The 140,463-nt window shown below is 54.4% G+C and overlaps 3 protein-coding genes across 7 annotated transcripts; 2 read left to right on the top strand and 1 right to left on the bottom strand.

Annotated features, from left to right (window-relative positions):
• The first annotated feature begins 28,575 nt into the window (after nucleotides 1-28,575).
• LOC144949019 (uncharacterized) lies at nucleotides 28,576-78,734 on the top strand. The gene is made up of 31 exons (XM_078878803.1): nucleotides 28,576-28,602; nucleotides 36,683-36,774; nucleotides 37,544-37,606; nucleotides 38,083-38,140; nucleotides 39,127-39,297; nucleotides 40,631-40,768; nucleotides 42,320-42,502; nucleotides 43,551-43,711; nucleotides 44,642-44,840; nucleotides 45,322-45,471; nucleotides 47,331-47,515; nucleotides 48,672-48,763; nucleotides 49,966-50,091; nucleotides 51,073-51,143; nucleotides 51,630-51,751; nucleotides 52,653-52,728; nucleotides 53,290-53,401; nucleotides 55,195-55,258; nucleotides 56,054-56,167; nucleotides 57,192-57,415; nucleotides 58,199-58,257; nucleotides 59,245-59,502; nucleotides 59,958-60,160; nucleotides 61,449-61,588; nucleotides 62,152-62,415; nucleotides 67,457-67,580; nucleotides 67,890-68,046; nucleotides 68,836-69,025; nucleotides 69,774-71,636; nucleotides 73,860-73,945; nucleotides 74,644-78,734. The coding sequence occupies exons 1-31, from the start codon at nucleotides 28,576-28,578 to the stop codon at nucleotides 75,031-75,033; spliced, it is 6,162 nt and encodes a 2,053-aa protein (XP_078734929.1). The 3' UTR covers nucleotides 75,034-78,734.
• A 9-nt stretch (nucleotides 78,735-78,743) lies between these two features.
• On the bottom strand, nucleotides 78,744-85,170 carry LOC144949134 (uncharacterized). 3 transcript variants are annotated; one of them, XM_078879005.1, is made up of 3 exons: nucleotides 84,944-85,114; nucleotides 81,640-81,976; nucleotides 78,744-80,964 (listed from the first exon to the last, which is right to left on the bottom strand). In XM_078879005.1, the coding sequence occupies exons 1-3, from the start codon at nucleotides 84,982-84,984 to the stop codon at nucleotides 79,948-79,950; spliced, it is 1,395 nt and encodes a 464-aa protein (XP_078735131.1). In that variant the 5' UTR covers nucleotides 84,985-85,114; the 3' UTR covers nucleotides 78,744-79,947. The 3 variants fall into 3 exon arrangements, with proteins under 3 accessions (XP_078735131.1, XP_078735132.1, XP_078735133.1); XM_078879006.1 differs by lacking the exon at nucleotides 84,944-85,114 and adding an exon at nucleotides 85,124-85,170 and having other exon boundaries at nucleotides 78,745-80,964; XM_078879007.1 differs by having other exon boundaries at nucleotides 78,745-80,964; nucleotides 84,996-85,011.
• Nucleotides 85,171-89,534: 4,364 nt separating this feature from the next.
• On the top strand, nucleotides 89,535-120,710 carry LOC144948997 (glutamate--cysteine ligase catalytic subunit-like). 3 transcript variants are annotated; one of them, XM_078878780.1, is made up of 18 exons: nucleotides 89,535-89,868; nucleotides 96,446-96,591; nucleotides 97,895-98,201; nucleotides 102,475-102,587; nucleotides 104,591-104,773; nucleotides 106,027-106,137; nucleotides 107,682-107,740; nucleotides 107,897-108,033; nucleotides 108,643-108,717; nucleotides 109,286-109,402; nucleotides 111,199-111,337; nucleotides 113,175-113,290; nucleotides 114,444-114,536; nucleotides 115,038-115,142; nucleotides 117,244-117,325; nucleotides 118,364-118,443; nucleotides 119,148-119,268; nucleotides 119,745-120,710. In XM_078878780.1, the coding sequence occupies exons 2-18, from the start codon at nucleotides 96,581-96,583 to the stop codon at nucleotides 119,939-119,941; spliced, it is 2,046 nt and encodes a 681-aa protein (XP_078734906.1). In that variant the 5' UTR covers nucleotides 89,535-89,868; nucleotides 96,446-96,580; the 3' UTR covers nucleotides 119,942-120,710. The 3 variants fall into 3 exon arrangements, with proteins under 3 accessions (XP_078734906.1, XP_078734907.1, XP_078734908.1); XM_078878781.1 differs by lacking the exon at nucleotides 89,535-89,868 and having other exon boundaries at nucleotides 96,209-96,591; nucleotides 97,807-98,201; XM_078878782.1 differs by lacking the exon at nucleotides 89,535-89,868 and having other exon boundaries at nucleotides 96,209-96,591; nucleotides 97,984-98,201.
• The last annotated feature ends 19,753 nt before the right edge of the window (nucleotides 120,711-140,463 follow it).

The raw sequence follows: 140,463 nt of genomic DNA on the forward strand, positions 1-140,463 counted from the left end.
GTGTCCTCCTCGAGGGAGGCGATGAGCGATTGAACGTGGCTGCCCTGCGCGGGGCCCTGGGCACCCTGCTGCCATCTCATCCCCTCATTCTGCTCATGCGCCAAGCACGTGTTGCTCGTGGACCACGCCGCTGCCGATGGCATCTCCACTGCCTGCCGGCTTTTGGGAGCGTGCCGCGCACCTTCTGACGAGCGGCTCCCTTGGGGCCCGTCACCGTCGGCGAGCACGTCGGCCTTGGCGACCGTTGCCGGCTTCTTGACCTCTTCCGGCTTCGGTGTCCATAGCAGGGAGCACGGCGGCCACGCCGGGTGGTCAAGCTGAACAGACGGTGACGTGTCTGAGGACTTGGCTACGAGACGGTAGGGTGGCGGCTCGCTCTCCCGTTTACACTCCTTCTCCACCTCCCTCACCGCCGCCACCACCGCCGCCGCCGGTATCACCACCGCCCTGACGCTGCCACTGCTGCTGCTGCAATTGCTCCCTCCATCATTACCGTTAGCGTCTTGGCCCTCACCACCTTCCTTCCTCGTGATCGACTTGCAGTTGATGACGAGCGGCGGTATGGCCCCGATTCCACGGCCCGCGTTGGGCCACAAGTTCACGGGCTGTAGCTGGCTCGTCCGCTCTCGTTCTGCCAGTCCCGAGACCGCCACCGCGGCCGCCCCTCCCATGTGCATCACCGTCTGCGTCGCCGGCCCGCGGTGGGAGCCCGCAACTTCGCTCGGCTCGACGCGGGCGGTTGGGTACGTGCTCTTGACGAGCTTGCGGACGTCACGCACCTGGTGGAGCGGCGCCTGGAACTTTGGTTTCTCTTCCACTCTCACCGGCACTGTCATCTCCACCGGCTCGATTTTGAAAATGGCCGGGAGCGTGTAGCTCGCCGCGGGCCTTGTCTCGCCCGCCCGAGCCCCCTCCGCTCCGGGGCCATTTTGGGCGACTGGCTCCGCGGCGATGTTGGGCGTCAGGAGCTTGGCAATGCTGAACGGGCTTGTCTTGGCGTCGCTGCCCGTCTTCCGCAGGCTGATCTTGATCTCGGGGGAGCAGGACATCACCACGGCCTTGGTCGTGTCGCCGATGTAAAGCGTGTTGTTGCTCTTGTAGGTGGCGTATGCAGGAGGAGGTCGGCGGTCGCCAGAGTCTCGATTGTCATCCTGAGATGCGCTGCTCGGCCGCTTGGCGCAATCGCCGTCGGCGCGTTCGACGCGCACCTCGGCCCGCAGCGTGGTGTGTGCGCCCCTGCTGTCCGCGAGTTTCCCGCCATCCTCGAGTTTCCCGCCGTTGTCGCCACCGCCCGTGCCAACGTCGTGCTTGGGCGATGCGGCGGAGCAAGAGCCGCCGCCGCCGTGCCGAACGCATGGAGCCGCAGGCGCTGCCTCCTCCTCTTCGGGGCCGGCGAAAGAGCAGTATTCATTCCTTCCGGGCAGATCTTCCGGCGGGAGGGCGATTTCATTCCTTCTCCCGGTGCCGCGGTGCGGAATATCGATTTGGATCATTTGCTGCCGCGCATCTTGCACCACGACTTGCGCTAGCGATACGGTTTGCTCCCTGCCGTGCCGCTGCTCCCCGCGTCGTTGCCTCCACGAGCGAAACGCGCTGTGCTCGCTGTGCAGGAAGATGTTTCTCGACACCGTCGCTTTTCCAGAGGCGCCTCTCTTAGATTTCCCCGTGCTGCGTGTCTGTCCTTCTGAAGCTTTAGTTTTACCCCGAACATTCGTATCCATGGTCAATTCGCCTCCCAGCATCCTCTTATTCCCCTGCCCATTCCCCTGCCCATTCCCCTGTTCATTTCCCTGTTCATTTCCCTGTTCATTTTCCTGTCCATTTCCCTGTCCATTTCCCTGTTCATTACCCTGTTCATTGCCCTGTCCATTCCCCTTCTTCTCAACCCTGTCCATCTTAGCACTGTCGTCTTTTCCATCCTCGACCTCCGCTGTGTGACGATGATGACGATGACGATGATGAGGATGACGACGGCTCGCCGGCTTCACTTGCGTCTCATCAGGCGGCGCGGGACCGGAACAAACATCCGCTCCTGCGGAATTGGCAAACCCACCGCAATCTCGTCCCTCGCCTGGGTCGCCTCCATCACCATTTGCAGCCGTGGCGTCGATTCCCGCAACTCTGCCGGTGAATCGCAACTCCGCGCATTCCACCATCATGCTCGTGTCTCTCAACTCCCCCCTCTCCATCCTCAGCTCCTGCTCCAGCTGCATCTTCTTTGAGATGACGTTCTTCAGGATGCTGGATGCCTGCTTGGCGTGACCGGCTGGCTTGCCGTTGGTCACGCGGGCCGCCGCGTCCGCGTCGCTGTCGTCCGGGGCGTGCGCAGCGATGACTTCACTCATATCATTGCTGCTCCACGTTTGTCGGCTCTGTGAGAAATGCTGATGGTGCACTTGCAGCTGCACCTGCTCCTGCTGCTGCCCGCTGTAGCAGGCACTTCTCTTCTCCTGTGTGTGCGAGTGCATGCTGCACGAGAACGTCACGTTGTCCTTGATGTGCATCTTCACTGTGTCCTCCTGTGAATTCTCAAACTCCCTCTCCAACGTCACCACAGCCGCCTGCTGTTGCTGATGCCGCTGATGCAACTCCTGTTTCTGTCTCAACACCACGGAGCGTTTCATCACGGTGCCTGTCACGTGCGTCTGCTCCGAGCCACCGCCGCCGCCCCTGATGTTCTCTCTCCCGCTCGAGGCGGACCTACCGCTGCACCGCGCAAACGTCCCATCGGCCCGCGTCACCGTCGTGATGATTCTCCCATTAGCCACGTGAGCACCGGCGTCCGATGCGACGTTGACCGTTACCTCGTCGCGCCGCCCCAAGTCGACGTATGTCGGCCAGCGGTTGAGCGAAATGTCGTCATCGGGAAACCAGATGGCGCCCGGATTGGCGTCGATGGGCGAGCCGGGTGCCGGCACGGCCTTCTCCGGGTATGGCTCATAGGGGCACGACAGGCTCCGGAAGGCCTTCGCGGTTAGGCTGCGCACCTCGTTGTCCACGTCATCCACCCCGCCGCTGGAGGCGTCGCTTGCGTAGCCATTCGCGCCACTGTGCGTGACGTCTCCAACACGTGGGGGATTCGGCCCCCGACCCTCGTCATCGTCGCGGCCCCCGCGAGCATTTTCCCTTCGATCATCAGCGGCGGTGGCGAACATCTCTCCGCTGCCACGAGCGGGGTCACAGCAGATGACGTCAGTGGGAATTTTGCCGAAACCTCCGAACTCGTCGGCACCATCGTCGTCGTCGTCAAGTTCTTCGATGGTGACGCCTGGCGGTGTGATCGACGCAAACTCTGATACCAACAGCTTCCCGCAACCGGCGTCGCCAACCATCCATGTGTCTTCATCTAGGCCGCCCACAGTTGCTGAGCTGGCGGCGGTGCTGGCCTCGCTGGATGAATCGGCGCTCACGCTCAGCTTCTGTTCCTCTGTCCTCCACTCAAATCCGTCCGTCGCCAGAAGCGCCGAGCGACATCCCTTCTCGGCCCCGTCGCCGCCGTAGCTGGGGCTGACCACCTGTATGGGGCCGCCTGCCGCCTCCTCAAGCTCCCCCGCGCTGCCTCTCCCGCCCCCTACACGATTCTCAATCTTCTCTGCTCCTCCGCTGCGCGTCTCCTCCTCCGCCAGGCCACGGCATTCCACGGTGATGTAATAATCCCGTGGCTCTTCGGCCGACAGCGGCGAGGTGGGCACCCACGTTACCGAGCTCTCGTGCACGGACTCTCCCCCCGCTGCCTCCGCCACCGAGTCCCGTGCCGGCGCCGGCGACACACCGATGCCGGCGCTGCCCACCGTCGTCTCTGGGGTTCGGCTTGCGTCGCGGCTCGTCATGCAGCGCTCGCCGCTCGCGAAGCTCCACACGTCCTGGCTTCCGAGGCGCCGCTCTGGGTCGCCGATGTTGATCTCGTGCGTGGTGATGAAGTTTACCTCGCTCGCGTCGCCTGCCTCTCCGCGCGCGGGATTCAGCTCGTGCTCCGCCGAGCTGGTGGGCGAGGGTGAGTCGAGCGAGGGCGAGTTGAGCGAGGGTGAGTCGGGCGAGTCAGGCGAGACATCCTGCACTGCCGCTGCCACTGCTTCCCCGCTTGAGTTTCTGTCACTGACTCCATCTTCTGCTGGAGCGTCGCCGTCACTCGCACGGGCAGCACCACTGCTCCGGCGCTCATTTGAGGCATCTGCCGTTTCACTCTGTTCCAGTTCCTCACCGCCGTCCCACTGATCCGCCATCCCATCTGGAGTGTGCTCACTGCCATCCTGCTGATCTGCCGTTTCGTCTGGCGTGTGCTCACCACCGTTCTGCCGATCCGCTATCTCATCTGGCGTGCACTCACCACCGTCCCATCGATCCGCTGTCCCATCCGGCACTCGCTCGCCATTGTCCCGCCGATCGGCCGACTCATCCGGCAAGCCCTCGACGTTGTCCTGCCGATCCACTATCTCATCCGGCAAGTGCTCGCCACCATCCCGTTGATCTGTCGTCGCATCCGGCATGCGCTCGCCGTTGTCCCGCCGATCCACCGACTCATTCGGCAAGCGCTCGCCACCATCCCACCGATCGGCTGACTCATCCGGCACTCGCTCGCCGTTGTCCCGCCGATCCACCGACTCATCCGGCAAGCGCTCGCCGTTGTCCCGCCGATCTACTATCTCATCCGGCATGCGCTCGTCACCATCCCGTTGATCTGTCGTCTCATCTGGCACGCGCTCGCCGCCATCCCGCCAATCCGCCGTCCCGTCTGGCGCATCTTCTTCACCGTAGCGACCGGCAGCTAGCTGCGCCTCCTCGGGCGTGAGCGTGTCGTGATAGACGATAGACTCGTCGTCCGTGGAGCTCGCCACGATGCCCATGTCCCCGCCGCGGCTCGTTGCCACTTCTGCCGCGGGCTTGACCTCGCCGCCTTCACTCGTGAGCGCCGCCCCCCGTCCTACATCGCCGCCGCTTCCCGAACTGCGCACCGCATCGCCGCCCCGCACGCCCGCCCACTCCGAGCGGTCGGGGGACGCCTCTCTGATCTCCACGTAGGCCCACTCGGGTGGCGTGGCCCTGGAGCCGTCCGATGGGCCGTGAATTTCGGAGACGCTGGGTTCCTTGCTCGTTCCCACCGGGTGCTCGGCGGAGTCTCCGACCGCCACTGAGGACATGTCACCCACAGTGTTGGCCTTTAGTCGGAGCGACAGACAAGGCGGCTGGTGAGGGGTGACAATAACGGGGAGGGGGGGGGGGATGGATTGAGAAGCCTTACCCGAAGCTCCGTAGCGAATCCTAGGCAGCAATGCGCTGCAGCCACCACCGCCGCCGTCGCTGCAGCAGCGTGGCACCAAGTCACAACTCTCAATCCGCACGTACGTTCGCTGCAGCTCGCCGGATATCTCGTGCACAGATTCGCATGCAGTCGTGCAAAGGTTTCCCTGAAAAATGAATAAACATGCAGAGGCCAAAATATCCAGCGGCCACTCCGATCCCCCCCCACCCCCATCGCGAAAGCTTTGCGCCCGCCTGCAACTCAATATCATCGCTCGTACAGTACCCGAGAGTTTTGGTAACGGCGACGCGGGTATGCGCTGGGCTCACTCGGAGTATTTATAGCAATCGCCATGAGCCGCCAAGCGCGCGGAGGCACCACGATGGCGAGCCCGAGCGGGTTGAGTCATTCATCATCGGGCTCACGGTTTTATTCGGACGGTCGGTTATCTTGTCATTGTTGTTATCGTCGACGAAATTGGAGTCACGCTTGGTCAACGCCACGACTGCGAGTTTAACCCAAATCCTGACAGCATATCAAATATAAAATAACAACGCGTGTAACAACACTTGTGTATATTGCAGCCGATGTCGCGATTCATCAGCCAACCTCAGGTGGAGCAGCACAATGACAATCTCGTCAAATTGGTGTCGTAAAACCCTCCACCACTACCCCCCGACACAGCCAAGCGATTTTAATTGCCACAAGACGACGCGCCGGTGAGCTGCAAGAGAGTTCCCAGATTCCTCGCGATTACAATCCGGCGATGTAAGTTCGATGCCTGGCCACAGCGAGTGATGTCTGAAACAGTCCTGAGCCCCATTCATCAACCCCACACTGACCAGCGCGGTGAAGTATGGCCAAACAACTCCAGTGACCAACACGGCAGTGGATTGACAGAGAGGCTGTAAAATAATAATAACAACAATATATTTATTCACATTACACCGTGGGTACTCGCAGGGCTTAATTTTCGGCTGAATATTTCCCAGGTCACTTTGTCGACTGGAGCATGTGGCACGTGACTCGTGGCAGGCTAAAGCCACGGTTAAAGGGTATACTGGATGTAGTGTGCCTGGTGCCTAAATATGTCATGGGACTCCGACCGAGAGAGACCTGGCTAAGATTAATCCGCAGATGCTGTGGCTCACGATGAGATGAGCGGGCGCGAGCAGGCCGCAGAGGCACGGTCACAGCCCTGAGCGTGACCTTGCTTAAAGAAAGGGGGGGGGCACACGAATTCGGGGGTGGGGGAAGGCCGGGCTGGGAGGACACTAACAGCGTTGATGCGGTCGGATTTGGTCGAGCGCTCACCCCTTGCTGTGGGACGGCCAAATAATAACGGCAGCCGGTATTAAATATTGAGGGAATATAGAAGGGGAGCTGATTCTTCTAGCAAGTTGGCGAGGGGGGGGGCTCGGCCCCCCTTCAGCCCCCCACGACGGTACAGGACCGGATTGTCACGATGTCCCCACATCACTCACACATCATTGTTTACCAGATACTGTTTCATCTCATCAAACTCACCCCACTGCATGTCACCACAGCACACTCGCCCACACACTCACTCACCCACACACTTACCATACTACAGGTCACGACAAAGACAAAGATCCCCCGTATAGCCTTTAACATACTTTTGGGGCAAGTGCTGTTAGCGAGCACCTATGAAGACCGGAACGGCACAGGAGGGGGTGGGTGGCCAACACCACGCCTGACCGCCTTTGTCTCCCCAGTGGCGATGTTTACACAGCACACCAGGTACTCATTTGAGGCTGGGTCGATCAAGGGGAGGCCATTGACCGGTTCAGATAAACGTCGCTGGTGTTGGCCGTGAGAGGGAAGCGAACACGGTTTTTCTGGTTTGTAGCGCAGCGCGCTAACAACTACACTACCACTCCCCATACAGTGAGGGAAAAAAGTATTTGATCCCCTGCTGATTTTGTACGTTTGCCCACTGACAAAGAAATGATCAGTGTATAATTTTAATGGTAGGTTTATTTGAACAGTGAGAGACAGAATAACAACAACAAAATCCAGAAAAACGCATGTCAAAAATGTTATAAATTGATTTGCGAAACCTTAATGACTTGGAGAAGATCTGCAAAGAGGAGTGGGACAAAATCCCTCCTGAGATGTGTGCAAACCTGGTGGCCAACTACAAGAAACGTCTGACCTCTGTGATTGCCAACAAGGTTTGTGCCACCAAGTACTAAGTCATGTTTTGTAGAGGGGTCAAATACTTATTTCCCTCATTAAAATGCAAATCAATTTATAACATTTTTGACATGCGATTTTCTGGATTTTGTTGTTATTCTGTTTCTCACTGTTCAAATAAACCTACCATTAAAATTATAGACTAATCATTTCTTTGTCAGTGGGCAAACGTACAAAATCAGCAGGGGATCAAATACTTTTTTCCCTCACTGTAGGTCACAACAACACACTCACCCACACACTCGCTCACCCACACACTCGCTCACCCACCCACTCGCTCACCCGCATACTCACCACACTGCAGGTCACAACACACTCACTCAACAACACCCTCACTCAACCACACACTCGCTCAACCACCCACTCGCTCACCCACACACTCACCACACTGCAGGTCACAACAACACACTCACCCACCCACTCGCTCACTCACACACCACACTACGGGTCACAACAACACACTCACTCACCCACACACTCACCTACCCACCCACTCGTTCACTCATACTCACCACTACAGGTCACAACAACACACTCACTCAAAAACACACTCACTCAACAACACACTCACCACACTACGGGTCACAACAACACACTCACTCAACCACATACTCATTCACCCAGACACCATACTGCAGGTCACAACAACACAATCACTCACTGACTCACTCACCCATTCATCCACTCACTCACCACACTGCAGGTCACAACAACAAAAAGACAAAGATCCCCCGTATAGCCTTAACAGATTGTAGGGGCAAGTTCTGTTAGCAAACAACTATGAAGGCCGGAACGGTATACGAGGTGGGTGGCCAGCACCACGCCCGACCGCCTTTGTCTCCCCAGTGGCGATGTTTACACACCGCTCCAGGTACTCATTTGAGGCTGAGTCGACTTAGGGGAGGCCCAGGACCGGTTCATATAATCGTCACTGGTGTTGGCCGTGATCGCGAATCGAACCCGGATTGCCGGGTTCATAGCGCAGCGAACTACTGCTCCCCACAACAACACACTCACCCACACACTCACTCACCACACTGCAGGTCACAACAAAACACTCACCCACTCACCACACTGCAGATCACAACACACTCACTCACTCACCACACTGCAGGTCACAACAACACACTCACTCACTCACCACACTGCAGGTCACAACAACACACACACTCACCACACTGCAGGTCACAACAACACACTCACTCACCACACTGCAGATCACAACAACACACTCGCCCACTCACTCTCACCACACTGCAGGTCACAACAACACACACTCACCACACTGCAGGTCACAACAACACACTCACCCACACACTCACTCACCACACTGCAGATCACAACAACACACTCACCTACTCACTCACTCATCACACTGCAGGTCACAACAACACACTCACCCACTCACTCACTCACCACACTGCAGATCACAACAAAACACTCACTCACCCACTCACCACACTGCAGGTCACAACAACACACTCACTCACCACACTGCAGGTCACAACAACACACTCACTCACCACACTGCAGGTCACAACAACACACTCACTCACCACACTGCAGGTCACAACAACACACTCACTCACCACACTGCAGGTCACAAAAACACACTCACTCACCCACACACTCTCACCACACTGCAGGTCACCTCACTTCTTTCCTCTGCTTCTTCCCTCGCACTGCTCCACTGTGGAATTCCCTCCTCCTCCCATCGTCTCTGTCGCCCCCCCCCCAAAGCTCCTCCAATAATAACCTCACTCAATGCAAGACACGCGTTCCATACACTCTTATTCGTTACAACGTATTATTATTAGTCGTGCTGCTTGTTGCTGGCCGCTCGACGTTTTGAGCCTGTGCTCGGCAAACTCCTAAAAAAAAAGAAGTCGCTCACACGCCACCCACCTTCTATCACAACCACCAGCAGCATCTGACACCGGAGTTGCTATCTCGCCTCGTTACACGCTCCACCGCTCCGCCAACGTTCCATCTCCGCGGCGATGGTCCCTCGCAACAACACAAAAGGTGTGGGACACACAGGGAGGCCGGGAGAGAGGGGAGGGAGGGAAGACGTGGCGGCTGCCTCGTCGTCCACGGAGCGAATGACTCCGTCTCCGACACCCACCGCCACCTCCATGAAGCCCCGGGCTAATTATATCGGCTGGCGTTTGTCTCGCGCGCTCGGGCGCATTGCCCCATACGAGAGAAACTTGACTCATTATAGAACTGCGGTCTAAAGCGTTCACGTTCAATGTGTGCATAGTCCAGGAGTGCGCACTGACAGCGTACCGTGTCAGCCCATACGGTTTACCCCGTATTCCTGTGCAGGGAAATTGAATGTTCAGGTTCAAACGGGGCTACAGCCGTTTCAATGCGGGAAAACAAAAAAAACTGTGTCCGTGTTTCTCCCTTGTCATGGGACTTTGTCGGATGAACGTTGAGATTCCTCAGGGCACGGGGTAACCAATGAGGTCTGAATTGGTCTGTAATAAGGTAGGCACTGATAAGGGGTTGACAGGTATGTGATATGCATACAAGCGCTTCTTAGATGCAAGCTCAGTTATTATGGTATAAACCAGTGGTTAGCAGAGGTGTGGACTCGAGTCATGTGACTTGGACTCGAGTCAGACTCGAGTCATGAATTTGATGACTTGCGACTCGACTTGGACTTGCATAACAATGACTTTGTCCCACCTATGAGATGTGGACTCGAGTCATGTGACTTGGACTCGAGTTAGACTCGAGTCATGAATTTGATGACTTGCGACTCGACTTGGACTTGCATAACAATGACTTTGTCCCACCTCTGGTGGTTAGTAACCGGTGTGTGCTGTGGTAACTATTTAACTAACGATTTTTTATGTTACCAGGTAAGGCCCACTGGGCTATATCGTAACTTTTCAGAAGCGACCTGGCCACAAATGATAGCTCAACGAAGCGACTTATCATGTGGACATTTATTGCTGCCAAAGACTCTAAACGCGTGGTGTGGATTCTAAATGTGGAGGAAAAAACGGAGGGCCCGGAGAAAAATCCACGCGACCACGGGGAGGGAGAGAGAGACACGCAAATTTCAAATACACAGCAGGCGTCAGGGTCGAGATAGAACCCACGACCTCCTTCATACCAGGCGAGGTAGTTAACATCTCCTAGCCACCGTGCAAACTCCAAATATACAGCAGGCGTGAGGGTCGGAATCGAACCCACGACCTCCTGCATACCAGGCGAGGGAATTAACATCTCTGAGCCACCGTGGCGCCCCTAAATCATTATAAATACCTGACAGTAAAGATTCCCGGCCAGAAAAGAAAGTGACCAGAAAGGGGAATTGGCATAGGGGAGGTGGTGGTGGTGGTGGAGGTTGTCTGAGTGGGGTGAGTGCCACGGCCCTAACCCCTCCGCGCAGCTGTTGGCGAAGTGACTCGGGCTCCTCGCTCCCTGCCTCCCTCTCTCCCTGCCTGGGCTGCGTGGCAAGCACCGTGACCGACACTGAACGCTTTGCTCAACGATGCCACGTCGAGACTCGAGAGTCGAAATTAAAGTTTTACAGCCAGCCTCTAGCCCAGCGGCCCTTGACCTTTACTGCAGCCTTTGGTTGTCAGTCGTAAAAAAATTAACCCGTAAAAACAAAGTTTTTCACTATAAATCCTTTATATGCGTGGCATCGGTTTTATTTTATTATTCATTTCTGTTTTTCTTGAGTAAGAGTTTCATTTTTATCACATTGGTATTTTAAATTAAATATGAAAAAAATGTTTTCCTAAAAAGTGGAAAATTTTGGGAAAAATTTTTCACGAAAATAAATTGTCACGCACAACGAGTCTGTGTGCAAAATGTCAGCTCGATTGGATCACGGGAAGTGGGTTAAAAAACGACCGAAAGATTTGCACGGTCGTAAGCGCGCAAGCAAACAAGCAAGTGAACTTAATAAAAAGGATTAAAAAAAAGTATAATGTTCATAAATACGTAGGGATTTGGTGAAACACAAAGTGGTTACTTATACGGTGCCCGTGCTTCATTTGTGTTTTCGATGATTTGCCGTCTCAAAAAAAATCTGCCCGTGTCTCGCTACCCCCCAGAAAGGGCATCTCGCACCCCCAAGGGGTTGTGAGATCCACCCCAGGTTGAGAACCACTGCTCCAGACGATGGCCCCCGGCGGCAGGGCGAGGAGCTCGCAGTCGGATCCTGGTTGTGGGGGGGGGGGGGTTGACTTGGCCCATCATCCCTGCAGGGTCAATAAAATCAGTACCATGTTGTGGGGAAGTCAACTGGTTGTTTTGTGGATAGGCTCGCCACCAACATATTTTAATGTGGAAATGACACATTGGCTAAGGGCTGTAAACGGGAGTTGAGCCCCAATGCCTTAATGTGGCTCATTTTATTAGAAAACCACTTCGGTTTTAATAAAATGTTCAAGTTTGGATCAGCGTAACAAATTTTTGAAATACAATCGACCAAGAGTACAATTATCTTTCGATTTTCCGTGGGAAGACATCCATATTGTGAATTAACCGTGCTTGTGAAATAAATAATTTTAAAATATATATCTTTGCGTGCACTGCTTTAATCATCAGCTGCTCCTCACTCGTCGAGGGTCACAATGACTCATTGCCCCCACGTGACCGCAAACACGAAGGGGGCAGGTGAATCCGATGACATCATCCACCACCAGGTTCTCAGTAACGTCCCTCGCCACCACTGTGCCCCCCCCCCCCCACGCTGGCGCGATGCTAACGAGACCCAGAAAGTCAAAACCCGAATACTGCTGCTGGATAACGTTGGTCTGGAAGGCCACACGGCCGATGGACTCGACACTTCACGGTTTATGCGTGGATACAGGGAAGGCGAGTTCTGTTTACATTTGTTTTCACCGGTGCATCTCGATTCAAACAACCCTGATGCTGCCGCATGGAAAGCTGAATGGAGTTGATTCAGGAGTCACAAACACCTCCTCGTGAAAGACCTGAAGACGCAGAAGATCTCTGGCTGAGACCTTCTGCCCAGAAGCTTCTGAGGCCACAACCCCTGAGCCACATCCACTGCACAAACCATGGTAGCAGCAGACGCAGATTCCTGATGATGACGACGACGACGATGATGATGATGTGGTTGATGCACACATGGGAGATGTACAAATTCTCCCGCAGCGTGCGCGGAGACTGTGGTCAGCCCACCCACCACAGAACCGTGGGGGACGTCTCGCGACTCGATGTCTCCGATTCACAGACACGGAGCAGGAGGCGGATAAGGCGGCATCATCACAGCGATGCGCCCACACCTGACGCCATCAGCTGTCTCACCAACCACCTCTACGTAACATAAATAAGTAATATTTAAAAAAGTTTTTTTTAAAACACGCTTTAATGAAATGTACCCTACTAGTAATGGAAGAACTCCAGGAAGTGGGCCCCGAAGCTTGCCACAACGTAAGGGGCCATGGTGATTTACAGCCAACGTCAGTTAAGCGTAGACAATTAGACCCAAGCCGAAACATAACATATTAAAAAGATTGTTTACATTTTATAGTATTATCATCAGCATGACATAAGTATACCAAGTTTGCAGTCGATACCACATTGGGAAGTTGGTTAAAATTGAGTTACAAGATTCGAGGATACAACGACAACAACAGACAGAGTGAGTTAATAGAAAGCGTGTAATAATGAAAAGGGCTGTTGTTCGAGGCCTATATATCAACATCGACACGAATATGGAAACGTCTTCGCCGTCGTGCCGTGTAGGTGAATGCAGTATTTACGCTTCACAGATAATGTTGAAATCAAGTAGAAAGACAAAGATCCCCCCGTATAGGCTGAACAGACTGTTGGGGCAAGTGCTGTTAGCGAGTGGCACCGATGACATCATGTACACACCGGCTATGCCCGTCCGTCTGCGATGCGAGGTCACGTAACTCGTGTAAAGATCATCCGATACGAACCAAACTCCAGGGTAGAGCTGCGTTGCCCCGAGGGACCCGGCCTAGAGAAATCCTGTCTGTGTGTAATGTGGTGAAGTGACTGTGTGTAACGTGGGGTTACAGTGAAGTGACTGTGTGTCTGTGTGTAACGTAGTGAAGTGAATGTGTGACTGTGTGTAACGCGGGGTTACAGTGAAGTGACTGTGTGTCTGTGTGTAACCAGGGGTCACAGTGAATTGTCTATGTGTAACGTGGGGTCACGGTATCTCTCGTGAAGCTGATCCGATACGAGTGGAACTTCAGTGGGTCGAGGCTGTGTCTCTATTCGGAGCTCGCCCGAGAGAGACCCGGCTACATCGATCATCACAGTGAATTAATCGGCAAATCACCTCAACAATATTCCGACTCTATCACACTGGTCAACAAAAAAAAGTTTTTTTCTGGCCTGAACTTTTGCAGCTGTTTTAGACTAATTTCAGGGTGCTGATTCCAAATCTGATCTCAGATTTGCTCTATCACATCTCATTTTTATGTTATCGGCATACCCCATTTTCATTGATTTTACCCGAAATTAACTCTGTCACTTATGATTGCAAGTTGTTGCGAGTCAGTGACTGCTTTAGTGTTAAAATATGGTGCTGTATTTTTAGGATAGTGTGTTTATAATATCATTTTATGTAGATATCCACATTTATTTAATAATTTTCTTCTGCAGTTTTTATTGAAAATGCTAAATTTGATATCTCAAAAACCTGATGTGATAGACAAAAACTGATGCCAGAAAAAGTGTGTTGACCAGTGTCACCTTAATCTTAGTTGAGGGCATTGCTTGATAACTCCTCCTGCCAACGCCATTCGTCCAGCTCGTGCGTGACTGGAACTTGAGAGTGCCACTTTTGGAAATACTTAATTTAAAAGAGGAAACGCAGTTGTAATCCCCACTGTTGTGAATGTCATTTTATAAATGCAGCATGTGAAGTTCATTTTGCTGGCGTCATGGAAAGTGTTATTGTGAATTGCTGACTAGATTTCCATTGTGCACAGTTTTTGGATGTTGGTTATTTATCAGTCAAGTTTTTGTTTTATGTTCTAGATGTTATTCTACACTACCGCTGTAATCCCTCCCTTCCCCATGTAACGTGCTTGTGTCAGCCCTTATCGCCGGGTCGCCATTAAAGTGGCGAAGATCACATTTACCCCCACCTCTATTTAAGACCGAAACAGGAGGATTTCTCCACAACTCTGGTTGTCGCCTGATGATGCTGTTTGTTGCAATTACCGGCAAAACGTCACAGTACTCGAAATGTAAATGATGTGGGTTGTAACTCTCCAACACACAACCGATTAGTGCTGAACTAGTAACTAATTGACTTGTTTTAGAGTGATAAACGTTACTAATTGGCTGCGTCGGGAGGTGGTAGGTTTAACGACACATTTATTATCACGTGATCTAACCCAAAACACCTCTATTATTGATTGAAACAGAGCTTAGGTCAATGGGCCTTACCCCTGTAGTGGTGATACGCGCTGGGGTAGGGATCGTGTGCCAGCGGATAGTGATTGGCTGTGTGTGTTGGTGACGCGCGCTGACGGTGAAGGATCAGGGGTCAGCGCGGGGTCGGGGGTTATGAGGCAGTGATTGGTTGGGTATCAGTGACGCGCGCTGACAGCGATGGGATCCTGGGGCAAGCGCGCGGGGATTGGTCAACTAAGGGGGATGCTCACGTCGAGGTCCGCATACGCTCCGTCTCCCGTGAGCGGGGGCTATATAAGGTGGTGCGCACAGGCGCACGTGGAGCGAGTGACCAGCGAAGACTGAAGACGGAGGAGGAAGAGATAGGGCCCTGCGGTACCTAGTCCCGCTGTCCTGTAGGGGCCGGGGCTCTGTGTGACCCAGAGGCGGAACCCTGGGACCCGGGGCCGAGCGTCCGTGAGAGGGCCGGCCCTTGGAACTCAGAGGTTGTGGCCCACGCCCAAGCTGGGGTGGGCCTGTAGGCTCCACGGACGTTACGGGGCGGAGTGCAGTGTGAGCATGCAGTGTGAGCCATAGTAACTACACGTGTCAAGTGAAGTGTGTGTAGTCAGAGGAATAGTGACCACACGTGTCAAGTGTGGTGTGTGTAGTCAGAGGAATAGTGACCACACGTTGTATCGTGACAAGTCAAGGTTTAATAAAAAGTGTGCTACCCGTCAAGTGGTTTCCTGCCGTCATTCCAATACTTCACCCCTATGACCTGACTGCTTTAGTATGTACTGTGTACTGTATGTTGAACTTTTTTCGCACCGCACGTAGCCAACCACGCTAATCGGAGTGTGCGGGGGAAAGGACAACAAACTATGGGGCCGTCCATAAATGACGTCACGCGATTTTGGACGATTTTTAACCCCCCCCCCATCGTCACACGGCGTCACAAAAAGTCAGACTCCCCTCAAATATGACGTCACAAAGCTCTGCCCCCCCCCCCACAAAAAAACGATGCTTCAAATATTTATAAAAAAAGTCTATTTAATTATGTAGAACATGTTCTCTATATTTATTTAAAGTTGCGCATTTTGATGTGACGTCACATTTCTCAAACCCCCCCTTGTCACATCGTCACAAATGTCTGACCCCCCCCTCTCCCTAGATGCGTGACGTCATTTATGGACGGCCCCTATGAATCTCTGTGTGAGTTTATGGGTCTCTGTGTGAGTCTGTGGGTCTCTGTGTGAGTCTACAGGTCTGTGTGAGTGTATGGGTCTCTGTGTGAGTCTACGGGTCTCTGTGTGAGTCTACGGGCCTATGTGTGAGTCTACGGGTCTCTGTGTGAGTCTATGGGTCTCTGTGTGAGTCTATGGGTCTCTGTGTGAGTCGATGGGTCTCTGTTTGAGTCTACGGGCCTATGTGTGAGTCTATGGGTCTGTGTGAGTCTACGGGTCTCTCTGTGAGTCTATGGGTCTCTGTGTGAGTCTACGGGTCTCTGTGTGAGTCTATGGGTCTCTGTGTGAGTCTTTGGGTCTCTGTGTGAGTCTACGGGCCTATGTGTGAGTCTACGGGTCTCTGTGTGAGTCTATGGGTCTCTGTGTGCATCTATGGGTCTCTGTGTGAGTAGATAGGTATCTGTGTGAGTTTATGAGTCTGTGTGAGTTTATGGGTCTCTGTGTGAGTCTATGGTCTCTGTGCGAGTCTATGGGTCTGTGTGAGTTTATGGGTCTCTGTGTGAGTCTACGGGCCTCTGTGTGAGTCTACGGGCCTCTGTGTGAGTCTATGTATGAACGTTGAACTTCTTTCGCACCATACGTAGCCAACCGTGCTCATCGGAGTTGCGTTTAGGTGCGTCGGTCATAGCGGGACAGCAGGCGCGGGTTGGGGGGTGGTGGTGGTGGTGGTGTTGACCATACTTCACCACGCTGGTCAGTGCAGGTTGGTGAAGGGGGTTTATTTTGTCGTACTGACTGATTGCCACGAGGGCAGAGGTCGCAAACGGGTTTTGATTCCTTACCCGTACTCGGCCGCACCAGGGTCGCAAACGGGTAGGGGGTACGGGTATCGGGTAACTGATTGCGACCTCTTGGATGAAGCCATGTTGCAGGCGCGGGTGGGTTGATTCTAGGAACTTGAATAGTGAGAAGAGACAAGACGTTGGGAAATGAGTGACAAACGGTGACTCACCAGTGACTCACGGCCTACCCGTACCCGGCCGCACCAGGGTCGCAAACGGGTACCCGTACCCGGCTGGGTACGGGTAGCCGGGTATCGGGTAGGGTACGGGTATCGGGTACCCGGTTGCGACCTCTGCACGGCTAACCAGGCCCACCACACACCGCGTTTCTTCGCACTGGCACGGTGGGGGGTGCCGGTAACCGGACCGTCTACATTTCCTTCTTCCATCGCCCCCCCTCCCCCCCCGGAATAATTGAGAGCTGACTCGATCGATCTATAAAGGGGGACGTGACGAATCCGCCCGCGATTGATTTTACGAGGATCTCGGGGGGGAGGGGGGGGCACATCTCCCGTGGCGATCGCGAAACGGAAAAACCCAGAGGGCTCGCGGACTGCGGTGACGACATTCACAGAGCCCCCCCCCTCCTCCTCCAGCTGGGGTGGGGGTGCAACACGACCCCCCCACTCCCCGCTGGACCCCCCCCCCCTCCTCCAGCCCCCCCCCTCCTCCAGCCCCCCCTCCTCCCTCCACGCGCCCCCGGGGCATCGCCACTGCCCCCCCCCCCACACTTGCACCTGTTCTGGAGGAGGACATTTAGGACAGTCGCACACAGACAAAGATCCCCCGTGTAGCCTGTAACAGACTGTTGGGGCAAGTGCAGTTAGCGAGTTAGCGCCGATGAAGGCCGGCAACGACACACGAGGGGGTGGGTGGCCAGCACCACGCCTGACCGCCTTTGTCTCCCCAAGTGGCGATGTTTACACACCGCACCATCTACTCATTTGGGGCTGAGCCGACCCATGGGAGGCCGATGACCGGTTCGGATAATCGTCTCCGGGTGTTGGTGACCGTGAGCGGAAATCGAACTCGGGTCGCCGGGTTTCGTAGCGCAGTAGAAGCGCTCACCGCGACTACACTACCGCTCCCCACAGTAGCACACACAGGAACACACACAGAGACACACAGACACGCACACAGAAACACACACACATAGACACACACACAGACACGCGCGCGCTCCCGCACTCTCGCCCACTCTCTCTGTTGCTAACAACACCGACATCAACACCCGAGGCAGCGAAAACAGAAACTCTGAGGCTACCAGTCCCCACCCCCCGCGTTTAGCAATGCTTGCACTTTCAAAGCACAACATCATTGTTATTGTGTAGTAGTTGTTTTATTGTTAATGATATCAAGCTAGCCTGTGCCATTATGGATTATTTGTTTAGACCTTGGGCCTGCCGTATTTTCCCGCATATAACCCGCGGGGTATACCACTTTTTACAAACAAAACAAGACCCTGCGGGGTATATGGAGGTGCGGGCTATCCCAAAAATATTTGACACGTGTGACATGTCATAACTCGTTCAATTTTTCCATGGTAGGACTATCCACTATGCAACACTTACCTTTGACTAAAGCACTGCTGAATAAACCACTGACACTAAAATTGCACTTGTTATCACGTTTTTAATTATTCGAAATGTTTGTATAATGAAACGACAATGTTTGAAGTGGGCGCACTTTATTTACCGTAATACTTCGAGTGGCTGTAGGGGGTGCGAAAGTTTCAGCAGAGGCTATGGATTGCACAATGGGAAGGGCCTAACAAGCGTCTACCAGACGCGGAATCATAATTGCTGAGTCCCTTAGGCCGCTGCTATTGGCTGAGCACTATACAGTCGCGACCATGAGGTTTGTTTCAAACTTCCAATGGCTTTGTTGCCAGGAGGAAATGGCGTTACCGTAGTGCCGCTATTGTCTGTGCAGTGCGCAATTTACCAGCGCTAAAACTGTACAGGGGTAACTACCGGTCCAGTAGCTGTAATGATGAGGTCGATTGCTGGTAAGTCTAACAGTACGCTTACTTACTTAGCTACCAGTTATGTGTTACTTTTTTATTGAATATTTACTTTTGTTACTTATTTACTTGGTGCACGTTATGATTTTAATGTTAACAATTGATAGTGGAATGCATTACAAATGTAAACTTCGTATTAATACGATGGAATTAAGCTGCGGTAACGACGTTAAAGATATGAATGCATGCGGGGCATATGGAGGTGCGGGCTATCTGAAATTAGTTTTACACAACACGCTATTTTTGCGGGGTAAATGCGTCTGCGAGTTATATGCGTATGCGGGCTCTTTGCGGGAAAATACGGTACTGGCTTTTCGAGACAAATATCACCTGGCAGAAATTATTTAAGCCAGAACAATCTGAACCAGCTTTGACCTTTGGGATCTTGTTTTTAGATATGAGGAGGTGGATAAGGCGGCATCATCACAGCGATGCGCCCACACCTGACGCCATCACTCTCGTGCAGAGCATTGTCTACTGTAGTACAACAATGACAGTCTAAATGCATTGTCTACTGTACATACAACCATGACAGTCTAAGTGCATTGTCTACTGTACATACAACCATGACAGTCTAAATGCATTGTCTACTGTACATACAACCATGACAGTCTAAGTGCATTGTCTACTGTAGTACAACCATGACAGTCTAAATGCATTGTCTACTGTACATACAACCATGACAGTCTAAGTGCATTGTCTACTGTACATACAACCATGACAGTCTAAGTGCATTGTCTACTGTAGTACAACAATGACAGTCTAAATGCATTGTCTACTGTACATACAACCATGACAGTCTAAGTGCATTGTCTACTGTACATACAACCATGACAGTCTAAATGCATTGTCTACTGTACATACAACCATGACAGTCTAAGTGCATTGTCTACTGTAGTACAACCATGACAGTCTAAATGCATTGTCTACTGTACATACAACCATGCCAGTCTAAGTGCATTGTCTACTGTACATACAACCATGACAGTCTAAATGCATTGTCTACTGTACATACAACCATGACAGTCTAGGTGCATTGTCTACTGTAGTACAACCATGACAGTCTAAATGCATTGTCTACTGTACATACAACCATGACAGTCTAAGTGCATTGTCTACTGTACATACAACGATGACAGTCTAAGTGCATTGTCTACTGTACATACAACCATGCCAGTATAAATGCATTGTTTACTGTACATACAACCATGACAGTCTAAGTGCATTGTCTACTGTACATACAACAATGACAGTCTAAATGCATTGTCTACTGTACATACAATAATGACAGTCTAAGTGCATTGTCTACTGTACATACAACCATGACAGTCTAAGTGCATTGTCTACTGTACGTACAACCATGACAGTCTAAGTGCATTGTCTACTGTAGTACAACCATGACAGTCTAAATACATTGTCTACTGTACATACAACCATGACAGTCTAAGTGCATTGTCTACTGTACGTACAACCATGACAGTCTAAATGCATTGTCTACTGTACATACAACCATGACAGTCTAAGTGCATTGTCTACTGTACATACAACCATGACAGTCTAAATGCATTGTCTACTGTACATACAACCATGACAGTCTAAGTGCATTGTCTACTGTACATACAACCATGACAGTCTAAATGCATTGTCTACTGTACATACAACCATGACAGTCTAAATGCATTGTATACTGTACATACAACCATGATAGTCTAAGTGCATTGTCTACTGTACATACAACCATGACAGTCTAAATGCATTGTCTACTGTACATACAACCATGACAGTTTAAGTGCATTGTCTATTGTACATACAACCATGACAGTCTAAATGCATTGTCTACTGTACATACAACCATGACAGTCTAAGTGCATTGTCTACTGTACATACAACCATGACAGTCTAAGTGCATTGTCTACTGTACATACAACCATGACAGTTTAAGTGCATTGTCTACTGTACATACAACCATGACAGTCTAAGTGCATTGTCTACTGTACATACAACCATGACAGTCTAAATGCATTGTCTACTGTACATACAACCATGACAGTTTAAGTGCATTGTCTACTGTACATACAACCATGACAGTCTAAGTGCATTGTCTACTGTACATACAACAATGACAGTCTAAATGCATTGTCTACTGTACATACAACCATGACAGTCTAAGTGCATTGTCTACTGTACATATAACAATGACAGTCTAAGTGCATTGTCTACTGTACATACAACAATGACAGTCTAAATGCATTGTCTACTGTACATACAACCATGACAGTCTAAGTGCATTGGCTACTGTACATATAACAATGACAGTCTAAGTGCATTGTCTACTGTACATACAACAATGACAGTCTAAATGCATTGTCTACTGTACATACAGCCATGACAGTCTAAATGCATTGTCTACTGTACATACAACCATGACAGTCTAAGTGCATTGTCTACTGTACGTACAACCATGACAGTCTAAGTGCATTGTCTACTGTACGTACAACCATGACAGTCTAAGTGCATTGTCTACAGTACGTACAACCATGACAGTCTAAGTGCATTGTCTACAGTACGTACAACCATGACAGTCTAAGTGCATTGTCTACTGTACGTACAACCATGACAGTCTAAGTGCATTGTCTACTGTACGTACAACCATGACAGTCTAAGTGCATTGTCTACAGTACGTACAACCATGACAGTCTAAAAGCATTGTTTACTGTACGTACGGCCGATGGTGATAGCGGAATCTGGAAAGCTGCGTTGCCTGCACAGCTGTTCCAAAAATGGAACCAAGACATGTCACCCCCTTCATCAATGTCACGTCTGTGTCTCTCCAAATTGAAGAGAGGCAACCCTAGCTGTACTGTAAGCCACGGTATGTTTGGCATCGCAACTCCAGCACGGGTGCAACTGCATGTTACGGGCTCAACACACTAGCTGTACACTTAAGATCTAATTTGGCAATCCGCTGCTAGATGATGGCCCCTTGCATGCCATGTCAGGTCATGTGGGTTTATGTGAACGTAGAGCACCATGCCGGGTGAACTCTGCTCTCAAGTCTTGCGAGGTCTGGTCACCAATGAGCAGAAGGGCCTGAGGAGAGATAAAGCGTGTAAAATCTTCCGGGCAGTGATTGACATAGGCTCTGGAACCTTGCAGGCAAAAGTACTGAGGATTTGTGTGCCGCGTCCCAACAAGATCGCAACGTTGGGTGTTCGGCAGTAGTTGCTAGGGATTACGTCATCACTGCACAATCCAATCACCTGCCAGGAAGATAACCCCCATGCAACATGGCTGCAGTGAAGTCCCTGTGCAATATGGCCGCTGTGACGTGAACCTGGTTGTGGCAAGTTGCATACAATATTTGTTATTTATTTGTGCGTATGTGTGAGAATGCATGTCTGTAATTGTTACTTTAGGTGGGATTGTCTTTATGTGTGTGTGCAAGTCTTTGTTATATAGCGGTTAGCGCGCTGCGCTACAAGCCCAGCTACCCGAGTTTGGTTCCTGCTCATGGCCAACGCCAGTGACGATTATTTGAACCGGTCCTGGGCCTCCCCTAGGTCGAATCAGCCTCAAATGAGTACTTGGTGTGGTGTGTAAGCATCGCCACTAGGGAGACAAAGGCGGCCGGGCGTGGTTCTGGCTATCCATCCCCTCGTGTACCATTGCGGCCTTCATGGGTGCTTCCAAACAGCAATTGACCAAAAAGTATGTTAAGGCTATACGGAGGATCTTTGTCTTTGTGCGGGCGCAGATGTGTATGGACATACTCATGGACTTTAGAGTGATCTCAACCCCTTGGAAATGTACGCAATTTTTATCGTGTGAATCCCATATAGAATCAGGGTGAAGGACAAGCCTCAGCCTTCACAATTTCTAGAACCGTGCAAGTGGTTCGGTACTCAGGGGGCAGAGATTCTCACTCGATATATGCTCGGCTGGCTGGGGAGTCAGGATAACCGGCGTAAGGCACTACCACTCGAGCTCAAGTTTAGCCTACTGTTTTTACTGAAATTCTGCAGTTCCAATGACTGCACACACAAAAAAATCACGTTTCATCAGTTTCAGCACAAAAGGCCACACGATCCAGGAAGAATGGTGCAGTGACAACCAAAGCAGGGAGCGCACTCACGAGTGGCGGTGGCATCACTGCCAAGACCAGCGAATTTATCCTCTGGGGGGAGGTTTGAGGTGGCTGCTACCCACATGGATGGTAACTCCAGCACGGTGGAGGTACAAATGTTGTGAAACTCCCTTTCCCGCGGGCGTCGTGGAGGAGCCATCATAATGCCGTGTCTCGCTAGAAGGCAGTCGAGCAAATTGTGGACTCCACCAGTTCCTTCAGTATGGGATAGTGTTTCTCCCTCCCTCCCTCGCTCGCACACGAAGGTAGTCGCCTCCCTGTGCTCCGGTTTCCTCCCACGTGTTAAACACTCATTAATTGGCCGCTTGGCTGCTGCTGCTTCTTTCCTGCTCGTCTGTGGTTCACTCCTGGCGCCCGAGTCGTTCTCCTCGCCCGACGAGTGAGCGAACAGCCGTGGAGCGCGTTACAAACTGGCATTGCAATAAATTATTGTAAAATAAACTTTTGCTGGCTGGCTTCCTGGCGCGCGGCCATTGTGCGTCGTGGTGACGTCACCGATGGCGTCATAATCACCACCCGCTGCCCACCCTCAAACGCGGAGCTATGAATATAGAGAACCGTTAAGGGGCCGTCCATAAATGACTTCACGCGATTTTGTACGGTTTTTGACCCCCCCCCTAGTCACACGGCGTCACAAAAAGTCAGACCCCCCCCCTCAAATATGACGTCACAAAGCTCTGCCCTCCCCCCAAAATAAAACATGCTTCAAATCGCTTTAAACTATTGTCATTGTAGTGCGTATTTAATGTGGCGCTGCACTCTGATGTTATAGGAGAAAACATGTATTAAAAAATCTATTTAATTTAGAACGTGTTTATATATATAAAATCGCAAATCTGTCTGTGTGTGTGTCTGTCTGTCTGTGTGTCGCCGGACCATACGCAGTTTCATTGGACGACCGGCGCGGAACACGGTGGTTGCTGCTGGCAACGGGTAGCGACGCATTCGCTGCGGGGTGGACGCCATTTTTTATTCCCGTTAAAAATATGCGCACGCATTAATACGCGACTCTGAGGTAAATTCATCAAAGTTTCACATCCTCTTCACTCCCCCCCCACCCCAATGTGTGCAATTACTATTATAGGGTCGGTAGATAATAAAATTATAGCGATTAGACAGTATTATTGTAGCGCGGGGGGGGGGGGTAACGGCCCCAGTACCCAGCCTCAGCCGAGTGGGCAATCCAGGCGAGGCCGGAGGCTCTGCACGGTACTAGGTCTCGACACCCCACCCGTGTCAAGCGACGACTTTGTGGTATAAACTCGATATACCCAGCGTTGCCCGGGGGGAAAATACATTTGAAATCTTCTGAAAACTTTCAAACATTACATACCAATGAAAAAACAACTGTGTAATTACTTTTAAACCCGACGCGCCAAGAATCGATTCTTTAAATGTTGACTGTACAAATAGTCATTAAGCTGGGTGAGCGTACTGGCAGTCTATAATGTAGACTGTAGCCTGGTTATTAAGCTGGGTGGGTGTACTGGCAGTCTATAATGTAGACTGTAGCCTGCTTATTAAGTAAAGTGAGTCAATTTGTAACACGTAGGCTTTCACGACCATTATTCATAAACAACGTTATTGGGTTTAGATCGCCTTATTTATTAATGTGTTGTAACCCTCCACCACCCGACACGGCCAATCAGTAAAAAAGTGTCACGTTGATAAAAGACTAATAGTTCACTGCTTTAGCCCACCTGTGTGTTGAAGCGTGAAACCACAACAATTACCATTTCAGAGTACGACGTTTCGCTGATGCTGGATGCAAGTACCAGCGAAACGTCGTACTCAAAAATTGTCTGTCCGTCTGTGTACGCTCGCTTGCGATGGATTTGCCGGGAGGCACATCCCGTGCCCCGCGATGGGAATAGGCATGTCAGTTTTTTTTATCCGTCACCTTTAAAGTGGTTTAATGATCGATTTAGTGTTATTCAACTTTATTTATTTATTTCATGTGTGTATATATGTAAGGTTACTAGCAGAAGTACCCGGCGTTGCCCGGGTGAAATATATATTTCTTGATAACCTTACATATATACACAGATGAAATAAATAAATAAAGTTGAATAACACTAAATCGATCATTAAACCACTTTAAAGGTAACGGATAAAAAAACTGACATGCCTATTCCCATCGCGGGGCACGGGACGTGCCTCCCGGCAAATCCCTCGCAAGCGAGCGTACACAGACGAACAGACAATTTTTGAGTACGACGTTTCGCTGGTACTTGCATCCAGCATCAGCGAAACGTCGTACTCTGAAATGGTAATTGTTGTGGTTTCACGCTTCAACACACAGGTGGGCTAAAGCAGTGAACTATTAGTCTTTTATCAACGTGACACTTTTTTACTGATTGGCCGTGTCGGGTGGTGGAGGGTTACAACACATTAATAAATAAGGCGATCTAAACCCAATAATGTTGTTTATGAATAATGGTCGTGAAAGCCTACGTGTTACAAATTGACTCACTTTACTTAATAAGCAGGCTACAGTCTACATTATAGACTGCCAGTACACCCACCCAGCGTAATAACCAGGCTACAGTCTACATTATAGACTGCCAGTACGCTCACCCAGCTTAATGACTATTTGTACAGTCAACATTTAAAGAATCGATTCTTGGCGCGTCGGGTTTAAAAGTAATTACTTAGTTTTTTCATTGGTATGTAATGTTTGAAAGTTTTCAGAAGATTTTAAATGTATTTTCCCTCCGGGCAACGCTGGGTATATAGAGTTTATACCACAAAGTCGTCGCTTGACACGGGTGGGGTGTCGAGGCCTAGTACCGTGCAGAGCCTCCCGCCTCGCCTAGATTGCCCAACCGGCTGAGGCTGGGTACTGGGGCCGTTACCCCCCCCCCCCCCCGCGCTACAATAATACTGTCTAATCGCTATAATTTTATTATCTACCGACCCTATAATAGTAATTGCACACATTGGGGTGGGGGGGGAGTGAAGAGGACGTGAAACTTTGATGAATTTACCTCAGAGTCGCGTATTAATGCGTGCGCATATTTTTAACGGGAATAAAAAATGGCGTCCACCCCGCAGCGAATGCGTCGCTACCCGTTGCCAGGAGCAACCACCGTGTTCCGCGCCGGTCGTCCAATAAAACTGCGTATGGTCCGGCGACACACAGACAGACAGACACACACACAGACAGACAGGCAGATTTGCGATTTTATATATATAGACTAGCAGAAGTACCCGGCGTTGCCCGGGTTTTAAAAATATTTCAAAAGTACTCTTAATAATGTAACTGCAGTGCGTACTGACTGTGGTGGTACCTGCTTTCACTGCAGCAGTGCATACTGTGGTGGTACCTGCTATGATTACAGCAGTACATGCTGACTCTATAGCAGTATTTATGGACTGTATAGCACAAAGTACTCACCTGTCAGAGTGGCGTGGTGAGGCCTAGTCCCGTGCAGAGCCTCCGGCCTCGCCTAGATTACCCAGCCGGCTGAGGCTGGGTACTGGGGCCGTTACCCCCCCCCCCCCCGCGCTACAATAATACTGTCTAATCGCTATAATTTTATTATCTACCGACCCTATAATAGTAATTGCACACATTGGGGTGGGGGGGGAGTGAAGAGGACGTGAAACTTTGATGAATTTACCTCAGAGTCGCGTGTTAATGCGTGCGCATATTTTTAACGGGAATTAAAAATGGCGTCCACCCCGCAGCGAATGCGTCGCTACCCGTTGCCAGGGGCAACCGCCATGGTCCGCGATGAACGGGCCAATCGCAGCGCTAGGAAAACCAAACGGACCAATCGTGTCTCGCAAATCTCTCACATTTCGTCCAATGAAACTGCGTATGGTCCGGCGACACACAGACAGACAGACACACACACAGACAGACAGACAGATTTGCGATTTTATATATATAGACTAGCAGAAGTACCCGGCGTTGCCCGGGTGAAAAATATATTTCTTAATAACCTTACATATATACACAGATGGGCTGCTACCCCTGCCCCCCCCCCCCAGCGACGATCTCCTCGGCCGCTGTGCAGTAATATGTACTGCCTATAGTGTGGTGGGGTGTCGAGGCCTAGTACCGTGCAGAGCCTCCGGCCTCGCCTAAATTGCCCAACCGGCTGAGGCTGGGTACTGGGACCGTTACCCCCCCCCCCCCGCGCTACAATAATACTGTCTAATCGCTATAATTTTATTATCTACCGACCCTATAATAGTAATTGCACACATTGGGGTGGGGGGGGAGTGAAGAGGACGTGAAACTTTGATGAATTTACCTCAGAGTCGCGTGTTAATGCGTGCGCATATTTTTAAAGGGAATTAAAAATGGCGTCCACCCCGCAGCGAATGCGTCGCTACCCGTTGCCAGGGGCAACCGCCGTGGAAAACCAAACGGACCAATCGTGTCTCGCAAATCCCTCACATTTCGTCCAATGAAACTGCGTATGGTCCGGCGACACACAGACAGACAGATTTGCGATTTTATATATATAGATTAAGAAATATATTTTTCACCCGGGCAACGCCGGGTACTTCTGCTAGTATTTATTTAAAGTTGCAAATTTTGATGTGATGTCACATTTCTCAACCCCCCCCCCCCCTTCGTCACAAATGTCTGACCTCCCCCTAGGTGCGTGACGTCATTTATGGACGACCCCTAACACATTTATTTCCAAAGGTCCGGGGTGTGCGCTAACGCGACACTATCATAGTATTCGAACAAAACGTTTGGCTGTCTAGAGGGACGGATGGTCACGTCCAGCAGCTGGATTGTTGCGCATTGAGGGATGGCAATGGCTTGCGGTGGCCTTCATCCAGCAGTGGATTGATGGTGGCTGCCGATGATAGATTTAGAGGATGGGGGTGGCGCGTGTTTGCTATTTTAGCCCAGCAGCGATCTCGGGTTCCATGCCATGGCCCCGATGCTCAGAGCCGCCGTGATGCGCATCAATGAGCGGCCTGGAGAGCTGCCACATCCACCACGATCCCACAGCCACCGCTCTCCCGCTACAACAACGAAGCGGCGGTGACGTCACCACGAGGCTCGTGCCAGGCTAGGTGCACCTCGACGTCGTTACGTGAATGATCGAAGGCTCGCTGCTGCTGGAAGGTGCACGGAACGGAGTGAGGTGCCACGTGTTGACCGAGACGACCGGCAGATGCACCACCACCTGTGCTCCCCACGATGCCACCACCACCATCATCAGCCATGGTCACTCCACTGCTGGATGAAGGACTCCTTCGTCGTGGTGACGTCACCGCGTTAATACGGCCAGGCCACGCAAAGCGTGACAAAAACGTTAAAAACCGTTAAAAACGGTCACGCGTGCGCGATGACGTCCACACAACATTTTATTTCACGTATTTACGTGGTGACATCACCACGTCCGCGCGCTTCACCCGCAACGGCTTAACGCGATTACGTCACCACGCCCTCTCAGAACGTGCCCGCGCTGTGCGTGATGACGTCACGCGCAGAGCCTTCGCGCCTTCCCCCCCCGCCGCCGTGATTGGCTGGAGCGTCGGCACGTGACGCGGCGTTGTCGTTGGCGTTTGTTTTTGAACAAATGGCGGTGAGGGCGACGCGCAGGGAGGTGAGAGGCGAGGCGGAGGAGGAGGCGGCGGAGGCGGCGCGGGGTTAGCAGCTCGCGGCAGTAGCGGGCAGCCAGGGCGCACGGCTTGCCCGTCAATTGGCTGTCCTGAGGGGAGATTTAAAATGATAACGGCAAGGGACAGATCATTTGTATGGACTGTGTGCAAGCGGTAACAGGTCTGGCTCAGCGCGCGAGCGGTTGAGTCTGAGTCTGGCTCGCTGCCCGAGTCTGGCTCGCTGCTTGCTCACTGCATGAGTCTGAATCGCTGCCTGAGTCTGGCTCGCTGCTGTCTCACTGCCTGAGTCTGTATCACTGCCTGAGTCTGGCTCACTGCCTGAGTCTGGCTCACTGCCTGAGTCTGGCTCACTGCCTGAGTCTGGCTCACTGCCTGAGTCTGGCTCACTGCATGAGTCTGGCTCACTGCATGAGTCTGAATCGCTGCCTGAGTCTGGCTCGCTGCCTGAGTCTATCACTGCCTGAGTCTATCACTGCCTGAGTCTGGCTCACTGCCTGAGTCTGGCTCACTGCCTGAGTCTGGCTCACTGCCTGAGTCTGGCTCACTGCCTGAGTCTGGATCACTGCCTGAGTCTGGATCACTGCCTGAGTCTGGCTCACTGCTTGAGTCTGGCTCACTGCCTGAGTCTGGCTCACTGCCTGAGTCTGGCTCACTGCCTGAGTCTGGCTCACTACCTGAGTTTGGCTCACCGCCTGAGTCTGAATCACTGCCTGAGTCTGGCTCGGCGCTTGAGTCTGGATCACTGCCTGAGTCTGGCTCACTGCTGGCTCACTGCTTGGGTCTGGCTCACTCCCTGAGTCTGGCTCACTCCCTGAGTCTGGCTCACTGCTGGCTCACTGCTTGGGTCTGGATTACTGCTTGAGTCTGACTCACTGCTTGAGTCTAGCTCACCGTCTGAGTCTGGCTCACTCCCTGAGTCTGGATCACCGCCTGAGTCAGCACTCTGTAAACGGGACCAGGTCTAAAACAGTTGCTGAGCCCAGGCCCAAGATCCCAAGCGGCCAGCAACAAATAGCGCTATCAGAGTTGTAATAAATAAAGAATGTAACACGTTTATGGAATTGAGCTCGGTTATAGGTTAGGGAAAATTTATGATGGGAGGGAAATTCCAAAGTGGAGCAGGATAGAAGCATGAGGAGGAATGAGTGATGTGACCTGCAGTGTGGTTAGTGGGTGTTTGAGTAACCGATTGAGTCAGTGTAAGTGAGTGGATGAGCGAGCGAGTGAGTGGGTGAGTGTGGGTTAAGGGCTTGAGCAGAGCTATACGAGTGAGTGGATGAAAGGGGTGAGTGTGTGGTGGGTAAGCGCTTGAATTAACTTTTGGGTGGTTGGTTGAATGAGTTATGTTGTGACCCACAGTGTGGCGAATGAGTGGGTGAGTGTCGCCGTGATTAGACGAAACAGTCTGCTTGACTCTTAGTCGTTGGGCCAGACCAGATATCGGTACCACATAAGGTGGCAAAACTTCAATGGTGCCATTTTTTTTGTTACACCAACAGAAGTAAAATAATACATGATAACTTTTCCAAGTGATAATTGTTTTTTTTACCCTTTTATCTGGCAACAAAACTGACACCTTTTTTACAAGGAGTCATGTTTGCATTGACCACAATACCTGCGGTCGGAATGCAAACTAAAAAAAGGTGTCAGTTTTGTTGCCAGATAAAAGGGTAAAAAAATTATCATATTTTGCTACTGGCAAAGGAGGTTCCAATGGTGCAAATGCTTTCCAAGTGACTTAGTTAAGTCTGTTTCAAGCAGCTTGTTTGCTCATGATCATTTACTGGCAGGTGAGGCAAGTACTGGTGGTTCTGTATTATTTCTGTTCAGTAAAGTTATCTGAAGTGCTAACTTTACCCTCAATGTATTGTTAATGTACCTGTTAAGATTATTAGGTAAGGCCAGGTACTACTTGCAAAAATAATGATTTTTGTTCATACTCTTTGGTTCTTTCGGTAAAGTCACGTAGTTGAAAAATACAAATAACATACAAATTATAAATAATACATAAAATATAAATTTTCACCTACGTGACTTTACCGAAAGAACCAAAGAGTATGGATTCTTGCAGTCACGAAAACTTCAAATCTAGGATTTTTGTTCAGCTTGTCAATTTTTTTTAAATATTTTGCTTCTATAAATTGTAAACTTTCATAACATGCACACAATTAGTACCAATAACATTGTTATTGGTAATAATTGATTATTAAAATCATTAAAACTAACTATTTATAATTTATACATAGTTTCTACGATTTTATACAAACTTCGCCAAGTAAACAAAGCCTTAAATTCACGTTTTTTTGCATCTTTCATCGCAATTTGTCTCCGCATTTTTAGAAATAACCTAGTTGAATTGCATATCATTGAAAAGCTTATTCTGTGGAGCAGATGTCTGGCTTAGTCATATATGGCTATTTACTTTGCTGTCATGGCAATAAGAGGGGGAACACAAGTATAACTCTCAAATATCATTGCTACTAGCATCACAATGCCAGAATTGGCATTGCAATTTTCTCAAAATGACATTTTGCATGCCGAGTTTGACAACTCATGTTTCATAATAGGTCAAGCCACATAATTCTGCATACTGGTTCCTACTTGGAATGGCTAGAAATGTTCAGAGGAATTTTTTGATATCTTTTGTAATTTTCATTTTATGTGGTATTATACATATTAAAAAAATAGGCGAAAATCTAGTTTTTTAACATGTGTCAAGTTTATTTTAACATAATTAACTGAAAGAACAATATTTTGACAAAAGCTTCTGTAGATTACCAACCAATTAGTTATTGATCACATTAAAACAAACCAAACAGTTCTGACTTAATCTCCTAAGTCAATATTGGGTTTTACATAATATGCACATTTGTGCATATTTAATGCGATAACGCATATGCATAAATGAATGGGGGGAAAGTCACAATTAAAAAATATGTAATATTTTTGTGTATTTTCATCTGGTAATATTTTATTCTGATAAAAGGACAGGAATTTTTTTTGCCTATTCACCTGTATTACCTCCCCTTAATTTAGTTAAGATTAGTTAAGATGAATTTTACCCTTTATCAATGTTAGTTTTGCTTTTGGGTTGTCACTCTCTGCTGCTGTCAATGTGTAACCAAAGTACTGACAGATTAATTCATTCATAATATGTTTTTTGGGTCAGATCTCGTGATTTATAAATGTGTCGTAACCCTCCACCACCCGACACGGCCAAACCGTAAAAAAATGTCACGTTTTTTAAAGGACAAAATAATTCACTTCTCTAGCCCACCGGTGTGTTGAAGTGAAAATCAACAGCATTTTAAAATTTGAGTACGACGTTTCGCTGATAATTACAATCAGCTTCATCGGGCAAGAATGGTGAAGCTCTCCTGTTGCTTCCGGTCTTAAATAGAGCAGCAGTAGGGTGACGTCATCATTTAATTCAATCTGGTGCAGTGATTCGAGGCAAAGAGGGGGAGGGTATTGTAATTATATAGATTGGTAATCATTCAATTGCTATTCATTGGTATTTGTTTCCCTTATAAGGAATTGTATTTATTTAATAATACGCTTCCAGGCCGCACTAAGCTTGTAGCTTTCAGGGCGATTGAAGTTATTTCTGTTTCTCTCAATTTCAATGGATTCTCTAATTAGTCTTGGCCAGTAATAATTCGTTTTACACAACACTTCAACGTTATCAAAATCAATTGAGTGTCCTTGTTGACAAGCATGCTCTGCCACTGCCGACAGTTGTGTTTGAGATAATTGAATGTTTCTTTGGTGTTCTTTTAGTCTTACGCTGATGTTGCGTCCCATCTGTCCAATATAGCATCTGCCACATAAACAATTAATCCGATATACACCTTCTGTTGATAATTTAGGCAATTCGTCTTTAGTGCCAGATACCAGTTTTTGAATGATGATGACGTCACCCAGCTGCTACTCTATTTAAGACCGGAAGCAACAGGAGAGCTTCATCATTCTTACACGATGAAGCTGATTGTAATTATCAGCGAAGCGTCGTATTTACATTTTAAAATGCTGTTTATTCCCTCTTCAACACACCGGTGGGCTAAAGAAGTGAATTATTTTGTCTTTTGAAAAACGTGACACATTTTTTACTGTTTGGCCATGTCAGGTGGTGGCGGGTTATGACACATTTATAAATAACCAGGTATTCAGGCAAACAAGGTTAGCTGAGGACCCACCATCTGTGAAATTCCACGACAAGATGACCAAGCAAAGTCTGAAGACATTCTCCAATATCAGCACATAAACAGAACATGGAAATAAAGCACAGGATGTGGTTCTGAAGGCAGATAGAAACTTGTTCAGCCCCATAATCCTGGTGGCTGAAAGCAGGAAGATGAATATGAAGGATGTCCTTGCCCACCCACTGGGCCCACTGCCATGGGTACTGGCACATGCTGATGGGTCCCTACGAAAAACAAACAAGTCTGCACTTAACTGAGAGCTTGAAAAGAATGTGTCTCCTGCAGAAGACATCCCAACCTCATCTACTTCCATCATTGATGGAATGAGCCTGGTCCAAAAAATGAATGGCAACAACAAAACCTTTGCACAGGTGGCAGAGTCAGCCTTGACCCAGGTCCTCCACGAGGGGGCACAGAGTGAGAGGATTGATGTTGTTTTTGATGTCTACCGACAGACTTTGATCAAAGATTCTGAACGACTGAACCGGGGTGCAGACACCACTCTCCAGTACAAGAACCTTGCAGGGGGACACCATGTCCAGCAGTGGAGAAAATTCCTGTGCAGTCTCTCCAACAAGATCAGTCTCATCAAGTTTCTGGAAGTGGAAACTCCCACGATACAGAGAGATGCTGCATGGCAAGGTGTTGTACATGACCTGTGAGGAAATCTGCTATAAGTTGACAGAAGATGAGTGTGAGGAAGTAGCAGACCTGCACTCCACCCATGAAGAAGCTGACACCCGTCTGCTCCAGCATGCATTGCATGCAGCAAATGTGGGCTTAAAGGCAGTTATCATCACAGCTGAGGACACTGATGTCATGGTGCTTTGTCTTGGCTTCCAGAAGGACATCACCTGTTCCATTTACTAGAAGTGTGGGACACAGAACCGCACACGGTTTGTCGATGTCGGCAAACTGCAAGGTCACTTGGAGCCAGCATCTGTGACAGCCTAATTGGCTTACACGCCTTCACAGACTGCGACACTGTCAGTGCATTTGCCGGTCGAGGGAAGCTGAATGTTCTGAAGATGGTGAGAAAGAACACTTCCTGCCAAGAGACTTTTAGTCGACTGAGGCAGTTATGGAATGTGAGTGATGAGCTGTTCCAGAAAATTGAGCAGTTCACCTGTCGCATGTATGTTGCTAATAGCAGCACTGGTGAGGTGAACGAACTGCGCTACCAGCTCTTTTGCACCAAAAGGAGAGAAGTCGAGTCCAGCCAGCTGCCAGCATGTAGAGGCTGTCTCTTCATGCATGGTCAACGAGCCAACTATCAGGCAGCAATCTGAGAAGTGCTGTCTGCAAGCTAACCCTGTGGTGCCAAGCCATACTGCATATGGATGGACAGACGATGATGGCAAGCTGGCCATTTACTGGATGCGCTCCGCACCCATACCAGATGTGGTCTTGGAACTGCTAGCATGCAAGTGTGTACGTTCATGTAAAATGCTAAGCTGCATGTGCCTGTCAAATGGACTGACATGTGCAGATTACAGACCTGCAGTAACCAAAAACTGCAGGATGATCCAGAACCTGACTTTGAACTCGGGGAGTCAGATGACGAGATAGCCAAGCAGTTTGAGTGACACAGGGTGGTGATTTTGATGGTATTACTGTGGTAGTAGTATACATTGATGCACAGTGTGGTAATTCTAGACTTGGTTACCCTTGTTAACACCATCTAAGTACACACAGAGCTTGATAACAATAATGTAACCTTCTTCACATATACCCATCACTATCGATATATATGGGATTACATGTATCATTGACTAAGTATATGTGACTAAGTATATGCGAATGTCAATGTTTATAATATTCAAGTAGTTCCTTACCAATGGTATTCCTTATTATCCTGTGTTTTCATTGTGTATTTAAACCAATAAAGACCAGTTTGTGACCTAACTAGCTTTGGTCTAGGTAATTTTTCAGTAATAATGCCCATTTCATCATTCCGGACGCCTGTCATAGGGTATGGGTATAAAAGTCATGGTATCTACAACTAAGCTGCCACTCCGCAAAGGTTATAATTTCAGAATATGTCCCACACACATGGAGGATTACAAAAATCATTACTACACTTTTCCACCTCAAGTGGTATCAATAAGTGATTTTTTTGGTCTGGGCCCATGGACTATCTATTTTGCGGATGAATCGACGAGTGAAGTTCACAGGAACAGTGAGGCATGGTAGCAATTGCACAGGTGGCAATGTACGCTGCGAAAGAAGTTCAACACATAACGGCTGACACGGGTAGCAATCAGAATCAGAGCTATAAAGCTATTTTTCACAGATGTCCAGTATAGGGGCGGGTAAGAATGTTACAACAACAAACAAGACAAAAATCATGATCGTAGTGCAAAGTACAAGAAAGGTAAACATATCGCCCAAACACATACAAATAAAACTAAACCATCCCCATCCTACCAGGCAAAGCCCAACGATGTATAAACTTATTTTTCCGAAGCGACCTGCCCATCATAAATTAAAGCCCAACGAAGTTGCCAATCATTTACTACATTTATTGCACCAAAATAATCTGAATAATATCAATGCAAATTGCTCGAGAAGGGAGGATTTACAGGGGTTGCATAGAACAAAAGTTGGGAAATGTAATTAACATGGCTAATTAATAACCAGAACTGTGTACAATGGAAATCTAGGCTGAAATCAGCGAGCGACTGACAAGTGGAGTAGTTTATTTGAGATGTGTGGGAACCTTGCTCCGGTGTCCTGATTTCAAGTTTATTCTAAGCACATCGGAGTTCTGGTGACAAGCATAGCCTCGATTGCAAGAGTGATCAAGAGCGAGCAGTTGCCTGCGATTTCTGTTCAGGTTTGTTTTTTTGCGGACTGCGTTGAGTGAGACAGATCGGGCCTGTTTGAGTAGAACCTCGTACGGTTACATGGTGGAACTTGGGACGAGGTCTGTTTCAAGTTTACCGTATTTTGTTTAACCAGGTGGGAACTCGAAAGACCAGGATAGTCTCATCTGCAAGAGTGAGTGACCTGGGTCACCACAATTTACAACAATGCAGCAAATATAAAGAATCAGAGAAACAAATTTTTTTTTACAGGAATACCTTTCACTTTCGTCTGGTTAGGGACCAGAGCATGGACGAATGTCAAAAATGGACGACTTCAAAATGGACGAATGTCAAAGCAGAGCCTTTATTTGGCTTGCAAATTAATTTTGGCGTGAAAAACGTGCATGCAAATAACTACAGTAACTATATAACTCATGCGTGCGAAACCTAAATAAACAGCAATAAAAGAAGAGTAAACCTAAGAATAAATAGACAAAACTAAATAAATGAACAAAATTATACCTTGAAATCATTGTTTTATTGCGTAAGTGGACGATGAATATATTGGTGATTTAGGGGGAATCTAGATTCATAAAATGAATACTGTACACGTGTTTTATAATCACGAAAATAACTATGAACACTAGTATACTGTTATCACAAAAATAACTTAATTAATTGTTTACAGTATAATCACAGAAATAAGTACGTTATTAATAATATATGAATAAACACAAATATAAGAGATGCTCGCTGAACGACTTATATTCAAAGACTGAACGAAAAAGATGGCGCGTGGCGCGAACGTCTTGGAAGGTTGGGGATGAAATCGGATGAAAGAGTTAAGCACGTGGACGAAATTTGAAATGTGGTTATAGTTGAAAACGGCCAAAAGAGCGAAGCGATGAAAATCAAATGGGCGAAAGTCAAGGTATCACTGTATAAGATATCTAAAACAATGCACCAACACGGTCCAATTGACTCTGTTGCCTTCTAACTTGATTCTGAGCCAACGTATGCTTCTGTTGTTTTGCGATTTTTTTTTCCGTCTTTAGTTGGCGTTGGAAAAGGTGCTCGGGATTACGTTATCATCATGCAGTGGACTCTGCTGTGATCCCAAGACTGGCTTAGTTGCCTATCCTGCAGGGTGAGGGAAAAGCGTGATGTGTGATGTACGCCTGCAGCTTACAGCGGAACTGGACTTTGGGTGCTCTGCCTCCTTTGTGGTATCGCACGTCATACCTGTGAAGTCATACCTGTCAACCCGTGTACGGTTTACCCGTATTTGTGTACAGGGAAAGTGAGTTTTCAGGTCCATACAGTGTACAGCCGTTTCAATATGGACAGACAAAATCTTTTTTGTCTATTTTGTGTTTCGCCCTCGTGATGGGACTTTGTAGCATGAACGTTGAGATATTAAGGGCATGGGGTGACCAATAAAGTCTGAATTGGTCTGTAATAAGGTAGGGCACTGATAAGGGGTTGACATGTATGGCACGTGCACAGCCCTTTGGCAATCCACTGCTGGATGGGGTGCCTCCACGGGTCGTACTGCTTGTGAAGGTTGTTTGACCGCCCCTCTGCACACGCTGGTCAGTGGCGGGTTGGTAAATGTGGGGGAGCAGAGACGTACAGTACAACACTGCATTTTTCTGCACTGCCCTCGGCTATGGTTTTATACTGTACAGAAATTAATGTTTTTAAAATATACATTTCATTGTATACTGCACTTGTTATCCTATCAGAGACTAAAATGATTGCATTTCAGTTCAAATGCTTGTATTTCAGTTCAAATGCTTGTCTCTTGGCTGGGTATGCAGATATTTTTGTATTGTAAACATTGGAGAGTGTTGCTGAAATAAGGGTTGTTGAAAAGGCTTGTTTTCATGCTGCATCCATTTGCGGTTTCTTTTCAGATGTACTGTGGTCATCTTCAACCCAAAGAAAGGGAAGCAGACCCATATCTTCAATGCATCCAGGTAGAAGCTTCATAATTGCTTTGTTATAACTTGTATTCAGACCTAGATGTAAGCTGACCTGTAAAGGAGCTGCATGAGGCAGTGACGTGGCCCAGCAGTAGCGCATTCTTTGATTGTTGCAGAGGTTCGTGGTTCGACTCCAAAAGGCTACCCTGGTCATTACTGCAGGTGTATGCACCGTGAAATACTAAGCGACGTCCGCTTCATTCACAGTGGACGCTAAGGGTCCCGTGTCGTCATTCGCAGAAGAGTAGGCCACTGTGCTTGCATCATGGTCCAAATTTTAGACGCGCAAAAATACAAATTGCTTAATTGGGAAATACATTTCAATTATTTAATCACACCATACTGCAAAAACACTTTGCAGGATCCCCCTGAAAAAGAGATTGAGGCTTTCTTGGGTAAACCAGTGTAGTAATAATTATACATGCTGCTGAATGTATTCGTTATTGACATAATTTCTTTGGACTGTGCAGGAAGCCCATTACGACGTTGGCGTTCTCGCCAGATGGGAAGTATCTCGTGACGGGCGAGGTGAGAGTCATTTGCTTCGTGCAAACTCACGCTGCGCTTGCCGCGCTTGGGACGTTCACGCGGTCGTGCAAACTTTTACAAAACATTACGTCCGCAAAGTTCATCTCAATTATGCTATCGGCATCGCGTTACGGGGCAACGATTTTTTTTCTTCCGATTGCTCGCTGAGCGGGGCAACTCTCTGTGTGCGTTCGAGAACGACGCGGTAGGAGGCAGAACTTTCACCCGCCCTGAAACCAAGAGTAAGGTTAAGTTACATCAGAGGCAAAACTAATATATTTTTTATTTTCAGAGATGGAGTTTATCCAAATTAAGTGCAGAACTAAAATTGATGATGTCTCCTCTTTAGTGCAGTCATTAGGCTGTAACCATCAACTGACTATACTTGAGAACACAGACAAAGATCCCCCATATAGCCTGAACAGACTTTTGGGGCAAGTGCTGTTAGCGAGCACCTCTCCCTATTGGCGTGTTTTTTACACATCATACCAGGTACTCATTTGAGGCTGAGTCGACCTAGGAGAGGCCCAGGCCCGGTTCAGATAATTTCCGCTGGTGTTGGCTGTGAGCTGTAATCCAACCCGTGTCGCCAGGTTCATAGTGCAGCACGCTGACCGCTACTACAATACCGCTCCTCGCACAGGAGAACACAGCTTGAAGTCACAAACCCAGAAACTCAGCTGAGTTAGGTTACTGCTTTGACCTCCGAATCAACCGACCGACCACCACATTGATAATATTTTTTTTTTACTGGCAACAGAAAACAGTTTGCCCAAATTAAAATGGAGCTCCAGTTCAGCCTTTCCAGATTATGATCTGTATATCTATTACACGCGGTAACAAGTGGTTAATGACCGTTGTCTTCATTCAAACACAACTATTTAAATCCATAGTTGCATTAAAAAATGTTCTCTGTATTATTCCGTTATGAACGTGTGCGCGGTGGTCTTGAGAACCATTTGGTCGTCTGGTGTCGATGCGTGCAGAGCGGCCACATGCCGGCCGTGCGGGTGTGGGATCTGGCGGACAGGACCCAGGTCTCCGAGTTCCAGAGGCACAAGTACGGGATCTCGTGCGTGGCATTTTCTCCCAACGTCAAGTACGTCGTGTCCGTGGGCTACCAGCACGACATGATGGTCAACGTGTGGGACTGGAGGGTGAGTTTCTGGGGCGGTGGGCGCGGTGTGGCTCATGTGTTTGCATCACGCGAGCAGCGACGTGGCCCAGCGGAAAACTAGGGCCGTATTATCCAATAGGCCACAGTATGCACTGTGCCTAGGGCCTACTCACTCACCCACTCACCCATTCACTCACTCACTCACTCACCCACCCACCCACCAGGGCCGTATTATCCAATAGGCCACAGTATACACCGTGCCTAGGGCCTGCGAAAAAACTATTTCACCATGCTTTTGTTTTTATGACAATGTAACCAGGATATCTTGTTGAATAAATATATGTATAAATAGCAAGAATAGGCACAGTGTATATACAGAGGCAGTGTCATGCCAATCTTTTTTTTCATAAAGCGAGATAAATTTACATCTTAAAATGTTTCTTTTTGCACAATCTCATTCTCAATAAAGAGCAGTGCAAGGGAAGACAAGGCGGCGTTGTCCTATGATTGATCGGAGACAGTTTTTTTGTTATTAGCGGCTGTAGTAACATGGGGCAGCAGTACCAACTGTAGAAAGTAATCACTGAGGGCCTACGAAACAGAAGTGCCTAGGGCCTACAAGAACCTTCATCCGGCCCTGCGGCAAACGCGTTGTGCCGCACGTCGCAGAGGCTCGCCGTTAGAATCCCGTGGGCTGCCCTGCTGGTTACCGCGGGCGTTAAAGGTGCTATGCTGCCGTCAGCTTCGCTCCCGGTCGATGTTACAGATCCCCTGATATCAATTGAAATTAGAAGGCCGTTGTGTGCCGGAGTTGCTCTCCAGATTTTCCAAATTCAAGAAATTATACCCGCAAATTACTCAAATGGGATCACACACAGCATCTACCACTGCTGTGAAATTACTACAGATAATGTCTGAAACTTAGTACATTTCCTGATAGCCCTGCCTTTTAAAAATGGCACGAACTTGTTATCACAAAATATGTTAAGTTTTGCTCGCTGCTGTTAATAAATTAAAACTAAACTGTTTTACCAGGTAACACCCACTGAGCTACTCATTCCTTTTCAGAGACGACCTGGCCACAAATGATAGCTCATCGAAGTGACTTTTATCATCATCACACCTGGGAATTTATAGCAGCAGCCAAATAATCTAAATGCACGTTGTTTCCAAATGTGTAGGGGAACACCTAGAGAACAATTCACGTGACCCCGGGGGGGAGAGCGAGAGACACGAAAACTCGAAACGTAAGGCATAGTCAGGGTCAGGATCGAACTCGCGAGCTGGTGCCTCCAAAGGTGCTGATGCGTCCGCATGCCGTCCCTTGCTGCCCTTGCTGCCGACGATGGCGTTGTTGTTGTTCCCGTTGGCAGAAGGGCGCTCTGATCGCGTTCAACAAGGTGTCCAGCAAGGTGACCGCAGTTTCCTTCTCATCTGACAACAGCTACTTTGTGACGGTCGGTAATCGTCACGTCCGCTTCTGGTACCTCGACGCCTCCAAAGTCTCCAAGGTGTGAGCGGTTACCACTTCTTTTTCCTCTTCCTCCTCTTCTTCCTCCTCTTCTTCCAATTCCTTCCCTCCCCCCCCTGTACAGATGTAACGATGTTAGACATCCTTTGATTGCGTCTTTTTAGGACATGGGGGGAGGGTGACATGGATATCATAAAAACCATAACCACAGTAAGGGGGGCGCTACTGCAGGAGGATAGCTAGGAGGTGGCTTGCTAGATAGTGATTGGTTGAGAGGTTTGAAAGGGGGAGAAGGCAGGAATGTTTGAAAGAGGCAAGGGGGGATCCGTTTGGGACTGTTAGAAGGGGGGATTTGTTAGAAGGAATGCATGGGCTGGGATTGGAGAGGGGGAGAAGAGGAGGATAAGAGGGTGGGGGAGCGAGGGGTGGCTTGGCAGAGGGAATCAAAGGGGGGGGTGGTGTTGCCTCGCGGTGAGCACTGGACGTTGTTGTTAAGGACAATCAAAACTTTATCCTACAAGTGCCGCCTTTGGAGTCCTTCATTACACAGCCTTGAACAGACTATGCTGCTCGCAAGTGCTGTTAGCGAGCACCTATTAATAGTAACGCTACATTGGGTTTTTATTTTATGATTTTTCATCATACATGCGGGAGGAAACACCCCGAGAAAGCTCACGCCTTGCGCGAGGGGGCAACACTCTATCCCCTGTACAGATGGAATCAGATGATGATTATAAACTACAGAATCTACGCTGTATGAATACATCACCTACTTTAGTGGGAATCTATGGAATCAACGATGATATTTGTTTAATGGTGATGGTTGTGATGATGATAAATAACGATGGTGATAGCTTGACGATATGATATAATGATGTTATGTGCAGTGTATTATCATACCCAGTGTTTGTCACGATATAATGAATAGCCTAGGAATGCCTTCATACAATGGAGGTTACTTTAAAATACAGACTTATAGCGCCTTGTTAAGTCCGTATGATTATTTTGGATTTGTCCACGTCTGCACAAATTTGCGTTGGAAGCATCCTCCACCACCCAACGCAACCAACATATATGCAATTGCCATGCCTATAAGCGTTTAACAACAGCGTGCAAATTATTATTGCTTTAGCTCCCTCACCGGTGAGTATGGAGAACAATTCCCACAGACACATCCAGTAGCCACTCGCTAGACGACGTGTCGCCTGAACCGCTTTGCGCGTCTGCAGGTCCCGACTCAGGAAGTCGGGGATACAAAATCGTGTGTTTCCTTACCTGATGTCAGGTGACACGGTTATTCCGACTTCCTGGATCCTGTCCCGATGGTGCTTTTGACGCAGTTTCAAACTAAAGAGTCGCGGGTATCCGTTCGCTACATTTGTTTCCGTTAAACGCTTGTACACGTGACAGTTTAATGTTTGGCCTAGGTCGGGCGGTGGAGGCTTTCCGTGAAGGAAAAAAATGACCAGATCGCTACGTGACCTAACCCAAAAAAAATGTATTATGAATCGTGACATCGGCTGCCGAGGCCCACACGTGAACCTCGCGTTGGGAGACTGCTCGACTGTGTGGCTGGTCTCGTCGGTTTCAGGCGAACCTGACGGTGCCACTTCTCGGCCGCTCCGGACTCCTCGGAGTACAGCGCAACAATTTCTTCTGCGACGTGGCGTGTGGGCGGGGGAGGATGTCGAGCAGCACGTACTGCATCACGTTCTCGGGGCTGCTCTGCGAGTTCAACGACAAGCGCATGCTCGAGAAGTTTGTGGACCTGAAGGTTCGAGCGCGTTCTCTAATTGCGTGCAGATTATTTATCTTGCTATAAATGTCCACGTGATTATGAGCCATTTTGTGGTCCTGACATTTGTGGCCAGGTCACTTCTGAAAATGAAACTAATAGCTAAGTGAGCTTTACCTGGTAAAATAAGAATATTGAAGTTTTATTTGTACATATTTCAAATTGATTTATTTACCTTTCCTATACTTTTGCACTCCTATCATGTTTTTATACTGTTTGTTGTTGTAACGCTCTGACCCGCCCCCACTGGACATCTTGGGAAAAGAGCTTTGTAGCTCATCGGATTCCTCCACTCTAAATAAATATTCTGATTCTGAATTGCAAATACCTTCAGACGTCTACTTATTGATTCATGTGGCCTCTGTAGAGCAACTGTTAGATATTCAGTTGTAAAATATTTAGCCATTCAATTGCTTTGTGGGTTTGTGAATTATAGACCTTACCCACCCACCCAATAGAAGGCGCTAGTACTTAATGTCCATACTTTCGAGTGGGCTTCCTTTATACGGCACCCTACAGTATAAATTATAGGTCCAAGCTGTCCGGTGGATCATTGTGGAGCCCCGTTGATTTCACCAGAATGGACCATCACAGCGCTTGGTGAATCTGCCACCACTGGTGTAGGCTATGCACCTTGTCAGTGCAGTCTCCTGTCGGATTACGAGCACGTTCAACACCTAGACCTTGTGTAAACCATCTCGTCCCCATCCAGCCACCCGTGCATTTGCACGCAAGCCGACGCATGTGCACACCCGCCCCACGCATGAACAATCTGGGACGTCCCCGTTGACTTGCGGAGTCTCTGCAGGGCTTTGTTGGCATGTGCAGGGCGAGTCAAAGAGCCTGCCTTATTCATGGTGGTGCAAGTTTACAGACGGAGGAAAGTGAGAGGCAACGAAGCGGCAGCACGCGACCGGATGCCCTCCCTGTTTTCCGTGCGTCGTTCATGCGCTTTCTCGGGTTGCGTGCGCGCGTTGCTTGGTGACCCTTGGCAATGTGTTCGAGCGGCGTGTCCGCTCCCTTCTAGACGCCGATGGCGAGCTGCATCTACGTGAGTGAGGAGCTCATATTCTGCGGCTGTGCCAACGGAGTGGTGTGCGTGTTCGGCACGGAGGACCTGCGCAATGTGGCCATTCTGCCCAGGCCGCACTGCCTGGGTGTGGACGTGGCCCTGGGCGTGCAGCCGAGGTCGGTATCCTTTGTAGGGGGGTTTGTTGTTGAAAAATCAGAAGAGGTTTCACCCTATCTGGCAATAAAACAGCAGGTGTTAAGATGTTGAAACACCAAATAGAAACCTTTTGCAAGGAATCATGTCTGCGTTTGTGGTGAACATGCAAACAAACATGCTCTAATAATAGATGCAATGTAGTTGAAATTGATTGGCCTGCGCCAGAGACAGCCTTCTTTAGGTCCTAGTCTCACCGGTGTCAGACCAGAGAACACCACAAGGCGGACAGTACAAAGACAATGCACTATCAGAGTATTTATAGCACGGGGTGAGCATCTACAAAATGGGACCTTTTTGCCCGTATCAAGGTATTGCCAGAAAGGGTAAAACTTACTTCTATTTTTTCACACTTTTATACTGGCAAAAAGGTCCCATTTTAGGTTTCTTGTTGTAGTAATGAAGTTGCTGAGCACAGGCCTTAAAAGCCCAAAACGTCAAGCGGACAGAAACAAAACAGCACTTGAATTGTAATGAGCAAGGTTGTGATGAGAAGAATTTGGGGGGAAAATAGATGATGATGATGGTGGTGGTGGTGGGAGGGGATTCCAAGTTAAGCAGTGTGAGGGAAGACACAGAAAAAAAAGTGTCGTGACCTGCATGCAGCGTGGCGAGTGAGTGAGTTGGTGAGTGTTATAACCTGCAGTGTGGCGAGTGAGTGAGTTGGTGAGTGAATGTGTTATGACCTGCAGTGTGGTGAGTGAGTTGGTGAGTGAGTGCTGTTTATGATCCTCAGTGTGGTGAGTGAGGGAGTGCGTTGTGACCTGCAGTGTGGTGAGCGAGTGAGTTTGTGCGCGAGTGACCTGCAGCGGTGTGGTGAGCACGATTCTCGGGCCTGCCGAATCTTTTCCCGTCGTGGCGACGTAGACACGCCTGCGATTCTTCCCTCCCAGCCACCTGTTCGCCAGCAAGCTGGACGCGCGGTTCCCGGACACCGTGGCGCTGACATACGACTCGAGCAACGCGTGGCTGACGTGCGTCTACAACGACCACAGCCTGTACACGTGGGACGTGCGCGACGCGCGGCACGGCAAGCGCTTCGGCAAAGTCTACTCGGCGCTCTACCACAGCTCCTGCATATGGGGCGTTGAGGTATGCACACGCGCGTGCACGCACCGCCTTGTGCGCCGCCACACACATATCGCCGCACACACATCGCCTTGCGCACACTGCCACGCACACCACCACCGCACACGCCGCCAAAGACATCACCGCGCACACCGCCAGGCACACCGCCATGCACACCGCAACACACCGCCACGCACACCGCAACACACCGCAACACACCGCCACCCACACCGCCACTGCACACCACCACGCACATCACCACACACACGCACCCAGGGCCATATTCACACTCGTGGCCCAGCTCAGACTTTCGCCGCTCAGTGTGTGATGCCCCACAGCACTGTGTGTGTGGTCCCAGGCTAGGTGCGCACAGAACCGTGTTATGGCTGTGTGTGTGTGTATGGTGCCGGGCTAGGTGCACACAGCACTGTTATGGTCGTATGTGTGTATGCTTGGTGCCGGCTAGGTGTACACAGCACTGTGTGTGTGTGTGGTGCCGGGCTAGGTGTACCCGGTGCTCGAAGAGAGCAGCCCAGCGTGCCTCCCTCCTGGCTCGTTCCTCACCTGCTCTTCCGACAGCACGATCCGCGTGTGGAGCATCGACGCGCCGGCTGCCACCCAAGCGCCGCCCTTCCACCGAAACGTCTACAGCAACGTACGCCTCGGCCGTGCACACACACTGCTGTCGGAACACGCTCGCCTGGCGCACCGATGCTGGGCACGGCGCTGAGCTTCCAGGGTTCGAGTACAGATTTTGGCCGCCCGGGATTAAATCGTGTTTTTAAGTTTAAGACACTTCGAAAAAACAATAATAGGAATTTAAATGTATGAAACGCCCTTAAACAAAAGTTCTATGGGCGCCACAATTGTTCCCAGGGGTAGTCTCATTTTCCAGAGTGACCTGGGGCGTTAGTCTGCCAGCACGAGGGAGTCCTCGCTTCAAGTCGATTCAATCAACGTTTCGTTATTCCATCGTCAATACAATAGGGACCATATTCCCTTATATTGGTAGGAACCACCTGGTTCCACCAGCCCACAGGGGATTATTGTTTCCGTCCGTCGTGCATGGAAAATGGGAGGGGTGGGGCTGGGTGTAGAGGGGAGGGTGGGGAGGGGCTGGGTGGGGAGGGAGGGGCTGGATGGGGAGGGTGGGGAGGGTCTGGGTGGGGAGGTTGGGGCTGGGCGGGGATATAAGCGATAAAAAAACGCCATACGCCCACTTCACATCCATCATTGGCGAGTGTTACTTTATTAAAATGTATATTTATTCGTATTTTTTTGGTATTTGAATGTAATGTATATTCTCTTGCTCAATTTCATTTCACAACTTGCATTTTAGTTTGATTAAAAAAGTGCGTACACTGAAACGGAACCCCCGACTTCACTTTATTTCTTGTGGGGGGAAAAATTTGTTTTCCTGAACGTCGCTCCGATTTAAGTCGCACTTATCAGCAACGCAACTGCAACGTTTGGCGAGGACTCGCGATCATGGGCGACCGATCGCCGCGCGTTCTTCCCAAATTGAGTCCTTTTTGAATTTGGAAAATGTGGACCCCTGACGCACAGTGATGGGATCTTTCACCGTGCACTCCACAGCGAACGACGCCTATCATTTTACGAACGTTACAACCGTGCTATTAACCGGGGCGGTCGCTGGGTTCTAACCGTGAACCCTCTGCATCAAGTTATTGCCGGGGCCACATCCACTGGCCCATGTTCAAACACCAAATAGATACCTTTTGCAAGGAATCAAGTCTGCAATAACCACACGTACTGCGTAGAAAAACGTGGAAACAAACAAACTCTGATAACATGCAATGTTGTTGAAATCGATTGGCCTACACCAGAGACAGCCTTCTTTTATGGCCTTGTCTCACCAGTGTTAGACCAGACGGCAAAAGGTACAAAGCCAATGCACGTATCATAACACTTATAGATCGGATCAAGTGGTTATATCTATAGGATACCGTTTATTTTGGATACTGGAAAAAAGGTCCCATAGATAGAAATGTAAATATCGGTTCGACTGCCACGTGACGAACATGTCTCACTGTGGCAGTGATGCCCTCTGTTTTTGAGCCAGAGGCCACTTGTAACTGCCCAGGAAAAATTCTAACTCCACTTCTCCCTCCGTCATTAACACAGTTTCTCAATCGAGAAAAAGGTTGTACTTCGCATCTCTCCCACCGTGTTTTCGGGTTGCACCGCGTGTTGTTTGGCACGATGTCTGACGTTTTGCTCAAAGGTGCCAGGAACTGCTACGGAGAATCTTTCTCAGTTCCTGAAAACATATCAGAGAGCTATGTGTTAATCGGCTGACATCCAGGCAATGAATGGCGGGCTGATATATATATGTAGATCACACCTCACACTGCGTTGCAATAAATAGATCACACCTGACACTGCGATGAAATAAATATCTCGCCGTAAAGATGCAGTCGTGGATCCCTCGTCGATCTCGCATCGCATCGTGTCGCTGACCGGTCGAAAAATGCTTTCCCCGTTGGGCCGCAGGAGCTGCTCAAGGTGATGTACTGCGACGAGAGCTTGCAGTCGCTGCAGGACCTGGACTACAACCCCGCGGGCAGCACCGACAAGACGGACCACACGCTTACCGAGGCCAAGCTGGGCATCCGGACCCTGTGCGTGAGCCCCGACGGGCAACACCTGGCCTCCGGGGACCGCATCGGCACCGTCCGGTGAGCAGCCCGAACCCTACGCCGGATTCGCAGAGTCCCTCCGGTACTCGCGGCGTCCCCGCGCCCCCCCACGCCCCCCCACGCCCCCTCGACCCATGTTGGGCGTGAGGCGCTCCCGAAGCAAGGCGCGCCGCGTTTAGCAGGCGGGTATCTGTCTGCGGTGATTTCGCAGGAAGGGCCGACTGTTTGCTAAGTGGATTCTATCCTACGTAGGTAATTTGCAGGTGGCTTTTAGAATTTGGGCTGTGACATGGTGTATAAAGCCCTCCCTCCCCCCGCTTCCTCCCTCCCTCGACATCTGCTGTGAAGCGGACGGCGCATGATATTTCTTTGCGGTTGATACACCCACAGTATTTTCCAAGCTTTAAACTTTTAAACTCCTTTTACCAGGGGGGTTGCGCCGCTCGAACCACAAACCTCAACAGTGAGCGGCAAACACGGTACCGCAGTGATGCGCCTGTAGCGTCGTGGCATCCTGGTGTGTGCCGTGTGCCGGCAGACTGCGTTGTTGGAGAGCTTCGTTGTCCACTAAACCTGTTTATTTTTAAATCCTTTATATTAAGTTCACTTGCTTGCTTGCTTGCGCGCTTACGACTGTGCAAATCTTTCGGTCGTTTTTTAACCCACTTCCCGTGATCCAATCGAGCTGACATTTTGCACACAGACTCGTTGTGCGTGACAATTTATTTTCGTGAAAAAAATTTTTCCTAAATTTTCCACTTTTTAGGAAAAAAAAAAATGTCACTAACACAATCATATATTTTTCCTAAACACGGAAAATGATTCAAGAAAACAACTAAAATGTACAATATAAACAATCATACAAAAACTGAAAACCTTATAATCCTTATATACGACTTTCTTTATATTTAATTTAAAATACCAATGTGATAAAAATGAAACTCTTACTCAAGAAGAACAGAAATGAATAATAAAATAAAACCGATGCCACGCATATAAAGGATTTATAGTGAAAAACTTAGTTTTTACAGGTTAATTTTTCATTGTTTCGGTGGCCCAGGGTCATTCTTGCAAATGAGACTCTTCCTGGTCTCTTTGAGTTCTCACCTGGTTCAACAAAATTAAATTGGAAGTTTGAGACTTGGGTCCGTCCTGTATAGAATGTGACCTGATCGCAACGTGGACTTTGTGACAGGATCCATGACCTGCAGTTCCTGGACGAGGTGATGCAGATCGATGCCCACGACTCGGAGGTGCTCTGCCTGGAGTACTCCCAGCCCGAGACAGGTGATGCCCGCTTACCGTGAATTGTCGTCACCAGCCGTTGTCTCTCTACTGCTGAATGAAGGCCTCCCCCCACGCTGTTGCCATCTGGCCACGGTCCATTGCTGCTGCCACAGAGAGGAGGCCGCGGCTTTGATCAAACGCATCATTAGCATTGGTGTTACATTTGTAGTGTCTTCAAAAATTACTCACACCGACACATAACAAGTCACCTGCTTACACTTTGTTCACCTATTCTGGCACCAGTTGTAGGCACTCCTATAACTATCTGTACGGTGACTTTTGGTTAACTTCTCCCTACCCTTATCTACCTTCCGCCTCCCTTATCCTGCGCTCAGCAGCTCTGCTCTCAGCAACTTAGCACACAGCGTCTCCGCACACAGCGTCTCCACACACAGCGTCTCCACACACAGCGTCTCCGCACACAGCGTCTCCGCACACAGCGTCTTCGCACACAGCGTCTTCGCACAGAGCGTCTCCGCACACAGCGTCTCTACATCTCCACCGCTGCCCTCACCTGTCTGTCCTGGGCGGGGGGATCAGCCAACACCCGCCCGGCGACGGCGTGAGGGTTGCGAGGTCCCATTGACGGCTGGAGCGGCAGCGGCGAGATGTCTTCACACTTAGTCCCTGGCAACAGCTCCCCGGTCTGCTCACGCACACGTCCTTATATTCCTCTGCTAATTATCCGAGACCTCTCGTGCGTCTCTTTAAGCTCTCGCCAGGCTGGCGCCTATCGGACCATCAATCAACCCTTATCTCCCGTCTCCCTGGCAACACCTCCGGTCTCAGCGTGCACAACCGGTCGACCCCGTTTGCACCTGCTTCACCCCTTACAACTGGCGGTTTGTCCGTGAAAACCTCACGCGTACCTGTTTGGCCTCAGTTGCCCTCGGTTAACTGTGCGCACCGCGTATGTCACTACTGGTGTACGGTGTTTTTTTCTGCAATATTTTGCTGTCTTTTCTTGGATTTTCTGTTTGCACTCAGTCACATATTCACTTTAAGATTTTTTTGTTCATGTTTTTGTTTTTTGTTTGTTGCGGTTGCACCCGATTCAAGAGCCGAATGGCTCAGGGCTATACCTAATAAATGAACTTGAACTCTACACATTTATTACGGCGTCTCTATTATACGACGATGACGATCAATCGTAGTGGGCTGAGGTGCTGTGCTGGGACGACTTGGTCGCTTGTGAACCGCAGGAGTGAAGCTGCTGGCGTCTGCCAGTAGAGACCGGCTGATCCATGTGCTGGACGTCGAGGACAACTACGACCTCATGCAGACGCTGGACGACCACTCCTCCTCGATCACCGCCGTCAAGTTCATCGGTAATTGCGCGTGCGATTTTTCCTTGGCCATAAAGCTCCGAATAGCTCTTGCTTAGAGCTCTGTGTTCTGTAAAAGTGGAGTTTTTTTGGGGGTTAAATCACGTAAATGCAAATGTGTCCTTAAACCCCACCACCGCCCGACACTGCCAATTAGTAAGGGTTTTGTCACGTAAACAAAAACGTGCCAATTTGTTACTAGTTCAGTTCTAACCGGTTGTGTGTTGGAGAGTAAACCCACTACAACATTTACAATTTGAGTGCCGTGACGTTTCGCCGGTAGTTACAACAACAACAACCAGCCTCATCAGGCGACAGCCAGAGTCATGGAGAATCCTCCTGTTTCTTCGGTCTTACATAGAGGGATAAATTTAATGTCATCACTTTTGAGCCAATCAGATGCCAAGACTAGAGGGGAGGGGGGTTAATGTTATGCACATAAATTACAATGGATACTTATTATTGGTTGGGTTATTCACAGGTAATCAACATACATTATGTATCGATTTTACGCATGCACATTGTGAATGTACGTTATTTATGTACGTTATTTAACACGTAGGCTTTCACGACCGATATCCATAATATAGGTTTTTTTTTCGGGTTAGATCACGTAAATATAAATGTGTTGTTTAACCCGCCATCACCTGACACAGCCAATTAGTAAGGTTTGTCACGTATACGGAACATGCCAATTCGTCACGAGTACAGCACGCTTGTTTGTTGGAGAGCAAATCCACAACATTTACAATATGAGTACGACGTTTCGCCAGTAATTACAACTAGAATCATCAACTATCATTCCAAAAAAATAAACTTACGTATGAACGTTATGTATTAACGTTCTTATGTTTGGCCGTTTCGGGTCGGCCTTTTTGATCGGTGCTGTTCGCCGTGTGTTGCAGCATCGCGCGTTGAAAGTCATCAAAAGACATTATTGCTGCTGCATTGGCAAATCTCTGTGCTTTTCCCCTCTGGAACCAGGAGGCGCTGAGCAGCTTAACATGGTGAGCTGCGGAGCTGACAAATCCATCTACTTCCGCACAGCACTGAAGGTATGATGTCGTAACACTTGACTGCCCTGTTGAATGTTTGTTTGGTAGCGAGTAGTTTGTACGTTAACAGAGGCCGACAGCAGTGCAGCGCAGCGGTAACACTCGTGCCTCGCGGCTAGAATGACCTGGGTTTGAATCCCGACTCGGGCCTGGCAAATTTAGAGCGTGACACGGGAACACGATAGCCGTCTCATTTCAAATGACGTCACGGGACGCTTTAATGTATACTACCGCGAGTGAAGCGGGTGGCGTGTAGCATTTACGGTTAATATGCGCTGCAGTAATAACCACCTCGGCCTGCCAGGTTCGAGCCACGAACCTCCGTAACGATCAGCGACAGCGCTTCCGCGAGGGCCAGGTCGCCGGCCTGAGTAAATTTACGAGAAAAATTAAAAAAAATTAAATACATGGAAATAAATCACTAAAACTAAATAGAATAAATAAATAAATCTTCCTATAAATAAAGTGTCGGTCTCTTTCCTCCAGTCTCTGGATGGACCGAGGTTCTCCCGGGTTCACCACGTGGTCGCGAAGGCCACGCTCTACGACATGGACGTGGACGCGACGGGGAAGTACGCCGTCGTCGGCTGTCAGGACCGCAACGTCAGGTACGGCGCGGCGTCCATCCGAGTCATCACGAATTGTTCCCGAGCCCGCCCCACGACCCATTCATCTCCCCCCTTATAACCAACGACCGTTACTGTTCCCTCTTCATGTTCTCATTCTATGGCTATAACTCATTCATTCAATCCATTCGTCATCAACATTTACTGTCATCAATTTCGCTTTCACGGAATTCAGGCATCACAGATTCGCCCCCCACATAGCTTCCTGTCATCTATTTCATTCACCTTATCTCCACCATTACATTCACACACTTTGTACCGTTTCTTAATTCTCTGTAAAGTGCCTCGGTTAAGGCGCAATATAAATCACGTTAAGATAAGATCATCATCGTTACACCACTCCTCTCATGCCGACTTGCATCTGTGAACGATTTTTATTCTTATTACTTTTTATTCAACACAGTGGCAAGGGGAATTCCAGAAGTGAGGGGCTGCTGTTTTCCGTGATGTAAAATTAGCATCCTCTTCAATTGATGATGATGATGCTTATAAAGTAAAACATTTTGTGTAGCGTTATTTGTAACAATGTTAATAGAGTAGGGGAAAAGCTGTTTTACGCTGACGGTTCCACGTGAACATGAAAGTGATGTTTATTTATCACGTTTTTTTGCCATTGTGATTCACTAAAGCGAGGCCGTATGTATGAACAATTAACACCCAGTCTGCAAAGTGTTTAATGTGCCACGGTACAAACACTTAGAGCCTGCAATGACACACGCGGTGCAACGGTGCAGTGCACTGATGAGCGGCGGTGCAATGGCGTGCTGCTCAATGGCACGTGACGAATGTTGAGATTGTGGCAAGGGTATTTTCAATGCGGTTAATGGTAGGAACGCACCAAAGCTGGCAAACACTGCTTTTCCTTGGCAAACATCCCCCACAGGATTTTCGATGTTTCAAGTGGGAAACAGAAGAAGTGCTACAAGGGCTCCCAGGGGAAGGATGGCTCTCTCATCAAGGTCGGTTGGTTACAACGCTCACATACTTCCTGGCCTCTGACCTGACGATGCCTGACGCAGTTTCGAGCGACACGTCGTATATATTTGCTAAATTTGTCCGTGAGAATTTTTTTCAACTTGCCAGAGAGCTGAAACAATAGTTGATGCGTAATTAAACACTTGTATACCACGTGACTACCTCGCCTTGTATGCAGGGGGTTGTGGGTTTTTTCTCGACCCTGAGGCCTGTATATCTGGAGTTCGCATGTTTCTCTCCCCATGGTCACGTGGATTTTGCTCCGGGTCCTCCAGTTTTTCCCTCCACATTTAGAATCAACGTGCGTTTAGAGTATATGGCTGCTATAAATTTCCATGTGATACGCCACTTCGTTGAGCTATCATTCGTGGCCAGGTCACTTCTGAAAAAGAGCTACATAGATTATTGGGCCTTACCTGGTAAAATAAAATTGTTTATAGTTTGTTTGGCTGTGTCGGGTGGTCGATTGGGCCAGATCATTGTGTGGCCTAACCTGGAAAATCAATAAATGAATCAACAGTTCGTGTCTGTAAACTTGCCTCCAGTTGCAGATGGATCCCTCCGGGATGTACGTAGCCACCAGCTGCTCCGACAAGAATCTCTCACTCTTTGATTTCTACACGGGGGAGTGTGTGGCCTCCGCCTTTGGGCATTCAGGTGACATTCACAACTTATAAACAACACACACACACGCATGCATGTGTAGTGGCGTTTATTTACGCGGACAACTTCGTCTTTTTCTCCTGTGTCACTTTATTCGTAGCATCCCACACGGATGCTTCTCACGTTCTAACACCACAAACTCCTGTCGCGAACTCTCCCTCTCTTACTCCGCCAGCCTGCTACTTCGAGCTCACTCTCCCTGGCTCCACTAGCCTGTTTTCCGCTAGCCTCTTAGTGTATACGCCGCCAGCTTCTCACCCCGCTAGCCTCTCGCTGATATCCCGCTAGCCTATTCTCCGCTAGCCTATCACACTCACACTAAGGATTCTGCTAGCCTCTCCTCCGCTAACCTGTTACTACACCCACACCTCCAACCTCGCCCGTGCCCCCAGCGGGGGTTCAGCCAACACCGCTGGGGAGTACGAGGTGTGGAGGGCGAGGTCCCGGACTTCTCTTGACTTCTTCACTTCTTCATCTCCAACCAACTCAACTCTGTTGCTTCACACATCCCCTTATATTCCCCTCCTCATTAAGAGTCCTCAGGTGACTCTCGTTAAGCCGGCGTCCTCCCGGCGTCTCCTGCACGTGCTCCCCCTCTTATCCAGTGGCGGAGTCAGTGGGGGGAGGGGGGTGGGGTGGCACGTGCCCCCCCAAAGATCCAATAAGTCCTTTCTTACTAACAACTCCTATCATTTTTCATTGCTTGAGGGGTTGCCCCCCCTTACCTGAAAATCCTGGCTCCGCCTCTGCTCTTATCACTTCTATCTCTTGCCTTCTTGGCGCCTACTCCGTATTTGCATTTGCAGCCAGCCAATCACTGCCTCTTTCCCTAATTGCTGGCGTCTCTCTGTCTGCTGTCTCCCAGGCCTCACGCTTGCACCTGCTCGTACCTGACCTCACTGTTTGCAACCCCGTACATTAATGTAACTGCTGCGTGCGTTACGCCACTACACATGTACACCACATTCACATGTCTGAATCTGTTTTGTTCATAGTTCAAATAAAATACTTGGTACGTATGTTGTTTGCGGTCATCCGTATAACTCCAGGCCGCCACAAATGCACTGTTACACTCATGGGTATAGTCTGCTAGTGGCAGATGTGCTTTTCACCCAGTTAAGTCATTTGCCCTGTCATTTTTGTTCCAATTTGGACCGTGACCCCGGAATGCACACCCCCGTTATAAAATGTTTTATTTTACCAGGTAAGGCCCACTCAGCTATGCAGATATTTTTCAGAAGCCACCTAGCCACGAATGATCGCTCAACAAAGTGGCATATCACGTGGAAATTTACAGCAGCCAAATACTCTTAAAACGCGCGTCGATACTAAATGTGGAGGGAAAAACCGGAGGACCCGGAGAAAAATCCACGCAACCACAGGGAAAACATGCAAACTCCAAATATACAGGCGTCAGGGTCGGGATCGAACACACAACCTCCTGCATACCAGGCGAGGTAGTTAACATCTTGCGGGACCTCGAACGTCCGCTACGAGAGCACAGTGGCGCGTTATCGTGGAAGGTATAAGGACAGTGGTGGGAGTCTCTGGATGGGGTGGGAGGGGGGTTGCTCAGTGATTAATAACGCAATGATTAATCGCCATCACTTGCGGAGAATGTGCGGAACAACGCTGGTCTCGTATCGTTTGCTGATGTAATTGTTACGGTTTTACACATGAAACCTCCAGTTTTCAAACATCCAATGTATGATGCTGTTTATTGTTGAAGGTTGATAATTAACACTTGATTTGTTGTTGTTTTGTTCACGTGTAATGTTATCTTTCAGAAATTGTGACGGGTATGAAATTTAGCCACGACTGCAAGCATCTCATTTCAGTTTCGGGGGACAGGTGAGCTTTTCAAATATATGTTAAATAAATGTTGTAGTAAACTAAGGATTTATTTATCGAATTGAAGGTGCCAAATTGAACCGGACTCCGGCAGAGAGCGTCACTGTGCGGGTGCCACGGGAGAGAAGGCCCAGAGAGTCCCACAGTGCGGGTGCCACGGGAGTGAAGGCCCAGAAAGTTCCACAGTGCGGGTGGCACGGGAGAGAAGGCCCAGACAATCCCACAGTGCGGGTGCCACGGGAGAGAAGGTCCAAAGATCGCCCCCGTGGACTTGAGTTTCATTCTGGGGAAGCAGAGGAGATCTAAGTCCAGGGTATACGGGGTTGCGAGATCATTCAGGGTCTTAAATGTGAGGAGGAAGATGACCTTGAATTCAGCGCACAATTTAGTTGGCAAACGGTGAAGTAATGCGAGAACAGAGGTTATTTGTTTACGAATGAGGCGTTTGTGTCACGACCCTAGTCGCCCGAATTCTTAATGGACTGGAGTCGATGTGTCAGATTAAAACGTGATACAAATTTCTCCCGAGTTGGCGGGCCGAGAGAATCGGACATAATCGGGCATTGTTCTGTCGGTGAATAAAGCGACCTCGACGATTTTCTAAATTTTTGCATCTTGAAAGCTTAATCATGGATCGAGGATCGCACCGAGATTCCTGACTTCCCCACATGCGGTACATTGTGACCCCACCGATCGTCAGACTGAGTGAACCAGCCACCACCCGGCCGGCCGGCGGTGAGATTCAGATGGGAATAGGCCTCCTGAGTCTCATGGCGAGCGTGCCTCTGTTTGCAGCTGCATGTTCCTGTGGCGGTTGCCGTCGGACCTGACGAGCGTCATGCAGCGGCGGCTTGGAGAGATGACCCAGAACCGGAAACCAGCACTGCCCAAGCAGCCCCCGGCTCTCCGGTGAGGCCCGCGGCTCCCCCTGGTGCGCTGGATGGAGATGGCCGTGCGGTGGAAATTCCAAATTCCTATGGCAGGCGCGAGTTTCTCCACGAGGCAACCACTGTTGACTTCTCCAACTTTGATTGACCCCGGAGAGACGATGTGCAGAGTTAACCCCCAGCACAGACAAGACCTAAAGCACAAAAACGCATGCGGTGGCAAGCGCAGTGCGCCATTAATCTTACCACCTGAGTTCAATTCTCAACCACGGCTCACATAGGTCATGAGTGACGTCTGAAACCGGGTCACAGCCCAGCCCTCCGTCACCTCCTTCACAAAGAGATAAAAGTCAAAATTTTTATTATTCCACCGGAATATTTTTGTCTGGATCTGAGTGATAAAAAACCCCAGCTGGATATCAACCAGATTCAGATTCTCAGCAGATATTGTGTGGCCATCCCCCTCGTGGTTCGGGATGATGTCTGGTTCATTAAAGGATGCTGCCAGCGCAATTTTGATGTCTTGCAAGCGAACAAACCAAAAGGTACAGGTGCAGCCCTGCAATTGCCTGCTCACAGCCATTGCTGGAAGAATTGCCTCTGCCAGTGGGAGTTCCAGAGATCCCCTAATACAGGGTATTTTGACCTACTCTTTCACGCTGGTCAGTACGTATTGGAAGGAGAGGTGGGAGTACTCACCTTTGACCCCCACCACACATGACCGGCCAATCACAGACTTAACTGCCATCCACTCATGAAATTTAGTGGGTTTTTTTTCCAGGAATTTCGGGTGTTTCGGTATCCCCCCACGTGTATAATAAACACAGCTCATCATTAAATGGCCGAAACCATCTTACAAATAAACACCCAACGTAGCAGCGGCAGCAGGACCCTCCTTTACAAAGAGTCTTCCAACTCTTCTGGCTAAATAAGTAAATCATAATGATTCAATCATGATTATTATTATAAGCCCCATTGGACCACGATGGTGCATGGCTGAGCCCGAAGTGCTGAAGGTGCGAGGGCGCCGGACGTGCGTTCTGCAGCAGGGAGACGTACGTGATGCAGCCGCGTGCGGCCGTGCTCGGATACATCACGGAGGAGCGCGAGGGCGGCGAGGAGGAGGAGTGCGAGGACGGCGAGGAGGAGGAGTGCGAGGACGGCGAGGAGGAGGAGTGCGAGGACGACGTCGAGGAGGAGCGTGAGGACGACGTCGACGAGGAGCGTGAGGACGACGTTGAGGAGGAATCGGACGAACTCGACGCTGTCAGTGAGTGTCGCCAACTGCGCCGCAGCGTCGCACATCCGACCGTCACGTTCCCTGACCCGACCACTTAACCTACCCGCACCCAGCGCGGTATTTGCGCGCGGTGTAACCGTCACGCTCCACAGACATCCGCATTTTCCGGGTTGCGCGCAGACGTGTCGCCGTAGACGGGACACTACAGCGGTGGACGCTTTGCCGCACTGTCCGCTGCTGCCCTCCGCGTAGTCTCGCAGCCTGTGACACCTGTTATGCACGGTGATCACCCACGCGAGCGCTGTTATCCAGGCTCAAGCCTGCTTAGCTCTCGAGACCTGACGGAACCAGGTGCATTCTGGGCTATTTCGTCAACCACTTCAGAACATCGTCAGCAGCCCGCTGCGCACATTTCCTCCGTGAATGGAGGATTAAAGACAAGTCACAGTGGTGTGATTGTGGCCATGCAACTCACACTGTGGACCGTATAGTTGACCCATAGAGACTCCTATAAACCCATAGAGATACATTAAAGACAAGCCGCAGTGGAGCGATTGTGGCAACGCAACCCACACTATGGACCCTATAGTGAACCACTGTATTCTGCACTCCTTCAACGGAGCAGGGATAGCAAAACTACACAAACTCTCTCTGCTGAAGCCCTCTTGACATCGGAATTTATCTCCCGAACGTATTGCCATACGCACGAGCAGAAGTGAATGGCTTGAAATTCCAGCTGCCTGTTGACGTTTTCACATTCTCACACTGACTGTTAAAAAACGTGTTTCTGACTGCGTTGTTTGTCCTCTCCAGTCTCACTGGATGATCGCATGAAGAGAACGGCAAAGACCCCAAACTGGGCTAGGCTCCAGGTGAGAGGGAAAGAGCATCGCACGCCGGTGCGTCGCCTTCCAAACAGGTCGCAAAACGGGTTTTGATTCCTTACCTGTACCCTTACCCGGCCGCGCCAGGGTCGTAAACGGGTACCCATACCCGTACCCGATACCCGGCCGGGTACGGGTAGCCAGGTATCGGGTAGGGTACGGGTATCGGGTACCCGATTGCGACCTCTGGGATGAAGCCATGTTGCAGGCGTGGGTGGGTTGATTCTAGGAAATTGAATTGTGAGAAGAGACAAGACGTTGGGAAATGAGTGACAAACGGTTACTCACCAGTGACTCACGGCCTACCCGTACCCGGCCGCACCAGGGTCGCAAACGGGTACCCGTACCCGGCCAGGTACGGGTAGCCGGGTATCGGGTAGGGTACGGGTATCGGGTACCCGGTTGCGACCTCTGCTTCCAAATCCTGTCAAATTCTAACAATTACCGGCAGATTACTCAATTGGGATCGCACACAGCAGCAACCATCACCCCCCTCGTGCTGCACAGGGACAGCTGCCATTGGGGGTGCCCCTCGAATGTTTGAGATGAGAAGTGATGTCTGGCGCTCTGAACTGTCGAGGCGTGTAAGCGAGTGCCATTTAAATGGGAGATTATAGATTAATTTATATTGTTATAATCCTGCTGTATGTATGTTACAGGGCGTAATCCTGGAGACGTAAGTTAGTGTGGGTGTTCATAGTCTGGATTGCTACCACAGCGGTGTAACGGTTATCGCTCCGCACTTGCAATCCAGAGGTTGGCAATTCATTTTCCAACGGAGCAAGTTCATTAAAAGTCCCCGCCCACGTCTTGTCCACCCCGCAGTCTAACTGCCTAAACCGAAGTTGAGTCCATCGGCAGGCCCCAACACGTGGTGGGGTTAAGTGTGGGTGCTCCCAACTCGAAACAGCGAGAATGAGTGGTGCGGATGGCGTGGTGCGTGGGCCTCTCGCGTGACGTGCTCGCCGTTTGCAGCGAGTGCCGAACGGCACAGAGGCGGGCCAGGAGGCGGCCGGCGTGGCCTGGCAACCACGCAGGCGCTGGGGACAAGGCATTGACAAGGAGCAGACAGAGAAGTCGCTGCAGGACCTGTGCAGGCTCAGCGTGGAGACGCCGACGCCCTCACCGCTGACGGAGCGCGACTCGTGCTGCTCGCTCGAGAGCGGGGACGGTGTGTGCATCGAGGAGGCCACCAAGCTGGCACCCACCGACCTCAATGATCTGTTCAAAGAGGTGAGCTGTGCGTGTGTGTGTCGTTTTTGGACGATGTAGTACGGGAGGCAGGATTCGGAGCTGAGTGGACTTGCCGATGACTTGGTACCAGCGTTATCAGGATCGGCGTCGGTGAAAGAGGCTCGTGAAAGACGCTACAGGGCAGTGCCAGGCTAGGTGTACTTTGAGGCTACTGGGCGTTTGGAGGCAGTCGCCCTCGGCAACAACGGATGGTGGAGGAGCAACACTTAACGAGCAGAGCGCTGGGCACCTAAAACACAGCGAGTTGCCACAGTGGGCCGTACAGGTGGGGCCATTGTCGGTCATCTCAGTCAGCCCATGGCACCAGGGACTGTCCCGTGACCTGCCAGCAGCGAGCCTTGCAGACTTGACATTGCTTAAAGTGGGAGCTCGCCAACAGCGCTTGCCCCAACGGCCTGTTAAAGGCTACACGGGGGATCTTTTTGTCTTTGCAGCTGGAGAGCGGCAGGCGCACGAGCGAACCGTTCTCCAAGCCCGGCGCGGGCCGCTTGGAGACGCCGCCGCCGTCGCGAAACGAGGCCGCCCCGTCCCCCGAGCTGGACACGCCGAGCGACGACGCTGGTGGTGCCGGCGGCGGCAGCGGCGGCGAGGCCATCATCTACACGCAGCCCGGCGATGCCGACGCTGCCCCTGACAGGTGAGCCGCACAGCGCGGTACGGCCACCATGGCCGTCCCAGGTTGGTCACCGGGAGAGATTCGGGGAAAATACGGAGTCTCACTGGCATTCCTCCCCAAGGTCTAGTACTTTCGTGCACGGCAGTGCAGAGACGAGCAACCGAGATTTGGGACGGCAACATATTTTATAAACTGGTCCCAGGATTAAAATAAAAACAAATGTTTTTATTTTAAAAAAATGTTTTTATTTTAGAGCTACGTGGATTTTCTTCAGAAGCGACCTGGCTATCACAAATTATAGCTCAACGAAGCGGCTTATCATCAAGTGTAAATTTATAGCAGCCAAATAGTCTCAACTATTTTTCCGGAGAACCCAGAGAATAAATCTACGCGACCACGGGGAGAGAGACACGCAGACCCTAAATATACAGCAGGCGCCTGGGTCAGGATCAAACCCACGACTTCTTGCATACCACGCGAGTTAACATTTCCTAGCCACCGTAGCGCACCCTGGTCTCTCCCCATTGGGACGGCGCTGGCTATGAGCTGGCGACTCGCTCTGGAGCCCCCACTTGGGGGGGTGGGGGGGGCATGGAGCGGGCAGCCGCTGACCGTGCACCCCATGTCGTATTCAGCTGCGCAGTCGCACGTGGAGCTGAAGGTGTTGTAGCTATAGGTGTTCGGTTATAATAGGTATCGGAATTGAATAGGATGAGTGAAGTTGTAATTCCAGTAAGTTAATGGGTGTTCGGTTATAATAGGAGTTTGGTTGTAACAGGTTTTAGGTTGTGTTGGACTGTAATAGGTGTTGAGTGCCGCGTTGGGACAATGCATTGGCGAGCAGCGCGGAATCTTAAATTTATGTCGGTGATGTCGGCGATGCTACGGCCGTGGTGTAGTGGGCTCGCTCACTGGACTCGCAATCCAGCGGTCGCCGGCTCCATTCCATCTCAAGTTTCTTGAATCCTCCACCGCCACCTCCTTCCGCCCAGCGCTACAAGCGGGTTCACCGCAGTCTCGTCGATCAGCAGGTCGCGTGTGTGGCGAGGTAAAGTGTGGGTACGCCCCCACCCAGGTCACTCTTGCAAGTGAGACTATCCTTGTCTCTTTTGAGTTTTCACCTGGTTCGGATGTCGGTCCAGTTTTGGAAGAGTAGGCCAAAAATACTACTGGACTGGAGACCGAGCGGACCTTCTGCTAGCAGTGACATGAGCAAGTGATTGCAGTTCTGCACCTTTACCTTTTTTATAGATTAATTAGGGGATCATTTTGTGGATGGCAGTACTGTGGTGGTGGTTTTTGTTGTCAGTGACTACCAGGTGACGGAAATCCCCAAAAGCGTGCGCGGAAAGAGGAGCCCACGAGCCCACGCGAGGGCCAGCCCCAACCATGTGTCCAGCCACAGCCCGGCCCACGACGTCACAGCCAGCCTGCCCCCTCCGCTTGCTGGTCAGTCTGTTAGACGTCGCAGCCAGCCTGTCCCCTGCCTGCTGGTTAGTCTCTGAGACCTTTCATTGTAAAATGGAGAAAAATGCCGATAGAATACCGCGGTGTCGCACGTACGCGGATCTCAACTGGCTTTGCCATCCACGCTGGAGCCGTGGATGGCAAAGTCAGTTTGTTGTATGACCGTGCGGGTTTTCTCTGCTGTGCTGCTGCTGCGCCGCTCTCCGTCGCGTTTTTGAGTTGTGCCTCCATCTGCGTGTTGCTGGGCACAATGTCCGACTTTTTGTTTTCTCCTCCGTGCGTTGGCAGCTTCTTCATGGAACTGATTTCGATGACGGTCGAGTTAATGTGTACTAGAAGACTTGACGTAACGATGGCAATGGCGTGTGTCCGCCATCACTCGTGACGTTTCACATTACCCCCCCCCCCAAAAACCACTTGACTTCGCACGGTGTGCATCACGTGACGGAATCCGTGTCCTCGCCTGCGTCTCGCGGGAACTCGGGTGCGGCAGGGAGTCGGGTGTCACTGCTCACAGGCTGATTGGAATGTTTGTGGTGTGACAGATTTAGAGCGGCCAGACCTCCTCGGTGCGGAGATGTGTTCCGAACTGTCCAAGATTGAGGAGGATATTGAGGACGAAGATAAGGACGAGGACGTTGAGGAGGTTCATGATGATAACGAGAAGGAGGAGGAAGAGGAGGAGGAGGAGGAAGAGGAGGAGGAAGAATGTACCGCTCTGGAGGAGGAAGAGGAGCCATCTCAAATGCCCAAGCAAGAGACCTTCTTGAAACAGAACTTTGAAACACTGGCAGACTTCGTCCGCAATGGTGCGTGTGCGCGCACTCTCGCTCACACACTGATACCTACAGGGCATTGCTGGGTGGATTCACATGGCTGTGTCAGCGTGCCACCGCATCTCATGGCACTGCACAGATAACTGGGCATGTTGATTGCTTATGGGGGGGGTATATGGGTATTTGTGCGAGTCAAGGTTTCTTGCTGAGGTCTATAGGTAGCTGCACTAGCGTATGGGCCCAATGTTGTGATTATATGGGTATCTGTGTGAGTCTGGGTTTGTATGTGAGTATGTGGTTTTGTTTACAGATAACTTGTTGGCATATGGATGTTTGGCCAATGCCGGTTACATTGTGGTTTTTGTAATTACTTGCATGTGTAGTGACAGAGAAAGGTCACTACTGTGTCGGCCCGTACGAAGGCTGGGGGCCCCAAGTGGGTGCCTGGGGGGTCACGTGGTGGAGGGATCCGGACCCTCCCAGAGGTGGGGGAAGTGAGGCGTGTCCGGGGAAGGGAGGCGTGGCCTGAAGAGAGCCAGCCACGCCGGGGCGGAGCCAGCCACGCCAAACCAAATATAAGCGTGGTGTGAACGCAGAGCGAGGGTGCTGTTGTACTGTACTCCAAGGTGAAGACATCTTCGGTCGTCAAGTCCCGAGTCGTCGTCCTGGGCCAGGCAGGCCGTTGCCTGCCTGGTCCAGTCTGTGTCGTGTTCCAGAGTGTTAGTGAGTTGAGGAAGGTGGTCACCACCTCATGTAGAGTGTTATATTATTTACCGGTTAATAAATAGTGTTGCCTCCAAGTTGCGTGTGTGTGCACCTAATTTGAACCTACTACATTTGGCGTCAGAAGTTGGAAAAATAAATATTTCTAGGTGTTATCCTAGGGAAGTAAAATGGGCACACGAAAAACAAATATACAACTCACCTGGACGCCTTCGTACAACGGGGACGGTGTGACGACCATCCTTCGGACAGCCCCGGGGATGGCAGCCCCGGTGACAGAGAGAGAGAGATGGCGCTGTGCGCGGAGCGGCGGGACTGGCACCACACTGCTGCTTCGCCGCCATCGGGAATGGAGCGACGGAGCCGCGGGGAGAGGACACCATCGTCGCTGCGGGGGCTGGCAGGGGAGGCCCGGCCATGCGGGCCACGGGGTTCCCGCCATTTCGGCGGCTGGTCGGGGCGCGGTTCCCGCCAAAACGCTGCTCCCGCCAACTCGAGGGCTGGTCGGGGCGCGGTTCCCGCCAACTCGAGGGCTGGTCGGGGCGCGGTTCCCGCCAACTCGAGGGCTGGTCGGGGCGCGGTTCCCGCCAACTCGAGGGCTGGTCGGTGCGCGGTTCCCGCCAACTCGAGGGCTGGTCGGGGCGCGGTTCCCGCCAACTCGAGGGCTGGTCGGGGCGCGGTTCCCGCCAAAACGCCGCTCCTGCTGCCGAAATGCCGCTCCCGCCGACATCAACGCCTGCAGAGGGGGAGTTCCAGCCTTCTGCTCGAGCGCGAGAGGTGGATGGGTTCGCAAGAGCAGGCTGTGTTCACCATGCAAGATTCTTCGGGGTGTCCCAGTGCTCCACCTTGCCGCCCTCCACTATTCACAGTTTGCCAGGCGAGTCGTGACATGACAAGCACCCGGCCTCAAGAAAAATAATAATAACTTCACCCATCTTGCGTGTGCCGGGTTGCGATCGCGGGTGTTTTTTTTTTAACTCGCTGGTTTGCGGAGCGTGTTCGTCCGGTTGTGTGCGTGATAAAGTGACGCGGCGACCATGCGGGTTTCTGCTTGTAACAAGTGTTGTTGTTAAATACGGCGTCGAGATCGGTATCTTCTGGGTGTAGTTAATGATTAATTCGTGTTGGTGTCCCGAGCTCCGTTGATATCCTGTATGTTGCCGTGTTAATGACTCGTGTTGTTACATCGTTTTGTTGCGAAATCGCCGTTGTTATTGTGTATACTGTATGGAGTTTCGCTCGTGATTGCCACGTGTAACTGTAAGAAACTTTGATCGTCATTGTTGCCAAGGTACAGACCGTATGGAGCTTTGCTTGGAATTGTTAACAGTGTATGGAATGTTGGGTACTTGCTTGTGATTGTTTACTATGTACGGATTGTCTGGAGTAGTGATTGTGTGTGTTGCCATGTGGGGACTGGATGGAGCATTGCGCCAAACGATTTACTGTACGAATTTCGTATACTGCATATACTGTATTAATCAATTCGGCGATTCTTGGGGTTTGTGTATAGTTTTTTTGCTCTCAAAATTGGAATGCCCTGAGTCCCATGGTTAATGTTGAAGGGGATTTAGAAATGACAGGTTCGGTTTGTTTCAAACTCGCTGGTTGGTTCCTGTCCGTTGTTGCACAGATGATGTCTTTTGTGCGGGAATGCTCCTTGTGTTCTATATGGATCAGGGGTGCGTTTCCGTTAATTGCCGTCAAATTGCGTTGCTCTCTCCACTCGGTTGGTACAGCTGCATGCTGCAATGCGAGTCTCGGAGATGATGTGTACGGATACGGGATGTGAGGTGTATTGTTGTGACCATTGAATATTCGGGATCGTCACAAATTGTGCGTACCTGTTCGGCATTGGATCAGTTCTGTGGGGGATCATAATTCAAATTGTATGTGTTGTGATGGTGTTAAATTGCGATGGTGACATGCTGCCAGGGATTTGTAATTGTGCTGCTGGCTGTCACCTATCTTGGGGCGCAGGTCCTGACCAGGATGGCCCAGTGAGTGTTGCGTGTCTAACATGAACGTTGTGGTCCCGTCATGCAATGGCTGACGGCTTGACCTGACAGCCCGGAGATTGAAACACTCCGTGGCATGTCTAGCCTAGTGGGCTGTGCGCTCACATGGCTCGGAGAGTGTGGTCCCGTCATGCAATGGCTGACGGCTTGACCTGACATCCCGGAGATTGAAACACTCCGTGGTATGTCTAGCCTAGTGGGCTGTGCGCTCACATGGCTCGGAGAGTGTGGTCCCGTCATGCAATGGCTGACGGCTTGACCTGACAGCCCGGAGATTGAAACACTCTGTGGTATGTCTAGCCTAGTGGGCTGTGCGCTCACAGGGCTCAGAGTGTGGTCCCGTCATGCAATGGCTGATGGCTTGACCTGACAGCCCGGAGATCGAGACACTCCGTGGCTTGTCTAGCCTAGTGGGCTGTGCGCTCACATGGCTCGGGGAGTGTGGTCCCGTCATGCTGTCTGACAGCTTGACCTGACAGCCCGGAGATCGAGACACTCCGTGGCTTGTCTAGCCAAGTGGGCTGTGCGCTCACATGGCTCGGAGAGTGTGGTCCCATCATGATGTCTGATGGCTTGACCTGACGGCCCGGAGAGTGAGACACTCGGAGGTGCGTTGAAACAGTGGGCTGGAGATTCGTAAGGTTCAGGTGGAGTTGTCCTGTTACGTTGGGACTGTATCCCTCAGTTGTTAGGGTGCATGTTGTGCAATGAGTGAACGATGGGTCGTCTCAGCTCGGTCGGTACAGTTATATGCTGCGATGCGAGTCTTGGAGAGAGACTGGGTCGTCTCAGCTCGGTCGGTACAGCTATATGCTGCGATGCGAGTCTTGGAGAGAGACTGGGTCGTCTCAGCTCGGTCGGTACAGCTATATGCTGCGATGCGAGTCTTGGAGAGAGACTGGGTCGTCTCAGCTCGGTCGGTACAGCTATATGCTGCGATGCGAGTCTTGGAGAGAGACTGGGTTAAAATCCCACCGATATGGCCGACGCGTGCTACTGGTTGTGACGCCGCGTCGGAAAGGCGGTGGGGTGGTAACATGGAAATCCCCCCCCCCGATATGGCCGACGCGTGCTACTGGTTGTGACGCCGCGTCGGAAAGGCGGTGGGGTGGTAACATGGAAATTCCCCCCCCGATATGGCCGACGCGTGCTACTAGTTGTGACGCCACGTCGGAAAGGCGGGGGGGTGCTAACGGGTGACTGTCATTGCATGCGTGATTCTAACGGGGGGGGGGGGGGGCTGTGCTGGAGCTTAAGTGGGTTAGCCAGTTTTCATGTATAATTGTTGTTAATTCCCCGTTTTCTATGCGGTTCCCTTTTACCCTCGTCGATTCTGTATATATTACGTGATTGTATTTCTTATCGGTCGCCGGTCATTTATTGATGTTGTTGGTTCGGAGGCACACCTTTTCGATGTTTCACAGTTGTGTTACAGCCGGGGACGGCTGTGTGTTTATACAGGGGGGGGGTGATGTAGTGACAGAGAAAGGTCACTACTGTGTCGGCCCGTACGAAGGCTGGAGGCCCCAAGGGGGTGCCTGGGGGGTCACGTGGTGGAGGGATCCGGACCCTCCCAGAGGTGGGGGAAGTGAGGCGTGTCCGGGGAAGGGAGGCGTGGCCTGAAGAGAGCCAGCCACGCCGGGGCGGAGCCAGCCACGCCAAACCAAATATAAGCGTGGTGTGAACGCAGAGCGAGGGTGCTGTTGTACTGTACTCCAAGGTGAAGACATCTTCGGTCGTCAAGTCCCGAGTCGTCGTCCTGGGCCAGGCAGGCCGTTGCCTGCCTGGTCCAGTCTGTGTCGTGTTCCAGAGTGTTAGTGAGTTGAGGAAGGTGGTCACCACCTCATGTAGAGTGTTATATTATTTACCGGTTAATAAATAGTGTTGCCTCCAAGTTGCGTGTGTGCACCTAATTTGAACCTACTACACATGCTAAAACACCCACTCACATAGTCACACTCACCCTCTACAGAGGAGGGGGAGAACATACAAACTGCACTCTCACACACTCACTCTGCAGAATAGGGAGATGACATACAAACTGCACTCTCACACACTCACTCTGCAGAACAGAGTGAGTGAATGAGAGCGTCCGCAGAACAGGAGGATAACATACAAATTGTGTCGGGAATCGAAACCAGGCCCTTTTCGCTGCTCGGCGCGCGAGTGTCATCACTGCGCCTCCACCAGCTTTGCCGGCCGTGTCGATCGCGAATGGGAAAACGGCGACCGCTTCCCACAGCGCTGAGGCTCCTGGAAGGAAGGGGGTGGGGGAAGCTAGCCTTGGCCCGTTGTCGCATCACCGTTTTTTTCCATTTTAATTTCCCTTCCAGAGCTGTTCGACCGGAGCCTGGAGGGGCTCTGTCCCACCCCGCAGCCGAGGAAGGAGATCGCGCTGAACCCCCGCCTCAGCATCTCCTCGCGCTTCCTCTTCAAGGCCTTCCGCACGCAGCCCAGGTGTGAGGGCGGCGAGGCTGCGCATCCACCTCCATCCATCTACCTCCATCTCCATTTATCTCTATCCATCTCCCACCTGGTTTAACGACGCGACCGAGCGGTAGTGCACTCACCGCTCATTGCAGAGGTTTGCGGTTTGAGCCCAGCGGCCACCCTGGTTAATGCTGTGAACCGTAGACTCTACGTGCCGTCTGCTTCACGGTGGACGTTTAACAGTCACGTGAGCGGCTTGATGTCTTTGTCCAAAAATCTAAAATGAACGAATTTTTTTGGGGAATGTACGCTGGCTGGTTCTGTTTGACTGCATAGGGAAGGGCGCCAGCTGCCTATGAGACCGCGACTGTTGCCGGCGAACCCACCAACGCTGTTGGACAGGGCTGCGACGCAGGAGCTGCCACCGGGCCGGCGCGAGTGCCAATCCCACGCGTCCGAGACCCTCGGCACGACCCGGCTCTTCCCACCTCCCGTGAGTTGCTTTCGGGGCCGTCCCGAGTCGTGACGCCGAGCACCCGGGTCCCTACCGTCGTGTTCGTCATTCTCCCTGTGCGATGCCGATTGCGCCATCGGCGTCACGTGCTCAGGGAAGGATCCGTTACAAACTGCCAACAGAGCACTGCAACCCCCCCCCCCCACCACCTTGTTGGAGAATGGCCCACAGAAGCGGATATTGCAGAGCTATCATGACAAACCTTACTTATTGGCTGCCGGGTGGTGGCGGGTTTAACGACGCATTTAACAACAACAAAAAAGCTTGTATAATGGATGATATTGGTCGCGAAAGCCTACGTGTTAAATTGCAGAGCTGCTTCTGAGATCCCTTCAAGTGGCCTCTGGTCCACAAAGTAGGGTTGTAGCACTCGCTCAAGCGCACCCGCTACAAAGAGTGAGTCGTATGTCAGGCAAGATTCTCAAAACTGGAAGTGCAGTGGAAGGACAGCAAACTAAACACAAAACGCAGTTGTAAAGAAGTTAGTTTTTTTATATAGATTTAAAAGATTTATCCAAATTAAGTGCAGGACCACCTCTAACGGCATGCTTTTTGTGTGCGCTCATTGATTGACCGGAGCCTGAGACGATCAACTCACTGCACTTAAGATCCCAAGTTTGTTCACAGGCAAAACCTAAAACCTGGATTGGAACCCAAGATCTCAGCGGTGCCGGTTCAGCCTACTCTGCCCTCCGAGCCACTGGTATCAACTCATTCTGGTCCTGACTTTTGATTGACATGATTTCTTGTTGTCTCGTTGGGTGGCAGAAGGACCCGGGCAGCGAGGAGAGGAGCCTGGCACTCGCTGGAAGTCACGATTGCGACAAAATCGCCAAGTCCCAGTCCGACCACATCGGCAACACCGAGGCAGCGGGAGACGGAAGCACGGGGCCCGTTGTTCCCGGCCTGCAGCCCCCTTCGGTGAAATTGTCATCAGCTCCTGACCTCGGTGATGAAGGTGATGATGATGACTTGTTTTTGATAGAGCACCCTTGATACATTTGAAGGGTGCCTCCAGTGGCAGCTGCCTGTGCGGCACGAGATGAGTTAGCACCTGGTCTGCAACCGGGCGTTTCAATGTATTGGCAGTACACTGGTGGTGCGCGGTGGTAAAGAGAAGTAAAGTAAAGTAAAAAACACAATCTTTATTTATTTTCCCACGATTCGCAAACCTGGTCAGAAAATTTTGCGGGGGTGGTGGTGCGTCAAAATCAGTTCTCGTGATGTCGAAGCAGTCGTATAGACGGGATGTTTATACGAGCGGCTGAACACGAAGCTTCACAGTCTGTTGCCGTATAGCAGCAACCCAGCCCTGATGACCATTGGCTGGCTCCGTGTTCCAAAGGCAGATTTTGACTCGTTCCCGAGATTTGGGTCGGACGGTTCCTTGATTTAACGGAACCAAATCAATGGTCAATATTGAGTGGACCCTGGCGGTGGCCACTGGTGAAAACCAGGCTTCAACATGAGTCATAAATCCAAGTATTTGCACGGTTAACTCATCCGCAGGGTGACCCGTCGAATTCGAACTGAGAACGTCTGAGACGAGCAACGAACGCGCGTCCGCTGGCCCGCGCGCCACTGCGGCTTGTAAGCGCCGCAGTGCCCGTGAACTAAGTGACCTGCGGCCTCCACTATCCCCTGGCATCTCCGGACGTAACGTGTTTGGCGACAGCAGTTCAGGCTGTTTGTTTTATCTTTTTCAGCAACGCAGCTTCACGGTCGCCTGCTGTGGACCGAGACAGAACGGAGGGGGCCGCAGCGCAGGCTGCTGCCTCTGTCTCCTGGCTGCGGCGGCAGCGACGCCGTGCCGACGGCTTCCGAGGAGGTCGCGTCGCCGTGCGCGTCGGGCACGGAGGGGCCGAGCGCGGACGCGACGGAGAGCCTCGCCGCGAGATGCGCAATGAGGGGCGACGACGACGCCACCTCCGTCGCGAAGACCGCCTTGACGGACACGCTCGACAATGGTTCTCGTGCCACCATGGAAGGCGCCGCCAAGCGGAAAAAGGGAACGGCTCCGGCCACCGACGTCGCTGCGCGTGAGAGAGGATTCGCCAGGTCACCCCAAGGTCAAGAGCGGGCATCGTTCGGCAGCGTACCCGCCAGCTGTTCCGCTCCATCGAGGCCGTCGAAGAGTGACGGAGCGGAGGAGGACGCTTCAAGCAAGCTGCTCGACAGGACGATGATGCCACCCCCGGACACGAGCGCGCTTGGAGCAAACCCGACAAAGCAGAGACAGAGTTCCGCGCGGCGCAGCGTGAAGCCGGGGGGTCCCTCCGTGCCGTCCACAGAGTCCAGAGTGAAGTCGGCGTTGAGCTCCGGCAAGCGGGTGTGCGCTGAAGGTGCCGGCGGATCAGTGGGGAGAGCACAACGCGACGTCGATTGTGAATCGGAGAAGGGAATCTCAAGTCCTACCGATGGAAGTTCCTCGCAGGTAGTCGGCGCAAGAGAATCGGAGTCGCAGCTATGCTGCGATGTAACGCAGCGTAACGTTGCAACGCACCGAAGCGATGCCACCCAGCGCGGCGATGCCAGCGAGAGAGGCCACCCCGAGAACGGCAAGCCACAGCCAAACCAGAGCTCCTCTCGGGCTCATGCCGCTCAAGACAAACCATTGGCTGCAGAGCAGGACTCCAATCATTCCGATGCCTTTGCTACAAAGGTAAATCCCGCAGGTGATTCTGTAATTGCGGAAGTAGCCCACGGCAAAGGGCTTGCTGCGAGACGTCGGGTTGCGATCCACAAAGAGCAAGTGACCAGCGCTGCTGCGGACAACGCAGACTGCAGCGATGACGCGAGGCTTCTGGGAGCGCAGCGTCGAGGCGTCGGAGCAGCGCCGTGCGGCGGCAGTGTCGTCGCCACATCCTGCGGAGCGGCTGCCCGGTCGGGCAATGGCCAGGCGTCTGTAGAAGGCGGAACATTCGTCGTGAATATTTCGGACAATTTTAAAAGCGCCCGGGGGTCGGGTGTGCGCGTCGACGCTCCGGAAAATCTGCGGAACGGAAACGCGGCGCCCGACTCGATCGCACGTGCAAGCGGCGGGGGTGTTGAGAGGGGCAGCTCTGGCCAAGTGAGCTGCGCTGGGGCGCCGCCACCTCGTACGGAAATGCTTGTCAAGAGGGGCTCTGATAAGCCCAGAGTCGAGTCGGACCGCAGACCGTCAGGGCGGACGGCGGGAGTGGGGAGAACGCCTGCACTTGACGTGTGTCACTCCACGCCTGAATCGGCCTCCTCCTGCCCGGTGCCCTGCGACGCGGCGTCTGTGCCGGGACAGACGAGGGAGCTGGTGAACGGCCGTACGGGCGGGGGTGGCAACTCTCCTTCTGCGGAGGCCGCCGCGGACGGAAAGGCGGGCGGCTCGGCCTCGGGGCTCTCTGCGACAAAGGAGGCGTTTGCGGGCAACTTAAAGAACAATGGCCGCCTGAAGTGCTTCGAGATCTCTGACGGAAGCAATGGAGCACCAGGACAGCTTACCGGAGCTGCTGAGGACGCTGCTGCCGCTGCTGAGCATCCACAGTTGAACAGGAAGAACCTCTTGCCCGGCGACCGAGAGCTGGACGGTGACACAGGTGCGTGCATCCTCGCTCGTTAACCGTAGCACCCCGGCGCGTGCGACGCAACCGCTGAGCGACTGTCCGCGCGTGCTCGCTAATTCGCTCGCTCCACGTTAACATCACGGAAACTCACCTTCCGAAGCCCTTGTGGCTCGATGTCAAAACTTGACGTTGGGGCCGTGACAATGTCAGATGTTGCAATGCCTCGCGTGACGACGTCACGCCGAGTGTCTTGCCGAAATTAAACTGGTCGTGGGCTGAATATACTCGCATCACCATCATCATTAACGCCGCAATATGACAAAAATTACTTTCATTAAGGGGTTGTAAAGTATCGCGCGTGAATGATTTAGCATCTGCGGCGTGATGATTCTAATTTCAGTGCCATTTATATCTATTTAAATGGCTCCCCAATTACAGGATCCATCAGAGGAAGTCGGAGGATGGTGATTGTGGTGTTAAGTCGTGGAGCGTGTATTAATGCACTTGCATGCGTGCCCGCGCACGTGCCCACTTGGCTCTACAATCATTTATGGAATCGATTATCGGTCGTGAAAGCCATTAAACAATCTGTAAATTAAATTCGGTTCGACTTGGGTCACGATTTAGCCGATCGAAGCGACGCACCTGCTCCCACGTGATTGGTCACATGACCACTCGTTACACACGGGATATAACATGCGTATGTTTTTAAATGACGTTCAGCCCTTTTGTCAGTCCACTGTTCACTGCGTCATCTCACCAACACGAATTGCTTGACCGTACTGCACGCTGGTCAGCGCGGGTTGACCATTCTTCAACCACTCGAGGTCTGAGCTCTTGTTAACCTATGACGCTGGATGGATGTGATCTCCAGCAAGAACGTCGAACCCACTTAAGACGTAAGATTCCTCTCCAGAGCGGTGGTGCTGCTGCTGAAGCAGGAATACATGTGGCACGTTGGAATCACGTGACACATTTATTAAATCTTTTAAATCTATATAAAAAAACTAACTTCTTTACAACTGTGTTTTGTGCTTAGTTTGTTGTCCTTCCCCCACATCTCCGATTAGCACAGTTGGCTACGTACGGTGCGAAAAAAGTTCAACGTACGTACGTTTATTGGCTGTCGGGTTGACGAGGATTTTAAGACTTTTTACCTTCCGATAACATTGGTCGTGAAAGCCTAACGAGAACATGAATATGTCATCGGGTTTTTCTTTTTGCGCGAGCGATTATCGACGACGCCAGAATCCAAAATTAACGACCCAACTCCCAGGGTGTGACCTCACGATGCCAATTGGACCTTGGGAAACATTTGGAACAGATGGGGGGGGAGAGCAGGAGGGAGTTTGACAGATGGGGATGGGGGAGTAGGAATGTTAATCCTCGAGACAGCGTGGCAGGATGAGGAGCGGGGATTACCGCCGCCGGGAATGAACAGGAATGGAGTTGTAGCTTGCAGTTGTACTGCGCCGCCATGTCGCGCGAGCTCCGGCATTTTTGTTTTGCGTCCCGCAGACGATGGCGGACGACGCTCGCATATTTGTGTGTCTCTAGGAACAGCGGGAAGAGTTTGCGAAGGCGAAGTGAGAATATAGGTGCGGTCGCCCCGCAATTATTGCCAGGCCAAGAACTGTGTTTGCCAGTGAAATCCCCGTATTTGCTTGAGCAAAATAAAAAAAAAGGTGATGCTGCTGCGTTTGGCAGTGGGTGCACAAGCACAGTGCTCAACACGCTCGTTAGCAACACTGTATGGCCTTAAAATTAAATTAACGCAGCAAACGCAACGTGCCATCAATAAGGGCCATTGCTTGAAACGTCGCTTGAAACGTCGCCTGTTATATACGTATATATTTTTTTATTTTAAGGTTCCGCACAGTGCTATTGACAGACACGTTGAGTTGAAGAGATTCCCTGCTGCTCAAACGAGCCACATTGAGGCACCGCCGCTGCTGTTTACAGCCCCTGCAGATAGCCGGTGCTCGTGATTTCACATTGTTATGGCGGCGGGGGAGGGGGGAGGCGAGTCTCTCCATAGGGCAACCACCATTGTTGACATCCCCACAAAGGCGGTGCAAATTTTATCGACTCTGGAGGCGACGATGTTGCCGAGTCCGCAACCCCCTGGCCGGGATGTGAACTCGGGAGCTTTCCGATTGCTAGCCGCCCGCTCCGCCGCCGCCACCGCCGCCGCCGCCACGCCGGCCGTGTGACTGAATGTTGAGCGTCGTCGCGTTGCGCTCTGCGTTGTTTCAGGGCTGCCCGTGATGGAGGAGGATTGTCAGCTGGTCCTGAGCGAGCTGCGTTCCGCGGTGCGCAAAGCTCTACGCCTCTACAACCGGGTAAGACGACGGCGGGTTACGTGAGGTGTACGCACGTGAGGTGTATGCACGTGAACTGTACGCACGTGAGATTTATGCACGTGAGGTGTACGCACGCAAGGGCTACGCACGCGAGGGTTTCGCAACACGAGCGGTACGCACCACACGAGGTACTCATTTGGGGCTTATTCGACCTCGGGGAGGTCCAGGACCGGATGTGGTGGCACAGCCGCCTTGGCCATGCAGACTTGTCAATCTTGAAGAAGTCTGTCCGGGCATTGTGCGTGCGATGTTCGTGGTCGTGTCCGCGTGGTTCTTTCCCGGCTCCCCGGGATGCTCGCTGGCTCGCAGGGCAGCTCGCTGGCTCACAGGGACGGGCGGGAGCTGGCGGTCGCGATGTGAGCGGCGCGTGGTTGTCCGCGTGCTGCAGGTTTCCGCCGGAGCCTCTTGAGGGGGCCGGAGGCTCTGCGGCGGAGAGAGAAGCGGCTCGCAATTCGAGGGTTGCGAGTTCAAATTCTGGTTGGGGGGGTTTGATTCACCGGGGCTGTTAAGCGAGTGCCGCTCTGTGGGGGAAATCAAAAGTGGGTTGCCCTACGGATAAACTCACCCCTCTCATAGGAATGTATCCACCACTAGACGCAGGGCTGTAAACGGGAGATGAGCACCGTCGCAGCAATGCTCGCCGACTCTTTTTTTTTTCAACTCTGTGATCTCGCCAGGTTTCCACGGCGGACTCGGAGCAGCACGCACAGACGGCCGCTGTGCTGCTCCACAGCTTCTCCTCCCTGGGGGCGGAACTGGAATCTGTCGCTCGTCTGTCGAGTCCTGAGCGGGAGGGCGAGCCCAGCGACGCCGCTGGCGCCGCGCGCCCTGCCGTGCAGAGAGGCTGCCAACAGCAGCAGCAACCGAATTCTGGTTTCCGTAAAGCACATGTCTCCATCGCGCAGGGCGCAGGCTCACAGAGCCAGCAGCAGCAGCAGCCGTGTGCGGAGCTGCCTGGCTGGGCGGACGGTAAGGCCGTTCACCTGCTGGAGCATTACTCCGACCTCATGGTGCAGCTGGTAGAGCGTAAGATGGCGTGCACCGCGTGCAAAACCACGCGAACCTAAACCACCGCCCGCCAGGGCCTCGTGTGCATCACCGGTGCGTGCTCGCAATGCAGTCGGATGATAACAACCCTTTTCCACCGCACACCCGAGCCGTACCACAGCACAGCACGGCAACGGGTGCTTTTTTTCACCGGCATTTTGCCGAGCCGAAACCGAGAGCCGAGTTCTACGCCGGCCTCGTCATCTGAATCGGGCTCGGAGCCATCACCGCGCGCCATCTACGCGCATCTCAGCGTCCCAGCCGGGCGCGCCCTGCGCCCCGCGCCGACTCGAAACGGTGCCAGCACGGCTCGGTTTCTGCGAGTGGAAAAGAGGTGTGGAGGGATGAGGGACGATGGACGATCTTGCGTTGTTTGTATGTTTGGAATGAACGTGTGTGAGGGCATATCACTCAAAAATACATCCGGGGGTATGTCTTGTGATCTGATAGACCAGATTTTTGTGTAACTTTATCGACACCGGGCAGTACATCTTGTAGTCTGGAGACTTACGGGAACTCCGCTGCCGTATGCCGGTCACCTGGTAGCCCGGCAGGTTTGGGGTCTGCGTCCCATTCACAAAAAGTAATCATCAGCGATCCCCCGGTCCTTCGTGCATAGGCCCCCGCATGGGCGGGCACCACACCGTAGGCACCGCCCGGCAGGGTGGTCCTGCCAGGACGTAACGAGCAACAGGCGCAGCCCTGCAATCGCTCGCTCACGCCACCGCCGGCGGAAGGGCCTCTACCGTAGAGGAGGGACCTCTAGAGGAGACCGTCTAGAGCAGGAGTCGGGCCATCAAAATAACATGACTAGATATTTGATATGAATACCATTAAAAAAAACTCGATATTTCAAGAGCTGCTCATTAAATAGCCGGGTGTGCCTCCGGAGCCACAGGTTGGCGACCTCTGATTGAGAGGGTATTTGGCCTACTCTTCCACGCTGGCAAGACATCTTAGGAGAGATATGAATTCCTCTCCTGCGCTCCGTTTAGATATATCACCTTTTTATCGAACTGCTAATTCACTCTGCCGTCCAGCTCTGTGTGTGTGTGAGACGTATTTCGTCGATGTCTTTGTTCGCCTGTGGTTTGCAAGTATATGCCTACGTATGTGAGTTTTCCCATTCTTTAGCCTCCGATTGTTTCAGAACTAGATCAATGCTCCGTTGATAGAGCAGCGTTGACACTGCTTCTCGTGTGTGTTTTAAGCGTATTTGCAAAAAATACTGTTATATTTTCCATGTAAATTAAGTATTCGAAGCTTGTGTGAGACGCGGATGTGTGGAAGTGTTTGGCACAGTTTTAAACGGCACAGTGCAGGGATGCGTCCCCGATTTATTATTCCCGTTTCGTCAGAAAAGTCTGTAAATCCGAGCCTGGATACAAAAATTTGGGACCGAATCGATCCGATGACGCGAGGTCACGGGGCAGTGATGTTGCTTTCGAGCACCGTCACTTCCGCGCCGTTGTCGGCAACAGCGGCGCCGTCGGGGCGACGTGGTCGACAACGGCGGCACGGCGGCGAAATTTTCCCCTTTACGTCACATTTTTTGTCGACTAGAAACTCTTCCTCCAGTCATTCACACAGCTTACCGTTGCGTTTTTAAACCAGCAGCGAGTTGCTGCTCACGTCAGACGCGCGTTCGTCAAAGCTTTCGTACCGTCTTCAAATAAAGTAGTTGGCATTGAAACTGCCGCTTGTAAATCGAGGTTTTTTCTTAAATAAATATTTTGCATCACTTTGTTAACCAGAACGCTCGCTTAATTCTATTTTGCGCCTCAATCCACACGCTCCGTGGGCTCTTCGCCGGATCATTGCATCGCAAGACCGAGAGAGAGAGAGACAGCGAAGACAGCTTGGGCAGGCCTTCATCCAGCAGCAGATAGAGCGCGGCCGCTGCTGACGACAACGTGGCAGATCGGCGCAAAACAATGATTTCTTCGATGAGTGTAGGCAGTAAGCGCTGAGCAGGTGCAATGCAAACCGTAAACGAAGCGCGACGGGAATCGGATCAATAATCAGTCAACGTAAATCAGTCGGTGCGAATCAAGGGAGATGTATTGTCCCTGGCGATAACGCGCGTCGCCGTCGTAGCGAGGGGGAATGCGTAGGTAGCGGGTAGATCACGTACAGGATAAAAAAGGACGCATGTGTGCACAGTCGTTTTCATAGATTCTCTAAAAGAGTCCAATTTCGAGATCGCCCACCAATGCATTAGTAACTTTTTTGTAACAATGGACTGCAGAAACCCCCTCAGAGAGTACAGCAAGGGAAGAGAAACACGGGTGATTATCAACAGCTAGTGATTAAACAGTGGGGTCCGCCCACCTTTCCAAGGCAGGAGTGAGGGAACATTTTCATCTGTACCCAGGGGCAGAAGAGCAACTCAATGAGACACCGATAACGCGGCGAGGGCTCCCCCCCCGTGGCGTGCGACGCCTGGGCCTGCAACTCCTCTCGCGAACGCGGCGACGTCGCGGCCGGCACGAAGTGAAGCTCCTCACAGCGGCTGGACCCCGAGCGTCCGTCACTTGCAGGCTGTTACGAGGTCGCGGATTCTCATGTTGGCCACAGGCCGCGCGAAGTTCGTGGGCCGTGTGGCATTAAGTTGCGGCGCTCGCTCCGCGTGGGGCCTTCCATCAATCCAGCACCTGGAGGCGGTGGAGGGTTGCTCGATCGCCCTACATGTTGTGAAAATCTCTTCCCGTGGGCATCGAGGGAGTAGCCCCCCGTGTACCCCCGGCTCGCCAAAATGTGGACGAATCTTCATCTGTTCCATCTGTTTTATATAGCATTGCCCCCTCCCATGTGTTGGTTTTCTCCCGAGTGCTCCACTTTCCTCCCGCGCGCATGAACACTCACGAATTGGCTGAAAACATCTCAACATATGTAGGACCGCAGAACTCCTGCGATTGTTGGCGTCGGCTCGCCCGCCCAGCTGCTTTCATCCTTCCCGCTCGTTCGTGGTTTGCCCTTGCGCCTCCGAGCCGTCCTGTCCCCGCGAGAGGCGAGGAGTGGATGCTGCACGGAAGCACGTCTGCAAGTTGGGAGTCATCGTTAAGCAGCGACGGGGCCACGTGGAATGGAAGTTTTGAGTCTGTCTCCAGCTCAAGGGTCATGATTTTCCACTCAGAGCGATTTGATTGTACGGTGGTTGTGCGGTAATTTTTGTAATCATTACAGTTCCTGAACGGCAGAGCTTTCAGCAGAGCGCTGCGAATTACACCCCCCGAGAGATACGCAGATAATTATCAACAGAAATAACCCCAGCGAGCGACAATACGATGAAGTACGGGAAGGAGAATGTCATGGGTCGTACCACGCAACGTTACTGCACACGAACCCCCATCGGCCCTGTTGTGGTCACCACAGCTCCTGTAAAGGGAAAACCTTGGCTTCCAAATTCCGAACAGCACGAAGCACAACAGCCGAAGAGGAGGAGCACGTGGAGACTGCTTCTCTCTTAACGTTGAACCGCAGCGGCTCTCGGTCCTCCGCTGCGGTGATCCAGTTCGGGAGACATTCAGCCCAAGGGGGTTGCCAAATGCTACCCGTATCCACCATGGGCCATGTCCACCACTCTGCAGTGTCCACCACTCGCAGAATCTACGGTGGGAGATAGATCTCTTTGCGCATCCATGTTTATTTGTCACGCTCCCGTGGATGTTTCGTTCCTCTTGTGGTTTTTATTAAAAAAACTAAACGATATTCTCTATCGAATACACTACGACGGTTACCCATATTAACGAACAATTTAACGTAAAAGAAACAAACAAGCTACCACCATGACCTTGCTATCGGACGGCTTTGTGGCCTCGAGATAAAAATGCTTCAGGAAAATCGCCTTTGGCACGTCCCCCTCCCCCCAGGTGGTTACCGGTGGCTCGAGGACCACATGGAGAGAATTGGAGACATCTCAAAATATATATTTTGAAGACGCCAAAAATAAAATTCCAGATGGGGAGAGGCCCTGTTGGATACGAGCCGTGGCAGTGGGGGGGACAACTACCAACTACCCTACCTGCCACCCCCCCCCCCCCCCATCTCTGCGGCCCAGAGAGGCCCAATAACAAGTCGCTCCTTCGAAAGCAGAAGCCCCCTTCCTGGGCGATTGCCTGCCACGTGCCCGTTTGCTTGGTAGATGTCTCGGTTGTATAGCGTCAGCAGTTTTTTTGTGACTTGCGATCATCACATTTGTACCGCCCCCCCCCCCCCCCCCCGTGTCTGAGCTTGACTCGTGTGGACATTTAACCGGGCCCTGTGATATTTTCCTGATGCCGCTGGACTCTGTTACCCGTGTGTGTGCGTGCGTGTCTACGGCACCTTTATCAATCCACTGCTAGATGAAGGCCTCCCCCATGCCACCTCAGTTGTTTGACCGTACTTCAGCACGCTGGTCAGTGCGGGTTGGCGAAAGCGTGGATAGCCCAGGATCCGTTAGGATATCGCGTGCCACTGATGTTGGCCGTGGCTGGGACGTGGAAGTCGTGGTCGCCGGGCTTTTAACGCACTGCGCTAACCACTGTGCCGCCGCACGCAACCCCAAGTGCCCGAACAATGTGTAAACGTTTCTGACACCTGAGGTACGACGTCTGTGTGTTCCACGTCACCCGTATGCGGATTTGATGGGAGTTCCTCAGTGCCGGCAGGGCAGCTCTCGATTTGAGTCTGGTTAGAAGATGTGAAACCGGTCAAGTACCAAGTCCTTGCAGAACTAAGCTTTTGACCGGAACAGACGTCAGTAATTCTCGATATCAATAGCTAAACATCTGCCTGGCCTGTCCAGAAAAAAAAGATCTCCCACAGTCGGCACACCACGTCCAGTATATCACCCTTGCTATGGCTGCGGCTGCTTACTCGTCACGTCCCCGACTCCAGTCCACCAGCAAACATCACACGCACCAGTGCGGTGAAGAAATTCCTCCCCGCTGCTATACAAACTCCTGGCTCTCGCGTCGTCTGACCCTGGAGAGTCCGGGTGCCAGAGGCAGCTGAGGCCCCCACAGGGCGTACCCTGACCAGGGCCGCTCGTGGAGTCGCACGGGCCCCACCGCGGGCTCCAGCAGCGAGTGTGGCCGCTGCCGCTGCTGCTGCTGCTGCTGCGCCCCTCTGTGCTCCCCGGGGTCTCTGTGCCTGTAGCGCACCGCGTCGCGAGAGCAGTCGCACGACTCCGGTCCGGATAAATCGGGCGGCTCGAAGCTTGCTGCTTGGGGCGCCCTGCGGTGCTGGGCAGGCGCGACGACGACGCGGCGGCGGTCTTCATCGTGAGCAGCGACTGTAAGGGCAGCAGCGGTGATGGCAACGGCGCTGTGGTCGTGGTGGTTGTTGTTGTTACTTCTTCTGCGATCCGCCGCCGGCCCCGGCCCGTTGCCCCCGTGCGGAGGGGTTGCCGCATTTGCGCCGTGTCGGTGCCGGCTCGACGCCTCGGCGCTGTCGCTCCCGCTTTGGCAAAACGCGGACGAGGATTTGCCGTCGCGCGGTTTCGGTATCCAGCCGCCGACGTTGGCGTTCCACCGGTTTTCCGCCGGCGCGCAGGCCACGCTGAGCGGCTGGTTGGACGAGAGCAGCGGGAAGGCTTCGTACTGCTGCCGGACGCAGGCCCTGACGTCCCGGCTTCCGCGCGACCTCCCGTGACTCGGCGAGTCTGGCCGATGTCCAAGACCGGCCGGACAAGCGGCCGACGCGTCCGGGTAGACGCCGTATTCCCTGTGCGGCGACGGCTCGCTGCTGTGCCGCTGGGGGCGCGGGCCGCTCTGTTGTTTGTGCGCGTGGGTGTCCCGATCCGTGCGTTCCCAGTTGGAGAGCGGGCCTTGGTCGGACACGCAGCTCTGTCTGGTGGCGCACTCGGAGTACAGAGAGTTTGAGCCGGGGATTGACAGTTTGTAGAAGTCGTCAAGGAGCCCGTTAAAATCTCCATCCGTCGCAGCCTGCCTGCCTCGCACGATCTTCTGTAATGGGCACAGAGAGACGCAGCGGCGAGTCAACTCTCTCGCCAGCGTATTGTCGGGTCTGTGCCGCGCGTCGGTTCGGTGCGGTGTCCGACGTTTCGCTGCACAAGCTGGGAGCTTTTGCGTCGGACGTCGTGTCGAACAAGGACAATGCACAGTACAACCCAAAACACGTGAGGGAGCAGCACAGAGGCACAACCATGCAAACCTACTCGGGCGCTCGTGTTTACGCACGCGGCCTGTAAATCCAGCACTGTGGAGGCGAGGGTTGGTGGATTGCACCAATGTTGCGAAACTATCGTCCCGTGGGCATCGGGGTTACCATACCCTGGCTCGCCAGGAGAAGGCGGGACAGCAAGTGGACTAATCTGCATCCATTTGTACGGAGAATAGAGCGTTGCCCCCTCGCACATGGCTGATTTTTTCTCCGGGTGCTCCGGTTTCCCTCCCACTTGTATGATGAACACGACTCGTTATGATTAATCGGACTGAAAACATCTTACAAATTAAAATCCCAATGTTAGTGGCAGGACCCTCTTGAAAAAAAGATTATTACGACTCGGTGTGTATCGATAAGTAAATTATTGTTATTGCCATCCCACACCCCACCGCCTGCTCGACGGCCCGCCCACCCGCCCGGCCGCGCTGCGCCACGCATGCACCTGGCCGCGTCACCTTCATGGCGCGCAGCTCGCGGGGGGGGATGCAGGACGGGTCGGGGCTGCTGTGCCGGTGGCGGGGCGCCAGCGTCTCCTGCAGGAGGCCGTGCCACTGCACGGGCAGCCCCGTGAAGCGCATGCCCTGCGGGTCGTAGCCCGTGTGCACGCGGTGCACGAAGTTGCGCGGCGCCGAGATCTCGGGCCGTCGTCGCTTGCGGCCGAACATCGCACGGCCGCTCCCTGCCGGGCCGCTCCGCGCCGAGGCCCGCGCTGCTGGGCCGCTCCCGCCGAGGCCTGCGCCGCCGGGAGGTTGCGCACTTGAGTGCGGTTCTGCGGGGAAGCCGCACGAGCGCCTGCCCGGTGGTAACGAATGGAAGAGAGGGCAGAGTTATTGCGCGCGCCGGTTTACTCATCCGGTGCCATGGTTCTTTATTTATTTATTTGGGTGGGATGGGATGGAGTTGCTGCGGGGGGGGGGGGGTTCCGCCGCGTAATCTGTCCCAAGGGTTTTGTCGTGAAACCCTCCACCACCCGACATTCTGACTTCCTGCTGTCTGACCTATTTTTGCGCATGATGGCAGCAGCAGCAATGTGGTTCAGGAGTTAAATGCCAAAGTCTAGGGATGCTGCTGGCCACAATGAGAGGACTTCAGGAGAGAGAGAGTTCGTGTCGTTTTGCCGTTCCTTCTCCGTTGACTCCAGTGGGTTAACTACACGGTCCATAGTTTGGATTGCATTGCCACAGTCGCACCACTGTGGCTCCGTCTCTTCAATTTCCCATTCACGAAGGAGATGTGCGCATCGGCCTGTTGATGATCTTCCGATGCGGTTGATTATGGTTCCACCCCTGGTGTTTTCGAGGAGGAAGAGGAATGTCAAAGCCAGGATGGTGCGATGTTATTTGTGTCTCCAATGAGACGGGATCTGGGTGAGATTCTAGTTTCTGACCTGCAGATGCCTGACGCAGTTTCAAGCGAAACGGCTTGTACACAGCTAATCGCTACATTTGGCTGTGGGGACTGTGCTTCAACTCATCGGGGGAGTGAGCTGCAATAATAATAGTTGTTAAACGCCTCGTACACGTGGGCATTTGAATTAGTTTGGCTGTGTCGGGTGGTGGAGGGATCTTAACGGCATGAATTTTGGGCGGATCGTTTCGTGGCCTTACCCAAAAGTCACACGAATCGTAAATAATGGAGAAATGTAAACATTTAAATACACGAGACCTCGGTGACCAAAGTATTGCGTTGAACTATTTCCTTACTGCGCACTCTCTCAAAGACACGGGGCAAGGCACCGCACTGCCACACACGGCTCAGTCACTTCTGCCACTGCATGAGCGACGATCGTCAAGCGACAAGATTAGAAAACACGGCGCTCTTGCTGGGTCACAACGACGCCCCCCCCCCTCTAGTTCCCAATCAGTGTGGCTCAGATGCTTATAGTTATGGAATGTGGCCCGTTTCCGAGTGGTACCATGCGTCACAACATTCATTGCGCACATAGTGGGATGCCTGTCCACTAACATGCTGTGACAACACGCATCACAACACGCTACGGAAGGCACGTGCATCACAACATGCTACGAAACATGCATCGCAACACGCGACAGAACACACACGCATCACAACAAACTATTGAACACATCACAACACTCTAGGCAACACACACGCATCCCAACACACTCTGGAACACACATGCATCACAACACGCTAGGCAACACACATCACAACATGCTCTGCAACACACATCACAAGAGGCTCTGTAACACAAGCATCACAACACGCTATGGAACACGAACACATCACAACACGCTAGGGATCACACACGCATAAAAACACACTGACACCCACATGCATCACAACACATGAAGGAACACACGCATCGCAACACTACTGAACGCGCACATGCATCACAACATGCTATGGAACGCACACACAACACAACACGATCTGGAACACACGAGTCGCAACATGCTTTGGAACACACGCTTCAACACGCTATGGAACACAAATGCTTCACAACACGCTAGGGAACACACATGCATCACAAAACATCGGAACACATACGCATCACAACAAGCTACTGAACACATACGCATCGCAATACGCTACGGAATGCGCACATCCATCACAACATGTTATGGAACACACACGCATCACAACACGCCCTGGAACGCATGCACCACAACATGCTCTGAAACACATGCATTACACCACTCTCTGGAACACACATGCATCACAACACGCTTACGGAACGTGCACACGCATCACCACACGCTCTGGAACACACATGCATCACAACACTTTGGAACACACATGTATCACAACACTTTGGAACACACATGCATCACAAAACCCTATGGAAGGCACAATGTGCGAAAGAACACAAGCATCACAACATGCTTTGGAACACACGCATCACAACACGCTACGGAATGCACATGAATCACAACATGCTTTGGAACACACATGCATCACAACACTTTGGAACACACATGCATCACAACACTTTATGGAAGGCACAACATGCTATAGAACACATGCATCACAACATGCTGTGGAACACACTCACATTACAACACTCTGGAACACACATGTATCACACCACGCTATGGAACGCACATGCATTACAACACGATACGGAACACACGCATCACAACATGCTACAGAACAGACACATCACAATATGCGAGGGAACACGCATGAATCACAACACGCTAAGGAACACGCACGCATCACAACACGCTATGGAACACACACGCATCACAAAACACTGGAACACACGAATCACAAAATGCTATAGAACACAAGCATCACAGAACACTCTGGAACACATCCATCACAACACGCTCTGGAACACACACACACACGCATCACAACACGCTACAAAAACACGCGCATCACAACATGTTACGGAACACACACTTATCGCAACACATTACGGAACGCACACGCGCATCACCACACGCATCACAACACGCTAGGGAACACGCACGCATCACAACACGCTATGGAACACACATGTATCACAACACGATACGGAACACACGAATCGCAACACACTACGAAACACGCATCACAACATGCTACAGAACGCACACGCATCACAACATGCTACGGAATGTGCATCTCAAAACGCTATGGAACGCACAAGCATCACAACATGCTATGGAACACACAGACATCATAGCACGCTACGGAATGCATCCGCATCACACCACGCTACACAGACGTCGCAACAAGTGAGCGCGCAGGGACGTGGCGGCTCGTACTCGCATCATCACGCGCGCACATCACGCACACACATCACGCGCGCACCCGTGCAGCAGCATCGCCAACATCAACACCACCATCATCATCTCGCCACCACCACCATCACGACGACCGTCGTCGTCTCGCCACCAACCACCATCACGACGACCGTTATCTCGCCACCACCATCAGCACCGTCATCTCGCCACTATCACCACCGCCGCCGCCGCTCATCCATTAACGCACCCAGGCTGCAGCAGCACCACCTCGCGTTAGCCCCCCGCTCACCCCGCTGTGAGCCCCCCCTCCCCCCACGCGTCCAGCACGTTGCGCTCAAAGCGGTCACCGTCGCGAGCTTCCACGGAGGCCGCTCCCTCTCAGCCGAGCGCGGACGCGATCGAATTACAGAGTCCGTGTCACCCACGGAGCAAGCTGCGCACATCCAACCACGAGCGGATGTCGCTCTCCCCCCCCCCTCTCTCTTTTTTTACGCTCAGAGGGAACAAGAAAATGCTCGGTGTAGTCGGCACTTTGCTTCGTTCATCATTTCGTTTTTTTAATGCTTTGCTTTACGTAACCCCCCCCCCCTTTTTTCAATGAAAGATTTCACAAAATATTTCACGTTCTGCTCTCCTTACCCCTTCTCTCTCTCTACCCCCTCTCTGCCCCTCTCTCTCCCTACTCCATGTCGCTCTCGCTCTCTCTCCTGTAATCCAGTGCTCCCCCCCTCTCTCTCTCCTCTCTCGCCCGCTCACTCTACGCTACCTTTACCCCCCCCCCCCTCGTCTCCCGTCGCGTCCACCATCTCTCTCTCACGCTCCCCTCGTTCCATCTCTACAATCTCTGCCCCTCTCCCTCGTTCTCTCCCCCTCCCTCCTATCTTCCCTCTGCATCGCCTCTCTCCCTCCCTTTACCCTCTCCGTCTCGCTCCCTCTCTTTTTTTTACGCTCAGATGAAACAAGAAGATGCTCGGTGTAGTCGGCACTTTGCTTCGTTCATCTTTTCGTTTTTGTTTTTTTTCAATGATTTGATTTATGTGCCCCCTTCCCCCTTTTTTTAATGAAAGCTTTCACAAAAGATTATCTCTCTTCTCTCTCCCCTCCCTCTCCTCCCTCTCTCTTCCCCTCTCTCTTTTTTCTACGCTCTATTTTTCTACCCCCCCTCCCCCGTCTCCCCTCCGTCTCTCTCCCTCTCTTTCTACCCCCTCACCCGTCTCTCCCCCCCCCCCCCCCTCTGTCTTGCTCTCTTTCACTCTTGCTCCCCTATTTCCCTGCAACCTCCCTCCTTTCTCTCTGGCTCCCTCTCTCTCCCCACTACCCCCCTCCCCGTCACCCTCCGTCTCCCTCTCGCTGCCATGTGGAGCATAACGCTGTCTGCTAAACAGCCCCGAGGGAGGCGCCTTGCGTGACGCTCGGCAAGGCAGGCAGGGGCTGCGTTGTGTATCGAGCGCGCAGCCGGTCATTTCAGCCAGAGCTGTTCCGGGGCCGAACTCCGGAAAGCATTTTCTCATCCTTCACTGTCGACGAAATGGAGGGGGGTAGGGGAGGGAGGTTCTGGAGGTTGGGAGTTTGGGGAGGTCCATGGAAAATATTCCACGACGTATTCAAGTTCAATGCCACTCTAACACTCTAATGAGGGTTTAGTGATTAAACCCTCGTTGTAACGGTACACGCATACGCATTCACGTGTAATCTAAATGTAAAATGTGTCTAATGAAGAATCGTAGAGCGAGAGAGAGAGAGGGCGCATGCTCGCAAATGGCATTGAGAGAGGGCAAAGGGAAGCACGTGGGATCGGAGAACACAGACTGGGTCGTTCAATGGCAGCATCTCGAAGCGCTGCGATAGGCGAGTGAGTGGGGTTCGTGGGGCTTGGACGGACAGTGCCGAGGCCCGAGGATCGGGAAGATGCGTGGTGGGTCGAGACGAATCACGGAGCGGCGTTCGAGGGATGGAACCCGTCCCAGAGGTCACCGCTTCTGCTCCACCGTTCCGCGCACGCGATGCGAGAAGTCCCCCCTCCCTCCCATGTTTGTGTGTGTGGGCAGTTGGAGGCAGTCGCCCTCCAACAACAACAGAGGGCGGAGGAGCGACGCTCACAACAACGAGCGGAGCGCCGGGTGGCTAAAGCACAGCAAGTTGGCACAGTAGGGGGGCACGGGTGGTGCATCAGCCAGTCATCTCGGTCATCTCAGTCAGTCGACCCGTGGCAACTGCTGGGTCTGCCCCGTGACCTCCTGCCAGCGGGCGTTCGACACTTCACGTGGCCTCAAGGTGCACATGGCCTGGCACAAGCGTCGTGGTGACGTCACCACCACTTACTGCTTGTTGTTATTGGGCAGTTGGGAGCGATAGCGCAGTGGTTAGCACACTGTGCTTCCAACTCGGCGACCAGAGTTCAAATTCCTTCCTCACGGCCCACATCAGTGACAATTATCTGAGTGATAATTGACATCGAAGGCTGCTTGCCCGGTAAGGGAATCAGTCGATAGTGGTGCTCGGTAACAGCCGGCCTTCATAGGTGCTCGCCAACAGCACTTGCCCCAACAGTCTGTTACAGGACCATACTGGGGGATATTTGTCTTTGTTTGTGAGTAGAGTTCAACTCAACAATTTTAATAATCACATTTTTGTTGTTGTTTTACCAGGGACGGCTATTAGCTCTTAGCTCTTATTCAGAATTGACCTGGCCACAAATATTCGCTTATCAACATGTTGGAATTTAAAGCAGCCAAAGACTCTAAACGCGTGACGTTGTTCCTAAATGTGGAGGTAGGAACCGGAAACAAATCCACGCGACCACTGTGAGAGAGAGATGCAAACTACAAATATAGAACCCACGACCTCCTGTATACCAGACGAGGTAGCTAACATCTCGCCACCTTGCAAATTCCAAATATACAGCAGGCGTCAGGTTCGAGATCGAACCCACAACCTTCTGTGTACCAGGCGAGGTAGCTAACATCTCGGCACCATGCAAACTCCAAATATACAGCGAGCGTCATGTTCGAGATCGAACCCATGACCTCCTGCATACCAGGCGAGGTAGCTAACATCTCGCCACCATGCAAACTCCAAATATACAGCGGGCGTCAGGTTCGAGATCGAGCCCACGACCTCCTACATACCAGGCGAGGTAGTTAACATCTCAGCACCATGCAAACTCCAAATACACAGCAGGTTCGAGATCGAACCCACGACCTCCTGTGTACCAGGCGAGGTAGCTAACATCTCGCCACCATGCAAACTCCAAATATACAGCAGATTCGAGATCGAACCCAAGACCTCCTGTGTACCAGGCGAGGTAGCTAACATCTCGCCACCATGCAAACTCCAAATATATGTAGTGGTGATACGTGCTGACAGGGGGGATCGTGAGACAGCGCGTGGTGGGTGGTTACATCACGGTCCGCAAGCGGGTGCGTATGGGTCTGATAGCTCCCCGTGGGGAGAGCATAGCCGGAGAGCCTGAGTGCAAGGCAGAGTTAGGTACGCATACCCCACGGGGGAGACGGAGTGCGTGGCCGAGTCAGGCACGCGTAACATAGGCATTATCTCGGTTGTGCCTGTTACTGTGCAACCATTGTGAATAAACAAGTGCTGCCCCGTCAACTCGTCTCCCGCCATTATTGAAGATATTACAACTGGCGTCAGAAGTGAAACTGTCTTCAAGTCATGGATACCAGGAAGACTCATCGGACTCACGAGCGTGACCGGGAGGACGACCACGACGAATCGGGACAGCGAGCATCGGGAGGAGAGAAGGAGGAGGAGATGCCGACGCCACAGAACCCTTCACGGGCGCCCGACGCTCCGCTGGGGTCCGACACCAGACTCCAGGACGCGCACTCTCGTCTGGCGGAGCTGCTACTTGCCGCGGCGTCCATCTTGGCGGAGATCACCGCGTCAGGAGGAGGAAGGACGACGACGGACGTCGACAGGAGTCGCGTGGGAGATTCCCGCCAAAATGCGCTTCGCACCACTGACTTTGAAAATGGCGCCATTTTTACGGAGCGCCCGTCAATTGGCGGGAATCGCGAGCAACACGTGACCGGGGACCTCTACTCTCTGCCGCTCACGTCAACGGGGTGCGCTACGGGCCGCCATGAACCACCCAGGGTAGGGGCCGCCATTTCCCATATCGACGGCGCGGCGCGGGAAAATCACCTGTCGGAGGACGACATGGTTTTTCAGCAGCGACTTCCCGCGTTGAAGGCCTTCAAAGCTGAGGGGGGTGACTGGGGCGCCTTCCAGCGGAGATTCCTCGCCCATCGGGAAATGTCGGGGTGGTCCGACGCTACGGCGCTACGGGCACTGCCTGCAATGCTGAACGACAACGCGCTCGCGGCCTTCAGGTCTGCCCCGAGATCGGCCTGCTCCACACTCAAGGCCGCGCTGGGCCTTATGGCCAAGGTGTATGGACCACCCTCGGCCTGCCGCCACCAATTCTACGGGCGACGGAAGGGGGACACGGAGACTACGCTTGCCTACCGCACAGCGCTGCTTGCTCTCGCGGACGCCGCCTTCCGTCGCATGGACGAGGAGGGGCAGGACGCCATGGTGATGGAACAGCTGCTGACGTTGGCTCAGGACCTGGGGGTCCCCATCAACACGGCGGACGAGGTGGACATTTGTTCATTGCGGGTTGCAATGAGCATCCAGGCGCATGAGGTCCTGAAACAGAAGCAGGCGGTCGTCTGCGCTTCTGCCGCGGTCTCAACTCCTGCCCCGGTGGACACCGACCCCCAAGTCAGCCGGCCTCGGGAGGAGGCATTCGCTACAGCGCGACCGGGGGATTGGAGGTCGGGGAGTCGTTCGCCTCTGCGATCAACCCGCAAGCAGGAGCAACCGAAACCTGCGATGTCCCTCGTCACGTGCTACAACTGCGGCCTTCGCGGCCACGTGGCGTCTGGGTGCCGCGCTCCACGTCAGCGCGCCACGGGACCTCGGCTGGACGACGACCAAGGCCCAAAGTCGTCCCAACTACCCCCGGCAAGTCGCGGCACTACACATGCTCGGTCCACATACACGTCACACATGGGCCGCCGCTTCGCGGCGGAGGTGCGCATGGGGGCCGGGGATTCAGTTCGGCAAGGGGGGTTCGTACGGGGGCCGGGAGCGATTGAATGGTCCGAGTTGGGCCACAGGATGGTGGCTGCGTCGGCCGGGTCGTCTGTGGTTACGGGATTTATAGACGGTATCGAAGTCAGGGTGCTGGTGGACACGGGTGCGTCGGCGACTATCATTTCTGATCTTATTTACAACATTCTCCCCGTCCAATGTCGGCCCCTGCTCCCGGTAGTCGTGCCATGTTATGCGGCGAATGGGGGCTCGTTGGGCATTGTCAGCCAGATTCGGGCGGGCATTTGTATAGGGGATATTAAATTGGCGGGACCTGTTTTGGTCTCTTCTTCCCTGGCGGTTCCATGTCTGTTGGGAACAGACTTTTTGGCTAAAATGCCGATTAAAATTCTCGTTGATCAAGGTTGTATCGAGCTGCCATCGGGTCGCCGTATTTCTTTTTTGTCTAACCCTTCTAAACTGCGGACGGCTTGTGCGACGGTCCAAGCGCTGGCGACCCATACGGTGCACGTACCCCCGGGTTCGCAGATGTTGGTACCCCTCCGGTTGCGGAAGCCATTGGGTGGGGAGACTGTGGGGCAGGGCGTGCTGTTGGGTCCGTCGAACAGAGCTGTTGGGGGTCTGGACTTGGCGGTGGCTCAGACGTTGGTATGGGCTGACAGGGACCCGTTCGTCATGGTTTTGAACGCGGGGTCGCGGCCGGTCGTTATTCCACAGGGCACCGTGCTTGCTCACGCGGCACCGGTCCCTGTGGAAGAGCGGCTTATTGCGCACATTGATCCCGTTCCGGCGCAGAAATTTCAATCGGGGGAGGACCAGCAGTGGTTGGACTCGCTGTGTGCGGGCTCCAGTAATTTGTCGGGTGTGCAATTTGGTGCGCTGCGCGCTCTGCTGATCGTATTCTCGGACGTGTTCAGCAAGCACAAATATGATATTGGGTGCACGGACCTGTTACGCCACCACATTGAAACGGGTGATGCAGCCCCGGTTCGGCAGAATCCCTTTCGGTTGAGTCCAACCGAGAAGGAACACGTTCAATTGGCCGTCAATGACATGCTGACCGCCGACATCATTTCGCCTCATCCAGTCCATGGGGAGCACCCATCGTTCTTGTAAAAAAACAAGACGGGTCCTTGCGGTTTTGCGTAGATTTCCGTCGCCTCAATAAGATCTCCGTGGCTGATGCGTATCCGTTCCCCAGAATGGATGAATATCTGGATGCATTAGCAGGGGCGCGTTATTTTTCTACGCTAGACTTACTGTCGGAATTCTGGCAATTACCACTCGACGACGAGTCGAAACCTAAGACCGCATTCCGGACCCCAGTAGGCCTGTTCCAGTTTAATTGGTTGCCCATGGGACTCCATTCTACTCCCGCGACGTTTCAGCGCCTTATGGAATTGGTTTTGTCGGGTCTGCAATGGGATACCTGCTTAATTTACCTTGACGACGTCATCGTTTTCAGTAGAACTTTCAAGGAACACCTCCAACGCTTAAGGGGGGTGTTCCTGAGGATGCGATCGGCTAAGTTAAAGTTTAAACCAGCTAAATGCCACCTACTTCGGGAATCCGTACGGTATTTGGCACATTGTCGGCCGTTCGGGGATCTCCACCGATCCCGCGAAGACAAACTGCGTCAGTTCATGGCCGACGCCCACGTCGGTTACTGAGGTCCGCAGTTTCATTGGGTTTGCTTCCTACTACCGTCGGTTCGTTGAGCACTTCGCCACCATAGCCAAACCCTTGCATGCCAAAGGGGTCAGGTTTCGCTGGGGGCCAGAGGAGGAGGCCGCGTTCTGCTCCCTTCGGGACGCCTTGGTGGGTGCTCCGCCCTTGTGTTACCCTGATTTTACGAAACCCTTCCTGCTGGATACGGATGCCAGTAACACAGGCATTGGGGGGGTGCTCTCGCAGGTGGTCGGGGGAGTCGAATGGGTGGTCGCCTACGGTAGCAGGGTTTTGTCGCCAGCGGAACAGCGCTACTTTGTGACCCGTCGCGAGTTGCTGGCTATCGTTTTTTTTGTACAGCAATTTAGACCGTATCTCTACGGCCGTCATTTTATGGTCCGTACGGACCACGCGGCGCTTCAATACGCATTGCGGGTCGCCCAACCCTCGGGCCAATTATCACGGTGGTTGGAGGTCCTCCAGGACTACCAATTTACGACCACTTACCGTAAGGGGTTGCGCCACACCAACGCGGATGCCCTGTCGCGGTTGTCGCCTCGTTCCGAATGTGCGTGTTTTATGGGGTCGGCACGCTGTAAGCCGCATGTCGCTGTCCCCGGGGGTGAGTTGGTCGCGGCCGCAAATGCACCGCGGGTCGACGTTCCCGCTACTCCTGCGGGCGGGGACTCGCTACTTTCGTTGTCTCTCGTTGAGTGGGGCCGACTCCAGATGGCTGACAGCTCCCTGCTTGCGTTGTGTCGTAGGGCAGGGGGTCCCGAGGAAGGTCAGAAGGGAGCCGGCTCCTGGCGCTTAAACAGGGCCTGCTCATGAGATGGGACAGTATGTCCCGGCGGCACGCACTTGTCGTGCCCTCCGCTATGCGGGGCAAAGTTGTTCTGGCCGCACACAAACGCCTCTTGCATCTGGGAGTTAACAAAACGCTCGCTCTGCTCCAGCGGGACTATTATTGGTGAACGTACCAACGGCGCTTTCCCCATTTTATCTGAATACACTGGGGTCGTGCAACTCGCACGACCCCAGTGTATTCAGATAAAATGGGGAAAGCGCCGTTGGTACGTTCACCCCTCCCGGCTGAAACCATTCTCGGCACCATATAGCCTTCCTTTATGTCGTGAGGACTGAGAATGTGATGTGGCCGGCGACTCGGGGAGGGAAATGTCTCCGCCTGATCCTCACATGTCTCCGCCTGATCCGCTCCCAGGTGTCTCGGAACTGACGGCTGCCGACCGTCGGCGACCGGATCCCCAAGGCACGTGCGGTTCTTCCAGGCCTGCTCCATGCCTTCCTGGGCTGCCGGAGCCACTGGACGGTCAACAACGTCCCGTCCCGTATGACGGACCGGCCAGGCGGACTCGCGTTAGGTTGCGCCACTTTTCCTGACTGAATAAAAGGGGGGCTGCGAGCTATGTGGGAGAGGGTGATGTAGTGGTGATACGTGCTGGCAGGGGGGATCGTGAGACAGCGCGTGGTGGGTGGTTACATCACGGTCCGCAAGCGGGTGCCCACATCGCGGTCCGCATAGGCTCCGCCCCCCCCGGGAGCGGAGGGCTATGTAAGGCGATGCGGGGGGGCACTCAGGGAGTTGGTAACCGGCGAAGACAGAAGACGGAGGAAGAGATAGGCCCTGGGACCCCTAGCCCCGCTGCCCTTGTAAGGGCCGGGGCTCTGTGAGGCTCAGAGGCGAGGCCTTGGGATTCACGGCCCGACGCCCTTGTAAGGGCCGGGCTGTGTAACTCAGTGGTCGAGACCCGTGGCCTGACAAGGCGGGTCTGATAGCTCCCTGTGGGGAGAGCGTAGCCGGAGAGCCTGAGGCAAGGCAGAGTTAGGCACGCGTACCCTACGGGAGAGAATGAGAGCGGCCCGAGCCGGGCGCGCGTAGGGGTCTGATAGCTCCCTGTGGGGAGAGCGTAGCCGGAGAGCCTGAGTGCAAGGCAGAGTTAGGTACGCGTACCCCACGGGGGAGACGGAGTGCATGGCCGAGTCAGGCACGCGTAACATAGGCGTTATCTCGGTTGTGCCTGTTACTGTGCAACCATTGTGAATAAACAAGTGCTGCCCCGTCAACTCGTCTCCCGCCATTATTGAAGATATTACATATACAGCAGGTTCGAGATCGAACCCACGACCTCCTGTGTACCAGGCAAGGTAGTTAACATATCGCCACCATGCAAACTCCAAATATACAGCAGGTTCGAGATCGAACCCACGACCTCCTGTGTACCAGGCGAGGTAGCTAACATCTCGCCACCATGCAAACTCCAAATATACAGCAGGTTCGAGATCGAACCCACGACCTCCTGCGTACCAGGCGAGGTAGCTAACATCTCGCCACCATGCAAAATCCAAATATACAGCAGGTTCGAGATCGAACCCACGACCTCCTGCATACCAGGCGAGGTAGCTAACATCTCGCCACCATGCAAACTCCAAATATACAGCAGGTTCGAGATCGAACCCACGACCTCCTGTGTACCAGGCGAGGTAGCTAACATCTTGCCACCATGCAAACTCCAAATATACAGCAGGTTCGAGATCGAACCCACGACCTCCTGCGTACCAGGCGAGGTAGCTAACATCTCGCCACCATGCAAAATCCAAATATACAGCAGGTTCGAGATCGAACCCACGACCTCCTGCATACCAGGCGAGGTAGCTAACATCTCGCCACCATGCAAACTCCAAATATACATCAGGTTCGAGATCGAACCCACGACCTCCTGCATACCAGGCGAGGTAGCTAACATCTCGCCACCATGCAAACTCCAAATATACAGCAGGTTCGAGATCGAACCCACGACCTCCTGTGTACCAGGCGAGGTAGCTAACATCTCGGCACCATGCAAACTCCAAATATACAGCAGGTTCGAGATCTAACCCACGACCTCCTGTGTACCAGACGAGGTAGCTAACATCTCGCCACCATGCAAACCTCAAATATACAGCAGGTTCGAGATCGAACCCACGACCTCCTGTGTACCAGGCGAGGTAGCTAACATCTCCTAGCCACCGTGACACGTGGAGTTGGACACGTGGGCGTGGGCGCAAGGTCACGCGTGTGCAGACACTGCCCCGGTGGTAGGTGGGAAGTGGGGGTGCGCCGCCGCCAGGCGAACAGAGAAAGGTGGTTGGGGGTGGGGGCGATGCGGCATGACAGCGACAGTGGGGGCGGGGGGCTCTGCTCACGAGCCACGTGATAACAGACTGCCCTCGGGTTTTCTCAACTGAACCCCCGGTGCGAGGATGGATATTGGTGTGGTGGATGAGGTGGTGGGTGGTGATGATGGATTTTGGTGTGGTGGATGAGATGGTGGGTGATGATGATGGATATTGGTGTGGTGGATGAGATGGTGGGTGATGATGATGGATATTGGTGTGGTGGGTGGTGATGATGGATTTTGGTGTGGTGAATGAGTTGGTGGGTGATGATGATGGATATTGATGTGGTGGATGAGGTGGTGGGTGATGATGATGGATATTGGTGTGGTGAATGAGTTGGTGGGTGATGATGATGGATATTGATGTGGTGGATGAGGTGGTGGGTGATGATGATGGATATTGGTGTGGTGAATGAGGTGGTGGGTGATGATGATGGATATTGGTGTGGTGGATGAGGTGGTAGGTGATGATAATGGATATTGATGTGGTGAATGAGATGGTGGGTGATGATAATGGATATTGGCGTGGTGGATGAGGTGGTGGGTAATGATGATGGATATTGATGTGGTGAATGAGATGGTGGGTGATGATAATGGATATTGGCGTGGTGGATGAGGTGGTGGGTAATGACGATGGATATTGGTGTGGTGGATGAGGTGGTGGGTGATGATGATAATGGATATTGGTGTGGTGAATGAGGTGGTGGGTGATGATGATGGATATTGATGTGGTGGATGAGGTGGTGGGTGATGATGATGGATAGTGATGTGGTGAATGAGGTGGTGGGTGATGATGATGGATATTGGCGTGGTGAATGAGGTGGTGGGTGATGATGATGGCTATTGATGTGGTGGATGAGGTGGTGGGTGATGATGATGGGTATTGGTGTGGTGGATGAGGTGGTGGGTGATGATGATGGATATTGGCGTGATGGATGAGGTGGTGGGTGGTGATGATGGATATTGGTGTGGTGGATGAGGTGGTGGGTGATGATAATGGATATTGGTGTGGTGGATGAGGTGGTGGGTGATGATAATGGATATTGATGTGGTGGATGAGGTGGTGGGTGATGATGATGGATATTGGCGTGGTGGATGAGGTGGTGGGTGATGATGATGGATATTGGCGTGGTGGATGAGGTGTCATTGTAGTGCGTATTTAATGTGGCGCTGCACTCTGATGTTGTAGGAGAAAACATTTATTAAAAGTATATTTAATTAAGTAGAACGTGTTGTCTATACTTATTTAAAGTTGCGCATTTTGATGTGACGTCACATATCTCAACAGACCCCTCCCCATCTTCGCACATCGTCGCAAATGTCCCCCCTAGGTGCGTGACGTCATTTATGGACGGCCCCATACCGGTAACATTTGCGTATTTATGCTCGCTGTGGGAGAATGCAAACTGAAGATCCCCGTGTCAGGGATGGAACCCAGGTTCCCCTGTACGTGAAGATCGCGTGTGAGTCACCGTGACACCCTGCGGGGGAGGGTGTGATAGTAATGGTAGTGGTTGAAACCCTTCTCCTGCACACTGCAAACAAAAAATTAACTCGGCACGTTTGAGGTTGAGTGCATCCTGACCGCCTGCAGATGGTCAGGGCACGTCATCGTGATTGTTATCTGTTGGTATGCGCGTGAGGTGTGTGTTCGTGTGTGCGACTCCCCGTGGCGCTTCACCTGGCTAACGCTGCCAATAAAAGCGAGAGAGAGACGCAGGGAGAGGATTATGAGGAAGAGGAGACGGCGGCGGTGGTGGTGGTAGTGACGACTCTGGATGTTGGCCAGGTGAGAGACGGGCGAGGCGGGGAGAGACACGGGGTCACCCCGGGTGCGTGGCACCACCTAGGGAGAGCGCAAGGGACCTCTCTGGCTCTCGCGCACCGTGCAAACGACGCACGCGAACACACTGCACATCAACATTTGCGCATCAACACCTCCATATGCACGTGAACGCATACGCGCGATAATACACACACACACACGTATACACATGAACACACGTGCACACGAGCACATCAACACGAGCACATATCACATCAACGCACACACGTGAACACACAGACGTTCACGCGAACATGCACAATAGGCGCTGATGAGTGAACAATGTGGCGAACTTGTGGCTAATAAGTTTAGTTTTGCCCACTTGGCAGCGGCTTCTCTCTACAATGTCTCGGAGTTCATTACCGCCTTTTAAAATCCTTTATATTAAGTTCACTTGCTTGCTTGCGCGCTTACGACCGTGCAAATCTTTCGGTCGTTTTGTAACCCACTTCCCGTGATCCAATCGAGCTGACATTTTGCACACAGACTCGTTGTGCGTGACAATTTATTTTCGTGAAAAATTTTTTCCTAAATTTTACACTTTTTAGGAAAAAATAAATTATATTTAATTACCAATTGCTTAATGGTGGCAGGCAATCATCTGACCCATAGGTGGCAGCCATCTCAAGCCAGAGGACGAGAGGACTCTAGCCGCCACGCATATAAAGGATTTATAGTGAAAAACTTTGTATTTACGGGTTAATTTTTTATCTCCCAATAAGAGTGTGTGAGAAGTGTCTTCTAATGTCGCTGTGATTAACATCAGTGCCTCTTGTTCTAATGGGTTCACGCATATGTCCTGATATTTGTTTTATATGTAACTCTCGCGTGGCTGTTCCACACTCACCTCACTCACCTCATCACACTCCCTTACCCTCACCTCATCACACTCCCTTACCCTCACCTCATCACACTCCCTTACCCTCACCTCATTACACTCCCTTACCCTCACCTCATTACACACCCTTACCCTCACCTCATCACACGCCATTACCCTCACCTCATCACACTCTCTCACCTCGTCTCGGTTCCGCAAGTCGTCTTTAACCTCATCAACGTCTCTCTGAATCTCATCGCCTCCCCTCACCTGCTCTCACACCCGCTCGTCACTCACCTCATCTCGCCATCGCTCCCCTCCCTCCACCAAACCTCGTCGCTCACCTCATCGTCTCTCCCTAGCCCCATCGTCTCCCTCATCTCGTCACTCACCTCATCCGCCTCCACCTCATCAACTCACCTCGTCGCTGACCTCATTGTCTCTCCTTAGCCCCATCATCTCCCTCATCTCGTCACTCCCCTCATTCTCCCTCCACCTCATCAACTCACCTCGTCACTCACCTCATCGTCTCTCCCTAGCGCCATCATCTCCCTCATCTCCTCCCCTCTTCACCCGCCCTCCACCTCGTCGCTTCACCTCGTCACCGAGGATGGGGCCGCAACTGACAGGCACGACGCTGCGCTGGAGCGACGTGAAAGCGCTCGCGGGGTTTGTGCGTGAACGCGGCCTCCAGCAGCTCGTGCGGATCCTCGCGCGGCGGGGACACGGGGACTACCCGCTCCTCTTTGGCGACGAGGTGAGAGCGACGAGGTGGTGAGTGAGGAGACGAGGTGAGAGAGACAATGTGAGAACGATGAGGTGAAGAGTGAGGGGACAAGGGGATGAGTGAGGCCTGTGAGGGGACGAGGGGATGAGTGAGGCAATGGGGTGATGAGTGAGGCAATGAGGTGATGAGTGAGGCAATGAGGTGATGAGTGAGGCAATGAGGTGATGAGTGAGGCAATGGGGTGATGAGTGAGGCAATGAGGTGATGAGTGAGGTAATGAGGTGATGAGTGAGGCAATGGGGTGATGAGTGAGGCAATGAGGTGATGAGTGAGGCAATGGGGTGATGAGTGAGGCAATGAGGTGATGAGTGAGGCAATGAGGTGATGAGTGAAGCAATGAGGTGATGAGTGAGGTAATGAGGTGATGAGTGAGGCAATGGGGTGATGAGTGAGGCAATGAGGTGATGAGTGAGGCAATGGGGTGATGAGTGAGGCAATGGGGTGATGAGTGAGGCAATGGGGTGATGAGTGAGGCAATGGGGTGATGAGTGAGGCAATGAGGTGATGAGTGAGGCAATGAGATGATGAGTGAGGCAATGGGGTGATGAGTGAGGCAATGAGATGATGAGTGAGGCAATGGGGTGATGAGTGAGGCAATGGGGTGATGAGTGAGGCAATGGGGTGATGAGTGAGGCAATGGGGTGATGAGTGAGGCAATGAGGTGATGAGTGAGGCAATGGGGTGATGAGTGAGGCAATGGGGTGATGAGTGAGGCAATGGGGTGATGAGTGAGGCAATGAGGTGATGAGTGAGGCAATGGGGTGATGAGTGAGGCAATGAGGTGATGAGTGAGGCAATGGGGTGATGAGTGAGGCAATGGGGTGATGAGTGAGGCAATGGGGTGATGAGTGAGGCAATGGGGTGATGAGTGAGGCAATGGGGTGATGAGTGAGGCAATGGGGTGATGAGTGAGGCAATGGGGTGATGAGTGAGGCAATGAGGTGATGAATGAGGCAATGGGGTGATGAGTGAGGCAATGGGGTGATGAGTGAGGCAATGAGGTGATGAGTGAGGCAATGGGGTGATGAGTGAGGCAATGGGGTGATGAGTGAGGCAATGGGGTGATGAGTGAGGCAATGGGGTGATGAGTGAGGCAATGGGGTGATGAGTGAGGCAATGGGGTGATGAGTGAGGCAATGGGGTGATGAGTGAGGCAATGAGGTGATGAATGAGGCAATGGGGTGATGAGTGAGGCAATGGGGTGATGAGTGAGGCAATGAGGTGATGAGTGAGGTAATGAGGTGATGAGTGAGGCAATGGGGTGATGAGTGAGGCAATGAGGTGATGAGTGAGATAATGAGGTGATGAGTGAGGCAATGGGGTGATGAGTGAGGCAATGGGGTGATGAGTGAGGCAATGAGGTGATGAGTGAGGCAATGAGGTGATGAGTGAGGCAATGAGGTGATGAGTGAGGCAATGGGGTGATGAGTGAGGCAATGAGGTGATGAGTGAGGCAATGGGGTGATGAGTGAGGCAATGAGGTGATGAGTGAGGCAATGGGGTGATGAGTGAGGCAATGGGGTGATGAGTGAGGCAATGAGGTGATGAGTGAGGCAATGGGGTGATGAGTGAGGCAATGGGGTGATGAGTGAGGCAATGGGGTGATGAGTGAGGCAATCGGGTGATGAGTGAGGCAATGGGGTGATGAGTGAGGCAATGGGATGATGAGTGAGGCAATGGGGTGATGAGTGAGGCAATGAGGTGATGAGTGAGGCAATGAGATGATGAGTGAGGCAATGGGGTGATGAGTGAGGCAATGAGATGATGAGTGAGGCAATGGGGTGATGAGTGAGGCAATGGGGTGATGAGTGAGGCAATGGGGTGATGAGTGAGGCAATGGGGTGATGAGTGAGGCAATGGGGTGATGAGTGAGGCAATGAGGTGATGAGTGAGGCAATGGGGTGATGAGTGAAGCAATGGGGTGATGAGTGAGGTGATGAGTGAGGCAATGGGGTGATGAGTGAGGCAATGAGATGATGAGTGAGGCAATGGGGTGATGAGTGAGGCAATGAGGTAATGAGTGAGGCAATGGGGTGATGGGTGAGGCAATGGGGTGATGAGTGAGGCAATGGGGTGATGAGTGAGGCAATGGGGTGATGAGTGAGGCAATGGGGTGATGAGTGAGGCAATGGGGTGATGAGTGAGGCAATGGGGTGATGAGTGAGGCAATGGGGTGATGAGTGAGGCAATGGGGTGATGAGTGAGGCAATGGGGTGATGAGTGAGGTAATGGGGTGATGAGTGAGGCAATGGGGTGATGAGTGAGGCAATGGGGTGATGAGTGAGGCAATGAGTTGATGAGTGAGGCAATGGGGTGATGAGTGAGGCAATGGGGTGATGAGTGAGCCAATGAGGTGATGAGTGAGGCAATGAGGTGATGAGTGAGGCAATGGGGTGATGAGTGAGGCAATGGGGTGATGAGTGAGGCAATGGGGTGATGAGTGAGGCAATGAGGTGATGAGTGAGGCAATGAGGTGATGAGTGAGGCAATGGGGCGATGAGTGAGGCAATGGGGTGATGAGTGAGGCAATGAGGTGATGAGTGAGGCAATGGGGTGATGAGTGAGGCAATGGGGTGATGAGTGAGGCAATGGGGTGATGAGTGAGGCAATGAGGTGATGAGTGAGGCAATGGGGTGATGAGTGAGGCAATGGGGTGATGAGTGAGGCAATGGGGTGATGAGTGAGGCAATGAGATGATGAGTGAGGCAATGGGGTGATGAGTGAGGCAATGGGGTGATGAGTGAGGCAATGGGGTGATGAGTGAGGCGACGAGGAGATGAGTGAGAACGACTAGGTGAGAGAGACGAGATGACGAGAAAGCAAGTGAGCGCGGTGATGAGGCGACTGAAAAATCAAGTGAGAGGCCGCGGCGATGAGATTATTTAGGGGACGAGGTAAATGAGACGAGGTGATAAGACAAGGTGAGAGGATGAGGTCAGCGTGAATTGACGAGGGTGTATCTGAGGTGATGAGGTGGGTTTCCAGTTGCCTCTATGTCCAGGCAGCAGCGGCAATTACAATTTACACGCCTGTGCCTTGGGCCCATTCCAGCGTGACTTTGTGAGTGATCATTGACATCAAGGCCGTCATTATAATAGATATTGGGAGGGACACTTTCCCCCCCAATATTCAAAAATGCTCAAAATGCCCCCCCCCCCCCATATATATATAAAAATGCGATGCTATGTAAATAAAAACAACAATTTGCTAAACCATGGCCACAATATCTGGACTTGTCTTCATATAAATCAATGCATAGATTTCTGTTTATATGATTGCGGTTGTACTTTATTAATCTCTAATCCCAAACATTGCATACAATGAAACAAGAAATGGTAAAAAAAGTTAAAACAAAGCAATGTAATACAATACACTATTAGACATTATTGTAAAAAATAAAGTCCATCCCATGTGGTAGTGAATTTTTTTATATTTCTAGGCAGGAAATGGCAGGAAATTCGTTTTAAAAACAATTCTGGGTTGGGAGCCCCAGACCCCTGGACGATTTGGTCCCCCCCAATGTTGACTCCATGGCTACGGCCTTGGTTGACATCGAATGCTGCTGAGGCACAGTCGGTAGATGGTGGTTGATCGCTCACACCAACTTTATCCCGTAGTCTGTGAAGCCTGTACAGGGAGGCATCGTTGCCATCGGCGGTAGTTCGATTCCCGCTCACGGACAATACCGGTGACGATTGTCCGAACCGGTCCTGGGCTTTCCCTAGGTCGACTCAGCCTCAAATGAGTTACCTGGTGCGGTGTGTAAACATCGCCACTGGGGAGACAAAAGCGGCCGGGTTTGGTGCTGGCCACCCACTCCCTCGTGTGCCGTGCCGGCCTTCATAGGTGCTGCTCGCTAACAGCACTTGCCCCTACAGTCTGTTAAGGCTATACGGGGTGATCTTTGAAGGTAGTGATGATGGTGCTTGTGGAGCTGGTGGTGGTGCTGGTCGTATGTTGAACTTCTGTCGCAAGCTTGTCGCACAGGGGGGAAGGTGCGCGGGCGGGGAGGGGGGCAATTCAACACAAAATAATAATAAACAAAACACAATCAAGCAACGAAAAAACTCGTCGTTTTACTTCTAGGGCCACAGTTTTACTGACGAATGTGTTTGTTGATATTTTCAGTCTGAAAGGGGCATCGGCTTGGCCGTGCCGCTGTTTCCTCCCTCCACCTCTCCGTGTCCCCCTCCTCTCTCCGTCTCCGAATCCTCTCTGCGTCTGCCCCCGTGTGAGCTGGCAGGTCGAGTACATGCTCGTCTCCTTCGATCACGTGGCTCGCAGGGCCCGACTCCTGTTCAACGCAGAGGAGCTGGCCAACGACTTGAGAGCCATGGACGAGGAGGCGAACCCGGGGTGAGACTTCCTCCTCCTCACCCTCCTCCTAACCCTCCTCCGCTCCCTGCCACGTGCTCACGGGAGAGTGGCCGTGCCCCAACGGCCCCAAGACGTTTGTCAAACCCAACACTTTGCGTAAATTGTGAGAATTCCCCTCGGGGGAGTGGCAGGAGGAATGCACCCTCCTCCGCACCCTGCCACGTGCTCACGGGAGAGTGGCCGTGCCCCAACGGCCCCAAGACGTTTGTCAAACCCAACACTTTGCGTAAATTGTGAGAATTCCCCTCGGGGGAGTGGCAGGAGGAATGCACGCAGGGTGGAGACATTCTTTGAGTCTTTCGGTAATCTTCTTGGTTCTTTCGGTAAAGTCACGTAGAAGGGAAGTAATAAAATAATAAAAATAAAACATAACAAAAAGAAATATCAGACTCTGCCTTCTCGACAGACATGTTCTCCACCTGAAGACGGCTGCTTGCGTTGTGGCCGAAGCGTCGTGAGAATTATTTTGTTATGTAATATTTTTATTATTTTATTACTTCCCTTCTACGTGACTTTACCGAAAGAACCAAGAAGATGAATCCATGCAGTCACGAAAGCTTTCAATCGAAATCTTTCGGTAATCTTGACTTAAAGCTTTCGTGAATGCAAGAATTCGTATTCTTTGAGTCTTTCAGTAAATGTTGACTTAAAGCTTTCGTGAATGCAGGAATTCATATTCTTTGGGTCTTTCGGTAAAGTCAAGTAGATAGTTTTTTTTTCCCTACTGATCACGATCGCTTGTGTTGTGATCGAAACGTCGTAGTTTTTTGCTATTTTCTCTCAAACCTATCAACGTGACTTTACCGAAAGACCCAAATAATATCTTTCGGTAAAGTCACGTAGATAGGTTCAAAGAAAATAACAAAAAACTACGACGTTTCGATCACAACACAAGTGATCGTCATCAGGAGGAAAAAAAAGGAGGAGAGCTGCTGAGGCAGACTGTTTTGAAGGTTATCAAAACGTGACAATATTAACCAAACGAACAGGCACATTGCACCAAAGACAAGGACGAGAGGAGTTGAGCGCCTAGGTGGAAGCGAACACGGTCGAGCGAAGGCACCCAACCATCACGGGAACTGCCAGTTCATGAGTGGGTCACATGGTACGCTCCCGCCGTCTGCTTCAAAGGGGACGCTAAAGGTCTCGTGACGTCTTTTGCAGGAGGCCCGTTGTGTATCAGCATCCAAGGGGATGTCACGGTGGCTAGAAGATGTTAACTATCTCGCCTGGTGTACAGGAGGTCATGGGTTCGATCCCGACCTTGACGCCTGTTGTGTATTTGGAGTTTGCATATTCTCCCTGTGGTGGCGTGGATTTTTCTCCAGCTTCTCCCCGGTGTTTCCCTCCACATTTACCAACATGGGTTTAGTGTATTTGGCTGCTATACATTTCCACATGATAACCCACCTCGTTGAGCTATCATTTGTGGCCAGGTCGCTTCTGAAAAGAGCTATACAGCTCAGTGAGCCTTACCTGGTAAAATCAAAAAATAGTTTAACAGTTTTAATTTTGCCTATTTTGAAGAAAAAAAATACCCGCAAAATTACATGCATTGGAATATACATATCAATCATCTCCACCCATGACAATATGGCAGGACTCCACTTAAAGAGAGTAATTTTTATGTCGGTGAGATTTCCTTGCACGTACAAACAAGCAGGATGATCAGCTACATCATGGGACCTCCTTTGCCAGTACCAAAATATACTAATAGGGTTTTCCCCCTTTTTTCTGGCAACAAAACTGACACCTTTTGCAAGGAATCATGTTTACATTAACCACAATACTTGCAGTCAAATGCAAACAAAAAACAATACTTTTTTTTTGACTGCAAGTATTGTGGTTAATGTAAACATGATTCCTTGCAAAAGGTGTCAGTTTTGTTGCCAGAAAAAAGGGGAAAAACCCTATTAGTAAGCAGGATGAAGCAAAGCAACAATAATAACAATAACAATGGTAATATCCCTTCCATGCGGCAGGCACCCGTCGCGGTGGCACCTGGAGTTTAGCAGCTACATGCTGGAGGGGATCCCAGCGCAGCCGTACGGAGGCTCCATGGCCGAGCTGACGAGCGTGGAGACGAGCATGAGGCTGCGGCGGAGGGACGTGTTGGCTCGGCTGCACGCGAACGAGACGATATGCTCCCTCACCGCCTTCCCCAGGTGAGAGGGTGCGTCGTTGGAGTCTCTCTCCTCTCAGGAGAAGAAGTAGGCACCTGCGTGCAAGCTCACCCCCTTTGTATGTATGTGTAGTGTCGTAGGTATCTTCTCCCTTGTTGAGGCTTGTGTGTGTGTGCGGGTGGCGTGCGGCGCACACGCTTAGCCGGAGACGAGGTAGTCGCAGGAGGCACCGTCCTTCCTTTATTAGGGGCCGTCCATAAATGACGTCACGCGATTTTGGACGATTTTTGACCCCCCCCTCTTCGTTACACGACGTCACAAAAAGTCAGACCCCCCCCCTCAAATATGACGTCACAAAGCTATGCCCCCCCCCCCCCCAAAATAAAACATGCTTCAAATCGCTTTAAACTATTGTCATTGTAGTGCGTATTTAATGTGGCGCTGCACTCTGATGTTGTAAGACAGGCATGTCCAAAGTCCTCTCTCTCTCTCACGACCACGCTGCTGTACGACCCGGCCCAGACACGACCCTGGCAGTGTTGCATCGACAGCATCGACCGAGAAAGCCAACTACTGTCCGGCCGCGCCGACAGCGGCGACTATGAGACGAGTCCACTCCCAGAACTATCAGCCCGGGGCTCTCGCTCTCCGCTGCTTTTATTCCCCTCGGCCCGGCTTGGCTCCGCCCTAGCCGCGCCTCCCTTCTCGAACCCACCAGAGGGTTCCAGGGGCCTCCCCACGAGGTCTACCGTGACCCTTGACCCAGTTCCTCCGCCCTGCCGGCACACACACCATGTATATGTTCAACGGCGTGTGCGCTAAGTGTCTACCTGCAGTTGCAGCTGCTGTACAGCAGTCAGCGCTGTGTCACTACATATGTATGTTGAACTTCTTTCGCACTGAACGCAGCCAACCGTGCTAATCGAAGTGTGCGGGGGGCGGGGGACAACAAACTAAACACAGCATTTTGAAAGAAAATTCCTTTTTAGATCTACATTTAAAAGCACGAGGCCCACCCAGATGTTCCCAGAAGCCCGACACAGAATGCCACGTGGGGAAGGGGGGGGTGTCCGCGAATTGACCGCGTGGAACATTCGCCCTCGTTTCTCAGTTTAAAAAAAAAACTAAAAATGAAGAAAATGTTGCAGCCCTGGGCGTCGCTGTGAAGATGTCGGTTCAAACGGGGAGGGGCAGCCTGCATGCCGCGTATCGCTGGCTCGCCCGCGTCCACGTGCGCTGACTCACCTTTGCGTGCCCCCCCCCCCCCCCCCTGTGTGTGGCTCCTGTTGACGCAGACTCGGCTGCCCGGGTTTCTCTCAGCCTGAGTTTGTGCCCCAGCACCGAGACGGAATATTCACGTCACTGTTCTTGCCGGACGAGGCGATCGTCGGCCACGCACGCTATACGTGAGTGTGTGTGGTGAGTGTATGAGTGTGTGTGGTGAGCAGTGGCGGCTCCTGCAAAATCTCTCAGGGGGGGCAAATGTCTGGATGATTGATAAGGATAAGGTCTACCCATGCAAAGGATAAATTAACAGCTTAAGCATGTAAAGGCAACTTCACATCTTTAATATTAATGAAAAATAAAGTGACTCTTACAATACATCTTGTTTGTTTTTATACTCACTATTAAAACAAACCACTCAGGTTTATTTTATTAAAGATTCCACTAGGTGGCGACAAATTATATTGTTGGATGAAACGTGCTTACGTATGATGACGTAAGCACGTATGATGACGTAAGCACGTTAGGGCGAACCCATAGAGAATGCATTGCAGCGCCCCCGTTCGAAAAAAAACATCTTTGAATGTAAGTCTATGGGACCACTCGGGGCGATTCTCAGCTGGAGGGAAATCGCCCAAAAAGAGGCGGTACTCCACAGAACGTAGCATGACGCTGATTGGACTATATCCAGCGGCACAGTGACGGCTAGCGTGACTCTGTGGTTGAATGACATTGGTGGTGCGTCGCCCAATCGCCCTAATGAAGAAACCGCCCCTGGTGGTGAGTGTATGAGTGTGTGTGGTGAGTGTATGAGTGTGTGGAGTGAGTGTATGAGTGTGTGTGGTGAGTGTATGAGTGTGTGTGGTGAGTGTATGAGTGTGTGTGGTGAGTGTATGAGTTTGTGGAGTGAGTATGTGAGTGAGTGCGTGAGATCTGGACAGGGGCCGTCTACAAATGACGTCACGCGATTTTGGGTGATTTCTGACCCCCCCCCCCCCTTCGTCACACGGTGTCACAAAAAGTCAGACCCCCGCTCAAATATGACGTCACAAAGCTCTGCCCCCCCCCAAAAAAAAAACATGCTTCAAATCGCTTTAAACTATTGTCATTGTAGTGCGTATTTAATGTTCCGCTGCACTCTGATGTTGTAGGAGAAAACATTTCTTAAAAAGTCTATTTAATTAAGTAGAACGTGTCGTCTATATTTATTTAAAGTTGCGCATTTTGATGTGACGTCACATTTCTCAAACCCCCCCCACCCTCGTCACACATCGTCACAAATGTCTGACCCCCCCCCCCAGGTGCGTGACGTCTTTTATGGACGGCCCCACAGTGGGGGGAGCGATAGTATAGTAGCGGTCAGCGCGCTGCGCTACTGAACCCAGTTAGATTCCCACTCATGGTCAACACGAGTGACGATTATCTGAACCGGTTCTGGGCCTCCCCTAGGTCGACTCAACCTCAAACGAGTACTTGGGAGTAAACTAAATCTACGCAACCACGGGGACAACATGCAATTCCAAATATACAGACGGCAGCATCGGGATCGAACTCCACAACCTCGTGTATACCAGGCGTGGTAGTTAACATCTCATAGCCACCGTGGCACCCTGGGATAGACGTCAGGGGGCAGGGAATGCCGATGTTGCGGGGTACCATTACGGAGGGCCATTGCATTCATTTGAAATTCACAGGGACGTCGTTTTTTGTCGTCTCTCGCCCGCAGCGCGCTTGCGAGGAACATCCGCGAGAGGCGAGGAGAGAATATCGTGGTGAACGTACCGAGTGGGTATCATTCAAACCAGCTGCCCCCCCCCCCCCACCCCCTTTCTTTTCCCTTTCACTTGCAACGTTCAACAACAGGAGTATGTGCTCTGCGCTTCAAACCTCGCTTCTCCCCCTCGTCTACCACCCCCACACCCCCCCCCCCCCCCCCCCCAGTCTTCAGGGACAGAAACACTCCATCCCCATTCATCGACAAAATCCCGGACGGTGACGAGGAAGCGGCCATCGCGGTGAAGGCCGACCACATATACATGGACGCGATGGGATTCGGCGCGGGAAACTGCTGCCTCCAGGTAGAGTTTAAAAATATATATATTAAACTATTGCCAGGCATTTCACATCGGTGTAGGAAGTTGAATCTCAACTATTTGTTTTCTAATTACGAAACATATTTCATGATAAGAAGGCCCACTGAGCTAGGTAGCTCTTTCCAGAAGCGACCTGGCTATCACAAATGATAGCTCGACGAAATGGGCTCATCATCATCATCATCGTCGTGATGCAGCAGCCAAAGACTCTGAACGTGCGATGATGATTCTAAATGTGGAGGGGAAAAGCCGGAGGGCCCGGAGGAAAAATCCACGCGACCACGAGGGGAGAACATGCAAACTCTAAATATACAGGCGTCAGGGTCAGGCTCGAACCCACAATCTCCTGTACACCAGGCGAGGTAGTTAACATCTCCTAGCCACTGTGGCGCCCCAGTTAGACAAGCCTACCCCCCTCGGGGCCCACTCATGTCCACCGCGGGATTTGCAAAATCCCACAAACTGGCTTACCACACGAAAACGATCTGAAACATTCGTCGCGTGCACAGATTTCATTCACTCTCACGCACACGGAGAGAGGCGAGAGAGAGAATGATCAATACTGCTTCGGAAGCTTTCTCTTTTGCGTCACAGGTCACAATGCAGGCGAGAAACATAGAAGATGCGCGACATATCTACGATCAGCTGGCTCTTCTATGTCCCATCATGGTGAGTGAGTGTCAGTGAGTACAGCTGCCTGCTCTGTCCCATCGTGGTTAGTGCCAGTGAGTACAGCTGGCTGCTCTCTGTCCCATCATGGTGAGTGAGTGTCAGTGAGTACAGCTGGCTGCTCTGTTCCATCGTGGTTAGTGCCAGTAAGTACAGCTGGCTGCTCTCTGTCCCATCATGGTGAGTGAGTGTCAGTGAGTACAGCTGGCTGCTCTCTGTCCCATCATGGTGAGTGAGTGTCAGTGAGTACAGCTGCCTGCTCTGTCCCATCGTGGTTAGTGCCAGTGAGTATAGCTGGCTGCTCTCTGTCCCATCATGGTGAGTGAGTGTCAGTGAGTACAGCTGGCTGCTCTCTGTCCCATCGTGGTGAGTGAGTGTCAGTGAGTACAGCTGGTTGCTCTGTCCCATCGTGGTGAGTGCCAGTGAGTACAGCTGGCTGTTCTCTGTCCCATGGTGAGTGAGTGTCAGTGAGTACAGCTGGCTGCTCTGTCCCATCGTGGTTAGTACAGCTGGCTCCCTCCATCATCGGCGAGTACCATCTGAGTGCGTGCGCTCGCCCCTCCTGCAGATGGCCCTCAGCGCCGCCGCCCCCTTCTACCGGGGGCTCGTGTCGGACGTGGACTGCCGCTGGAGCATCAACTCCGTCGCATGCGACGACCGCACGCGACAGGAGAGAGGGCTCGAGGTGACGATTATAATCCTTTTTTTTACTCCGCCAAATGCATTCTCTCCCCCCTCTGATCACTCTCTCTGTGTTCACGATGGATATTCCGACACCCCCCCCCACCCCCGTTTAAGAGAGCGGCTCCCGCGAAAGCGAATATCACAGAACTATCGCTGAGATCCCCACTTCAAAGTGCCATCTGGTCCAGCGCTCTTTCACTTGTGCGTTGCACGGCAGCCAAACCGGTATTTTCATTTTATTTTCGGAGCTGTAATTCTGCAAAAACCAATTAAAAATGTTCTTTCTATTTATTTTTATTGAGGCAATGTGCAGACCCGACACATTACGTTGTGACGCGCGTGTACACATACCATCAGCATAAGCCAAGGGAGAGAGGGATATAAACGAAACACAGCTGACATAAAGAAAAGAAAAACATAGAAGGCGGCCTCAATGAGAATTTTGTATTTCCACTCCTTCGATTCCGGCTCCCGTCTAATCTGCGGTGGTTATACTCCTTATCCTCAGCCGTGGTGACCTCTTGAACTTTGCAACAATCTTTCAGGCTGCACGACATCTATGGAGCCGCATATTGCAATGGGGGTTTAAGTTCTGTCACTGAAAATCTTCCTGGTTGCTGGTGACTGGAGTAGGGGGCACGTGACGAGCCACAGCCGTAGTGATGAGAGATATCCTGGATATTTCTTTCATTTTTGGGTGCATTTGTAAACAATAGCCATATACGACATTATTATATCTAATCAGCATATTCATTGGTTCACTGCAGCTAAAAGACTCAGTCCTACAAGGCGTGTGGTGAAGTTAGGAGATGGACCATATACGCTCGGCATTTGGAGGCCGAGAAGACCAGAATCAGTGATTTTCGCCGATGTGTTCAGGGCAGGCAGTTTTATAACCGGACAGCAGAGTGAAGCAGAGCTTCTGTCCAGGGAGCAATGTTCTGGAAACCTGGGGGGAGGCAAGGGATTGCCGGGATCAGAAACATCTTCTGGATCGACAACCCAGACAGGCCCCCTGGCTGAATTCAAGCCCTGACTTGCCAGTGCTTCCTGTTTCGCGTCTGTTAATGGATCACTTTGACAACGCTTGAAATCTCGTGACCTCGTGACATTTCGCGGACAAACGGTGCTCGCCGGTCACTCGAGTCGGTGACCTGCGATCGCAGGCGTCGCTGCTAAACACCGCGTCGCAGTTAACTCTCCAGGGGGAGTGCGTATGTGCTCGCGAAAATCCGTGACTACATTTGAAATAATAATATATATAATAACGCATTGTTTCCTAGGCACCGGGTTTATCGCCATTTGTTTTTTGCAGCCTTCGGTTGTCGTTGCCATGAGGGGCCGTCCATAAATGACGTCACGCACCTAGGGGGGGAGGGTCAGAAATGTGTGACGATGTGTGACAAGGGAGGGGGGTTTGAGAAATGTGACGTCACATCAAAATGCGCAACTTTAAATAAATATAGACAACACGTTCTACTTAATTGAATAGACTTTTTAAGAAATGTTTTCTCCTACAACGTCAGAGTGCAGCGGAACATTAAATACGCACTACAATGACAATAGTTTAAAGCGATTTGAAGCATGTTTTTTTTTGGGGGGGGCAGAGCTTTGTGACGTCATATTTGAGCGGGGGTCTGACTTTTTGTGACACCGTGTGACGAAGGGGGGGGGGTCAGAAATCGCCCAAAATCGCGTGACGTCATTTGTAGACGGCCCCTGAGGCGTGAGCATTGAGCTGGCGCCGCTGATAATCTTCACAATCAAAGTGTCAATCTGCGCATCTCCCCCTTGCAGCCCCTGACGACGTGCAAGTGGCGAATCCCCAAGTCGCGGTTCAACTCCATCGAGAGCTTCCTGTCGCCCGGCGGAGCGAAGTTCAATGACTTGGAGCTGCCCAAGGACGAGGACGTCCACCTGCAGCTCCTGGACGCAGGCACGGAAGTTCTCCACCACCACGCTCACCTCCACCACCACTCTCACCTCCACCACCACGCTCACCTCCACCACCACGCTCACCTCCCCTGCTTTACTCACCTCCCCTGCCGTACTGGCCACTCACCTCCCCTTCCGCGCTCACCTCCCCCTCCCCTCTCACCTTCCCCTCCGCACTCACCTCCCCCTCCGTGCTCACCTCTCCTCTCCTTCACTCTCACCGACCGTGAATTGGGGTTATGGATTAATCGCACTTGCTGTGAAACACCGAAGGTTTTTTTGACCTGCCGTGCCGGTTCTACTATCAGCTGCTCCTCACTGGTCGAGGACACGTAACTCGGTGCTGCGTGACCACAGGCATGCGGGCGAGGGGACCCTGATACGTCACATCGATTGTGATGGGGCTGAGTAGGCCTCGGCAATGTAAGGTAAAAGGTAAAAGCAACGAGCCTACCTTTACCCTACCTTTTACCCTTACCCCATACAAATTACCCGATTACAGGGTAATTACTGGGGGACTACACATGAAAAAGGTTTATAACGGTATATGCTAGGTAGAACGCTTTATCAATATAGAATACTCTCGATGATTCCAATTTTACACGCTTGTTGTTGTCGTTGGTGTTGTCGTTGTTGTATCCTCAAATCTTTTTAACCCACTTCCCAATATGGTATCGACTGAAAACTTTGTATACTTTTGTCATACTGATGACAATAATATATTCTATCATAAAAAAATTAAAATATATATTTTTAAACATTATTTTTTATATGTTATGTTTCGGCTTGGGTCTAATTGTCCACGGTCAACTGACGTTGGCTGTAAATCACCACGGTCCCTTACGTTATGGCAAGCTTCGGGGCCACTTCCTGGAGTCGTGGAGTTCTGCCATTACTAGTACATTACATAAAAGCGTGTTTAAAAAAGTTTTTTAAAATATTATTTATTAAATGGAAACCACGGACTGCGCCACGGAGCTTTTAGTGGTAAACAAGGTACCGTATTTACCGGGTAATACTTCGCGCTACCTTTGGCATGTCGACACCTTTACCCTTTACCTTTACCCTTTTACCCGGTAAAAAGGGTAAATTACCTTACCTTGCCGAGGCCTAGGGCTGAGTGCGTCACCTGGCTGGTGTCCCTTGCAGGCCCCCACTTCTCCATCCCCTCCAGCTCTCCCCTCTTCGCTTTTTAAACTGGTTCAGGCCATAATAGAGGGCGTTTATTGGATATACAGCCAATTGGTAAGGGTTGTCACTTAAACAAAACGTACCAATTCGTTACTCGTTCAGCACACCGGTTGTGTGTTGGAGAGTAAACCCCACAAGATTTACAATTCTCGTACTGTGACATTTCGTTGCTAATTCCAGGAGGAATTAAGACCGAAACAGGAGGAATTCTCCACATTTCTGGCTATCGCCTGATGAAGCTGGTTGTAATTGTTTTATTTTTTGATTCGTCAATGCAAAGTGTTTTTATTCTTATTCGAGTGACATGCAACGTGCGTGTGCGTGAACTGTGTGTGCACGTGGAGAAGCGGTCGTCTAGCAGTTGGCATGCTGCTCTACGAAACTAGCGACCAGTGATGATTATCTGAACCGGTCGTGGGCCTCCCTTAGGTCGACTCAGCCTCAAATGAGTACCCAGTGCGGTGTGTAAACTTCGCTACTGGGGACGTGGTGTTGGCCACCCACATCCCTCGTGTACCGTTCCGGATGTCATTTGTGCTCTCTTAACAGCGCTTGCTCCCAGCAGCGTCTGTTCAAGGCCACACGGGGGGGGGGGGGGTGGGGGGAGATCTTTGTATTTTTGCATGAGCCGTGCCTCTGGCCTGCAGGCATCGATCCGCTGCTCGCTCGGCACTTTGCTCACGTCTTCCTCCGCGACCCCCTCGTGATACTCTGGGAGAAGATCTACGCCGACGACGATGAGAACGAGGACTACCACTTTGAAGTGAGACATCCGCACACCACTGCCAATGTACTTTATGAATATTAATATTATTTCGCTTGTTTACCCATAAAAGCCTCGCCTGGTCCAAAGAAGATTTTTCAGGAGGGTGCCGCCAATTTTCGCATATGGTGGGGGTTGCGATATTGCTGCAGCTGCTTCTGTTTGATGCTAATTTGAGTAATTTGCAGGTAATTTTTCAGCATTGGGATGTTGTTTGGCCAATGACGTTTTAAGCTGCGGAATGAAACTGGAGAACCCGTAGGAGACCCGTAGAGAACAGGGGGCAAAAGCACACACAAAGTCTTCCACGCAGAAAGGTGCCCGAGTCAGGAATCTAACCCAGGCCTCTTCCTACTGTGATATACAACTGTAATGCGAGCGTATGCGAGGTTTCGCCGCTCAGCTCTGGGCCAATCGGACGGCCCGGAGTACTGGGGGCGGGGCCCAGTTAGGTGGGCGTATGGGAAGGTCCGCCGCCCACCTCCAGTCCAATCGGATGCCCGGATGATCAGGGGCGGAGCCTAGGGGCGGAGCCGGGGGGGGGGGCGCTAAGTGAAGGGCGTGATCTGGAAGGTTCGGAAAGGGCGTGGTGGAAGGTGGAGACGGGATGACGTGGGAGGGGAATATAAGGGGGGATCCGGAAGAGGCTCGGGGCAGTTGGGATAGACTCGAAGTGGGACCACGTCGAGCCGTGGGAGGTCTCCGGCACCATCGGCCACGTGGCTGGAGACGGCTCCAAGCACACCGTCAGCCAGCGGTGTGCGGGAGTGCAACTGACGGAAAGAGCGTGCGGGGCGCGCCAGTGGAACAGCCGGTCCACAGTCGGGACCGGCGGGGTGTGAGCGGCATAATAAGAATAAAGACAGAGATGGAGACCAAGCTGTGTGTCGTCATAGTCCTTTATTACACAAGTGCGTTACTACCGATCTGCCCTGCCGACCCCCGAATTCCCCATTCGCGGTGTCCGTAGCTACCAGTCGCGTGCCAGCCTAACCGGCGACCCCGTAAAAATATTCCGTGAGAAGTGAAAGCCAGACTGGAGCACAGCCTGCGAGAGATCTGGCGCGTGTCTTCCGTGATCGTGGCCGCTGACCGGAGCGCCTGTCCCGTGCATGTGCATGCGTGCGTGCGTCCGTGTGCGTGTGCGTTACAGTGCATCCAGGGCACATGCTGGCAGACATTGCGCTTAAAGCCTCCACCGCCGAACACCAACATCGGGTGGCGCGTCGAGTTCCGGCCGATGGACGTAAGTCTCTCCGAGAGGGCCACGCGGATTATACGCTGAGGTGGAGTCATACCGAGATGCCTCTGAGCTTGGGAAAGGAGGTGATGATGGGAGGAGGGAATTTCAAAGTGGAGCAGTGCGTGGGAAGGAGCAAAACGAGAAGCGTTGTGACCCCGCAGTGTGGTGAGTGAGTGGGTGAGTGAGTGAGTGGGTGATTGAGTGTGTTGTTGTTGTTGTCACATGCAGTGTGGTGAGTGAGTGGGCGATTGCGTGGGTGGGCAAGTGTTGTTGTTGTCACATGCAGTGTGGTGAGTGGGTGAATAAGTGAGTGGATGAGTGAATGGGCGATTGAGTGGGTGGGCGAGTGTTGTTGTTGTTGTCACATGCAGTGTGGTGAGTGAGTGGATGAGCGTGTGAGTGAGTGGACGACTGAGTGAGTATGCTGTGACATGCAATCGTGGTGGTTGAGCAGAGTGCGGGTGAGATGAAGCAGCCAGACCGAGTGCCCAGCGTGTGGTGTAGGTGCAGCTCACAGACTTTGAGAACGCGGCCTACGTGGTGTTCGTGGTGCTGCTCACGCGCGTCATCGTCTCCTATGGCCTCAACTTCCTCGTGCCGCTCTCCAAGGTAAGGAGCCGCGTCCCTTCCCACCGGCCGCGCGAGCGCCGCCGGGAGGTCCGTCCTGGTCGCATTGCAACCCGGCCACTTGTATATAGGCTGGCGCAAGTGGTAGCGCTTGTGCCTAGGAGTAAGAATGTCCTGGATTCGATTCCCGACTCGGGCACGTGTGATCGCTGCCGCGAGGCTCAATCTGGTCGCATTGCAACTCGGCCGCATATGTATAAATGATAGCGCAGTGGTAGCGCTGGAGACATCGTTTCTTTCACGGATCCACACATTTTTTTTAACTGAACGGCGGAAACAGGAAGAGGAAAATCTTGATTTGAAGCTTTCGTGACTGCAGGAATCCATATTCGTTAGTTCTCTCGCGGCAACGTGACTTTACCGAAAGAACCGAAGAGTAGGGAGAGGAAAAGTGGGAACGGTGGAAACAGCACGACGCTGCAGCCAGACTTCTTAACCCGGTTCCACCCAGCCACTCTTGCCGGACACGTGCCCGAGCTGCGGGAGAATCTGTCAATCATCTGTCAATCCCACATCCGTCTCTTCAGTCATCTTGGGGCCCACAGAGAATCCGACTTTTCTATGGAAGACAATTATCCTCGATTGCGACGGATAGCCTATGATTATGGTAGAGGTTGTGCCTCGGAGTAAGAATGCCCTGGGTTCTATTCCAGACTTGGGTACCTTCATCAGTGGATTCTGTTCTGCATGGGTTTCCTAAACGGGTTCTCTGGTTTCCTCCCATAGCTAAAACTAACAGACCTCCACACACAATGTAGCTTGTACGGTAGTCCATCGGTTAACAGTGATACCTAGTTAACGGTTTTTGCGGTGAACGTTTCACCTCCCATAAGGACCCCATTGTTTCAACTCACGTTAACATTGTGACTAACGGTACGTTTGCGTTACGCACACCGCTCCCCACAAAGATCCCCCCTATAGCCTTAACAGACTGTAGGGGCAAGTGCTGTTAGCGAGCACCTATGAAGGCCGTAACGGTACACGAGGGGGTGGGTGGCCAGCACCACGCCCGACCGCCTTTGTCTCCCTAGTCGCAATGTTTACACACCACACCAGGTACTCACTTGAGGCTGAGTCGACCTAGGGGAGGCCCGGGACCGGTTCGGATAATCGTCACCGGTGTTGTCCGTGAGCGGGAATCGAACCCGTGTCGCCGGGTTCATAGCGCAGTGCGCTAACCGCTACACTACCGCTCCCCACACGCACACGCACACACACGCGCGCACACACGCGCACACACGCGCACACACGCGCGCACCTTCATGAAACTCCCGGTGCCGCTCGCGCTGCAAGGTTGCCATCTCCTGGCTTTACCCAGGGTATGTCAGTGCAGCAAGTGAATTCATTACTATATGTATTCCATCTGTAACCTCCCCCCCTCTCCCCCCCGTTCGCACACGGTGGGTTTTCTCCGGGTGTTCTGCTTTCCTCCCACGTGTAGAAACACACGTTCATAGAGTTGGCCTAAGCATCCTAATACGGGAACTCCACTTGCGAACGAAGTTTAGGTTCCAGAAGTCTGTTCGTAAATCGATTTGTTCGTAAGTCCAACTTTACTCCCACCGATTCCGAATCCGTTGTACGGCGTGTACACTAAATACGGGGAATGGCTTCAAAAGTTGAATAATCTTCTGTAGCTGTAGATGCCACTGTGTTCTTCATGCTCTGTAGATGTAGATGCCACTGGTTCTGCAGATGCAGATGCCACTGGTTTTTTATGTTCTGCAGATGTAGATGCCACTGATTCTTCATGTTCTGTAGATGTAGATGCCACCACTGCCATCTCTTGCACAGCGGTTGAGCTTACGACTGTTCGGTGCGTTTGTATCTCTGAAAGTTCGTAAGTCGAATGTTCGTAAGTAGAGAAGTCCCTATATTGGACCTCAGAGCTTGGGCAATTTTTAGCACCGGGCTCTGGTTCCATCGCCCCTGAATGTTATGAGAACTGTGCAGCGCGTTACAAATGTGTGCGATTTTTTTTACTTTGCTACTTTTTTATTGCCTCTCTCAAGCACCTTTGGCGCAAAAGGTTGCCACCTGAATGTTCGGCATGTGCCTGACCGCCAATTCTCTTCCACCGCAGATAGATCAGAACATCAAGAAGGCGCAGAAGAGGAACGCGGTGCTGGAGGAGATGTTTTATTTCAGGAAGGACATTCAGGCAGGCAAGTCGAGCCATTACAAATTATACGTTGTCTTTTTTTTTCTCACAACTTTACCCTGATTGAGCTCTCGGTGTCGAGTCACGAGATGAAGAATCCATTCAGAAATCTCACGTGGCAGTGACCCCCCCCCCCAATCCCCGTGTTAGAGAACAGCCCACAGAAGTTAATATCCCGGAACTATTTTTGAGATCCCTTCTGCATATGACCTCCGGGTCATACGGTAGGGGGCAGCACTCGCTCCGCTGCCGACAGAAATGTTTGTCACATGGCAGTCAAAGTGATATTTTACGGATACGAACCTCCTGGTTACACCAGCCCACTGGGGATTTTTGTGACCGTCCGTCGTGCATCCAAAAATGGGGTGGGGCTGGGTGGAGAGGGGAGGGTGGGGAGGGGCTGGGTGGGGAGGGTGGGGAGGGGCTGGGTGGAGAGGGTGGGGAGGGGCTGGGTGAGGAGGGGAGGATGGGGAGGGCCTGGGTGAGGAGGGTGGGGAGGGGTTGGGTGGGGAGGGTGGGGAGTGGGAGGGGTGGGGCTGGGTGGGGAGGGGCTGGTCACCCCGTAGTGCCCTTATAAAACTCAACGTTTAACCTACTCACGCCGGCTTGTGTCCGCCCTCACAGTCGGCCATATTTGCGGAATACACCACGCCGCCGTTGACCCTGGCCATTGACCGAGCAACCCAACGTTCCTACCAGCTCCCTCCGCAGGAATGTGTTAAGTCTCACAACTGGAATTTGGCGAAGTTAAGTGCAGAACCAAATTTTACGTCATGGATTTAGTCATTTTTGAGAAATCATTGTTGACCGGGCTGAGATCATCAACTCACCGCACTTGAGAACCCGGTTTGATCACAGGCGGACATTGAACCCCGGATTGGGACCCAGGGTCTCAGCAGTGCCTGGTCAGCCACTCTGACCTCCGGGCCACCGATCCGGGCCTCCTGACAACCCGAGCCTTCACCCGACCCTGCCCTGCGTGTTTGTGCGCGTCACACGCACCATCAAACTGCCGTGTGCCGTTTCTTTTTTTTGCGACCAGAGATGGACGCTCCCCCAGCGGACGGCACCGAGTCCGAGGTGGGGATCCTCATGAGCATTGACACCATCATCAACGGCAAGGTGGGCAACCCGGCGGGGCAGTGCGCACGACCATCCTCGCAGTGTCAGGCCCCGCGGACTCTTGCAGCATCGCGCTCACCCTGTGCCGTCCACCGCCGTGGCGGTCCAGAACGCCGCAACAAATCGACGCGTTTCAACGTCTCGTTGCCGCCGTTTTGTGCGATGGTGTAGTGGTCGGCGAAATCTGAACCAGTTTTGGAGACTCCGCCACGCTCCCAACGTGCCCATAAAAAAAACCCCACGCTGGCATATGTGACGTATGGTAAAAGCCCCCATGACTGTGTGGGGAGGCCATCATCAAGCGGTGGATTGACGGTTGTCAATTATGATTAGAGCTCATCGTCCCCCAGTGATCACGTGAGCTGCCTTCAAGCGTTCAGCTCCACTCAGAGCAGTCACTCGCACTTCCCGTGCAGCAGACCGGCTCGCCACTTCCCAGTTGTGGATCCATCCCACATATCATCATCAGCCATGATCAATCCACTGCTGGATGCAGGCCTCCCCCACGGCATTGCCATCTGTCGCCATCCTATGATGCAACAAAACGACGTGACAAGCCTGGTGAGAGTAGCACTATTAAACTGAAGGCTGTAGCTGACACTGCTGCTATGGTGTGGTGTGGTGCGGTGTGATCAGTTGTCATGTGGTGTGCTGTGCTGTGCTGTGGTGTTTACGGTGTGCTGTGGTGTGCTGTGCAAGCACAGGTCGGGGTGTTCCAGGGCCTCGTCCCCATAGTCTACAGCTTCCTGGAGGACATGGAGGTCGACGTTGAGACTCGGTGCACGATCTCCCACTACTTGGAGCTCATCAGCAAGCGCGCGTCCGGTGAGTGCGCTCCAGGGGAGCACCGCCCCTTCTCCAAGTGCAAGCGACGATGAGTCCTGACCTCGTGCAAACCTCATCGTCGGTGCCCGACAGACAATTCCGGTGTTGGAATGGCAGCCATAAGCGGGGACTCAACCGAGGGGATGATGACTGCGGATTGTTGATGGCCGGGAGCGTAGAAGCGGGAGCGTAGTACAGTACAATTGAATCTGGGTACACTGCCCTCTGCTGCCGACGACGTAACACCGCAGGAGCCTGTAACGCCTCGGCGTGCGCGGCGGTCTAACATCCAGGCGCTCTCCGGGCTCATAAATCTTGCTCGGGTTGCGCGGTGCGACGAGCCCGGGCACTTTACGCGCGCGAGAGTCTCCGCGCATCGCTACGCGCATGGGAGCCGTCGTCGTCGTCGTCGTCTCCGCCTCCTTTGCCACCGCCGACGCCGTGGTGACCGCGCGCGTCTCGTTGGTTTCACCCAGGGGAGCTGGGGACGACGGCCCAGCGGCTGCGCGCCTTCGTGAGCGGCCACCCCGACTACGCGCACGACAGCGTCATCTCGGAGCGCGTCAACTACGACCTGCTGCTGCGCTGCGACGCCCTGGCGCGGGCGCAGCCCCACGGCCACGGCACGGACCCCTTGCACGAGCTCAGCCACGGTGCTTGCCAGACCGGCTAGCTTACCTCGCTCACCACGCTCACATCGCACGCCACGCTCAGCGCACTCACCACACTCACCTCATTCGCCACGCTCACCTCGCTCAACACACTCACCTTGGTCACCACGCTCGCCACGCTCACCTCGCTCGCCACAATCACCTCGCTCACCGCACTCACCACGCTCACCGCACTCACCACGATCACAATGCTTACCACGCTCACCTTGCTCCCTGCACTCACCTCGCTCCTTGCGCTCACCACGCTCACCACACTCTGATAAACCCACAGGCGAGCGCCAGGTCACCCCAGGACAGCAGGGACCCTGTGGCATGTGGGCCAGATGGGGGCCATGCTTTGTTTTCGCGTGGCCCATCACTTCACTTCATATCAATTAATTGTTTTACGGGGCGCTTCACGTCACATAATTGTGCAGACGTACTCTTTGGAGGCAACACATTCATTGATACCAACACAAAGGGGTAACTGCCCCTTCACCAGATAACAACCAATGGTGATGGACCACCAGGCTAACTGCACTAATCACACTGGAGTAGCTACAACGGACAGGACCCCAGCTTGGGTCCAGGTCCACGTGTTGGTGACTGTAGAAAAGGCATGTCCAAAGTCCGGCCCGCGGGCCAATCACGGCCCGCGGTCAGATTTCATACGGTCCGCAGCTTCGGTCTTATAATGTGTTATTTATGGCTCGCTATCTCTGTCAGAATAAATAAATCATAAAACTTCCTCCTTCCGCCACACGGTGGCAGCACCATTCTAATGAGCCTTTGGCTTTGCATACGTGCCGCGAACCCTTCTCGAATTATTTCTGCCATGGCGACTGCAAAAAAAAAGCGAAAAGTTGACAGTGAGGGCCGCCGCTTTCAGGAGCGGTGGGAATTACAATACTTCTTCACAGGAAATCGAGGCAATTGTGTTTGTCTAATTTGTAAAGAGACGATTGCCTTGTTTAAGGATTTCAACGTAAAGAGACACTACAAAACTAAATATGCTACAACATACGACAAGCTAACAGGGAGTGACCGCGCTGAAAAAGTGAAGCAACTTTGTGCTGCTCTGGCATCGCAACGGCGATTCTTCACGCGGGCCTGTGAGTCAAAGGAAAACTTCACCAAAGCCAGCTACGAAGTGGCCATGTTAATAGCTAAACATGGCAAACCTTTTACTGAAGGTGCATTTATCAAAGACTGTGTCATGAAAATGGTTGAGAACATTTGCCCCGAGAAGAAGCAAGAATTTATGAATGTTTGCCTGGCATGCAACACTGTGGCACGGAGAGTTGAGGACATATCGTCAGATATTCAGAGACAACTGGGGGACATCAGCCTGCGATGAAAGCACCGATGCATCTGACACTGCACAACTACTTATTTTTTAAAGAGGAGTTGATGACAACATGAACGTGACAGAGGAGCTGCTTGACCTCAAAAGCCTTAATGGGCAAACCAGAGGAACAGATTTTTTTCGTTTCTGTTTGTGAAGCTGTTGATATGAAACTACCATGGAGTAAAGTTTCTTGGATCATTACCGATGGTGGCATGGTGCACCTGCCATGGCTGGTGAGCGAAGTGGATTGTCCACACTGATCTGCAATAAAGTCAGCGAAGAAGCAGGCAACGCTTTTAAACTTCACTGTATCATTCACCAGCAGGCTCTCTGCGCCAAACATCTCAAATTTGACGAAGTTATGAAACCAGTGGCAAAGGCAATCAATTATATTCGCTCTAAAGCTCTATACCACTGACAGTTTCAGCAGTTCTTGCGTGACATCCAGGCTGAATACGGTGACGTAATATATCACAACGATGTGAGGTGGCTAAGTCGGGGGTCCGCACTCCAGCGATTTTTCTCTCTCAAAGAGGAAATTGGACATTTTTTGGGTGAGAAGGGACAACCAATGGAAGAACTGTCCGATCCTGTATTGTTGGCAAATCTGGCTTTTTTGGTTGACATAACAAAGGATCTGAATGCGCTGAATGTTAATCTTTAAGGAAAAGATGCAGTGGTGAGCCAGCTATACGCTCACATCAAGGCCTTTAGAACCAAACTGCAACTTTTCCAAAGACACTTGTCCCAAACAGAGCCCTGCACTGTGCACTTCCCAGCTTTGAAAGAGGTCATTGGCAGTTTCCCACAGGACAACATCAGTGCGCAAATGAAGAGTTATGCAACAGCTATCGCATTTCTTTCTGTGGAATTTAACAAACGCTTTCGGGACTTTGCAGTTATTGAAAAGGACATGTTGCTTTTCTCTTCTCCCTTCTCCGTGGACCCTGATGATGCTCCTCCACAGCTGCAGCTGGAGCTCATTGAGCTGCAGTGTGACGATGAGTGCCGCGGAAAACACCAGCAGTGTTATCTTGTTGACTTTTACCGGCAGCTGGACAAAAGCAGGTTTCCAGAAATGCGGTCATTCGCTAAGAAAATGCTGAGCTTATTCGGCTCCACATATTTGTGTGAGCAAACATTCTCAGTCATGAACTTAAATAAGAACCGATTGAGGTCAAGGATGAGTGACTCCCACTTGCGTGGCATTTTACGCATCTCAACAACTGCCCTCAAGCCAGACCTGGTCTCTTTATTGAAATCTATATCCCCTCTGGGGGACCCGGCTTATGTCCTCCGCGGCGTGGCTGGCCCCGCCCTTAGCCACGCCCACCTTCGAGAACCCTCGAGCAGGATCTCGGCCATGACACGTGACCACCCCTAGTCTCCACCTGGGGGCCCTGTGTAGACTTTGCCCGTTACGTGGCCTCTAGGGTCAACCAGAGTGCCATGGCCCTTAGTAACCTCATTCCCGTGGACGGCACTCTCACACCCTATCCTGTAGGGGTCGGCACTGCATGCAGAGCGTGGTGCCATCCAGCGCTGTCAGTCAGCGCTCACCGAGCCCCTCTAGGGCCGGCACTGTACCCACATCCACGTGATGCACGTGATGTCACAACATCGCACGCCGTGCCTATCGAGAGCCGGCATTACACAGTGACATCCGCGATGTTACTACAATTGGATAAAAAAACGAAGACAAAGCTTTTGTAGAAGTCGTGGTGGTCTGTGGGTTTCAGGTGAGGTCAGCAGGGAACCGCGTGTGAATTGTCCACCGCAGACTAACAAAATATATAGGTGGACCAAAGTGACCCCGTGTACAGATTTAACGCGTGTAGGCTTTCACGACCCGATGCAATTCGAAATCGCTTTTTGGTCAGATGGCTGCGAGTAGAATGTGTCGTTCCACCCTCCTCCACCCGTCACGGCAAATTCATAAAATAAAACTCTTAGAAAATATTTCTGTGCGTTCCTGTTATGACGCTAAGTGTGTGCTGTAGGGATTGGTGAGTGGTCACTGTTCCTGTGAACTTCACCCATGTTGAGGATTCGGCCCACTAAGACTGTCCACACGGCGTTCAACCACGACAAAGACAAAGATCCCCCGTGTAGCCTTAACAGACTGTTGGGGCAAGTGGTGTTAGTCAGCACCAATGAAGGCCGACACGGCACACGAGGGGGTGGGTGACAAACACCACACCCGGCCGCCTTTGTCTCCCTAGTGGCGATGTTTCCACACCGCACCAGGTACTCATTTGAGGCTGAGTCGACCTAGGGCAGGCCCAGGACCGGTCCAGATCATCGTCACTGGTGTTGGGGGCCGTGAGCGGGAACCGAACTCGGGTCGCTGCGCTAACCACTACACTTCAGCTCCCCACAACGACACTCACTCAACTCGCCCACAACGCAGCTCGCAACAATAACAGCAGGCTCCATTTGCCACTCGAGTAGTGGTCACCACAGCGCTTGTGCCAGGCTAGGTGCACTTTGAGGCCACGTAAAGTGTCAGAGGCTTGCTCTTTGGATGTCATGGGACAGACCCCAGGTGCTTTGGATTAGCTGGGAAGTGCACCACCTGCGCTCCCTACTTTGCCGACTTTGCTGCGTTTTATCCGTCCGGCACTCCACTCGTTGTTGTGGGCGTTGTTGTTGGAGGGCGACTGCCTCCAACTGCCCAGTAGCGTCCTTCATGAGCCTCCTCCACAGAAGCCGATCTTGACACCGCTTGTGTTCGGCCACTAAACTCAACTCCACATCCACATGTACCGCATAAGCCCACCACTTCCTCTCGCCCGTGCTGTGTCTGTTTAGCCCCCCTCTAATCCGGCCGAACAAAAGCTGTTTGGACATGCGGTGGCTGGGCATGCAGGCTACGTGACCGAGCCAACGGTGGGATTGTCCAGATCTTTCGAGGATCTGCGAGCTTCTCGCACAATCCAGCCGAGTTAAATCGAAGGCAGGATCATAGCCAGGTCCGCCTGAATGTTTCTAACGGGCGCAGATGTTCCATTAGAGGGGTCGACATTTCGCAAACATAGAGAAGGGAGGGCAAAAATGTGGCGAAGATCCGACGCTTCGTGTAGAGCGACAGGCCAGGTAGCTTCTACACAGCATTACACAGCTGAGGGGCCGTCCATAAATGACGTCACGCGATTTTGTCAGACCCTCCCTCAAATATTACGTCACAAAGCTCTGCCCCCCCCCCTCCCAAATAAAACATGCTTCAAATCGCTTCATTGTAGTACGTATTGAATGTGCCGCTGTACTCTGATGTAGGAGAAAACATTTATTAAAAAGTTAATTAAGTAGAACGTGTTGTCTATATTTACTTAAAGTTGCGCATTTTGATGTGACGTCACGTTTCTCACCCCCCCCTCGTCACACATCGTCACAAATGTCTGACCCCCCCCCCCCCTCGGTGCGTGACGTCATTTATGGGCGGCCCCTAAACACACTGCCCGGGTATAGAAACCTCTCCACTCTCTCCACAACTGCCCCATCCCTCATGGGGAGTTAGACGGGCGAAGTATTTTATGACACTAAATTCCCAGGCAGGTGCTTAGTTTAGATGGGTCTGATGGTAAGGCCCACACCTCTTAGGGGCCGTCCATAAATGACGTCACGCACCTAGGGGGGGGGGGGTCAGACATTTGTGACGATGTGTGACGAGACAAGGGGGGGGGTTGAGAAATGTGACGTCACATCAGAATGCGCAACTTTAAATAAATATAAACAACACGTTCTACTTAATTAAATTGACTTTATAATAAATGTTTTCTCCTACAACATCACTTTTTGTGACGCCGTGTGACGAGGGGGGGGGGGTCAAAAATCGTCCAAAATCGCGTGACGTCATTTATGGACGGCCCCAATAACCCACAGCCCTTGCCTATTATCTCATGGGCCTTGACAACAACACCCACTCACGACTCACGAGCGGGAGTAGAGGGGGCGGGGGTTGGGTGGAGGGGGGGGGGTTGGGGTGGAGGGGGGAGAGTTGGGGTGGAGGGGGTGGGGGTTGGGGTGGAGGGGGGGGTTGGGGTGGAGGGGGGGGGAGTTGGGGTGGAGGGGGTGGGGGTTGGGGTGGAGGGGGGGGTTGGGGTGGAGGGGGGGGGTTGGGGTGGAGGGGGGGGAGTTGGGGTGGAGGGGGGGAGTTGGGGTGGAGGGGGGGGTTGGGGTGGAGGGGGGGGGTTGGAGTGGAGGGGGGGGAGTTGGGGTGGAGGGGGGGGGTTGGGGTGGAGGGGGGGGTTGGGGTGGAGGGGGGGGGGTTGGGGTGGAGGGGGGGGTTGGGGTGGAGGGGGGGGGTTGGGGTGGAGGGGGGGGAGTTGGGGTGGAGGGTGGGGGTTGGGGTGGAGGGGGGGGTTAGGGTGGAGGGGGGGGTTGGGGTGGAGGGGGGGGAGTTGGGGTGGAGGGGGGGGTTGGGGTGGAGGGGGGGGAGTTGGGGTGGAGGGGGTGGGGGTTGGGGTGGAGGGGGGGTTGGGGTGGAGGGGGGGTTGGGGTGGAGGGGGGGGAGTTGGGGTGGAGGGGGGGAGTTGGGGTGGAGGGGGGGGTTGGGGTGGAGGGGGGGGTTGGGGTGGAGGGGGGGGAGTTGGGGTGGAGGGGGGGGGGTTGGGGTGGAGGGGGGGGGGTTGGGGTGGAGGGGGGGGGTTGGGGTGGAGGGGGGGAGTTTGGGGTGGAGGGGGGGGAGTTGGGGTGGAGGGGGGGTTGGGGTGGAGGGGGGGGGGAGTTGGGGTGGAGGGGGGGGGTTGGGGTGGAGGGGGTGGGGGTTGGGGTGGAGGGGGGGTTGGGGTGGAGGGGGGGGTGGAGGGGGGGAGTTGGGGTGGAGGGGGGGGTTGGGGTGGAGGGGGGGGGTTGGGGTGGAAGGGGGGGGGTTGGGGTGGAAGGGGTGGGGGTTGGGGTGGAGGGGGCGGGGTTGGGTGGAGGGGGGGGTTGGGGTGGAGGGGGGGGAGTTGGGGTGGAAAGGGGGGTTGGGGTGGAGGGGGTTGGGGTGGAGGGGGGGGGGAGTTGGGGTGGAGGGGGGGGGGGTTGGGGTGGAGGGGGGGGGAGTTGGGGTGGAGGGGGGGGGGAGTTGGGGTGGAGGGGGGGGAAGTTGGGGTGGAGGGGGGGGAGTTGGGGTGGAGGGGGGGGGAGTTGGGGTGGAGGGGGTTGGGGGTGGAGGGGGGGGGAGTTGGGGTGGAGGGGGTTGGGGTGGAGGGGGGGGAGTTGGGGTGGAGGGGGGAAGAGTTGGGGTGGAGAGGGAGGGGGTTGGGGTGGAGGGGGGGGGAGTTGAAGTGGAGGGGGGGGGGGGTTAGGGTAGAGTATGGGGTTGGGGTGGAGGGGGGGGAGTTGGGGTGGAGGGGGGGGGTTGGGGTGGAGGAGGTGGGGGTTGGGGTGGAGGGGGCGGGGTTGGGTGGAGGGGGGGGGTTGGGGTGGAGGGGGGGGAGTTGGGGTGGAGGGGGGGGGGGGTTGGGGTGGAGGGGGGGGTTGGGGTGGAGGGGGTGGGGGTTGGGGTAGAGGGGGGGGGGAGTTGGGGTGGAGGGGGGGGGAGTTGGGGTGGAGGGGGGAGTTGGGGTGGAGGGGGGGGGGGGTTGGGGTGGAGGGGGTAGGGGTGGAGGGGGAGGGGGTTGGGGTGGAGGGGGGGGGAGTTGGGGTGGAGGGGGGGGGGGAGTTGGGGTGGAGGGGGGGGGGGGGTTGGGGTGGAGGGGGTAGGGGTGGAGGGGGAGGGGGTTGGGGTGGAGGGGGGGGGAGTTGGGGTGGAGGGGGGGGGGGAGTTGGGGTGGAGGGGGAGGGGGGTTGGGGTGGAGGGGGGGGGGAGTTGGGGTGGAGGGGGGGGTGGAGGGGGGGGGAGTTGGGGTGGGGGGGGAGTTGGGGTTGTGGGGGTTTGGGGTGGAGGGGGGGGGGAGTTGGGGGTGGAGGGGGAGGGGGGTTGGGGTGGAGGGGGGGGGGAGTTGGGGTGGAGGGGGATGGGGTGGAGGGAGGGGAGTTGAAGTGGAGGGGGTGGGGGTTGGGGTGGAGGGGGCGGGGTTTGGTGGAGGGGGGGGGTTGGGGTGGAGGGGAAGGAGTTGGGGTGGAGGGGGGGGTTGGGGTGGAGGGGGTTGGGGTGGAGGGGGGGGGGGTTGGGGTGGAGAGGGGGGAGTTGGGGTGGAGGGGGGGGGGGAGTTGGGGTGGAGGGGGGGGGGTTGGGGTGGAGGGGGGGAGGGAGTTGGGGTATAGGGGGTGAGGGTTGGGGTGGAGAAGGGGGGGGTTGGGGTGGAGGGGGTTGGGGTGGAGGGGGAGAGTTGGGGTGGAGGGGGGGGGGAGTTGGGGTGGAGGGGGGGGGTTGGGGGGGAGGGGGGGGTTGGGGTGGAGGGGGAGGGGGTTGGGGTGGAGGGGGGGAGTTGGGGTGGAGGGGGGGGGGGGAGTTGGGGTGGAGGGGGGGGGTTGGGGTGGAGGGGGTTGGGGTGGAGGGGGGGAGTTGGGGTGGAAGGGGGGGGGGTTGGGGTGGAGGGGGCGGGAGTTAGGGTGGAGGGGGGGGGGGAGTTGGGGTGGAGGGGGAGGGGGTTGGGGTGGAGGGGTGGGAGTTGGGGTGGAGGGGGCGGTTGGGGTTGAGGGGGGGAGTTGGGGTGGAGGGGGGGGGTTGGGGTGGAGGGGGTGAGGGTTGGGGTGGAGGGGGGGGGTTGGGGTGGAGGGGGGGGGAGTTGGGGTGGAGGGGGGGGGGTTGGGGTGGAGGGGGGGAGTTGGGGTGGAGGGGGGGGAGTTGGGGTGGAGGGGGGGGAGTTGGGGTGCAGGGGGGGGCGAGTTGGGGTGGAGGGGGGGAGTTGAGGTGGAGGGGGGGGGAAGTTGGGGTGGAGGGGGGGAGTTGGGGTGGAGGGGGGGAGTTGGGGTGGAGGGGGGGGGAGTTGGGGTGGAAGGGGGGGGTTGGGGTGGAGGGGGAGGGGGTTGGGGTGGAGGGGGAGAGTTGGGGTGGAGGGGGAGAGTTGGGGTGGAGGGGGGGGGGGGGGAGTTGGGGTGGAGGGGGGGGGTTGGGGGAAAGGGGGGGGTTAGGGTGGAGGGGGAGGGGGTTGGGGTGGAGGGGGGGAGTTGGGGTGGAGGGGGGGGGGAGTTGGGGTGGAGGGGGGGGGTTGGGGTGGAGGGGGTTAGGGTGGAGGGGGGGAGTTGGGGTGGAGGGGGGGGGGGTTGGGGTGGAGGGGGCGGGAGTTAGGGTGGAGGGGGGGGGGGAGTTGGGGTGGAGGGGGAGGGGGTTGGGGTGGAGGGGTGGGAGTTGGGGTGGAGGGGGGGGTTGGGGTTGAGGGGGGGAGTTGGGGTGGAGGGGGGGGGGGTTGGGGTGGAGGGGGTGAGGGTTGGGGTGGAGGGGGGGGGTTGGGTGGAGGGGGGGGGGAGTTGGGGTGGAGGGGGGGGGGGTTGGGGGTGGAGGGGGGGAGTTGGGGTGGAGGGGGGGGAGTTGGGGTGGAGGGGGGGGGAGTTGGGGTGCAGGGGGGGGCGAGTTGCGGTGGAGGGGGGGAGTTGAGGTGGAGGGGGGGGGAAGTTGGGGTGGAGGGGGGGAGTTGGGGTGGAGGGGGGGGGGAGTTGGGGTGGAGGGGGGGGGTTGGGGTGGAGGGGGTTAGGGTGGAGGGGGGGAGTTGGGGTGGAGGGGGGGGGGGTTGGGGTGGAGGGGGCGGGAGTTAGGGTGGAGGGGGGGGGGGAGTTGGGGTGGAGGGGGAGGGGGTTGGGGTGGAGGGGTGGGAGTTGGGGTGGAGGGGGGGGGTTGGGGTTGAGGGGGGGAGTTGGGGTGGAGGGGGGGGGGGGTTGGGGTGGAGGGGGTGAGGGTTGGGGTGGAGGGGGGGGGTTGGGTGGAGGGGGGGGGAGTTGGGGTGGAGGGGGGGGGGTTGGGGTGGAGGGGGGGAGTTGGGGTGGAGGGGGGGGAGTTGGGGTGGAGGGGGGGGGAGTTGGGGTGCAGGGGGGGGCGAGTTGCGGTGGAGGGGGGGAGTTGAGGTGGAGGGGGGGGGAAGTTGGGGTGGAGGGGGGGAGTTGGGGTGGAGGGGGGGAGTTGGGGTGGAGGGGGGGGAGTTGGGGTGGAGGGGGGGGGAGTTGGGGTGGAGGGGGCGGGGTTGGGGTGGAGGGGGTGGGGAGTTGGGGTGGAGGGGGGGGAGTTGGGGTGGAGGGGGGGGGAGTTGGGGTGGAGGGGGCGGGAGTTGGGGTGGAGGGGGCGGGATTGGGGTGGAGGGGGGGGGGGAGTTGGGGTGGAGGGGGGGGGGGAGTTGGGGTGGAGGGGGCGGGGTTGGGGTGGAGGGGGGGGGAGTTGGGGTGGAGGGGGGGGGGAGTTGGGGTGGAGGGGGAGGGAGTTGGAGTGGAGGGGGAGGGAGTTGGGGTGGAGGGGGGATGGAGTTGGGGTGGAGGGGGAGGGAGTTGGGGTGGAGGGGGAGGGTAGTTGGGGTGGAGGGGGGCGGGGTTGGGGTGGAGGGGGGGGGGAGTTGGGGTGGAGGGGGTTGGGGTGGAGGGGGAGGGGAGTTGGGGTGGAGGGGGCGGGGTTGGGGTGGAGGGGGGGGGGGAGTTGGGGTGGAGGGGGAGGGGGTTGGGGTGGAGGAGGAGGGGAGTTGGGGTGGAGGGGGAGGGAGTTGGGGTGGAGGGGGAGGGGAGTTGGGGTGGAGGGGGGGGAGTTGGGGTGGAGGGGGGGGGGAGTTGGGGTGGAGGGGGTTGGGGTGGAGGGGGGGGGGAGTTGGGGTGGAGGGGGGGGGGAGTTGGGGTGGAGGGGGAGGGGGTTGGGGTGGAGGGGGGGGGGGGGAGTTGGGGTGGAGGGGGTTGGGGTGGAAGGGGGGGGAGTTGAAGTGGAGGGGAGGGGGGTTGGGGTGGAGGGGGAGGGGGTGGAGGAGGGGGGAGTTGGGGTGGAAGGGGGGGGGAGTTGGGGTGGAGGGTGGGGGTTGGGGTGGAGGGGGGGGGGGAGTTGGGGTAGAGGGGGTGAGGGTTGGGGTGGAGTGGGGGGGAGTTGGGGTGGAGGGGTGGGTTGGGGTGGAGGGGGGGGGAGTTGGGGTGCAGGGGGGGGCGAGTTGGGGTGGAGGGGGGGAGTTGAGGTGGAGGGGGGGGGAAGTTGGGGTGGAGGGGGGGAGTTGGGGTGGAGGGGGGGAGTTGGGGTGGAGGGGGGGGGAGTTGGGGTGGAAGGGGGGGTTGGGGTGGAGGGCGAGGGGGTTGGGGTGGAGGGGGAGAGTTGGGGTGGAGGGGGAGAGTTGGGGTGGAGGGGGGGGGGGGAGTTGGGGTGGAGGAGGGGGGGTTGGGGGGGAGGGGGGGGTTAGGGTGGAGGGGGAGGGGGTTGGGGTGGAGGGGGGGAGTTGGGGTGGAGGGGGGGGGGAGTTGGGGTGGAGGGGGGGGGGTTGGGGTGGAGGGGGTTGGGGTGGAGGGGGGGAGTTGGGGTGGAGGGGGGGGGGGGTTGGGGTGGAGGGGGCGGGAGTTAGGGTGGAGGGGGGGGGGGAGTTGGGGTGGAGGGGGAGGGGGTTGGGGTGGAGGGGTGGGAGTTGGGGTGGAGGGGGGGGTTGGGGTTGAGGGGGGGAGTTGGGGTGGAGGGGGGGGGGGGTTGGGGTGGAGGGGGTGAGGGTTGGGGTGGAGGGGGGGGGTTGGGTGGAGGGGGGGGGAGTTGGGGTGGAGGGGGGGGGGTTGGGGTGGAGGGGGGGAGTTGGGGTGGAGGGGGGGGAGTTGGGGTGGAGGGGGGGGGAGTTGGGGTGCAGGGGGGGGCGAGTTGCGGTGGAGGGGGGGGAGTTGAGGTGGAGGGGGGGGGAAGTTGGGGTGGAGGGGGGGAGTTGGGGTGGAGGGGGGGGAGTTGGGGTGGAGGGGGGGGAGTTGGGGTGGAGGGGGGGGGAGTTGGGGTGGAGGGGGCGGGGTTGGGGTGGAGGGGGTGGGGAGTTGGGGTGGAGGGGGGGGGGAGTTGGGGTGGAGGGGGGGGGAGTTGGGGTGGAGGGGGCGGGAGTTGGGGTGGAGGGGGCGGGATTGGGGTGGAGGGGGGGGGGAGTTGGGGTGGAGGGGGGGGGGAGTTGGGGTGGAGGGGGCGGGGTTGGGGTGGAGGGGGTGGGGAGTTGGAGTGGAGGGGGAGGGGAGTTGGGGTGGAGGGGGCGGGGGTTGGGGTGGAGGGGGGGGGGGAGTTGGGGTGGAGGGGGGGGGGAGTTGGGGTGGAGGGGGCGGGATTGGGGTGGAGGGGGTGGGGAGTTGGGGTGGAGGGGGGGGAAGTTGGAGTGGAGGGGGGGGGAGTTGGGGTGGAGGGGGGGTGGGTTGGGGTGGAGGGGGGGGAGTTGGGGTGGAGGGGGGGTGGGTTGGGGTGGAGGGGGGGGAGTTGGGGTGGAGGGGGGGGGAGTTGGGGTGGAGGGGGGGTGGGTTGGGGTGGAGGGGGGGGGGAGTTGGGGTGGAGGGGGTGGGATTTGGGGTGGAGGGGGGGGGGGAGTTGGGGTGGAGGGGCGGGGGTTGGGGTGGAGGGGGAGTTGGGGTGGAGGGGGAGTTGGGGTGGAGGGGGGGGGAGTTGGGGTGGAGGGGGGGGGGAGTTGGGGTGGAGGGGGAGGGAGTTGGGGTGGAGGGGGAGGGAGTTGGGGTGGAGGGGGATGGAGTTGGGGTGGAGGGGGAGGGAGTTGGGGTGGAGGGGGAGGGTAGTTGGGGTGGAGGGGGCGGGGTTGGGGTGGAGGGGGGGGGGGAGTTGGGGTGGAGGGGGTTGGGGTGGAGGGGGAGGGGAGTTGGGGTGGAGGGGGCGGGGTTGGGGTGGAGGGGGGGGGAGTTGGGGTGGAGGGGGAGGGGGTTGGGGTGGAGGAGGAGGGGAGTTGGGGTGGAGGGGGAGGGAGTTGGGGTGGAGGGGGAGGGGAGTTGGGGTGGAGGGGGGGGAGTTGGGGTGGAGGGGGGGGGGAGTTGGGGTGGAGGGGGTTGGGGTGGAGGGGGGGGGAGTTGGGGTGGAGGGGGGGGGGAGTTGGGGGTGGAGGGGGAGGGGGTTGGGGTGGAGGGGGGGGGGAGTTGGGGTGGAGGGGGTTGGGGTGGAAGGGGGGGGAGTTGAAGTGGAGGGGAGGGGGGTTGGGGTAGAGTATGGGGTTGGGGTGGAGGGGGGGGAGTTGGGGTGGAAGGGGGGGGGGAGTTGGGGTGGAGGGGGGGGGTTGGGGTGGAGGGGGGGGGGAGTTGGGGTAGAGGGGGTGAGGGTTGGGGTGGAGTGGGGGGGAGTTGGGGTGGAGGGGGGGGTTGGGGTGGAGGGGGGGGAGTTGGGGTGGAGGGGGTTGGGGTGGAGGGGGAGGGGGTGGAGGAGGGGGGAGTTGGGGTGGAGGGGGGGGGGGAGTTGGGGTGGAGGGGGAGGGGGTTGGGGTGGAGGGGGGGGGAGTTGGGGTGGAGGGGGGGGGGTGGAGGGGGGGGAGGGGTGGGGGGGTGGGGGGGGGGGCGGAGTTGGGGTGGAGGGGGAGGGGGTTGGGGTGGAGGGGGGGGGAGTTGGGGTGGAGGGGGTTGGGGTGGAGGGGGGGGAGTTGAAGTGGAGGGGGTGGGGGTTGGGGTGGAGGGGGCGGTGTTGGGTGGAAGGGGGGGGGTTGGGGTGGAGGGGGGGGAGTTGGGGTGGAGGGGGGGGGTTGGGGTGGAGGGGGTTGGGGTGGAGGGGGGGGGGGGTTGGGGTGGAGGGGGGGGGGAGTTGGGGTGGAGGGGGGGGGGAGTTGGGGTGGAGGGGGGGGGAGTTGGGGTGGAGGGGGTTGGGGTGGAGGGGGGGGAGTTGAAGTGGAGGGGGGGGGGTTGGGGTAGAGTATGGGGTTGGGGTGGAGGGGGGGGAGTTGGGGTGGAGGGGGGGGGGAGTTGGGGTGGAGGGGGGGGGGTTGGGGTGGAGGGGGGGGGAGTTGGGGTAGAGGGGGTGAGGGTTGGGGTGGAGTGGGGGGGAGTTGGGGTGGAGGGGGGGGTTGGGGTGGAGGGGGGGGAGTTGGGGTAGAGGGGATTGGGGTGGAGGGGGAGGGGGTTGGGGTGGAGGGGGGGGGGGAGTTGGGGGTGGAGGTGGGGGGGAGTTGGGGTGGAGGGGGAGGGGGTTGGGGTGGAGGGGGGGGAGTTGGAGTGGAGGGGGTGAGTGGAGGGGGGGGGGAGTTGGGGTGGGGGGAGTTGGGGTTGTGGGGGTTTGGGGTGGAGGGGGGGGGGAGTTGGGGTGGAGGGGGGGGGGAGTTGGGGTGGAGGGGTTTGGGGTGGAGGGGGGGGGAGTTGGGGTGGAGGGGGCGGGGTTGGGGTGGAGGGGGTGGGGAGTTGGGGTGGAGGGGGGGGGAGTTGGGGTGGAGGGGGGGGGAGTTGGGGTGGAGGGGGCGGGAGTTGGGGTGGAGGGGGCGGGATTGGGGTGGAGGGGGGGGGGGAGTTGGGGTGGAGGGGGGGGGGAGTTGGGGTGGAGGGGGCGGGGTTGGGGTGGAGGGGGTGGGGAGTTGGAGTGGAAGGGTGGGGAGTTGGAGTGGAAGGGGGGGGAGTTGGGGTGGAGGGGGGGGGAGTTGGGGTGGAGGGGGGGGGAGTTGGGGTGGAGGGGGCGGGATTGGGGTGGAGGGGGTGGGGAGTTGGGGTGGAGGGGGGGGAAGTTGGAGTGGAGGGGGGGGGGAGTTGGGGTGGAGGGGGGGGTGGGTTGGGGTGGAGGGGGGGGAGTTGGGGTGGAGGGGGGGGGGAGTTGGGGTGGAGGGGGGGTGGGTTGGGGTGGAGGGGGGGGGAGTTGGTGTGGAGGGGGGGGGATTTGGGGTGGAGGGGGGGGGGGAGTTGGGGTGGAGGGGCGGGGGTTGGGGTGGAGGGGGAGTTGGGGTGGAGGGGGAGTTGGGGTGGAGGGGGGGGAGTTGGGGTGGAGGGGGGGGGGGAGTTGGGGTGGAGGGGGAGGGAGTTGGGGTGGAGGGGGAGGGAGTTGGGGTGGAGGGGGATGGAGTTGGGGTGGAGGGGGAGGGAGTTGGGGTGGAGGGGGAGGGTAGTTGGGGTGGAGGGGGCGGGGTTGGGGTGGAGGGGGGGGGGAGTTGGGGTGGAGGGGGTTGGGGTGGAGGGGGAGGGGAGTTGGGGTGGAGGGGGCGGGGTTGGGGTGGAGGGGGGGGGGGGAGTTGGGGTGGAGGGGGAGGGGGTTGGGGTGGAGGAGGAGGGGAGTTGGGGTGGAGGGGGAGGGAGTTGGGGTGGAGGGGGAGGGGAGTTGGGGTGGAGGGGGGGGAGTTGGGGTGGAGGGGGGGGGGAGTTGGGGTGGAGGGGGTTGGGGTGGAGGGGGGGGGAGTTGGGGTGGAGGGGGGGGGGGAGTTGGGGTGGAGGGGGGAGGGGGTTGGGGTGGAGGGGGGGGGGAGTTGGGGTGGAGGGGGTTGGGGTGGAAGGGGGGGGAGTTGAAGTGGAGGGGAGGGGGGTTGGGGTAGAGTATGGGGTTGGGGTGGAGGGGGGGGAGTTGGGGTGGAAGGGGGGGGGAGTTGGGGTGGAGGGTGGGGGTTGGGGTGGAGGGGGGGGGGAGTTGGGGTAGAGGGGGTGAGGGTTGGGGTGGAGTGGGGGGGAGTTGGGGTGGAGGGGTGGGTTGGGGTGGAGGGGGGGGAGTTGTGGTGGAAGGGGTTGGGGTGGAGGGGGAGGGGGTGGAGGAGGGGGGAGTTGGGGTGGAGGGGGGGGGGGGAGTTGGGGTGGAGGGGGAGGGGGTTGGGGTGGAGGGGGGGGGAGTTGGGGTGGAGCGGGGGGGGGGTGGAGGGGGGGGAGTTGGGGTGGGGGGGGGGGAGTTGGGGTGGAGGGGGGGGGAGTTGGGGTGCAGGGGGGGGCGAGTTGGGGTGGAGGGGGGGAGTTGAGGTGGAGGGGGGGGGAAGTTGGGGTGGAGGGGGGGAGTTGGGGTGGAGGGGGGGAGTTGGGGTGGAGGGGGGGAGGTGGAGGGGGAGGGGGTTGGGGTGGAGGGGGAGAGTTGGGGTGGAGGGGGAGAGTTGGGGTGGAGGGGGGGGGGGGAGTTGGGGTGGAGGAGGGGGGGTTGGGGGGGAGGGGGGGGTTAGGGTGGAGGGGGAGGGGGTTGGGGTGGAGGGGGGGAGTTGGGGGTGGAGGGGGGGGGGGAGTTGGGGTGGAGGGGGGGGGTTGGGGTGGAGGGGGTTGGGGTGGAGGGGGGGAGTTGGGGTGGAGGGGGGGGGGGGTTGGGGTGGAGGGGGCGGGAGTTAGGGTGGAGGGGGGGGGGGAGTTGGGGTGGAGGGGGAGGGGGTTGGGGTGGAGGGGTGGGAGTTGGGGTGGAGGGGGGGGTTGGGGTTGAGGGGGGGAGTTGGGGTGGAGGGGGGGGGGGTTGGGGTGGAGGGGGTGAGGGTTGGGGTGGAGGGGGGGGGTTGGGTGGAGGGGGGGGGAGTTGGGGTGGAGGGGGGGGGTTGGGGTGGAGGGGGGGAGTTGGGGTGGAGGGGGGGGAGTTGGGGTGGAGGGGGGGGGGGAGTTGGGGTGCAGGGGGGGGCGAGTTGCGGTGGAGGGGGGGAGTTGAGGTGGAGGGGGGGGGAAGTTGGGGTGGAGGGGGGGAGTTGGGGTGGAGGGGGGGAGTTGGGGTGGAGGGGGGGGAGTTGGGGTGGAGGGGGGGGGAGTTGGGGTGGAGGGGGCGGGGTTGGGGTGGAGGGGGGTGGGGAGTTGGGGTGGAGGGGGGGGGAGTTGGGGTGGAGGGGGGGGGAGTTGGGGTGGAGGGGGCGGGAGTTGGGGTGGAGGGGGCGGGATTGGGGTGAGGGGGGGGGGAGTTGGGGTGGAGGGGGGGGGGAGTTGGGGTGGAGGGGGCGGGGTTGGGGTGGAGGGGGTGGGGAGTTGGAGTGGAGGGGGAGGGGAGTTGGGGTGGAGGGGGCGGGGTTGGGGTGGAGGGGGGGGGGGAGTTGGGGTGGAGGGGGGGGGAGTTGGGGTGGAGGGGGCGGGATTGGGGTGGAGGGGGTGGCGAGTTGGGGTGGAGGGGGGGGAAGTTGGAGTGGAGGGGGGGGGAGTTGGGGTGGAGGGGGGGTGGGTTGGGGTGGAGGGGGGGGAGTTGGGGTGGAGGGGGGGGGAGTTGGGGTGGAGGGGGGGTGGGTTGGGGTGGAGGGGGGGGGAGTTGGGGTGGAGGGGGGGGGATTTGGGGTGGAGGGGGGGGGGGAGTTGGGGTGGAGGGGCGGGGGTTGGGGTGGAGGGGGAGTTGGGGTGGAGGGGGGAGTTGGGGTGGAGGGGGGGGGAGTTGGGGTGGAGGGGGGGGGGAGTTGGGGTGGATGGGGAGGGAGTTGGGGTGGAGGGGGAGGGAGTTGGGGTGGAGGGGGGATGGAGTTGGGGTGGAGGGGGAGGGAGTTGGGGTGGAGGGGGAGGGTAGTTGGGGTGGAGGGGGCGGGGTTGGGGTGGAGGGGGGGGGGAGTTGGGGTGGAGGGGGTTGGGGTGGAGGGGAGGGAGTGGGGGGGGGGGTTGGGGTGGGGGGGTTGGAGGGGGGGGGCGGGGGGTGGGTGGGGGGGGGGTGGGGGGAGGGGGGGGGGAGTTGGGGTGGAGGGGGAGGGAGTTGGGGTGGAGGGGGATGGAGTTGGGGTGGAGGGGGAGGGAGTTGGGGTGGAGGGGGAGGGTAGTTGGGGTGGAGGGGGCGGGGTTGGGGTGGAGGGGGGGGGGGAGTTGGGGTGGAGGGGGTTGGGGTGGAGGGGGAGGGGAGTTGGGGTGGAGGGGGCGGGGTTGGGGTGGAGGGGGGGGGGGAGTTGGGGTGGAGGGGGAGGGGGTTGGGGTGGAGGAGGAGGGGAGTTGGGGTGGAGGGGGAGGGGAGTTGGGGTGGAGGGGGAGGGGAGTTGGGGTGGAGGGGGGGGAGTTGGGGTGGAGGGGGGGGGGAGTTGGGGTGGAGGGGGTTGGGGTGGAGGGGGGGGGAGTTGGGGTGGAGGGGGGGGGGAGTTGGGGTGGAGGGGGAGGGGGTTGGGGTGGAGGGGGGGGGGAGTTGGGGTGGAGGGGGTTGGGGTGGAAGGGGGGGGAGTTGAAGTGGAGGGGAGGGGGGTTGGGGTAGAGTATGGGGTTGGGGTGGAGGGGGGGGAGTTGGGGTGGAAGGGGGGGGGAGTTGGGGTGGAGGGGGGGGGGTTGGGGTGGAGGGGGGGGGGAGTTGGGGTAGAGGGGGTGAGGGTTGGGGTGGAGTGGGGGGGAGTTGGGGTGGAGGGGGGGGGTTGGGGGTGGAGGGGGGGGAGTTGGGGTGGAGGGGGTTGGGGTGGAGGGGGAGGGGGTGGAGGAGGGGGGAGTTGGGGTGGAGGGGGGGGGGGGGAGTTGGGGTGGAGGGGGAGGGGGTTGGGGTGGAGGGGGGGGGGGAGTTGGGGTGGAGGGGGGGGGGTGGAGGGGGGGGGAGTTGGGGTGGGGGGGGGGGCGGAGTTGGGGTGGAGGGGGAGGGGGGTTGGGGTGGAGGGGGGGGGGAGTTGGGGTGGAGGGGGTTGGGGTGGAGGGGGGGGAGTTGAAGTGGAGGGGGTGGGGGTTGGGGTGGAGGGGGCGGGGTTGGGTGGAAGGGGGGGGGGTTGGGGTGGAGGGGGGGGGAGTTGGGGTGGAGGGGGGGGGTTGGGGTGGAGGGGGTTGGGGTGGAGGGGGGGGGGGGTTGGGGTGGAGGGGGGGGGAGTTGGGGTGGAGGGGGGGGGGAGTTGGGGTGGAGGGGGGGGGGAGTTGGGGGTGGAGGGGGTTGGGGTGGAGGGGGGGGAGTTGAAGTGGAGGGGGGGGGGGGTTGGGGTAGAGTATGGGGTTGGGGTGGAGGGGGGGGAGTTGGGGTGGAGGGGGGGGGGGAGTTGGGGTGGAGGGGGGGGGGGTTGGGGTGGAGGGGGGGGGGAGTTGGGGTAGAGGGGGTGAGGGTTGGGGTGGAGTGGGGGGGAGTTGGGGTGGAGGGGGGGGTTGGGGTGGAGGGGGGGGGAGTTGGGGTAGAGGGGGTTGGGGTGGAGGGGGAGGGGGTTGGGGTGGAGGGGGGGGGGGAGTTGGGGTGGAGGTGGGGGGGGAGTTGGGGTGGAGGGGGAGGGGGTTGGGGTGGAGGGGGGGGGAGTTGGGGGTGGAGGGGGGGAGTGGAGGGGGGGGGGAGTTGGGGTGGGGGGAGTTGGGGTTGTGGGGGGTTTGGGGTGGAGGGGGGGGGAGTTGGGGTGGAGGGGGGGGGGGAGTTGGGGTGGAGGGGTTTGGGGTGGAGGGGGGGGGAGTTGGGGTGGAGGGGGTTGGGGTGGAGGGGGAGGGAGTTGAAGTGGAGGGGGTGGGGGGTTGTGGTGGAGGGGGCGGGGTTGGGTGGAGGGGGGGGGGTTGGGGTGGAGGGGGGGGGAGTTGGGGTGGAGGGGGGTTGGGGTGGAGGGGGGGGGGGTTGGGGTGGAGGGGAGGGTGTTGGGGTGGAGGGGGGGGGAGTTGGGGTGGAGGGGGGGTGGGTTGGGGTGGAGGGGGGGGGAGTTGGGGTGGAGGGGGGGGGATTTGGGGTGGAGGGGGGGGGGGGAGTTGGGGTGGAGGGGCGGGGGTTGGGGTGGAGGGGGAGTTGGGGTGGAGGGGGAGTTGGGGTGGAGGGGGGGGGAGTTGGGGTGGAGGGGGGGGGGGAGTTGGGGTGGAGGGGGAGGGAGTTGGGGTGGAGGGGGAGGGAGTTGGGGTGGAGGGGGATGGAGTTGGGGTGGAGGGGGAGGGAGTTGGGGTGGAGGGGGAGGGTAGTTGGGGTGGAGGGGGCGGGGTTGGGGTGGAGGGGGGGGGGAGTTGGGGTGGAGGGGGTTGGGGTGGAGGGGGAGGGGGAGTTGGGGTGGAGGGGGCGGGGTTGGGGTGGAGGGGGGGGGGGGAGTTGGGGTGGAGGGGGAGGGGGTTGGGGTGGAGGAGGAGGGGAGTTGGGGTGGAGGGGGAGGGAGTTGGGGTGGAGGGGGAGGGGAGTTGGGGTGGAGGGGGGGGAGTTGGGGTGGAGGGGGGGGGGAGTTGGGGTGGAGGGGGTTGGGGTGGAGGGGGGGGAGTTGGGGTGGAGGGGGGGGGGAGTTGGGGTGGAGGGGGAGGGGGTTGGGGTGGAGGGGGGGGTAGTTGGGGTGGAGGGGGTTGGGGTGGAAGGGGGGGGAGTTGAAGTGGAGGGGAGGGGGGTTGGGGTAGAGTATGGGGTTGGGGTGGAGGGGGGGGAGTTGGGGTGGAAGGGGGGGGGGAGTTGGGGTGGAGGGGGGGGGTTGGGGTGGAGGTTGGGGGGGAGTTGGGGTAGAGGGGGTGAGGGTTGGGGTGGAGTGGGGGGGAGTTGGGGTGGAGGGGGGGGTTGGGGTGGAGGGGGGGGAGTTGGGGTGGAGGGGGTTGGGGTGGAGGGGGAGGGGGGTGGAGGAGGGGGGAGTTGGGGTGGAGGGGGGGGGGGAGTTGGGGTGGAGGGGGAGGGGGTTGGGGTGGAGGGGGGGGGAGTTGGGGTGGAGGGGGGGGGGGGTGGAGGGGGGGGGAGTTGGGGTGGGGGGGGGGGCGGAGTTGGGGTGGAGGGGGAGGGGGGTTGGGGTGGAGGGGGGGGGAGTTGGGGTGGAGGGGGTTGGGGTGGAGGGGGGGGAGTTGAAGTGGAGGGGGTGGGGGTTGGGGTGGAGGGGGCGGGGTTGGGTGGAAGGGGGGGGGTTGGGGTGGAGGGGGGGGAGTTGGGGTGGAGGGGGGGGGTTGGGGTGGAGGGGGTTGGGGTGGAGGGGGGGGGGGGTTGGGGTGGAGGGGGGGGGAGTTGGGGTGGAGGGGGGGGGGAGTTGGGGTGGAGGGGGGGGGAGTTGGGGTGGAGGGGGTTGGGGTGGAGGGGGGGGAGTTGAAGTGGAGGGGGGGGGGGTTGGGGTAGAGTATGGGGGTTGGGGTGGAGGGGGGGGAGTTGGGGTGGAGGGGGGGGGGAGTTGGGGTGGAGGGGGGGGGGTTGGGGTGGAGGGGGGGGGAGTTGGGGTAGAGGGGGTGAGGGTTGGGGTGGAGTGGGGGGGAGTTGGGGTGGAGGGGGGGGTTGGGGTGGAGGGGGGGGAGTTGGGGTAGAGGGGGTTGGGGTGGAGGGGGTTGGGGTGGAGGGGGGGGGGGGAGTTGGGGTGGAGGTGGGGGGGGGGGAGTTGGGGTGGAGGGGGAGGGGGTTGGGGTGGAGGGGGGGGGAGTTGGGGGGGAGGGGGGGAGTGGAGGGGGGGGGGAGTTGGGGTGGGGGGAGTTGGGGTTGTGGGGTTTGGGGTGGAGGGGGGGGAGTTGGGGTGGAGGGGGGGGGGAGTTGGGGTGGAGGGGTTTGGGGTGGAGGGGGGGGGAGTTGGGGTGGAGGGGGTTGGGGGTGGAGGGGGAGGGAGTTGAAGTGGAGGGGGTGGGGGTTGTGGTGGAGGGGGCGGGGTTGGGTGGAGGGGGGGGGGGTTGGGGTGGAGGGGGGGGGAGTTGGGGGTGGAGGGGGTTGGGGTGGAGGGGGGGGGGGGTTGGGGTGGAGGGGAGGGTGTT

Source organism: Lampetra fluviatilis, chromosome 52 (genome assembly GCF_964198595.1).
Source record: "Lampetra fluviatilis chromosome 52, kcLamFluv1.1, whole genome shotgun sequence".
NCBI classification, from domain to species: domain Eukaryota; kingdom Metazoa; phylum Chordata; class Hyperoartia; order Petromyzontiformes; family Petromyzontidae; genus Lampetra; species Lampetra fluviatilis.

Coding starts and splice junctions, on each gene's coding strand:
- LOC144949019 (XM_078878803.1), top strand. CDS start 28,576: ATGGCGGTGAGGGCGACGCGCAGGGAG. Junction 37,607..38,082: donor CATATCTTCAATGCATCCAG/GTAGAAGCTTCA, acceptor TGGACTGTGCAG/GAAGCCCATTACGACGTTGG. Junction 47,516..48,671: donor GACCGCATCGGCACCGTCCG/GTGAGCAGCCCG, acceptor ACTTTGTGACAG/GATCCATGACCTGCAGTTCC.
- LOC144949134 (XM_078879005.1), bottom strand. CDS start 84,984: ATGATGATGGTGGTGTTGATGTTGGCGATGCTGCTGCACGG. Junction 81,977..84,943: donor TTGGCGATGCTGCTGCACGG/GTGCGCGCGTGA, acceptor ACCACCGGGCAG/GCGCTCGTGCGGCTTCCCCG. Junction 80,965..81,639: donor GCGAGCTGCGCGCCATGAAG/GTGACGCGGCCA, acceptor TGCCCATTACAG/AAGATCGTGCGAGGCAGGCA.
- LOC144948997 (XM_078878780.1), top strand. Junction 104,774..106,026: donor TCCCTCACCGCCTTCCCCAG/GTGAGAGGGTGC, acceptor CTGTTGACGCAG/ACTCGGCTGCCCGGGTTTCT. Junction 107,741..107,896: donor TATCGTGGTGAACGTACCGA/GTGGGTATCATT, acceptor CCCCCCCCCCAG/TCTTCAGGGACAGAAACACT.